We start from the raw sequence: 122,946 nt of genomic DNA on the forward strand, positions 1-122,946 counted from the left end.
GATAAAGAGAGGAATAATGAAGGTGAACAACGAGTTCAGAAAGAACAAGATGGGATGGCCACATGAGCAAGTGAGAGAATGTGATGCTTCCTTTTGTGCCCCTAGTAAGAACACTAAAATCCCCAACACCCAAATTACTCATCCATGAAAAATACATAGCTAAGTTATATGGGTAAAAATCACAAGGAACTTCACTAATGCAATTGCTACAAATTTTGAATTAGTTACTTGTTTGCACCATTTGTTACACCCCATAGCGGGGAGGGGTAGTTGTTAATGGTGTATCTTGTGAGTTCGCCGATGATGATGGCATGCAGGGGAGGGGAGCTAGAGGGAGAGGTTGGGTCACAACCTTCCTTGCCAAAGCAATTGTGCAGTGATGTGGTTTTCTAATGAAAACAAAACAGAGTAGGTTCTGAAATTGGACAAAAGATTATTCACCATGACAAAGTGTGGTAACGGTGCCTTTCCAACCTTTAACAATGCATCAAGTTTCCAGAAACAATGTAGAGTGACCATATTGTGACCATGAGAATTAAATTCATCCATTACGGACCAAATATGACACTTCATCACTCTAAAATTTACCCTTTGACGGTATAATATCAAAATATTTCACATTAGGAAAAATGTACTCACTAAAAGTGCATGAGTCATTCATTACATACACGCTGATTTTAAACAATTTACAAGAACTTGAACAACATGCTTAGATGCTTAGGTAACAACACGCTGATTTTGAAATAAAATAAAAAAGTTGCTATTGAGCTATCCATTCAGTGCAGACTATTCATATGAAAATTACTCAAAGCTACTTTCAAAGCTGAACCACATTTCCAACTAGATCTACTACATTAATTATGCTTACAAAATTTATAAAATGACCAAAAATTCAGTCATAATAGACTTCATACTACAATGTCCTTCGAATAAAAAATGCAAAATAAAATACAAAGCTTCATTTTCATAGTAATCAAACAATTCTTAACAATCCCAATCGACGCGTCAAAAGAAATAAAGCTAATGGCACACCCAATTCAAAAGAGAAGCTTCAGGTAAGAAAGAACGTCTAAGTTGGCTTCCGCATGTTACGCCCAGCACGAATTACTTCATCCACCAATAGCAATTGAGATGCTATAACTGGCCTGTATAGCATTCACAGTGAAAGAAACATAACTACATAATTGTGACCAAAAAGAACATATGTACAACATAATATTTTGGCGTATGTTCTTTTTAAAAGGGGAGAGAGGGATCATCACTCAAGCAAGGTTCCATTTGTTATGTCTATAATACACATGTACTGCAATATGTTGCTTTCATTTGCGACATGGTGTAGTTTTTTAATTTGAGGTTTTCATATGTTGTTTTCTAGTGTATTTGTTTTATGCATTTTAAATTCGCCAATTCATCATGTTAGTTGGCTGGAAAAAACTACAAAATGCATCCAACCCATGCCCACCCACCCTTGGTAATGAAATTGTATAATACATATGTATGTTGCTTTCTAGTGTATTTGTTTTATTCATTTTAAATTCGTCAATCCATCATGTTAGTTGGCTGAAAAAAACTACAAAATGCATCCAACCCATGCACACCCACCCTTGGTAATGAAATTGTACTAGCATTTTCATGATCCCAGTTCCATAACCCAGCAAAAAATAGTCAAAATGTTAAACCATACCCTGAGTTAATGATTTGACGCTTCACAGAGTAGTTGTCAAAAATACCCTCCATTTGAGGGACTATGGGCTCTCCACTGTTTTGGCTCAAACCAACAATATTCCCTCTGTCATGCTCTCCCTGAAAAAGCATTTAGCAAACGTACTATTAATGCCGATCAATCATCTACTTCATATGAACACGTAATACAATCACATTAGAGGAGTTAAGACATACTAAATTTAAAAGAAGCATACCTTAAGGGCAATAATCACATCTTGAGTGTCAAGTCCAGAGTTTTCAGCAAGTGTCTTTGGCACCACAAGAAGTGCATCAGCAAAAGCCTCAACACCAAGTTGTGCACGCTGTTTCAAAGTTACAAACGGCATTGTTTAAATATGCAACTGACAAATCAAATAAATAAAATTTGGAAAACATAAGACGCTTATATTACCCCTTGAACAGTTTTCTTAACTTCGTTCATCAGATGTTGTCTAGCAGCAACTTCAAATGCACCAGCCCCCTAAACATTGGCGAGGAAATTCACTATATGTCTATCACAATCAACATAAAAGGTGCAAACCAAAGTTCTGTATTGAAGGATATATAAATTCAATAAAGCCCTATTATCAAAAGCTAGTAGCATAATTGCTTGTATCCGTTGTCCTCATAGTTTTGTTGCTCGCTTTCCCACTATTTACAACTTAAAACAAATGGATTCAAAGTTTTTTTTACCTAAACATATGCAAAGCATTTTTTTCTCCCAATTAGATTTTTAAATCAACTCGAGCATGAGGGAGGAAGGTAATGTGTGCCTTATTGCAAAAAAATTATGACATAACTCTGTCAACAACTTGCCAAAAATATGTTAAGTTTACATTTCTTCATTTTGATTCTCAAATAGAGAGAAATGGTTATAAAGCATTGTATTACAGTTAGGTCCAAAAATTCTTTTTTTTTTTTTTTTTGAGAGAAAAGGTCCAAAAATTCTTATTTAGCCATACAAAGAAGAAAAAAAACTTCCTATTTGACTCTTATGTCCGGAAACGTCTAACATTCTAACTATGCCATCCTGCCCAGAAACCAGATTAAGCATTTTGTATCAAGGCTAAGCCTGTCTGCATTTTAACGACTGAAATTTAGCTGATTGAGGAAATTAACACAACCTATGGAGTGGATAAATAACATGCACACAAGCATGTGACCAGAAGAAAAAAATGTACACTACAGGTTTAAAGAACCGCCGAAACTTTTGTTGATTGAGGAAATAAACAAAAATATGGATTGGATAAATAACACGCACAAGCATATGACCTGAAGAAAAAAAAATGTACACTGCAGATATGATTGACTAGTCAAATAAAATCTTACCAAGACAACAGATTCATCTTCAATGGTATTCTTCACTGCCCTCAAACCATCACGGACGGCATCTTTAATTTGAGCTATCGTGTGGTCATTGGGACCTGGATCATTAAGAAAGCTTAGCAGATTAATCTCAGCTAAAATCCAACAATGTCAATAAAATGAAAAAGAGGTTGATGTAAAGATGTACAGCAAGCATCGTGCCAAAAAAATAACAGAAGGATCGGCTAGACAACTTCACCATGTGTTCAAAAATGTACCTTTAATCAAGATTGTGCAAGAAAAGGGATTCTTCACATTTTCCACAAATGTATATTTCTCTTCACCAAGGACATGTTCATACACTAATCCTGCCCAACCCAGGCATTCAGGGGTCAAGTCATCAACAGAGTTTACAGCCTCACCTCCACAGGCCAAAACCAATCGCTCCATGTTTCTCCTCTTTGCTCTGCGAAGGGCAATTATCTAAACAAAAGGACAAAACGATCAACAGATGAAATAGGACATGGCAAGGAAAACTGTGACATATATCAGTCTGAGTTCATAACACACTAAAAACATGCAATTGGTGCACCGAGTGTTCTAACAGTTATATTATTTTCTGGTTTACATCATACGGAGTATAAGATAATTTTACTAAAAAAGACAGACAAGTGGGTGAGTTTGAAAGCGATTTAGCAAGCATGTCACATGAGTGTTCATATGTTACTTACGCCTTCCCTTGCAAGCATGTCCAACGATGGGGGATCAATTCCTTTTTGGTTGATGATGACAAAATTGCTATCATTATCAGGACAGACCTGAATAAATATAAGCATGAAGGTAGTTAGACAAGAGTTATGAGATCAATTTACTATTTTTTGCAATATAGCAGGAGACCAGAGCATGACCACTGAGGAACATGTGAGAACCAATATATACAAGGATAAAAATCTTTTCTACCTTTCTTTTCAGTTCAATGATTTTTCTAACTTTTTCATCAACCTGACGCCTTTCAGCTACAACCATAGCCTCTCTCTGTTCAGCATTTGAGTAGAAAAAACCAGAATTTATTTCACTGAAAAGAGAAAATTTGCCAATGTTAGTCTCATACAAAGTTTGACAAACTCTAGATTCTACACAAACTTGTACGAATTTACTTAATCTAAAAAGTAATAATGTTCAATACTTCCATCATAGTATCTAAGGGATAGTTAATACTCTGCATCTGGCAAATATATTCAAATAACAAAATATTGATATTGTGAACAGACTCGACAAGACTACTCTACACTAGAACATACAACTCTATCCAAGTTGAGTTGGGTAACAAAAAAGAAACCCAAACGCGGAGAAAAGAATACTCTCCATTACTTCATTCCTTCATCCCCCCTACAGACCCAGATATGCCTACTTATAATCAAAACAGAGGAACCGGCAACGGTCTCTCAGTTTTATGAGCTGACATGACGAGGCAGGTGTCAACAGCACAACAAATTTGTATTAGAATTTTTATTTGGAAAATGGGTCTTCGATACTGCACCAACATATATGGACGGCATATCGGAGACCGTGTGACAGCAAACATTGCATCACTGTTTCATAGATTGCATCACTGTTTCGATACAGCAAACATGATAGTATATATAACTCTTGAAATGCGCTGACATTTGTTTATAGTAATAGGGGAAAAGGAACCGATTGAGTTGATTACCTCTTTTCATACTCAAGAGATACATTGCATGTCAAGATGTAGCAATTCTCTGCACGTCGCTTCATGTCAGGGTGTCGGGAACCATGATCAAGGACGAGACCCTCAACCTAGGCAACCCAGCACATAGTGAATTATAAGTCTATATTTGCCAACAAAAATAATGAACATGTTCAGCAGAAGAGTGGCTAACAACATACCAAGCGTGTGTCAACATCAAATTTGTGCCGCATGTGCATAATCTCGACCATAAACAGATCAATTGCTTCTTCGGGCTTTCGGATGCATAAAATCTATTAGGGCAAATACAACAAACACCCGATTGTAAAAGATCAAAATAATTTATAATCTACATATTCAAGGCCAAATGACCACAAACTAAATTTTCATATTAACAGGGACTCGATAAATATCTTGATATGCACTCACCGCATCAACAATTATATTAGTCAACTGATCAGCAAGTGACTCATACAGCTGCAAATAAGAAGGAAATAAAAATAATAAGAATATAATTTTAAAAGCCAAGTGAATAACTCTGTTGCAGTTATTTGATCAACTGACCAATTTAAAGAAGGATTAAATGAAAAAAAATCCACCTTTGTCCTCACGGTTGTTCTTGCTACCATTTTGAGAATCTCTTTGTCGGGCTCAGCACCCATTACAACAGGAGTCTTGAACTTCTCAAGAAATAGAAGAGTGGCTCTTTTTGCAATTTCAAATCCATCAACCAATACACGTGGATGCATACCTAGAGTGTTCGTATATATCTTAGGCTCTTAGTATTTGATGTAAAGAAATGACAGAAAAGACACAAAACAAAACAAAATGGCTATTCACTCGCAGTTAAAGAGGTCTATATGCTTTGCCCAAAAACTTATTTCAGATGCAACTACATTTATTGTGTCTCGCGCACATGTATTTTTTTATCCGACTCTGAGGATTTCTTATCTTCACCCAAATTACATTTTTCCTATACTCTAAATCTATTCCAATGATTAATCACAAAAACTGTAAGGGCCTAATTTGGATCACCTTGCTATGGAATTTTTTCAACTGAAATAAGTATTTGATTCCTAGATTGCAAAATTTTTATGGGTGCCCGTGGAAAGGTTAGGGAGCTGCTATAAATGTCAAAATGAAGAGGTTGATTTTTACACAGGTTGGTTTTTACACATGAAAATTTATTAGTAAGAATAGTTACAGCCATTAAAATATCATCTGAACTTTTCTTTTGCTTCAAGTGCTTATTGAAAAGTTCGTCTAAACAAAATAATGCTATATTATGATCCCCTTGATAACACAATGTATTCAACTGGTGCAAATTGCTTGGCAAATACACACATAACACAGAGAAAAATTCATTAACCTTCATCGATGTAACGCTCAGATTGCTTCATAAGTTCCCCAATGAAGAGGACAGTAGAAGTAGTGCCATCACCACTAATGTCATCCTGTGCAACCGCTGTCCTAGCAATCATAATAGCCGTTGGATTCTGGATTTGCTGAAACAACAACAAACAAAACCAGCTCAGCATTCCACAAAATTTTCAACAAAAACAAAGAAAAATACCGCAGAAATGCATTTTATTTTACCATAACTGTATCGATGTAAATATTATTAAAGGAAAGAAAAGTTGAGAGAATCATGCTCGTATTTTCATATATTGAAATGTGTGTTAAAAATTATAATCTGTTTAGACTTATTCTGTAGAATTATATGCATGTTACCTGCACCTAGCATCAACTTAACCTGCACTGGCAGTTATGTTGATGTTGCAATATATTTTGATACGTGCCTAAAGATACTTATCTCACAAATATAAACATTGACTATGAAATAGTGACACCGACACATATACCTAACACAGCAGTGACACGTTGAAATCAATTATAAATTAAGAAAATATAAGTAATCATGATAGCCGTTTGCTGTTATAACAACAAACAAAAACAGATCAACATTCCACAAAATTTTCAAAATGCATTTTAACATAACCATTTTAAGGTAAACATAGTCATAGACTGTAAAGTGGTGACTAAGATACATATACCAAACACAACACTGACACATCGACATTGATAATGATTTGAGAAAATGGGAGTAATAGAATGTAACTACGTGAATTGAAACCTATAATAATTTTCAGAAAATGAAAGTAATTGAATGTAAATACATGTGTCGGCTTTATCATAAACGTTTTGCAAAGTAAACATAATCTTCGGCTACAAAGAACTGACATGGATATGGATACCAGACATGACACTGATACATCTTTCCCAGTAATAATTTGAGAAAATGGAAGTGATTGAATATAACTACTAACCACACGCATCAACACTGATAGTAAACCCAGAAAAAAGGAAGTAACTGAATTGAATGTAACCACGTAAGTCAGTTTTACTATTCCTTTTTTCCAAATAAACATAAACATGTCTTACACTTTGAACTTGGAACTCCCGACACATATACATGAGACCACACTAATAGATTGACACCGGTTATCAATTGAGAAAATAGAAGTAATAGAATGTAACTATATGTATCGGTTTTACTATCACCGTTTCCAAGTAAACATAATATTATACTATTAAAGTACCATAACAATTATGCATACTAGACACCACTTGAGAATGGACAAAACTTAGCTACATTTTTTGAGGTGCTTTTTATATGGTTGTTAATATAAAATACACCCTTTGTGGTTTTAATAAACTTCATTTTAATCAACATGTGTACACACTTTCAATCTTCAATCTAAGTATCGTTGCTACATATGTATATATAGACTGAAAGGTGCTTCATATATCATAGATCACACAAAAATAAAAGGTGCTTGTATATCTTCTTACTCGAGCTATGTTTTCCCTCTTTTCTTGAGATTGATTTCATTGGCACGGTTAACAATTGACACAGACACCGAACACAAACACTGACACAGTTGATAATATAGAAATGACACAGATACTAAACATGCACTGACCCAGTTAACAATATCAAAAAATAGAAATGACACAGACATCGAACACGACCCTGACAGGGCTAGCTAATAATTTCATACAACAAAACTAACTAACTTACTAAAAGCAAATAAATATGTAGGTTTCCTCATAAACAGATATGATGTCTTCAATCAGAAGTGTCGATGCTACAGAGATAGTAGATCATAACAAAACAAATACAAAGGGATTAAATTAAAAGCACTAACCATTTCTTTCAAAAGAGTGTTACCATCTTTAGTGAGTTTAATATCACCAGAACCACCAACAAGCCTGATTCATTCATACACAATAAAGTTAAACAAATCCAAAACAAACAAAAAAATCAAAATCAAAATCAGAAACTGAAACAGAGAAAGTATAATAATACATTTTGATAGTTCCTTTAGGACCGAGATTTGATTTAAGAACATCTTGTAAACCCTTAGCGGCATTGATATTCATATGTAACGCCGCCGATTTGTTCAGAACTTCGGCGTTAGGGTTCAAAACTCTCAGAGACATTTTTAACGAAAATGAATGAAGAAAGTTCAAGAATCGAAGTGAGAGAGAAGAGTGAAGAATGAAGTGGAAATGAAGAAGAGAAAGCGGGTTTTCTAAGGGTTTGGTTTTGTGGTTTTGTGAAACGACGGGGAAGAGTGTCGTTTTGATGAAGTCTGATGTGTTTTGGGCTTTGCGTGATAATCACAAATTGCTTAAATTTTGCTCTTCTAACTTCACAAATTGCTTTTTAACATCCCAAAAATACTAAAAATTATAGCAATATTGGCATAGAAAATAATAACAAAGACAGATATTTATAATGTTTCTTAAAAAAAAAAATTTATAATGTTATTGTTGTGTCTTAATTAATCGTATTGGCAGTTAAATTATATGGTCATATATTTAATTGTGAAATACACAAATATTATATGAATTTGATTGTATTAAACTCTCTTTTGATAATCAACATGAGTTTTTAGGGAATTTGACTATGTATTGTATCCTATTTCAATTCTAGTTTATAATAATACATTTAAATATAAAAAAAATTTAATGCATACTAATAAACTTAAATTACTCAAAAAGTTAACAAATTTTTATTTTAATTCAAAGTACAAAATATAATATAATAATAAATAATATTATTCATATTTACTTAAATAGGTCGGCCTAATAGGCATAAGAGTCTTTTTGAATGGCATGTGGTCTGGTCTTTTAAGTTAAATAGGCTTCTAAAAAAGCCTAGACCTTCTCTGTTTAAAAAAAAAGCTTGATCTAGTCTGGCCTGTCATAAGCTAGGTCGTAGACCCATGTAGGCCGGTCTGGCCTATTCTCATCTCTATTTGCAAGGGACTCTAAAATATATAAATTTGTTTACATTCTAGGTTGTATATTGAACTAATTAATTACGTTAAAATCATCTGCTTATATACTGGTATTTGATGGGGGTACCAAGATTTCGTTAGCAAGAAAGTAATTCTGAATATACCAATGTAAGACTTCAAGATAGTCTAAGATCATGGAGCATGGTAATATTAGTCTCCAACTTTATTTCTTTTTACACCATCTCTATTTGTCAAAACTATTAATTTACCACGATGGTTCTTTTTCTTTTTACTTTATGAAATTTATCCCTTTTTTTTAAGGAATAAAATTTATCTTTTTTTTAAGGAATGAAATTTACAGACAAACTATAAAAACATGTCAACGTGTAGAAATCCGTGGTTATTACCACTTTTGCCAACGGTTTTTCAGCTGTGGGCTAAAGTTTCGTTGCCTAAAGTCAAAAATGTTGTAGTGATTAGTTTTCTTTTTATAGGTACTTGCTTGTAGAAATAGACACTGATGAAGAAAATATCTTTTGTTTACAAGGATTTAGTTTTAATTGCTTCATCAAATACGATAAGAATTTTTGCATGAGCCATTCACTCATTTTAACAAGATTTTTTCCCAACTTCATTTATTAAAAAGTGTCTTGGGTGACTTTATGTTCCTTGCAAATTTACATAGACAGTAGTCGTGAGTCATAACGAGCACCTTAGCCAGTGGAATGAGCAAAGGTTTGCTTTATAAAATGACGATCATCAACTTAAATGTTGAGAATATAATTATTAGTCAAGATGATTTTCCTTTATTGTTGCATAGTAATGGTTTTCATCATCTCAAGTTTAGTGTACAACAGGAAAAATTATAATTGTTTTTGAAATTGCATAATTATCATTACCTTAAAAATATTTTTATCATGTACTATATGTTTTCCTCAAATAGTGTTTTTAATTCTCAAAGAATGTACAATCTCGAGTTGTTCAACAATTGATCTTACTTTTTATTTAATATCAGCTAAAAATATTCATTGTCGTTTATTGTAAGCTAAAAATTAAAATACTATGTTGTTTATTGTAGGCTAAATTTTTTTATTTATTACAATCTATAAAACACAGAAGAAGACAAACTGTACTATTTAATTCTGATACAGACATCATCAGAAGAAGACAAAATTTAACGTGTCCTTCAGAGTCTCATAACTTGAGTCTGTTGACCTTCAGACATTGATGCTTCATATTTGATTTTCAGCAGCCTCTGAGTGCAACTCTTCTTCTGATCCAAAAGTTGACTTCTTGTTGATCTTTCTTCAGATCTTCTACCAAGTCTTTTAGCTTTTCATGTGTTTCTGATGCTCTCATATATGTTCAGACCTTGATAAGTTTTAATCTATGTTCCTACTTCCTATTCACTTAAACATATATTAACGTATCCAATCCTCTTCATTACTTTGTTATCATGAAAACTTCAGAGACATTGTACAAATTCAATTTTGTTCCAACAACCATCACTACTCCTACCCATTTATAACCACACACAGTTTCCTCTCACCTGAATCCTCACTTTGATCTTAAAGATTTGTGTGATAAAGTTATAGCTTTCATCAATCATACTATATCCACCATCACATTGTGGTTCCATGACAATAAATTGTCACGTCATATTCTCTACCATACAATTTTGACAAGGTGACTTCCAGCCATTCTTATTTTCTCAAATATAAAATTATTAACATCTTGTAAAATAACTCCTACAATAAAAATTGTTGACTCGGGGGAGAATAATGTCTCTCTTCACCTCATCGATCGGAAGCAGCAAAACCCTAGTTCTTGATTTCCAGAACTCCTCTATAACATGAGGTGATTCCTATCATTTCGTCACACAAAATTGATTCTACTTCAAGCCATTTAAGCGCCTCTTCAAGGACTTCAAGTATCGTGTATAGGTTGACATGGGAAATTAAGAATCCCCTTCAAAAGTTGAAAAAAGTGTTGAATGTGGTAAAACTCATTTAAATTTGGTAGACAGAGAACTTATGTGTTTAAAAGGGTCTAGACTTTCTATTTTGTAAAATGGATACTTATGTTCCTTCTTAGCCCAAGTATAAACACATTTATAGAAAATATATGTTGATAATCAGTTGTATAATCAATAAAAATGGACTCACAAATTATGTTTATTTTTTTCGTTCTACTTCTGTGCACATCGATTCAATCCAAACTTCGTCAATATCAATGCTTTCAAGATCCAAAGGACCGAGGAACCAAGATTTTGTACAACACAAGCATAGATTTTCAAAAGCATTTTGAAAAATAATTATGTTATCTGTGGACCAATGGATGCCATCAATTGACTTAAAAAATGAGGTGATTCTCATTGTAACTTTGAAATCAAAGTCATATAATATCATTGTATCTTAGAATTCAAGTTCATATAACACTATTGCATATTTTCTCACACCGTTGCATATAATACCATTATAACCCTCTTGCAAATGGAATAGTTCAAAGAACCACTTAACATCTTCGTTTTGAAAAAATGTGTCTTCATGAGCTTCATTGCTGCATCGGATGATGGCGCCGATGATAACAAAGCTCACAGCAGTGAACTCCAGCATCTGGATGAAGCAGTCACGAATGTGGGGTTTGGGTTCCACCATCACCATTTTTGATTTCTTGTGTTGTTCCAAGAAGAAGAAGAAAAGTTGACAAGAGTGGAAGTTTGTTTGAGTATTTCTCTGATACTCTCACTCTATAGCACTATTTCAAGTATGCATTATTCTCATTCTTACTGCATTGTTATCTTGTGGTCAAGATTTAATCACTGATAACATGTGACATTATCTGGCTCCAATTACTCACATGTTACTTACTTGGAGAATAAGAATGATAGGATAAGAGAATTTTTTAGAATGTTTCATTTTTTGGGTGGGGCTATACTACAGTTTTCCCTTTCATAAGATCATCATATAATAATCTTTTGTTAATAAATGTCATTCAAGCAACCAATTAATTAGTCTTATGATCTCTCCTATTTGTCGTCGTTTGCCATTATCAAACACATGTCGTCAAAATAATTATAATAAATCATTTTCTATCTTTTTTTGCTTATGATTTGGGACAGAGGGAGTAGGTTAGTAGAATTAAGCGTAATTAGTATAGGGGTATTTATGAAATACATTTAAATTTATAGAAGTATTAATGTGAATAACCATTTTTAAGATGTTTGATTGGTCTCTTGTAAAAAAAAAAGATGTTTCATTGGTCTTGGTGAACTATGTGTTAAAAAGTAAGGGAGTGTTTTACCACGGATAATGAAATACTCCCTCCGTCCAAAATTATAAGAAAAAAAAATTATTTCACACTTATTAAGAAAACTAATACATAGTAATTTGTTGTATAGTTTCTTGTGTTATCATTGGAATAAGTTTCGTAAAAAGATGTAAAAACAATTTTCATTGGTTATTAATTATAGAGAAAATGAAAGGGAGAACAAAATGAATGCAATTTGTATTTAATTTCTCTTTGGAAAATATGATTTCTTTTAATAACATAATTAAATATGACAAAAGTTTGTCTTTTTTTGCTTATAATTTGGGACAAAGAAAATGAGTTTTTTCCCCTTATAATTTGAGATGGAGGGAGGACAATAAACGAGGATATCCTCGATTACGATCTTCTCAATTTTCGAATAAGAAAATAGAGTATTAAGAGGAGAATGTCCTAACATTCATGTTTAGCATATATAAAGTCATGTACGAAAGCATGTCATGACTCATGTTATAGAAATGTGAGTTTTCTTACACGAGAAACTATATTAACCTCTTCATTTCCTTTAAGTAATTAAGATAATCTCTACTTGATAAAAATACCATATGTATGTTTGAAGAGTTGGGATCCGTTGACACCAGGTGTCAACAGATTCGTTGACACCAAATCTCATCCATTAAATTAGTTTAATCTAAAGGCTATTAATTATTCACTAAAAAATGTACGATGACATCAAATTAATTTAACACACCTTATTACCTCTTGATTTATTTCCTTATTCCTTCTCTCACCATATACCATATTATTGTTTTTTTAATATTTTGGCAGTACCATTTTTGTTTTCTCATGATCCATTCTCTCGCCATATGTTGTGAAATCAGATCAAGATCCCTTAACTTACAACCAAATTAAGATCCAAATTTGTTATCAAATGAGTTTAGAACCCCAAATTTTGATCACGATCTCTAATCAATTCATTTAATCTATTCTTTTTTGATAAAATATTCATCTTCTTGACAAATCAATTCAATATCCAATTTTTTAGGCTAATATTAGAAGGAAAAAAGAAAGAAAAAAAAAACATTGGAAAAGAGAGACAAAGATAGCAAAGAGATAAAATCATGGCTCTTGGAATTAGTCCACAAATTAACAACAGGGTGAGAGACTCAAAGGAAGGAGAACATATGTGAGGAGTTGAGAACGGTGAAGTTGTTTGAATCGCACTGAGAGACAAAAAGTTTCCGAAAAATAAAACAACACAATAAATGGTATATGGCAAGAGAACGGATGAGGAAATAAATCAAGAGGTGATATGGTGTGTAAAATAAATTTGATGTCATCGTACATTTTTAAGTAAATAATTAATAGCCTTTAGATTAAACCAGTTTAATGGATGAGATTTGGTGTCAACGAATCCGTTGACACCTGGTGTCAACGGATCCTAACTCATGTTTGAATTCATAATAATAATAATAATACGATCAACAACTTCTACTTATTTGTCAAACTTTTAGTCACTTTGGGGAACCAAACTGAAAAAATATTCTTAATGTTATTCTTAATGTTACACACATACATGATACATGCTAACATTTCTTGTCATGAAGTCAATTATAATGTATCTACAATAAAATCTAGTGTTATGATGATTGCCAAACACAACCTAACCCAAAGTTTTAGTTGCACTCGTTCTTTTTAAAAATACGGTTGATGTGACCTCAATTGTAACTGAGTAGACATCCAACAATTTGAATTTTACAAAATAAATCCTTGGTTTGATCACAATCCTAAATAAGAAGTACATATTTAGGCATACACATAAAATTACTTAGAATTGAGTAATTGTAAGAGAAAAAAAAAACATCATTTAATTTTTTTTATTCTTCTACCTTTTCACTTTTTTGAGGGTGTGTCTATATATTGTGTTCAAATCTTATGACCACGTATAATAGATTAAAACTAGCTAGTAGGTACTCTAAAATATATAAATTTCTTTACATTCTATGTTGTGTATAGAGCTAATTAATTACGTTAAAATCATCTGCTTATATATTGGTATTTGATAGGGGTACCAGGATTTCGCTAGCAAGAAAGTAATTCTGATTATACCAAAGTAATTCTGATTTATTTCTTTTTGCATCATCTCTATTTGTCAAAACTATTAATTTACCATAATGGTTCTTTTTCTTTTTACTTTTATGAAATTTATCTTATCCCATTATTGTTCTTTTTATATGTATTTGCTTGTAGAAATAAACACTGAAGAAGAAGATATCTTTTGTTTACAAGGACTTAGTTTTAATTGCTTCATCAAATACGATAAGAACTTTTGTACGAGACATTCACTCGTTTTAACAAGAAGAATTTTTCCCCAACTTCATTTATTAAAAAGTGTTTTGGGTGATTTCATATTCCCTTTTTTCAGTCGTCGTGAGTCATAAGTTTTTATCATCTCAAGTTTAGTGTACAACAGGAAAAATTATAATTGTTTTTGAAATTGCATAACTATCATTACCATAAAAATATTTTTATCATGTATATGTTTTTCTCAAATAGTGTTTTTAATTCTCAAAGAATGTACAATCTCGAGTTGTTCAACAATTGATTTTACTTTTTATGTAATGTCAGCTAAAAAAATTCATTGTCGTTTGTTGTTTATTGTAAGCTAAAAATTAAAATACTATGTTGTTGTTGTTTTTTTTTTTGAAGGAACTATGTTGTTGTTTATTGTAAACTAAATTTTTTATTTATTACATGTTACCATTGTATCTTTGAAATCAAGTTCATATAATACCATTGTATCTTAGAATTCAAGTTCATATACAATTGTTTGTTGTTTATTGTAAGCTAAAAATTAAAATACTATGTTGTTGTTTTTTTTTGAAGGAACTATATTGTTGTTTATTGTAAACTAAATTTTTTATTTATTATATGTTACCATTGTATCTTTGAAATTAAGTTCATATAATACCGTTGTATCTTAGAATTCAAGTTCATATAACACCATTGCATATTTTCTCACACTGTTGCATATAATACTATTGTAACCCTCTTGCAAATGGAATAGTTCAAATAACCACTTAACATCTTCGTTTTGAAAAAATGTGTCATCATGAGCTTCATTTCTGCATCGGATGATGGCGCCGATAATAACAAAGCTCACAGCAGTGAACTTCAGCATCTGGATGAAGCGGTCACGAATGTGGGGTTTGGGTTCCACCATCACCATTTTTGATTTCTTGTGTTGTTCGAAGAAGAAGAAGAAGAAAAGTTGACATGAGTGGAAGTTTGTTTGAGTATTTCTCTGATACTCTCCCACTATAGTACTATTTCAATTATGCATTATTCTCATTCTTACTGCATTGTTATCGTGTGGTTAAGATTTAATCACTGATAACATGTGTCATTATCTGGCTCCAATTACTCACATGTTACTTACTTGGAGAATAAGAATGATAGGATAAGAAATTTTTTTAGAATGTTTCATTTTTTGGGTGGGGCTATACTATAGTTTTCCCTTTCATAAGATCATCATATAATAATCTTTTGTTAATAAATGTCATTCAAGCAACCAATTAATTAGTCTTATGATCTCTCCTATTTGTCGCCGTTTGCCATTATCAAACACATGTCGTCAAAATAATTATAATAAATCATTTTCTATCTTTTTTTTGCTTATAAGTTGGGACAGATGGAGTAAGTTAGTAGAATTAAGCGTAATTAATATAGGGGTATTTATGAAATACATTTAAATTTATAGAAGTATTAAATGTGATTAACCATTTTTAAGATGTTTGATTGGTCTCTTGTCAAAAAAAGAAGATGTTTCATTGGTCTTGGTGAACTATGTTTCAAAAAGGAGGGGAGTGTTTTACCACGGATAATGAAATACTCCCTCCGTCCAAAATTATAAGAAAAAAAATTATTTCACACTTATTAAGAAAATTAATACATAATAATTTGTTGTATAGTTTCTTGTGTTATCATTGGAATAAGTTTCGTAAAAAGATGTAAAAACAATTTTCATTGGTTATTAATTATAGAGAAAATGAAAGGGAGAACAAAATGAATGCAATTTGTATTTAATTTCTCTTTGGAAAATATGATTTTTTTTAATAACATAATTAAATATGACAAAAGTTTGTCTTTTTTTTCCTTATAATTTAGGACAAAGAAAATGAGTTTTTCCCCATATAATTTGGGATGGAGGGAGGACAATAAACGAGAATATCCTCGATTACGATCTTCTCAATTTCCGTATAAGAAAAGGAGTGTTGAATAGAGTGTTAAGAGGAGAATGTCCTAACATTCATCTTTACCATATATAAAGTCACATACTAAAGCATGTCATGACTCATGTTATAGAAATGTGAGTTTTCTTACACGTGAAACTATATTAACCTCTTCATTTCCTTTAAGTAATTAAGATAATATCTACTTGATAAAAATACCATATGTATGTTTGAATTCATAATAATATGATCAACAACTTCTACTTATTTGTCAAACTTTTAGTCACTTTGGGGAACCAAACAGAAAAAATATTCTTAATGTTACACACATACATGATACATGCTAGCATTTCTTGTCGTGAAGTCAATTATAATGTATCTACAATAAAATCTAGTGTTATGATGATTGCCAAACACAACCTAACCCAAAGTTTTAGTTGCACTTGTTCTTTTTTTAAATACTGTTGATGTGACCTCAATTGTAACTGAATAGACAATTTGAATTTTACAAAATAAATCCTTGGTTTGATCACAATCCTAAATAAGAAGTACATATTTAGGCATACACATAAAATTACTTAGAATTGAGTAATTGTAAGAGAAAAAAACACATCATTTAATTTTTTCTATTCTTCTACCTTTTCACTTTTTTGAGGGTGTGTCTATATATTGTGTTCAAATCTTGTGACCACGTATAATAGATTAAAATTAGCTAGTAGTTAATCTAAAATATATAAATTTGTCTACATTCTAGGTTGTGTATAGAGCTAATTAATTACGTTAAAATCATCGGCTTATATATTGGTATTTGATAGGGGTACCAAGATTTCACTAACAAGAAAGTAATTCGGATTATACCAAAGTAATTCTAATTTATTTCTTTTTGCACCATCTCTATTTGTCAAAACTATTAATTTAGCACAATGGTTCCTTTACTTTTTACTTTTATGAAATTTATCTTGTCCCGTTATTGTTCTTATTATATGTATTTGCTTGTAGAAATAGACACCGAAGAAGAAGATATCTTTTGTTTACAAGGACTTAGTTTTAATTGTGTTTCATCAAATACGATAAGAACTTTTGTATGAGACATTCACTCGTTTTAACAACAAGATTTTTTCCCCAAATTCATTTATTAAAAAGTGTCTTGGGTGATTTCATATTCCTTGAAAATTTACTTGTCAGTCGTCGTGAGTCATAAGTTTTTATCATCGCAAGTTTAGTGTACAACAGGAAAAATTATAATTGTTTTTGAAATTGCATAACTATCATTACCTTAAAAATATTTTTATCATGTATATATTTTTCTCAAATAGTGTTTTTAATACTCAAAGAATGTACAATCTCGAGTTGTTCAACAATTGATTTTACTTTTTATGTAATGTCAGCTAAAAAAATTCATTGTCGTTTGTTGTTTATTGCAAGCTAAAAATTAAAATACTATGTTGTTGTTTATTGTAAACTAAATTTTTTATTTATTACATGTTGTCAAACAATAAGAAGACAAACTGTACTATCTAAGTCTGGTACAGACATCATCAGAAGAAGATAAAATTTGACGTGTCCTTCAAAGTCTCATAACCTGCATAGTCTCGTGACCTTCGAACGTTGATGCTTCGTATATTGATTTTCAGCAGCCTCTAAGTGTAACTCTTCTTCTGATCCAAAAGTTGACTTCTGGTTGATCTTTCTTCAGATTTTCTACCAAGTCTTTTAACTTCTCTTGTGTTTCTGATGCTCTCATATATGTTCAGACCTTGATAAATTTTAATCTATGTTCCTGCACACTTAAACATATATTAGCATATCCAATCGTTCTTCATTACTTTGTTATCATTAAAACTTCTGAAGCATTGTACAAATCCAATTTTGTTCAAACAACCTTCACTACTCCTACCCACCGACAACCACCACATAGTTTCCTCTCCCCTGAATCCTCACTTTGTTCTTAGAGATTTGTGTGATAAAGTGATAACTTTCATCAATCATATTATATCCATCATCACATTATGGTTCCATGACAATAAATTGTCACATCGTTTTCTCTACCATACAATTTTGACAAGGTGACTTCCATCCATTTTTATTTTCTCAAATATAAAATTATTAACATCTTGTAAAATAACTCCTACAATAAAAATTGTTGACTCGGGGGAGAATAATGTCTCTCTTCACCTCATCGATAGGAAGCAACAAAACCCTAGTTATTGATTTCAAGAACTCCTCTATAACATGAGGTGATTCCTATCATTTCATCACACAAAACTGATTTTACTTCAAGCCATTTAAGCGCCCCTTCAAGGACTTTAAGTATCGTGTATATGTTGACATGGGAAACTAAGAATCCCCTTCAAAAGTTGAAAAAAGTGTTGCATGTGGTAAAACTCATTTAAATTTGGTAGACGGAGAACTTATGTGTTCAAAAGGGTCGAGACTTTCAATTTTGTAAATTGGATACTTACGTTCCTTCTTCACCCATGTATAAACACATTTATAGAAAATATACGCTGATATTCAGTTATTTAATCAATAAATATGGACTCACAAATTATGTTTATTTTTTTCGTCCTACTTTTGTGTACATCACTTCCTCCCAAACTTCGTCAATATCAAGGCTTTCAAGATCCAAAGGATCGATGAACCAAGACTTTGTACAACACAAGCATAGATTTTCAAAAGCATTTTGAAAAATAATCATGTTATCTATGGACCAATGGATGCCATCGATTGACTTAAAAAATGAGGAGATTCTCATTATATCCTAGAATTCAAGTTCTTATAATACCATAGTATCTTAGAATCCAAGTTCATATAACACCATTGCATATTTTCTCATATATTTTTAACAAAAAAGAGGAACCTAATCCTAAATATATTTAAATTTAAATTTTCGAGATGGTGAAAAAGGAGGAGGAGAAGAAGAAGAAAGATGAGAATAATCAACCTAAAGAATGAAGATGCATGCATTGCCACAACACAACCCCTTCACTTTCACATATCAAAACAAGCTCATATATGGACTTATAGATAAAAAAGAATAATTGACCATTGCCACCACATGAAACTATATGTAAAGTTAATGTGACCCACTTCAGAATTTAGTGTAGAGATTGGAATTTTTTTAAGGGTAGTTCCCCGTGCCTCAATTAGCTGGATTACCACCACGATGTTGAACAATTGCATGATATTTTGATTCTTGGAATAAAATCTTCTAAATAGGGGCTATTGAATATTTGAAAACTTGGTACATTCCTTACTTTTCATGTACTAAAGCTATATAAAAAAAGAGCATTATTTAGGTAGTTATTTTTTTTAAAAAAAAATTATTAGGTAGTTACTTTCTGTTAAGAAACTATTTAAGCTGGATTCGAATTTTTTTATTAAAGTAAATCTTGGTTAGCAACTTTTAGAAAGAAAAAAAAACCTATGTAAAATATAAATACGTAATGTTTTTTAATAGGTTATCGTTGTCTTGGTTTATCAATAAAGAAGGGAAAAAAAACTGCGTTTTTTTCTTGGTGGAATAATCCACTTTCTTGTATTCAAAGAGTTTGATACTCTAATTTTATAATAGGTTTTGAGTACCCCTTTACTCGTCTTAATGAAATTTTGCTTTTTAAAATGAAGCACTAATTGTTTTGATCACATTGATAGTTGATGATTCATCTTTTTGGCATAAATTTGTTTATATTAAAGGAAAATGCTAAATAGTGTTTTTTGGGATATTTGTCAAGAAAACTAATATAAAAATAGTGTTAGAAAACGATGAAAAATGTTATATTCAATTTTTTTTACAAAATTATATTCAACTTTTTGAAAGTCAAAAAATTATTATTATTAATGATTTTTTTTTTAATTAGTGACCCGAATACACTAGTCAACCTGATCATATGACATGACATGAATTATCCTAAAATAGGTAGAGAATTTGATTCTTTCCCTCTCTAACAAGTGGACTCTCTCTCTCTCTCTCTCTCTCTCTCTCTCTCTCTCTCTCTCTCTCTCTCTCTGATATTGTCATTTATAATCTTATCATGTTTAGTCTTATCACACATCTTACGCAACATCCTCATCTTTGAAATACTTATTTTATTCTCGTGTTGGTTCTTTACCACACCCAAACACTCTGTTCCTAATAACTTCGTCGGTCTTACAAATGTACGATAAAAAATTTCCTTCAACTTGAGTAGTACTTTTATCTTACATAAAACACTTAACACCCTCATTTGTTTCAATCGTCCTGCTTGAATTTGATGATTTACATCATCTTTTGGTTCTCCGTCACACCCAAAGCTTACTGGTTTGGATGGGTTAGAGGATATAGTTAGATTTTGAACTAACAACCTATATTTTAGAAAATCAGCACCTGATTACAAAGTTGTAAAGATGAGCTAAATCTTATATTAAAATCTATGGTAATAGAGCCTATCAATCTGATTGGTCCACCATTTCTATTCATGCATCAAGTCGATGCATTGAAGGAAAAAACTCAATCCCCATATAGAAAAGAAATAAGATCTAAAATGAGTTTTATATAACCGTTCAGTTTACAATCAATTTTATAGAGATTGAGTTAGAAAAATTGATTTCAGGATTGTGACTCTACATTGTATTGAGAATGAGTGACTTTATGAAGGGAAATTTATAGTGATTTTAGTGTTTTATGAGAGAGAAAGATGAAAGAAAAAGTGTAGTTAAGATGAAAAAGATGATAATATAGAAGATAGATAGAGAGAAAGTCATATTGATATCATTTTTCTTCCGCAAAGTCACTCAAACCTAATCCTTTTGCATTATATTTATCTCTCTTTTTTGTATATCTATGAAAATATACATTTTTTTTTTGAAAGAATCTATGAAAATATACATGATTGGTTGTATTTTATCTCCATAACCTAGTTACAACATGTTTGGATTGACACATAAACGATTAGAATTACAGGAGTCACCACAATTACCACAATTCCGACAAAAACTTTATAGTTTATACAAAATTATAGTATCGCCGTAATTTTGACCAACTTTTCAAGACGTGAAGAGTTTATCTTTGATGACAATGATCCCTTGAAAAAATATATTCATTAATCATTACAATGAAACTTGATTTCAGAAGAAGAGAAAAAAAAAAAAAATACTCCGCGTACCATACGTGCCTGCTACTTTTGCATATTCTATTTTGAAACAGCCTTTGTTTGTTTCCAAAACAAACAAAACCAACCATATCCTTATTTTCAATATAGTAAAAGAACATTTAACACATCAATGAAAGGGAAATTCGAATATTTTTGCCCCAAATTTAATTCTTCACTGTACTTTCCTTCACGTATTTTGTTGTTATATGGAGGATGAGAAAAGCCCAAAAGGAGAACAAATTATTGAAAGATTGACAAAAGTAAATATTCTTATAACAAGTGTTAGTGAAAAACCACTAGATCCCAAGTTTTTTTCATTTTATTTTAGCCACTTAAATTACAAATGCTACATAATTTGGTTTCTAAAGTTTTTTTCATTTTATTTTGGTCACTTAACTTATCATTTAAGTTTTTAGACACTTTAATCATATCTATTAGAGATCAAAATGTCTTAACATTTATAATCTAAGAGATCAACGTGTTAAACGTTCATAACTCAAGAAACCAAAATTAAACAAAAAAAAACTTAGGACCAAGCTGTATGATACTTGTAACTTAAGAGACCGAAATGAAAGAAAACATACTACTTAAAGGACCAAAAATGTAATTTTACTATTAATATGAAACGAAAGAAGTATTACCAGTCTTCTAAAATATACTTATATTACATTCTTATCAAATTCTGAATTATCTACGTGCATGCATGCATTAATTTTACTTTCAATTTGCATGTACTTGGAATTAGAAGGATATATCCTTACATTTCAAATTTCAAATATAGTCCATTCAGATAGCTAGGCCATGTGTATATTTTCCTCTTTAATTTGTATGCGTAAAGAACCAAATTAAAGCCATGGAATTTAAATGTCATAATAGCATGTGCAAGTTGCTGCGCGTGCTTAATCTCCTAATACAAAAAGTAACACAAGAAATTCTCCTTTCACCTCCATGATCAGATAAGAATAATGTTTATCCCATAGACATTCCCTCATTCAATTTAGATTCCTTGTTCAATTTAATACTGGATTTATTTTTATGTGGCCTTGGACAGTAACAAAAAGATTAGACATAATAGGAAAATAAAACGGTTATCCAAATACTCCCTCCGTCCCATAATACATGACACAGTTGGCTCTATTACGCATGCCAGTGCATAATTTTGAGCTTAAATATCTTGAACAATATGTTAGAAAAAATTATGAAAATTTGATATTTTAAAAATATTCATCGAGACAAATCTAACGACATCTTATATGATATTATTTATCTTTGTATATTAGGAGAAAAATATGGTCAAAGTAAGTTAGATCAAAATTGCAAATTTTCAAATGGGTCATCTATTGCGGGACGGAGGGAGTAATACATACATGTTTGGATTTTTTTATAGACAAATGTCAGTGGTTTATTTGTTAACAACATGATTCGAACTTTAGGTCTCCTTGATATTCTTCGGTGTCTCAACCCATATCACCAAAGGACAAATTTGAAAACCAAAATAGACAATTTAGTAGAATAATTGTTTTGGAAGAAAAAAAACTACATTTTAAAACTTACATAAAATTATGATGTCAATGTGATTTCGTCAAACTCATTGCAAATTCAACGATGCATTCAATCAAACATGGTCAAAATATAAAGATTTCCCAAATTCAAACAAGAATCTTTATGAGATATTGAGCACATTGCCACTAGTTTTACAGAAGCTTCTCTTTCTCCAACCTCTATAAAAAGGACTAAACCATTACCCCATTATGCCATCACAAACAAAACTTTCATTTCAATTTTCATTTTGATCATTTTCACTCCTTTTCCACAATTTTCATCATGACTACAATTTCATTCAACCACCAACCAAACAACATTCATCACCAAAAGGGACCCATCATCATTGAAGAAATTGAAGGACTTATAAAAGTTCACAAAGATGGACATGTAGAAAGACCACAAATTGTTCCCAATGTCTCATGCAAACTTCAATCAGAAAATGGTGTAACTTCAAGAGACATTACAATCAACAAAGAAACAAATTTATGGGCACGTGTCTATCTTCCAACATCAACATTAACCTCTCATAATAACCTTAACAAGCTTCCTTTGCTTGTTTATTTCCATGGTGGTGGATTTTGTGTTGGTTCAGTTTCATGGATTTGTTACCATGAATTCTTAAACAACCTTTCTTTGAAAGCAAATTGTGTCATTGTCTCGGTTAATTACCGTTTAGCCCCCGAAAATCGTCTTCCTTATGCTTACGACGACGCTTTTAATGCTCTCATGTGGATCAAACATGAAGCTTTATATAATAAAAACCAAAATTGGTGGTTGAAGCATTGCAACATTTCTTCTCTTTTTCTATGTGGTGATAGCGCCGGAGCTAATATAGCTTACAATGTTGTCGCTACGCGCCTAGGATCAAATTCAAACACTTCATCGTGTTTGAATTTGAATCCGTTATCTTTAAAAGGTGTTATATTGATTCAACCTTTTTTCGGAGGAGAGGAAAGAACAAATTCCGAGAAACTTTTTCGTCAACAACAAAATTCCGCGCTTAGTTTATCCGTTTCGGATACTTATTGGCGATTATCTCTTCCCATTGGAGTTTCCATTACGCGCGATCATCCTTATTGTAACCCTCTTGCAAATGGAATTGCTAAGCTGAGAGATTTGAGGGTTCCTTCTATTATGATGTGTGTTTCGGAATTGGATATACTTAGAGATAGAAACTTGGAGTTTTCAAATTGTTTGGTTAAAGCAGGGAAAAAAGTTGAAACTTTTGTGTATAAAGGTGTTGGACATGCGTTTCAAGTGTTGCATAACTATCAACTTTCTCAAGTTAGGACACAAGAAATGGCGTCTCATATCAAGAACTTCTTGAATCAATAAATCATGTGTATTGCTAATATGATGTTTTTTTTAAGGGCTTTGCTAATATGGTATGTTGTTTTCTGTTTAGAATATCCTCTTTAATTACGTAACATAGTTTTATTTTATAGTGATGCAGTACACGATTGATGTACTTGACTTATTGTTATATATGGTACCTACTAGTTTTAATCTACTATATATATGGACATAAATTTACAAACGTTTAGATTATCGGTAAAACAAGGGAGTTTTGTGTTATCACAATATTTAAACACAATATATATATATATATATATATATATATATATATATATATATATATATATATATATATATATATATATATATATATATATATAGAGACAGGATCCGTTGACACCAGGTGTAAGTCTAAAGACTTACACCAAATATAAGTCATTAGATCTATTTAATCACACGGTCAATAATAAATATGCAGCAATAGAAAAAAAACGCTCATGTACCGAATACTTCCACGCTCTTGGTTTCTTTTCTTTAATTTTTATCAACTACATTCCCACTTTCCACTGCCGTTTCTTTTTAATGGAGTTTTCATTGTTTATAATTTTAATATTTGATAACCTTAAAAACTCATTTGCAGTTTTGCGCAGGCTTTTCAATTTTAATATAAACACCATCGGAATTGCACAGGCTTTTCGATTTTGATGCCTAAACTTATTGCAAAACATTAAATCTATTGTCTTTCATATTTTTGACATAAATATAAAAACCTAATAGAATGAGGGATGAGTCCTGGATTACGATGGTGATTAATTAAAAGCATGGCGGGACTGAATTTGATGGTTATCACCACCATAGTTTTGATTTATCACGATAAAAACCAAAGATCAAGTGTTTCTCAATTTTTCTTTTACAAGGATGGTGTGATATCATCCTTTGGATCAATCTAATCTAGACTTACACCTGGTGTCAACGGATCCTGTCTCATATATATATATATATATATATATATATATATATATATATATATATATATATATATATATATATATATATATATATACACACTCAAAAAAGTGAAAAGGTAGAAGAATAAAAAAAAAATTAAATGATGTGTTTTTTTCTCTCTTACAATTACTCAATTCTAAGTAATTTACGTGTGTGTCTAAATATATAATTTTTCTTTAGGATTGTGACGAACAAAGTATTTCTTTTTGTAAAACTCTAATTTAAAGTTGATAGGTATTTATGTAACTCGTATTGGTTAGGGTTTAAAAAATATATTTGCGGCAACCCTATTTGGATGTCTATTAAGTTACAATTGAGGTCACATCAACTGTATTTAACAGAAGATGCAATTAAAACTTCAACAATGTTATATATCGCGAGAGTTTTCTCACGATTGATTCACGAACCAAAAACTGTTGTGGTATCAAAAAAGTAAAACAAATTAAAAAGGTTCCACTTACCATACATGCATTTGCTATCATAAATGAGTTAAGCGGTCGTGATATATAATCTCGAAAAAATTTGTCCATGTAAACAACATTTCCCTTAAAACTTTGGGTGAGATTGTGTTTGACAATCATCATAACAATAGTTTTTACCGTAGATAAATTATAATTGATTTCATGACAAGAAATGCTAGCATGTAAAATGTATGTATGCAAAGCAAGAAAATAGTGCAATAGAATGCACATAAAAAATTTCACAAAAAATAAAATGTACATAGAAATAGTAAGGGATTTCTTATTTTTAGTTTATTTATTCTTTAGATATTACCTTTAACCAACCATAGTCCAAAAAGTGGCTGGTTTGGAATTGGGCTATTTTGAGTGAGAGAATATAAGTCAAAGGACTTCTTTAAAAGGAAAGATGCTTGACAATAAAGATGGCATTTGGCATGTGATGGTGGCATACCGACATAGGACCATATGGGATGGGAGCATTGTGGACATCATTGGCAACATGGAAGTTGCCTTGACTTGAATCACAGATACCAGCTATACCTATAAATAAATACAAATTAAAAATATATGAAAGTCACCGTTAAATCTTATGTCTAAAAGAGCTATTCGATTTTATATAGTTATTAATAATTAAATATTTACAAATTCAGTCATCAAGTTAATTCATCCTCTTTAGATTATTTAGCCCTAGTACCTGTAAACTTAGCTCAGTTGATAAGGACAATGCATAATATATATATATATATATATATATATATATATATATATATATATATATATATATATATATATATATATATATAAGGTTTGAGGTTCGAACCCTGGACAAAAATAAATAAAAATTTAGCCCTAACTTCTCTAAGATTATTTGTACATAAGATGATATTTAGCCTAACTTTCTGTCAATAAAAGCCCTAACATAATGGTTAAACAATTTTTTTTTGGTACAAATGGTTAAACATTTTCTTTTACCAATATATTAGCTAAATATAAAAATTAACTTTATTTCCATGTTTCATATCCATATACCTCTTTAGATTGCTTCTTTTAATTTAATGTGTTATTAGCAATATAGTAGTACTATATTTTCTATCAAGAAAAAGTAATATATACTAATATATTTTTATTCATCAAACAATTTTTTTTTTGAGAGAATTCATCAAACAATTTTATTGATATGAATTAGGGATGTTGAATGAAATACAAGAAATATTCATTCTAAACACCAAAAATATGTTTTTTTTAAAACCAAAAATTGATTAATAATAATAATAATAATAATAATAATAATAATAATAATAATAATAATAAAAATCAACACACAAGACGTGCCTTAAAAAAATAGAAGAAACCAATTACGACCTACAAAAATACATCAAAAAGCTAACCAAACCTGCTTCTGAAAAATTAGCAAAGCAATAATTGACCATTGGCACGATATGGAACTAATTATGTAAAGTTAATACGATCCATATTTTTCATTTTAATTTCCACTTTATAATCTAGTGTAGAGATTGGAAAAAAGAATTGAAATTTGAATGGATCATTTTTTTGAGAGGACAATTGAATGGATCATGTACCACCACGATGCATGCGATTTTGATTCTTGAATAAATCTTCTAAATGGGACCTACTGAATATTGGAAAAATTTCCTTAGTCCAAGTTTATTCCAAGCACAATTTTCTATTCCCTGCGCCAAATTCATACTTAGTACATTCCTTACTTAGCACACTTTTGAAGCTTTTGAGAGCTTAGATAGAGGAGAATTTTGTTTGTGTGAGAACAATTGTTGTTGGTTAATATTATCAGACATAAACACGTATATTTTCCCCCAAAAAAGTGTATTGATAATAATAATCCTCTTTTGAAATGTGTGTACTATACTACATTAAAAACCATTGTTTATGAGGAGATTCTAAATGTTACTAATATCTTGCAATATGAAGACATGGATGTTGAAATAGATGAAGTCGCAAACTTTGAAGGTGCAATAAATCGTGATTAAAATTATAATTTGAGTTTCTCTATTGCAAAGAGCTCTAAAAATTCTATTCACTAGTTTTTTAGGTTCAAATAATCTGAATCAACTATCACATAACAACAAAGATAGCATCATTAATATCTAAATATGCGTACTATAGGTTTTTGGAGTGATGCAATGTCAAAGGAGAACACTATTAAAATCATAAAACCTTTTTTTCTGATAAGGTCTTAAATTATGTAATTGTAGTTTATGATTTATGCACCTTAAAAAACTTTTTGAACAATAGTGATACCCAAGGTTTTATTCAAGTTCAAAAAATATTTCGAAGAGAAATCAGAAAACACAGTTGTTCATAATATCTAATCCATGGGAGATCTTTATAATAGTATGTAATTTTCTTTTTTCCTGAGTTCGGTCTATGCCCTTAGGTTTCTGATTTTCCTATTTTTTGTAATAATATATATTATTAGCATATAAAACAAATTCTATCTTATGTTCCTTTGCATTGAAATAGCCCACCGATTTTATGTATTCTACGTTGATGAATGCTATGAACACACATTTTTTAAGATACCCTCTTTGATTAATTAAAATTCACATAAGACCCATCAAATCATGTGGATCCCATATAAATTTGGTGGGTCTGTGAATTTTAATCAATAAAAAAGTGTGTTGGAAAATGTGTCTTAAAATGTGTGTTGCTACATTTCTCTTCTACATTTTTTTTTCCACTTGCCCGATCTTTGCAGTGTCACCTCATTTGTGTATTTCTCCTAAAATTAATTTTTCTATTTTCAACTTAATTGTTACTTTTGAGATTGTCCTTATCTGTTTTGAAAGGATAAAAGAGAAATAATAATAAAATATATTAATGAAAAAAATGAATGACATTGAACCGCTAATAATATTTTTATATGACATCCAAGATCAAGTGATCAATTAAATGAGCTAAAGGGATGAACACAACTTGTTAGTGTACTTAAGAGTTGTTTAATAATGATTTTAATTTTATAAAGTGTTTATTGGAATTCCATAAGTGCTAAAAGGTATTTAAATGAAATAAATATATAGAGCAAGGAGTTTTGTATATTATATAGATAGATTGATAAAACATTTATTTGTTTGTTACATGCAAATTAAAAAAATATGATTAAAATTTTCAACTTAGTTTATTTTCTGATTTTTGTTCATTCTCTATTTCTCGATTTAACCGAAGCCTACGGTGATCCCATTTTGTCATCATTTATGAATTAATTTTTTTTTTTTATCTTATACACAATGATTTATAATCTTTCAATGAAATTATTTTATTCTTTCTTACATCACAGGCACTAATTGTACTACTATCATTGAGTGTGCAAGTAATCGATGTATTTTCCCTGCAACACCATGGTGCCTGGAAGATAAATGTACATGCCTTTAATGGTAAGTTGAAAATATTATATTTCTTTTAAACCTATATTTTTTTGGCATGTCCTGGTAAATATTATAATGTTATATTTCTATGACATTTTATTTTCTTTGACAGGACTAGTAAGATAACACTGGATAAATGTTTTAGTTCCAAACAACTAGTTGTCTTGTATACAATTTTATCTAAATAAAATAATTCAATTTCACGAAATTGACCATTATAATATATAATGTATGTATGTATTATATAATACATAGCGTGTAACGTACTTTTATATTACTATTAAAATAATTAGTCAAAGTATATTACATGAAATAATGTAATTTCATGATCACAATCTTTTAATTAGATAAGGGGTTCACTCTGTACGGGAGATCAAAAGTCTTGCATATATGATATATAGGATATGGATAATAGTGCTAAATTATAAGTGTGTGATTGCATGATTTTGTATGATGATTTATGAATTGATGTGTGTTTATGGTTAATTGTATGATTTAATGATTTTGGCAGGGCTGATGAATTAGTTGATGTGTATAAGTTGATGATAGTATACATGGCCTATTTTTGAAGTGTGTAACTCTTGCGAATTGAGAAATCTATTTCTTTGTTTAAAGAAATCAATTAGTCAAATAAAACTGAGAAATATAATATGAAAAATATATCAATGCTTTAGAAATGATAGAAAATAAGTTTTTTTTTTTTGTCATTGTACCTTTTTCTTAAATTAAGTATGAAACTGAAAATGGAGTATGCATAGTCTAGCATCTGTTAACTCATTTAATATCACTGTATTAATGAGATAAAGGACACAAAAAAGTTTTAAAAAGAAAGTTGCTTCAAACCAAAGAAACTAGCACGTAATTATCATCTTATTAATACTAGTAAAAGACCTGTGCATATTTGAGAGAGAGTGATTTTCTTTTTTAATTCAAGAAAGTGGGTATGTCAAACAATTGAACATGACATTGGGTTTATACTGTCTTTTCCTCTTTTTTTACCCATTGCTATTTTTCTAGGCTTAAAGAAAATTACATATATCATTTTATTTTAGGGTTAATTGTTCAAATAATATATGTAATATACACGAAGTCTGGAAATAGTCCATGTAAAAAAATAACACATTATATTTTTGTAATTTGAGATTCTTCCTATTTTTGTCCTCCAACAACCCCGTCACATACCAGACACTCACGTGGCAGGCAGAGAATCTTACCATGCGGTTGTAGCCACATGGATTTTTTTATGACGTGACATTTTTTTTTGCCTAAAACAAAATTCCTCACAATTTTTTCAGTCTCAATTTTTTTCTATCTAACTAGTTACAAACCCGTGCTTCGCACGGGGTGGATTGCTTTTTTTTTTTTTCGGATAATTTTGTTGGCAAACACATATTTGTTAATACGCTTAAAAGTAAACTGATTCGAAATTTAGATATTACATGCATATAAATATAAAAAAACCATGATCCATAACATATCAAATCTTAGATAAAAACAAAACCATTGCAAAAAATTGTTCCAAAGAAAAAATGAGCAAATGAACGAATATTGCACAAATATTATAAATCTTTATCAAAATATTAATGAAAGTTTGGTTTTCATTGGAACTATTTCACTACAATTTACTCCAGTTACAGTAGCCATTATGAGGGTGTAACATAGTAGGTCAAATTGTGGCAAACACGTATCTTTTAAAAAAATTATTCGAAAGGAAAAATGAGCAAATTAAGAAATATTGCACAAACATTAGAAATATTTATCAAAGCCTAACCAAGTTTTGATTCATGAAAAGAGTATATATTTTGTTCATGAGGCCAAGAAAACAACGTAATAATTAAGATGAAATTACTAATTGGAACCAATAATGAAACATCCAAACCCGTGCTTCGCATGGGTTGAATAACGTATCTAGTAAAAAAAATTGTTCCAAAGAAAAAAAATGAGCAAATTAAGGGAGATAGTTGCATTTTTCTAAGAGATTGTTGTTGATTATAAATGTGAGAATTAAGTAAGCATATTGCACAAACATTAGAAATTAAATGTGCACATTTCTAAAATATTTATCAAAGAATCAAAGGAGCATATATTTTGTTCATGAGACCAGGAAAACAACATAATAATTAAAATGAAACTAATTGGAACCAATGAAGGAATCAATAATGTACAAATTACAATTACATATTAGCCAAAATTATAAAAGCACGTTGTATGCTATTGTGTTATTTCAAGCTACCACAAACACCCATCTTGCCAAAACCTGCCTCAAAGTCCAACCAGTGTAACAGACTGCGTGCCTCTTCAATGGTTGCTCTTCCTAATAGAAGCAAGTCATTGACACACAAAAGTTTTGCACCACGTTGCAGCACATGACGTCTTTGTCCATAGAATCGACTACAATTGCATATTTCAGTAATACATAACCTATATTAAATGGCCTTGTTTAAATAAAAAGGTTGGTTCATTTAGTTTCAAAGTAAATATCGTTAAAAAGTGACTCTAACCAACCTCTCAAGAACCATGGTTGCGATGTTTTCCTTCACCAATGGACCACCAAGAAGTAGTCTCATTTCAAATGTATGGTCCCCGGTTCCTGCACAAGGAAAAACAAATACAAAATTTAAACAAAACAGGACAGTCCAAGAGACATAATCAAAGCTTAAAAGAAAATTAATCTTGTATGTTTTAGTGCAAAAAAGTTATTCACTTATTCTCAGTAATGCAAACTTGCCAAGCTTTCAATCAACATCCTTTTTTTATTCTAAATTTGTGCTTTTATTTCATGCAAAGAATAAATCATATGGAAGAGAAATGTAAGTGTGTAAAAAAACAGAAAATAGTTCAATCACAGTTTTCGCAAGTTTCGTCATTACTATTATCTCAGTTCCATTATTTAACTCTTTCGCAATGTGAAACTCCAGAGGGAAAAGAAAGACAACTTTTTTTCTTCATGTGCATGATCCCTGATCAAATCTGTCATACAATGTGCATTGAATAGGATCCACCAAGAAAATAAGTTCAATAACTTAAACAGACTATTCTATTGCATGGTAACAGACAATTCATATGAATAGCATTCAATGTATTGTGCTGACTCTGAACTTAAACAATGTCCTAGAGAGCTTATTGAAATAAGCTATGAGTTATATTCATAAGCTATACTTGAAGAGCTTAGGGAAATGAGTTAGAAACAGGTTATGGACATGTCATAAATTGTTTTCATAAGCTCTTACAAACAGTATCACAAGTGCATACACAAGTAGATAAACTCAAAAAAACCAATCCAAATAAGCCCTTAAACACAACATACAACCCCATTCTCCTTCCATCCTTTACCAAATGGTCAAAATAAATTAACTCAGATAGAGATTAAATTATGCATACCCTGCAGTTATCCCCAAACTGTTTCCAACATATCTGTCGGACTTTCTATATATTTTGAGTTTGATCAAGGCATCCAGGCAAAAACACATTTCTTTCCAATGAACTTTCCTAATATTTTACAATTTCATCACTTTTCCATCTCTCATATCTCTTTGCAATCAGGACTACTATGTCTAGTCTAAACATTCAAATTTAACAAACAACATATTATATATGTTTTTGGCTCCATGCCATAAATATTTCATCAAACTACCCTATAAGAGTCAAGATTCATGTCGTACCTAGATAGTAGAAGAAAAAAATCAATGAGCTATTGAATCCATTCCATCCTCCTTTGTCACGATGCCCTGGAAAAAAAAGGCAATCAAAATGTTCCATTCCATCCTCCTTTGTTAGATTCTTAAAGCAGAATGTAATGTAGTAAATAAAATAGAAAAAGAAATCAATTGATCATTTAATCTAATATGATAGAATATAATTGAGTACAATATAAGTAGAAATGCATTGAGAGATCAAAGGATTATTCCTTTATAACAAAATATCTAAAATCTGAAGTAACTTGTGAAAAGCCAATAAATTTAGCACATGATCGTAAGATCCAAATAACTAAAATCGAATTCCCCTATTACAAATATGACAATAATAGAAATTATCTCATTCCTTTCACTTGCGATCATTATAAAAAAAAACATTGATTAAAATATCTATTAGCATTACAATGCAGAATATAATTAGGTACAACAAACTTAAGGATATATGGAGTACCTGTAAAATCAATGGCCACCATGAAGTTCAATTCAAATCCCCCAGACAAGTAATCCAGTAAAGTATATTGAATACTTTCAGAAAATTTGTCCACAAATAGCCGGCCTTTCAATACCTTTGTCATAGTTAAATATTATTTTAGGGAAAAATAGAGGAATTCATGATTGAAATAAACATTTAATTTAATATAATAAAACCTTGGTCTGAGAATCATGACCCAAGGCATGAGACAAAAATAAACGTTCTCCTTGGCCACCAGAATAGAGCTTCTCCAACTCCACCAAAGATGTCTGCAGTTTTCTTATAAAATAGGATAAACAACTCTAGTATTCATTTCTAGCCAACATCCTTTGTCATTTTTCTTAAGCCCCATTGACAGTGCGGTGTTTTATAGAAGCAGTTGAAAAGAAAAATTACATAACGCGTGTAATTAATCTGAAAAATTGATTACCAGAAAGCAGCCACGGAAGTAAAAACTAAGCAACGGAAGAATGTCAGTTGCAATATTCTCAACACATAATGACAAGCTTGAAGATGCCTCAGTTGCTGGAGTTGCTTTCTTCCCAAGGCTTCTGCTATCATACCATCCCAAGCAAACTGCTGCAAACACCGCAAATTCAAGGTTCGCTTCACTGTGAAGATGACCCTCTATATGGCACCATTTCATCATTCACCTCACTCTTTTTTACATCTGCACTGCCAATGACGACTAACAAACTACATAGATATCTCTCAGAATTGTAAAGTTCAATATGGTTTACCTTCTATATCCAAAAAAAAAACCTACTTAAAAAGAAGTTGTGATTTTACCTCATAATTACAAATACAGTTATGAATCTTATGATATTACAAATTTAACAAATTCATTGGATAGGAATAGTTGCTGCATTTCTCTGCCGCCTTGGTCTAATTGAGCCTCACAAGTTGTAAAAGCAAAGAGGATAATTTATTAAGCGGATTGTAAATTCAAACCAGCATGATACTTACAGAAAAAGAATATGATACTCAAAATAATGACTTACAAAAGTCCTCAAAAGACCAACCAACCATTTCCTTTCCAGATTACAGACCCCACATTCATCATCCAATCTTTTCATGGATTGAAATAATAAAACTATAGGCCAATCCATGTCAGTCACACCCTTCAAAGATCCTAAAAACATAATTTAACCAATATTCATAAAGTTTATATACAGACACTCTTAATAACTAAAATTAAATACAACCCGAAGGAGAAGGAGGGGACGGGGGAGTCTGCGCTGGAGCAGGTTGACTACCCCTACCGCCGCCACTATCATTATGTTGCCATGGTTTCACTGTGGCAAGAACCACAATCAAGACAATGATCAGTAGAAGTATAATACAATAACAGGTCCATTTCCTAGATTTTTTTGGATGAGGGACCAAAAAATTTTCCAATGCTTACATAACTCATCCCCTCAACAAATATTACCAATTTCCTTGAGAGCAATCAAATATTTCTAAAGCCCTCTAATCTATTACAAAGATCTAGTCCATTAAACACAATTACTATTACAAAGATCTAGTCCATTAAACACAATTACAAATAGTTAAGAAAACTAACTCTTAATGGTTTTCTACATTTGACAGTTTCATGTCAAATTGGTAGAGCAAAGTTGATAGTGTGACTCAATATGGAATATCGCTTTTACTATTCTATATATGTAAACATAATAGAACTCTCACTTCAATTTATCCTTTTCTCTTAACCATACATTTTTTAATGTCTTCTGCATTATCAACATAGATGGTTGATTTTGTCATGACTACTATCCAAGATCAGTTCCATAGTCAGAAAATATCACACATTCTACTGGTTTCATCTGCAAATAGAAACAGTGAAGAATCAGGAAGTCTTCTACTCTATTCTCTGTATTTCAAAAGCATGCCTCTCCACTAAGAAATCACTCAATTCGGCACCAAATTTGTTGCATGAGGATCAAGGATTATATAGATCTAAATTATAGTAGATTGATTATATAGATCTAAATTATATATATGACATACTCAACTACATAAAAGTGCCAATCCTCGAGAAACACACATAAACTAATTGTAGAAAACATAAATAATTTTCTGAAACAACTGATGAAGATTGACAAAAACTATATGATGTTGTGTCCATATTCAATATCATGAATTTTAATACTTTCTATATCATGAATTTGGGTCATATCATATGAAAAAGGCAGCAAATTATGTACAGACCATTTAAAATAATGATATAAGGAAACATATGGCATCACACTAAATTATCATAATCCACATGCATGAATGAAAAAGGGTCTCAAATACAAAACCAGTAACATGAGACATTATAATCTTATTCCGAAACACATCATAACCTTATTCTAAAGCACAGAATCACCAGACAACAAAACAAACCAATAAACACAAAATCACAAAGCAACAAAGGCAAAAAAGATTATTATAAACTAAAATAGAAGAAAGTCATATATGCTCAGGGGAACTTGTTCAAAGGGCAGTGATGCTCTTTGAAGAAACATGGTCTTTAGACTCACTCACCTTGCCTAAAAACAACTGTAAGCGATGACAGCAATAAAAGATCATGAGTATTAAAAGGAGGTGGTTCATCATAGAGTATAGTGCCAAGCTATATGTTGTAGAACCTGGAAACTGGTTCAAAGAAACGTCTAAATCAGTGTCATGCTAAATTTTATGTTAAGAACAACCTAAGCCAAGGATTATTGATTAACCTGGATGTTTGCAATGAAGAAGAACTCAGGCCACCCCGTGCTGCATATGTCTGCAAGTTAACAAAATTCATTAAATTGATTTTTCTTCATAATATAAAAAAAAATATGTAAGTAATTACTTGATGGCTAAATATAATCAAAATTAAGAACCAAAACACCAAAGTCAACCTGCACAATGCTCCCAGGACGGCCACCAAGATCATCTTCCCTTCTGTCAAATCTCAACCAATCTGCAGCAACCATTTGCATAAAAGCAAGTGGTCAAATTTCTGGAAAATATTAGACATTTAAGAACCTCAATTCTGCTATCAATTGCTAATTCTTCAAAAACCATTTTAAAAAAAATGAGACATCATGATAACTTCGAATCCTGCTTATTTCAAACCACTGCATCCAACAATTTCTGAACCATAAACATCAAAACCTTATATATCATGAAATCACTAAGGCTTTGTTTGGGAGTTTGGAGGGGAGGAGAGGGGAGGGTTTTGGAAAAAAGGAAGGAGCAAGTGGAAGAAATAGAAGACATTGGGAGGGGAGGGCTTTGGAGGTTAATGTTCTACTCATAATAAAAAATCCCCCTCATTTAGGGGAACTCAAAAATTGTATTGGGGGAGGGTTTTGGGGGGTTAGGGAGGGTTTATATGAATTTTTCAAATTCAATCTATGTTGTTATAATATTCTTAAAATTAAAAGTATATTAATCATAAGTATTAGTTTATCATTCTCTCAAAAACTATTCTTTCAAAAAATGTGAATTTTTTGTCCATTTTTCTATATATTTCCAACCCCTCAAAGCCCTCCCCTCCCTTCCCCTCCAAACTCCCAAACAAAGCCTAACATTTTACTCAAAAGAAAAAACACTAACATTATCACATAACTAACAATAATGATAGTCGATATAAGCTTACCACCAAAGTTAGAAGACTGTGTAGCACCTCTACCTCTTCCCTTTGGAGCAGCCCTTTTCCGTGCCGGTAGATTGGATTCATTGTCCTATGCAAATATAAGATGCAGCAGGTTACTTAATAATTGAGAATGTCAAAGAATATTTCAGGACAAATTACAGTTCAATGCACACAAAATTGTCAGGTTGTAGGAATCAAACTATAACTGAACCAAAGATCTTAATATACTTCATATTTGAAGGAACTTGCATTAATCCATACCGAACTGTCATCAATCTCTTGGACTGCATTTCCTTTGATATCGTCACTTGAAGCCATATTATCCCCATCATCAGCACCACTATGGATGGAAGTTGGTGCATACCTGCATTAAACAACAATCAAACCTCAAACAATTCTCAGAAAGTGTTTTGAGAAGCTTGTTTGCGCTGCATCTTCTTCAACACGCGTTTTCGCAGCATCAACGACAAGATCCACTTTTCAAAAATCAAAAAACAATTTGAAGCAATTGCGATGACATAAATTTGGGGATTTCAAGTTACTTACCTTCTGATTGTAAATCCGGAGCGGCGGAAGCGAATTCCCTCGAACAGCAAGGCCATCTACAATTCTGCAGATTTGACCCAATTTTATTTTAATACTTGGTTAGATTAATCAAATATCATATAGCACAAAAATAAGAGTACAAAGTTTCTTTCTAGATTTGCCATCAATTTTTCATATTGAGACATTTCCTCAAACATCTCATGATCACAATTATACTTTCAATAAAGGACAAATTAAGTAAGCAAATCCACATACCTTTGAGCAAACAATTTGAATTCAACTTGCAATTTTCACCGGCTGAATCAAAACAAACATCAAAACAGTCAAAAGAACAACTTCATCAACCCAAAAAAAAAATCAAATTCCCACAGCTCATCATAACCGAAACAAATTGCCACTAAAAAACAGAAAATTAAACCTTTTTTCACTCTAATAACAACAACAGAAATTTAAGCAAACCCAGTTTTTACATTCACTCAAAATTTTCAAATTACAATTGATGAACACAAAACCTAAACAATAAACAACAAAACAAAAAAGGTTAGCCTTGCATCAACAAAACAACAAACCCTAAACATGCATGCTAATAGATTGATGAAAAGATGGGAAATTGACTGTGAATGATGAAGAAAACAGTACCCCGGTTAGCCTTGCAAACACCAAAACGAAGGTTGGAGAAATTACCTGAGAAAAACTAAGATTTGATGCAAAGGATGAGAGGCGCTTGATTCCTCCTTTTCTTTTCCCGTCAATTTCGTTTCTCCCCGTCAATCCCGTCAATTTGTTGTGTTTCGTTCTCTCCCGTCACTTTCCCTTTCTCCCCCGTCAATCCCCCCCTCCCCCGTCACTTTCCCTTTCTCCCCGTTTCTTTCCCTATTTTCTGTATATATATATAATAACACTCCCCCCATTTACCAATTTACTAAAATACCCCTAATAAGGGCAAAATGGTAAAATCAACGGACATTTATTTTCTTATTTAGTTTAGTAGATTTAATTGAGGGGTTGAAATAAAGAAAAACGGACCATCTTTTTTCATTACAAACACTAGCGTCCAGACACACACTCCATAACCGTTTGTCCGCGTTTTCTACTGCCATAATGTATGTATATAGTTGACTACGTTTCTTTGTATAAATTATTATATAACATGGCATACACAAATATAATTTATTAAACACCATAAATAATAGTAATATTTAAAACTTATGACATAAGAAATATAAATCTGATGAATAGAGATATGTTGTTGCTCCTTCAAAAAAAAAAAAAACAGAGAGAGATACGTTGTTTCAATTTAAATATGATAGCTTGATAGTTGTCTTTTGTTACTAGATTGTGCAGATTGCTAAAATAAATAAAATAGTCAACTAAAATTATTAATACTCATGATAAATAGTCAACTAAAATTATTAATACTCATGATAATAATTATTGATTAATAGCATTCAATCGGACACTTCATGCTCGTCTTTTTTTTGGTAGTGGCCGGGGTTTGAACCCTGGACCTTGCATATTTTATGCGTTGTCCTTACCAAGTGAGCTATGCTCACGAGGACACACTTCATGCTCGTCTGTTCGCTAAAGAAATGGCCCTTCAAAATTATACAAAAATTATAGAAATTCTTTTTTGTAACAATCAGTTATAAAAATTCTATCTATGTGTATTTTAACAATTACAAGTGTTTTGTTTTCTATCCAAAGGAACTATGGTTGAACATAAAATCACTGGATGCTGTCAAAAGAGAGGGAGAGATATGAAATGTCTATTGGGTCGGGTCGTCACAATGGCACATATGGATGCAAATGACTTTGCTAAAATATTTGTTACTGCGGTGTTGTTGTAATTTATATAAATGTGCACATGTTGGAGAGAGGCAGTGGAATAAGGAGTTAAGAGAATGGAAGACAGTTGTGAAAGGCCACTGCGGAAAAAATAGAGAGATGCATAAGAAAATGCTTTTGTGGCGTAGTAGAGTGCGAAATTAGACACACTCAAGAGAAATATTGGTTGGGTTTTGGACACCGCTTGGATGCATACTTTAAAATGAAAAGGTTTAATGGAGGTTATTTGCAATTAGGTTTTCATCTTTTTTTTCTCTCTCTCTTTTTTCTGGAATTTCTTTCTCTCTTATCGTTCGATTTGTTTTAATCTAGAGAATGTTCAAATTTATTAAAAATGTTGAATTGGTTACAATAAGGGACGACCCATTTTTTCTTTACTAATTTGTGTTTTGGTGAGAAAAAAAAAAGTTTCTAAAGAACACTTGCACATTAAATTTTTCTTTCTTGACCATGTTCACTTATAACTTCTTTGATGGGTTCCCCTGTCATAAACTTGCATCTCTCTTTGAATTTAAAACAAGAAAAGTTTATGATAACCGACAAAATAATAGGTTATCATGTTGCATTTATTCCACATAATGGACAAAAATTGAGTGAATACATGACCTAAATCATCTAATTAGTGTCTATTTAGGATTTTATGGTTTTAATTTGTTTTTTATATAGTTTGATCATTTTGAACTAGTAATGCTTGTTTTGGATGTTCGATGGAACAGGGTGAAGAATGACATTGGAGATATAGGAAACTACAACGTCGAATGGATGATGCATCGTTGAAGCTCTGGAAGGATGTAGCGCTCTGAATCGCTAACTGGGTCGTACAACCGTACGAATCCATGTGACCTTTCCTATCATTGCTTAATGGTTAAGTTCTATGAGCCGACACTAATGACTGATGGTACGAGGAAGAAAAGGAACATTCATGGAGTATGTAGGATAAGACAAGGACAACAGGAAATGACCAAATGGTACAACGTGTAATGGTTGGCCTTGTACTATAAAAGGACAACTGTAACACCCACGACGTAGCTTTCGATATCCCGCCAGTTGGATACGAAAGGTTCCCGCCAGTTGGAACGGACACTATCCGTAAGGATGACCCCACGTTAATAAGAGGAACCGAATCACATCGGAATGAGAAGGATCTGGAGGCCGTGTAGGTATGGTACTACATGGTTGAAGAAAGGCTTAAAATAATTGTTTGGTACTACCTATATCAACAAGAAGCATCTTCTTTTCGGTAGCTCATTCCATAAGAACTCCACAGTTAAGCGTGCTTGACTTGGAGCAATTTTGGGATGGGTGACGTACCGGGAAGTTTTCCGGTAAGCGTGTTAGTGAGGACAAAACACGCTGAAAAGACTCGTGTTGGTTTGTGGGGTCAGTCGGCAATCCTGAAAGCAGTCTGAGATGTTACAACAACCACATGGTAGTGATAGGGTCCAAAATTTTAAACTTGTGAATTGAGAGAACATGTCTAGCTAGGGTTAAGGAGCACCAAAGTTCTCACTTCATCTCATGTTCTCCATAGAGGAGCATGAAAGTTAGTTCTTAGTGATTTAGAGTTAGGATGATTTAGGTGATGCTTTAATCTCACCTCCTTCCTTCTTGGATTGTAATCTTCTGTTAACTTTATTTCATCTAACAATTAGTCTTCCATGTTTTCATTTGTGTTGCATTTCACCTTCATCTTTATGGCTAAGCTCATCATGATCTAAACCCCTTCTTGTTGTATAGACATGATGAGGTTATGACATTCTTTGTTTAAGATTTATAAAGCTATAAATTCGTGCTTCTTTCAAACAAATTGTTTTAACTCAAAATCTTTGAAAGTGAAACTCGGTCTCTTTTACTTTTCATGCTTTAGTTCCCTAAAACCGAAAGGTTGTGTGAATGAAAAATATTTGTTTGATATGAGTTACGTCCCTATGAACCGAAAGTTGATGAGAAAAAGAGAGACTACTTTGCACGAGTACTATATCTTAGAGGATCCTGAAAGCGTCGAGATCTAACCAGGCTCTTGTCATAGGCAAAAAGCTCAGCATAATATCACTTCAGTTTGAATTGTTGATGACCTAACTTAGCAATGCTGTGTGTTAAGATTATGTGTTTTTACTGATGAGAGGACGTCTTCACGTACTTAACATAAAGGTTGAGTGAAACATCTCCTATAGGTCACTAGGTTGTCATGAAGCCATAAAAAACTATAACTTTGTAGATCCTAGCAAAGGTCTGTCATAAATGATTCATTGTTTAAACCATACTTTTACCTTTGAGATTTTTTAATCATTGTTAAAAAAAATTGAATGAGCTAAAGGGACAAACACAACTGCCTAATATACGTAGGAGCTATTTAATAATATTTGTACGTAACATCCTTAATATCCTTAATAAGACTAAGTGATCAATTATACGATTTAAAGGGACAAATACAATATGTTTTTTTTTTGGTTACAACAAATTAATACAATATGTTTAATAATGCATTTAAGAGTAGTTCAATAATCATTTTAATTTTACTAAATGTTTCTTAGAATTTCTTAAATGCTAAAAATATTTAATAAAGTAAATAGAGCAAGAGTTTTGTGTATTATATAAAGTGATCATATTCTATTTGTTTGTCACAGGTAAACTAGAAAGGACAAAAAATGGCTAACATTCTCAACTTTGTTTATTTTCTAATTTTCGTTCATTTCCTATTTCTTGTTTTGACTAAAGCTAATGGTAATCTCATTTTATTATCCTTTATAAACTTTATTGTTTTACCTTATACACAAGTTTTTATCATCTCAATAACATTATTTTATTATTTCACAGCTACTAATTGCACTTCTATCGCTGATTGTGCAAGTAAGATATGTCCTTTACCTTCAGTTAAATGGTGTTCGTCAGATTCAAATACATGCATATGCCTTTAACAGTAAGTTGAAAAGTATTCTATTAATTCTAAACCTGTATTTTTTTCATGTCATGTTAAATATTAATGTTATATTTGATTCATATCTTTTTGATAGGGTCAATCAAGACAACACAAAATAAATAAAATAATTTGATGCCACTTCATTGTACTTTATTTTTTATGTTAACTACATTTTTCTTTATAATATATAATAATATATGTATCTTTTTTTTTGGTACAATAATAATATATGTATGTAATAAATAGAATGTAATGTACTTTTATATTATATGAAATAATTAGTCAAAAAGATATTATACGAAATAGTGTGATTTCACTGCATTGGATTTTCTTTTATTGATTTTTTTTGGGCGAGACAATAATGTCTCATTCCAATATAGGGAAGATCTTAGGGTTCAAAAAACACTAGCAAAGGAATTTGCATTATATACGTAACATGTAATGTATTTTTATGTTATATTTAATAAATTGTTATATACTTTCTTCAAAAAAATAAATTGTTATATACTATATATTAGTAACACACATGTGTGTGCACATCTACTCTGTAGTGACTCTTGTATTGTTTCTTCTCAAAATATTTTTCCTATACAATATAATGTTTTTAGATAACTCTAAAGATAAAAATTAATGGAGAACGTCATACCAAAAAAATGAGTCACCTTCCATTTATAATTTGTGTTTTTATACCTTGCATCAGAAGCCTCGTAACCTCCTTTATTCTTGATATTTTCTATAAGTTTATATAATTGAGTAATCAAAACTAAACTTTTTGAATTGTATTAGTTAACCTCTATTTTGTCTATGTTTTTGTGTTTGCTATGAGTGAAATATAGAAGAGAGAAAAATTTAGAGGAAGTAGGGAAGAGAGAGAGAGAACTTCTCTCACTTGACACAATATAGAAGTAGCGAATGGTGTAAAAATTTATGTGAGACTCACTTTTTTTAGTTCTCTCAAATATATGAAGAAAGGATATGAATGAAACTTGTTTTTATTTTTGCCCTTGAAATTTATCATATCCATGATATTTTTGTTTTGTCGGTGAAATATGCATGCATGGAGAACTTAATGTGGACAAATTAGTGAGAGATTTGGGGAGGGAACAAAATCCTTCACAAAATGCGATGGAACTAGTCAATGGCGGAGCCATTCATGGGCTGGGGGTGGGCCATTAAAAAATTAACGACCATATGTCTATTTTACGAGATTTTATACAATTTTGTGTCGGCTTTAGGTTTTGGTTGATCCAAATTTCCGAAAGTGGTGCAGTGGCCCACCCGAAAAATTTAAATAATTCAATTATAGGTCTATTTTGTGAGACTTTAAACAATTTTTCAACGGTTATAGTTTTCCGCAGTTTCAAAAGTGACATACGTGATTTTTGTGATGCTTATACGCATGCTAGCATAAGCTTATAGACCTACGAATTTACATGGGTTTCAAATCTCCCGCATATTGTCCTGTCAACTGAAAATTATCTCAGTTAACAGTTATAACGTACAAAAAAAGTTTCATAATTTATAATAGTTATTAAATACGTAATTATTTAAGTATTGACCCTAACTTTTCATATTTGATGTTTATTACAACTTTAGTAGCCCACCCGAACTTTTTTGCTGGCTCCGCCACTGGAACTAGTGATGGAACATTGATTTTTCCACAAAAATGTAATTGATGACCATTAGCGATGACGCTTGTGATGGATAACTTTCACTAAATTTTCGTCACAAGTTTTGTCACTCAAGTACATAGTTTCATTTTTGTTAGAGTTTGAGACGTAAATTACATTTTCCCTCACTAAAGATGTCACTAATGTAAACCATGCCACTAATTTTAAAATGAAATCAATCATTACTATTTTTTTAGAGAAATGTGTCAGATGATGGGAATCAATCTGTTGCTAGATAGGAAAAAATAGGTTTTTGGTAAGATATTTGGGATGTTGTGTTGCTTGTGAAAATTTTAGGGGTTGAGTGGGACGGCGGTGGTGGGTGAGGGAGGTGAGGTAAGGTCATCAGCAGGAGTGGGCATAGTTCGGTTCAGGAGAAAAAGTGAACCGAACTAAATCGAATCGTTTTTAAAATTGATAATAGCTGAACCAAACCAAACTGTTTATATTATGAACTGAACCGTATTGTTTTAATGGTTTGACTTTATGGTTTCGAACCAAACCATAACTAATTTTTAAATAAATCAAGATTTAATATTTCAAACATAATTAATTATTTTTAACTGAATTGCTATTATTAATACCGTTGGAAAAAATATAAAAACCAAACCGAATCGAATATTAGAACTTTCTAAAAGTAATTGCAAAGACTTTGGTTGGGTAAGAGAAATTGCAAAGACCGGAATTCTTCTTCTTCATTAAACTACAATAAAACCTTTTTATCTAAATTACAAGCCGTCTAATATACTAAAATTACGTTTTGTCTGCTAAACATTCTATAAACAAAGTTGTTACTCCCTCCGTCTCATAATAACTGAGTCATTTAAAAAAAAATACTGTCACAAAAAAATTGATTCATTTCACTTTTCAAAACAATAATAATTACTTTTTTTCAATTATAACTATAATTAATATTACTTTTATCACTCTCAATTTAATATATTTTACTTTGCTTTTTATAATAAGAAAGAATATAACAATACTTTTTTTTTTTTTGAGGAAAGAATATAACAATACTCGACAAGACACTCAAAATTATTTTTATATCTTTTTCATTTATACACCCTCTGGTCACTAATATAAGCAAAAATACATTTTTTAGATACATTCAATTAATGATGTATGTGATCTTTATTATATGCCACATACATCATTAATTGAATATATCTAAAAAGTGGATTTTTGCTTATATTAGTGAGCGGAGGTTATCTTGTGCTCTTTGCTTTTATGCGTTGTTATTATGTTTTGTGTCTAATAATTACTTTTTGGCTGATCAAACATATTTAACATTTAAGTTAGTATAATTTTGTAGTAACACACGAAAACACTAATTTGTAATTTTTACCCACCATTTTCCGATCGAAGCAAGTTCATAATCTTCATCTTCAACTTTTCAACACATCAACATAACATTGTTGCAACGAAGTTGAATTCACATGTCAAAAATTCAGATGACGCCGACACCGGCGGCACCGCTATCCCGGTTCGGCGTACTGGTGGCGCAACTCGAATCCATAGTCGCTTCCGCCGCTCACAAATCTCCCGAACCACTCCTCTGCTTCGATCTCCTCTCCGATCTCATTTCCGCCATTGACGAAGACACTAAGGTCTTTCTTCCACTTCCATTTCCATTTCAATCGCATCGCATTCGATTTCCGTTTTCCTTCGATTCTCACTTAATTCTTCACTTTCCCACATTTTTAACGTTTCTTTGAGATTTGGATTGAGATTTCACTGATCTGACGCGTTACTTCGCTCTGTTTTGATTCGTTCACGATTGCATTTACCTGTATCTCGTTATTCTGTAGTAGATATGCTTTACATTTTGTTGCATCAGTTCGGATTAACGTTTCTTTGAGATTTAGTTCATTGGACGAGTTATATGTGTTTTTCAGTTTGCTTTGACTCGTTCTTGGTTGCATTTACTTGCATCTCTTTTGTTCTTACTATCACGTGATTAGCTAAATTATTGATGGTACATTCAATATATACTGAACAGAACAGTTTGAAGATTTGAATTCGTAACTTTAAACATTGTATGGATATACTACTTAATTGAAGTGCTTATCACATACGTGCTTATGTATAAGTTATTTCTGTAGAAAAAAAAAATGATACTCAGACACTCCTATGAAGCTCATACATGGACACCAGACACGACATAGACACCGACACAGATAATAATTTTAGAAAATGACATAATTCAGTGTAATCATACGTGTCATGTCTGTTAAGAGTCCCACATCGGATAGGTGATGGTCTGACAATGTGTTTATAAGTGGGGGCAATCCTCACCTCACAAGCCGGTTTTGTGGGGTTGTGTTAGACCCAACCACCATTTCTAAGAATGTCGGTGTCGGACACTGAACTAGATCTTATATATAATCCATTGGACCATAACTCCACAATTACAGGGAGCTATGTTACTACTCCAGTTTTGATTATAAGCAAATTAAATTTACATTTATAAAGAAATTTAGTTAAGTGCAGTTAATTTTCTTGATCTCCTAAAAAAGCTAGTGTATTCTCCAAAATGTCGTTCATGGGAGCTTGTTCCATGGAAATACAAGGGTCATTAGAATAATGAGGGGTATTTTAGAAATGATATCATTAAAAAAGTAAAAGTAGTTACATTTGCTTATATTTAAAACCACCAAATATGAGCAGTTTTTTTGCCAATATTTGAGACCGCTTAATTTGTAATTTTTCTAGAAACACTTTCTGCATTGATTATTGACATCTGATGTTGGAATTCATAATTTGCAGGACAATATTTTGGTGTGGCAAAGGAGATGTGAGGATGCATTATATTCCTTACTTATTATTGGTGCAAAACGGCCTGTGCGTCACTTGGCATCGGTAGCAATGGCAAAGATCATATCCAAGGGAGATGCGATATCAATTTACTCTAGAGCAAGCAGCCTTCAGGGGTTTCTTTCTGATGGGAAGAGGAGTGAACCTCTGAAAATTGCTGGTTTGTTGAAATTAAATACGTGTTGAACTTTTAGTTAGATACTTAGATATTATATTGGTGTATTGTTTATGTTGGATTCTTCCGATAGATGTTGAATATCCTTCTGATTGATATTTTTGATGTCTATGATTCGAAATAAACTTATCATCATAAATTCATAGTGCAATGTTTGTATAGTTTGAAGCAGCCATGAGCACAGCACCAAAGAGAAACCATAAACATACCTCTACTCCATAATAAGTTTAGGGGTAAACACACACCCTTGGGCTCTGTTTGAGAGTTTGGAGCGGAGGGGAGGAAAGTTGAGAGAAATCTTACACCTTATTTGAGAGAGTTTTTGTGGAGAATGATAAATGAATGTTTATGATTGATATATTTTAGTTTTGAGAGTATTATAACAACATAGATTGGATTTGAAGAATTTATCTAAGCCCTCCAAAACCCTCCAAGATCCTTCTCCAATACAATTTTGGAGTTCTCCCATTTTGGGGGGTTTTGTCTTATCTTATGAATAAAAATAAACTCCCCATCCAAGTTGGGGTCTATCCTTTCTTCCATTTCCCTTTCCCCCTTCCTTGTATCCAAAGCCTTTCCCTTCCCTCCCCTCCCCTCCTAAACTCCCAAACAGACCCTTAAGGCTTTGTTTGGGAGTTTGAAGGGGAAGGGAGGGGAGGGGTTTGGAAAAAAAGGAAGGAGCAAGTGTAAGAAATAGATGACATTGAGAGGGGAAGGCTTTGGGGTTTCATTTTTCTTTATAATACAAAACCCTTCTCATTTGGGGAACTAAAAAATTGTATTGGAGAAGGGTTTTGGAGGGTTTACATGAATTCTTCAAATTTAATCTAAGTAGTGCTCCCTAAGAACGCCAACAAGGTTGGTCCGAAGGAAAGTAGTCTACTTATGGTGAAAGCACGTGTGCTTTTACCCCCTGAAATAAACCAAGTGAAATGGCTCAAAACAAGCCTATCCCAAAGCAAGCCGAAAGTAAATAATAATGGACTCAATCATATCATTTAACACAACTAGTTTCTGTTTTGATTTTTCATGTTTTCTTTTGATTGCTTCTGGTATTGCATGACTCTTTACACCATTACCATATTTTTTATATTTCACGCTGCGTGCATTTTACTCACTCCGGAATAAAATATAAGCAAAATTTGACCAAATTATTCTTATTAAGAATGTCGATTACATTTATAGGTGCTGTTTCTTTACTCACTCCGCTGCATGCTTTTTTCCCCTCTGAATACGATGTTATAATTTGTAGGGGCTGCACAATGCCTGGGAGAATTGTATAAACACTTTGGCAGAAGAATTACTTCAGGTTTGCTTGAAACAACGAGCATAGCAGCTAAACTTATGAGATTCAATGAGGTATATACTAATAGCTTGAAAATTGTAATTTGTTGAGTCTACCTTTGAATTAGTTTTATCTTTTGATTGTTTTTGCATTGTCTGTTTAAGTTGAAAGTTTCATTTATTTACTTCTTTTTAATATATATTAAGATTTACATGCCTGAAAACTAACTGTTGAGCAACAAGATAGGCATTTTAGTTGAATAATAGCATTCATTAAAAAACTTTGGCTATAGATTGTGGAGAATGCATGTTTACCATCACTATATAATCAAATAGTGGTCAACTCCAGGTGGTTTTTTGATGGGCAGACTACCCCATAGGCTGCCTATACTGATTTCTTGAAGTGGTTGCAATAATGCCCAACCTCATGTTCCATTAACTCTGTTGTACACACTTTCTATTTTATTGCCAGTCTCTCCTGATTGTCTTCAATTGGTCCTTGGGTCCTTTATTCTGGTACCATTGATCACATCATGGGTGATAAACCCTTGTCTTCACTCTGATATGTCCTTCAATGTTAGCTTGGTAACTCCATTTTTAAATCACCTTCTGAAGGTCATTGATGTGGGTAGTTTGTATCTTGAAGTACATAAAACAAGCTCCTAGAAAAGGTCTTGTCTATGAAAACAAGAGTCGTACGCGAGTTATGTGATATTTGAATGTTGATGGGCAGACTCTAACTGATAGGTGGCCACTTCTGTTTATTGTATATTTATTGTGGGCTTATCTGATGAAAATGTAAGAAGCCGAATGTGGTTGCTAGTGGACCCTCAGAAATGGTAAAAGCATCTCTTCTTGATCATCTGATCCAACAAAGCTAGTAATGAATTCTCAAGATAAAATCTTCTAATAAAATGACAGTCTTTTTCAATAAGCTTAGTCTTCCCGTGAAACAGTAGTTGTATATATAATAAGATTGATGCATATGGAGTGATGTCAACAAGTAGTTGTGGTTTATTAGTCTCGTAAATATAGAAAATACAAAGTATTTGTATTTTTCATTTTATTTCGACTTATAATATAAATAACATTGCTCCACTAAGTAATATCCACATATTCTCTCATTTTCTTTTTTTCGTTTTGTTTATTTCACATCACAAGGCACCTTTTTTATTGTAGCTAGCTATGCTTTCTTTTAATAAATTCATGTCTCTCAAACTTTAGGAGTTTGTAAGACAAGAAGCATTATATATGCTTCGGAATGCTTTAGAAGGCTCTGGCGGTAGTGCTGCTTCAACAGCATATTCAGAGGCATTCCGTCTTATAATGAAGTCTGCCGCTGGGGACAAGTCGTTTGCTGTGAGAATAGCTTCCGCGAGATGTTTGAAGGCATTTGCTAGCATTGGTGGTCCAGGCTTAGGTGTCGCAGAACTTGACAATTCAGCATCTTATTGTGTCAAGGCAGGTATTTTGCCTCAATTTCATCTCTTCCACAAATAAACATGGCTATTGGTTGGTGAAAAATCATAGTATTCTTTACGTGTCTTTGTACTGCTGCTATAGGCTCTTGAAGATCCTGTTGCATCTGTCCGTGACGCCTTTGCTGAAACTTTGGGTTCCTTGCTTGCTCTTGGAATGAATCCTGAGGCACAGGTTTCTATATATACTTGTTTTCTCTGGTTTTTCCTTGATTCTTGTATTCTTCTTTCTTCATAATTTCCCCCCTTAAACCTTACTAGATTCAACCAAGGGGAAAGGGCCCTTTACCTCAAGCCAAAAAGCTAGAAGGTGGATTGCAGAAACATTTAATTTTGGCATTCACAAAAGGTAAAATGCTTTTGTTTGGATCACTGTATTTTTGTTTGCTAAGATGGTGAGAATATACCATGGCATGTCCTTGAATAATGCAAACCAATCTTCCACCTCCCCTCAAATTAATATAGAAGCTTATCGAGCTGTTCCTGTGGGCAAATAGTGAATCTACTCCTTTGTAAATAATTTAATATTTAAGACCATCGCCCTACCAACCCCCGCCGTTATGAAACTTTTCAGACATAAATTTATTTCGATAAAATTATCAACCACCATTAACAGTGACCATCATATCATAAAATGAAAAACATGAGAATATTTTCTCTACCTTTGTCTAGAATTTGACTAAGTAGAGTTAATAACCTAAACAAAAACTAAGTAGACTTAATGGATTTTTATATATGATGATTGGGCACGTACTGGACGGGCACAATTTGCCAAGGCTATACCCATTTTTTGGGGGTTGCTATTAGTCATGGAGGCTATCAGTTCTTAATTGCTACATATGCGGTGTATTTACGGCCTGTTTGTTTAAGATTAAAAAATGATTTTTACATTCTATAAAAAATGATTAGTTTTTTTAGAGAATTTTATGCAAAGTAGAAGTTAATATTTGTTTGTTTCCATCATGAAAGCAACTTTCCTGACATTCTCTATTATCTACCACACTGATTATATCAAATTATATTCTATAAAAAATGATTAGTTTTTTTAGAGAATTTTATGCAAAGTAGAAGTTAATATTTGTTTGTTTCAATCATGAAAGCAACTTTCCTGACATTCTCTATTATCTACCACACTGATTATATCAAATTATATTTCTCAGAAGCTAGTCAAAGTAGCTTTTGGTTATAATCAAATTTACTTTAGGATAGATTTTGGATTTGGATATTTTCAAAAGCTTAAACACGCTTACCATCCTTGAAAGTGTTTTTTCGTATAATAATCTTTAACAAATGAAGTTGTCGAAGCCAACAATGTCGTCCCCGTGCTTGTTCAGGTTGAGGGAACAACGGATACTGATGAATCTGGTAGTGCCGGCATAGGTGGAGGAGTAAAGCAAAAATATTTAGGTGGGCAAGGATGATTAATTTAGGTAGAGAGCAAAAATATTTATCTTTTATTTTTTTTCTTCACCTTTACCTGCTATTACCTACAATAGCCAATTTATGTAAAGGTCCACTTTCGGCCAAGGCCCATATTAAGGGAACCCATTAACTATTAATGAAAACAGCTTGAATGCTGGTATGTCTATTTGACCATTTTTTTCAATATAGGATTCAAATTGTGTTACTTGTTTACACATCTGTGGAAAACATATTCATTGTTTTTGATCAGGATTCATTACTATTAATAGAAAATGATAAACCAAAAGGTAAAGAATGGAGGAGTTTGTGTCTCTTTTGACATTGTGCTTCAGATATATTATGTGAGGAGAGTTTGTTTTACAACTGTACCAAATAATATTATAATAACACATAAAGCTTGTGGAGAGTCACACATTATATACTGACACTGTATGAAGTGTTTATAAGTGGCAGACATCCCTCATCTTATAAGTCGATTTTGTAAAGACGAGTTTGGCCCAATCCAAAACTGAAGATGTTATTAGAGTGTATCCATCAGACCACCTACCGTATAGTCATGCACCAAACCAATAGGGTTGAGTGAGGGGGGTGTGTGTGGAACTCCTCAGTTTACAAACCAATTTTGTAATGACGAGGTAAGCCCAATTTAAAATCTAAGGAAGCTAAAAGTAGATAATTAAAACAATAAAACCAATGGAAAATCCGTATCTATCTAGAAATTCATATCTATCTAGAAATTACAAATGTAAAATCCATATCCTTTACATTTTTTGTGGGCATGAAATGACATTAATTACATTTTTCAGCAAGTGGAGTACGTTCAAGGCATGTCCGGGTTGGCCTGACTCTATCTTGGGTATTCTTCTTACAGGTAAATCTTGACATTCCTTTGACATGTGTTCAGCATTACTGTTTGTTTAGATGCATTCTTCTAATCTCCTTGTTGATATTTGTACATTGGATAGCAATGTTATTTTATTTTTGTTCGGAGCCTGTTTTGTTTTATTATTTATCAAGGGTTCACTTGCCCCTGTTTTGAATAAACCTTATCTCTTTTTTTTTTTTGAAAGATGAAATAAACCTTATCGTTTTACTTTTTCTTCATTTCTAGTTTTGATCGGTTGCTTCATTATTATTGCTATTATTATCATTAATTATTATTATTATTATTATTATTATTATTATTATTATTATTATTATTATTATTATTATTATTATTATTATTATTATTGAAACACTGACTGCTAGTGTTGTTCATCCTTTTCTCTGCTTTAGGTATGCCAGGAAAATTTCTATCATTTTACTTTGTCTTACATTTCTTAATCTTAATTTTGATTGTTACTTCAATTTTTTTTGGGATCACTGACTGTTGTTCATCCATTTCTATCCTTTAGTTATGCCAGCTACTTTTCGAAAGAATTTTTCTATCAATAATGTGAAGTGTTTTTGTGGAATACACTTCAGACCACTTTTTGTAGTCATCATTAATGTTGGAAAGGATATGGAGTTCGAATTGAGGCTTTATGGACGTTTTCATATTCTGTTTTTTTTTTTATTTTTTTTTTATTATGACAAAAGTTTTGTTATTTTGTTAATTTGCTGGGTTTGGCGTGTTTAAATGGAGTAGAAACATAAATACTGAAGATTTTTAGGGTTGTTTTTTTATAGCTGTGAAAGTCTTTTGCTTTCATGCATTATGATTTGTGATTTATATAATTTCTTACTGAACTATTTGCATTATCTTGAGTACATCTCGTGCACAAGTCTTCTCTGTTTATTTCAATAAAATCTTTTGGCTTAAAATATATGTGTGTGTATACGTATGTGTATGTATGTACAGTACATGTATATGTATATATTTGAAGATATATTCCTTTAGTAGTTTTGTCTTGGTCGTGATTTCATTCTTGGCAATTTCTACTTTGCAGGCAATTCGTATAAAATATCTGCATCCAGATAGTGAGCTACAAAATTATGCATTGCAAGTTATGGAAATGCTCCGTGCTGAAACTTCCGTTGATGCCCATGCATTGGTATTTTTTTTCAATTATATGTTCTTTTTATTTTCTCTTTGGCTTTTGATTTGTTTTATGATGTACATTTTATTGAGATAAAATGGCAGAGATAAGTGATAGAATACTGTGTATGGGTCCTAATATTGAATCAGGGGAAGATGCTAGCAGGCCTTTGATTAAAGCAAACTGCTAAAATTTTCAGCCACTGGTTTCCTTTAAGATTTCTAGTTTTGTAAACTGTTAACTAGAGCATCTTAATCTTGCTGCAGGCATGCGTTCTTTATATCCTTCGTGTTGGTGTAACAGATCAAATGACAGAGCCTACCCAGAGGGATTTTTTGCTTTTTCTAGGAAAGCAGGTCAGTTTTCTTTATGCCCTTCTTGCTTTGATTTCTTCTCAATGATGTGCACTGAATCATTTACCCCTCTACCTTCTTTCCCCACATTTTGGCATATAGATCCAGTCACCTGAAGCTGGTCCTTCCATGATGGTGGCAGCCTTACGAACAGTGTCATATACTCTGAAGACTTTGGGAGAGGTGATGATATTTAGGTGCTATTGTAAAAGAAGGAAGTATGGATGGGATGTCTCAAGGTGTGCTTATCTCAATTTTTCTTTTTGCAGGTTCCCTTTGAATTTAAGGAAGTTCTTGATAACACTGTAGTTGCTGCGGTATCACATTCTTCGAAGCTGGTAAGCTCGTGATAGTGTGCATACACACATACATGCATCTATACATATATTCATATTATTTCTGTACTTAATTTTGGATTTTATTCTTACTTTGGTTTAACATGTCATCTTCCTCGTTCTCTTGGTAGAAATAATAAAAAGTAAAGATGATATGGCCTTGTAGATAGTTTCTTCAATGAAAATGTAAAGAGAAACATGATGATTAGAATACAGTTAGAATGGCTATCTCTGGAAGATAAATGAAAACTCATATTTTTTTTTAGTTCTGTATATTCTTATTTCAAGGTGTTTGAGATTTAACTGTGCTCCTTTTTCCAAATTATGGGTTTTCTTTTCTTAATTATTCCAAATGAAATATGTGTTCTAATATATCGTTTAGGAACATTCGATGTTGCTTGATGGCGTTAAAAATTGAAAAAACTCATTTGGGAGAAGGCATTAAGGAAAGTTGGAGGAGGTGCTTGTGTATGTAATTTTATTAGGATGATGGTCGAGTGGAATTAGAAATATAAACAAAATACACAGCTTCTTTTGATTAGTTGTTCAGTATAATTTAGTTTTTGTTGCTTCCATTTTTTAATAAAATATTTAATTTAACCACAGCGTAGAAATTTTGTATACCTTAAGCTCCAGTGGTTATATGGGACCATGTGTGTTTACTAGATATATAAATAAAATAAATATACTAGGTATGTACCCAACAGTGATTTTAACTCTACATGATCAAAGCACTTTTAGATGACTAGCTCCTTGACAGTTGATTTTAATCCCGCAGTTGGGAGCTTCTAGATTTCACTTATTGATTCTAGAAGCAACCTGAAATTCTTAAAAATGTACGCTTTTAATTTTGTTGCATGCCTTTACCAATTTGAAATACTTTTGCTGAATATTTTTTTGTGCTGAATATGGAATCAGGGCATAATTCTTATTTCCAGGCTTTCATGTCTTGTCTCGTTGTTATATCTTTTTGAAATTGGTATATTGTTAGGTTCGGATTGAGGCTGCTTTAGCATTACGTGCATTGGCTGAAGTTGATCCAACTTGTGTCAGTGGCTTAACTTCATATGGGGTGACCAATCTTACTGCTTTAAGAGAGAGTGTTTCTTTCGAAAAGGTAAATTCTTCAAACTTCCTGATAATTTATATTGCATCCTTTATTGTTGATAAAATAGTTTGGATTAACAATAATTTGAAAAGAGTAGAACAAAAAATGAAGAGGAATCCTCTATAGCAGTGGCACATCAAAGATACATAAAAAAGATAGAAAACATGCAATGATAACTAAATTTGTAATTGGTTAGCCAAAATCTTGTTCACTCAATTTCATTTTGCAAAATATTCATTTCTCTGTGATTTGACCATCAAGTTTGTGCTTACCGAATTTAGATAAGAGGAATTTGTTAAGAAACAATCTGAAAGCCGATTATAATTGGGGGCAATTCTCACCTCACAAGCCGATTTTGTGGGGTTGTGTTAGGCCCAACCACGATTTCTAAGATTCCCCTATCCGAGAGCTGCACATATGCTCTTCCCCAGTGTTGCCAGTCTACACGTTCCTAGCTACAACAAACATAACCGAAACAATGTTTCCTCTTTTCCTAGTTTTTGTGTGACCCTTCACCTTTCCATTCTTTCTGTGTTCCTCTCCCCTTTCTTTTGGTGCACATTAGGAGATGCCCCTTCCATCATCGGCTCACGTAACACTGGGTCAAGGTTATAGTTCAGAGAAGGACCGCATTTGCCTAGGGTTTTGCTGGCGAGGAAGAATGGAATATATTACAGAGGGTCCAAGTCCACCATATTTTCAAATGTTTTGTAGGCAAATAATTTAGTGAAGTTTTAACTTTTTTGTAGGGAGATTAAAAACAAGTTTCAGGTCTTCAACTTGTGGTTTTCTGTAAATTTTCATTTTTTGAACTGACGTTCATACTTTGTCTGCAGGGTAGCAATTTACAGTTTGAGCTTGATTCCTTGCATGGGCAGGCTACCGTCTTGGCTGCTTTAGTATCTATTTCACCAAAATTACCTCTTGGCTACCCAGCAAGGTTAATTGTTTCTCCTCCCCCTAGTTTTCTTGAAATCATGTTCTCTATTTTTTCATTTCATACCTATTATAATACGTATTTTTTGTTTTACTCTGGTCCTTATGCTAGATGACAACAGAAGAACTGTCATTTATGCAGTTCAATGCTTGCTTGATTTTCTGTACTGACGTGTAGTAATTTGTTATATAACCAGGCTTCCCAGATTAGTGTATGAGGTTTCAAAGAAAATGCTGATAGAATATAGTCGCAATCCATTGGCAGCGACAGTTGAAAAAGAAGCTGGATGGTTGCTTTTATCATCTTTACTGGTTTCTTTACCAAAGGAGGTATTAAGTTGTTGATAGTCAGGGTTTTTCTAAAGCTATAATTGTTATGCAACTAGAAAAATGAATGGTGAAGGAAAGGGTGTGAAAATAATATTTGGCATCAGCATTCAAGTAGCCTTAGCATAATAATGTTAAGTGGAAGAATCAACTATGTAAAGGGAGTTAGTCTTTGTGGCTCCAAAATAAGGCATAGTATTTCCAAATCTTTTCAAGCCCTTATCTAACTTCTATAGCTATCTATCCTCTTGAAACTATGACATTTGTAAGCGTGTTTTCTAGGACATGGATAATATGAATTGTGAAAATTATTATTAGGACTGCATTTGGTTATATTCCCTATAATTTTTTTAAGCAAAAGTCTCATGTCTTAGAGTTTTTCCTTGCCTGCAGGAGCTTGAAGAGGATGTCTTTGATATTCTTGCATTGTGGGCTACACTCTTTACAGGGAATCCAGAAAATGAAGTTACAAAAACTGATGATTTAATGTCAAGGATATAGTAAGTACATCTTAAGCAGTATTAATCTTTATTGATCCTGCAATGCTTATTGGCATCCAGTATAGTTTCCGTAACCAAGTTTCGATTTTTTCCCTTCTATGAACTGAACTATTTGCATTCATGTAGTGAACATCATTGTTAATGGAACACAGAGAAAATAGTTTTTATTCTCATGCATAATACCAAAGGAATACTTCTCATAACATAGGACTAGAATCGGAAAGGGAATCAGATATTTGGAGACCCTAATTATAATGATTATCTCCTCACAACATTAAGGAATCAATGTAATGATATTTTTGGAACAATTACATTAAATATGGATAGATTAGTTGACTTTTGTTTATATTTGAGTCCAATAAATGCATGCACTTGTTGCTTATAATTGAAGCGAGAGGGAGTAATAATCAATCCGAGTGAAAAGTGATTAAGAATGAAAAATAAAAATGATATACTTAACTCTATTTGTTGTCATTGTAAAACTCGATTTAGTATTTTGATCTTCTTGTAGACGCGGGGTTGCACTGTGTTAGACCTGAATGCCTGACTTTTAGCCATATACCATTTGCCAGTCATCTTTTTGTTAGCTACTGTTTCTCTACCTTGAGTTGGTTTTAGGTTGAGGATTTTTTTAATGTGTTCCTTCATCTGATCATTGTGATTTTTACCTTTTTCTATCTTGATATGTTATTCCCTTGTAGGAAAGAAAAATAATTCATGTAGTATTTACTATTATTATTAAACAAACACTGTCTTGAAGAAGCAATTCTGATTGCGCATTTCATGCTCTGCTCTTGAATTTTGCAGCGTATGGTCTGCAGCTGTTCATGCACTCACAGCGTTTATAAAATGCTTTATATCTTCTGATGTTAAGAATGACGGAGTTCTACTTCAACCAGTTCTTGTATACCTTAACAGGTATCTGTGCTGTTTTATTTATGGTTGTAACTTCATTTGACAGTTGATAATAATTACTGACCTATGTGGAAAACAGTGCATTATCTTACATATCGGCATTAAAAGCCAAGGAACTTCCACATGTGAAGCCTGCAGTGGATACTTTCATCATCAAAACTTTAATAGCTTATCAATCTCTCCCAGATCCTGTGTCATTTAAAAATGACCACCCTCAGATTATTCAACTATGTACATTTCCGTTCAGGTAGTGTTTTTATTTTTCTGTCATTTACTATTTTGATGGGTTTGACTTCGTTTGCGAATACATGAAAATGGTGTTCCAATTTTCTTTAGTTCATTGAGTAATGATCCTCAATTCCTCATAAATGTCATATAACTGATGTTTTAAACTTGTAAAAAAAATAATGTAACAATGCCTTTCTCTTCATTCAAAATTTTCTAACTGATGTTGTTTCAAGGATTTTTCTGTTTTGGATGATTTGGTTTTTGGTAGAAAAGATGAAATAACGATGAATTAAATGTACGGAGTCATCTTCAACAAAGATAAAAACACAAAAACGAATAGGTAAAAAATAGAATGCTGCTCAGTTCCTCATAATTTTTGTTATGGAAACCCTCTATGTAGACTTATAACTTCCAAATTTCTATTTTGTATAATTAATGGAGAAATAAATTTCAGAAGAGAAATGAGGAGAGAGATTACTGTCTGAGAAGAAATAAGATTTTTCCTAAGCCCAAAACTACATATATATCTGAAGTGCTCTAAGGATAAAAGGGTGATCCAGTGCACAAGGCTCCCCCTAGGTGGGGGTCCAGAGATGATACATGTACACAGCCTTAACCCGGCAAGCGGAGAGGTTGTTTTCATGATTTTATCCTGTGACCTCCAGGTAATAAGGTGGAAGCTTTTGCACCAAGGCTCACCTTCTACCTAAAGCGCTTAAAGATAAAGGACATAAACTTTTTTCCAATTTTTATGCTTATCAGAAATGTTTACTCCGTTTAAGAAATGTCCTTAAAATTGTTGGCTTTTTACTCCAACCAGATAAAGCTGAATACAAATTACACATTGTAAACGATTCTCTAGGCCATCATCGCATCTTTGTTGTCATTCCTGGACTACATAAATTGATTCGCGACAATGAGAAGTTAAATCCTTCATAGTTTGATGAAAATAAATACCCAAAGAAAATACTCTTTTAGAAAGCTTGATGCTGAAGGAACTAGGGTTGTATGAAAAATTGAGTACTGTGTTAACTTGTAATAAATTAAGTAAATGTCACAAAAACAAGGAGGAAATTCTGCTTAACATTTTTCTTTTACTTATAAACACAAACACATTTTCAGGTCATATCACATCCACCGTAGAACTCTTTAACAGTTTTCTTTTATTTACTTCATTCATGTAACAATTGATTAGACTGTTAAATCTTCGTTGATTGATCTGCGTATTTGTTATTGCTTGTTTGAATAAGACATGCTTCAGAATGTGAAGAAAGTTCGTGTTTGAGGATGCTGTTAGACAAGAGAGATGCATGGTTGGGTCCGTGGATTCCCGGAAGGTCTCTATCTGACTGTTATACAGTTATCTTTTGAAGTATTTTTTCCTAATTATTAGGGTGAATTTTAATGAACACCTTGGTGTTAGATGAAATTCCAACCGGCTTGTCTTACCTTTATATTTATATTAAACAAGGGATTGGTTTGAGGATGAACTCCGAGCTTTTCAAGGTGGAAAAGATGGCCTCATGCCTTGTGTATGGGAGAACGAAATTTCTAGCTTTCCTCAGGTATTATTTACTTTGGATAAATTTAAAATCTGGAACTATTGGCAAAAATTATATTCAGTTCAGGAACAATCTACTACATATGTGTAGTTAACAATATCCAAATGGTAGTATTTTTTATTGTGTTATTTGTATTTTGACAATAATTGTTCAGTCATCTATTACTCATTTAGTTAGACTAGTTAATTACTGAAAGGAGAGCATTAATAGGAAGAAGAGAGTAGATGGGAATCAATTGATATTGACTAGGAAATACGTCGTGGTAAATCATCGCGGTTAGGATCGCAGAAGCTCGGGAATCTCTTGAATATGCGATAAGATTGGTGTAATATATTACACTGAATCACATACAGACACGATCCAGATACCGATTCAGCACTGATATCCTGCCAAAAAATCATAGGATTCTACAGTTCTACAAGTAAACTTGTTATCTTTACAACAATGCTAATTGCTGTTGAAGCCAAAGAATCGTTCTATTCTAACCAATAAAGGCTGAGCTAGCCAAACTTAATATCTATTCTAGCTCTTACACCAAGTATATGCTGATAACTTGATATATATCGAGAGTCAAGAATGTCTCTTGCTTGTTTGAGGACACATTGACGAATTATCGGTAAGATGGTTTGGCCTTGTGAGGAGAATTCATAGATGGAGGATAGTATGATAAATAGATGTGGTGAAGGACTATGAAAGACTATTGGGAGAAATCATTTTAAAAGGCCTTATTCAGAATTTGTCACTTGGTGAAAATGTGGTGAAGGACTATGAAAGACTATTAGGAGAAATCATTTTAAAAGGCCTTATTCAGAATTTGTCACTTGGTGAAAACATAGTATTTAACGGAACAAAATGATGTGATTTGATCTATGTAGCCAATCTCATAGGAAATGTGCTTTGTAATTATTGTACAATATAAGTTAGAATTTCTTTGTAGTTTCATTAGTACAGCTTGATTTGTTTATCCAGCTCATTTCATATATCCTTTTCCATGCAATGATGTTTTAGTTGTTATTGTTTTTATCATGATTATTGGATGTGTTTCCATTTGCTAACAACTTAAATTTAACCTTGAAGCCGGAGACAATAAGCAAGACTTTGGTGAACCATATGCTTCTTTTCTTTGGGATCATATTTTCCTCTCAGGTAGAGCATCATACAACCTCATTATATTATTGTAGAGTTCAGTGATTGCTTGTTCCTGTTGTTGAAATAAATTGGTAATTTATAATATCTCAGGATAGTGGTGGTATGCTGTCCCTCCTTGGTGTTATTGAGCAGTGTCTGAAAGCTGGGAAAAAACAACACTGGCGCACATCTAGTATCACCAATATTTGTGTGGGCTTACTTGCTGGCTTTAAGGTTCTATATATCCTTCTAATGTATTATCCAAGTTCCTTGTGTCAATCTCACCGAATATTAATATACTGATTTCATTATCCTTTCCAGTCTTTGCTTTCTTTTCGACCACAAACATTAGGACAAGACATTTTGGGCTTGGTGCAATCTATTTTTCAGGTAGGACACTTTTAACAAACACTATCACTCACACATTTAATTATTTGTCAACACTAACTTTTGCTACTCCTTGTTGCCAAATTTTGAATGGAAGAGTATTTTGGTGGAGGGAGACATTTGTGCATCGCAGCGTAGAGCATCATGTGAAGTTCTTGGATATTTAGCTCGATTTGGAAATGATATCTTCACTGCTAGAATGGCAAGTTTTTTAGTCTGCTTCTCAAACTGCATGTTAATTCCACTGAACTGTGATTACCTAAAACAATTTTTTTCCTCTTACACACACTCATATATAGCTTCTTATGTTTTGTCTGTGCTATTTAGTGCTTTCATTTCTGATTTTTTTTTTTCATCATTGATGGTGGCTTGCAGACTAGATCACTACTTGGTGACCTAAATGGAGTAACTGATTCCTACTATGCTGGATCAATTGCTTTGGCACTTGGCTGCATTCATCGCAGGTCACTGGTCAATAGTTTGCATGTTTATTTCATCAATTTGTCAAACCCCACCCCCTCCAAACCAAGATATCTTCCTTCCACTCAGAATTACTGATAAATTTTAATTTGTTTGATTTAGCTTGTCTGTTTTGTATCTCAAATTCTTCATTAGCTATAAAGGATACATGTTTGACTAGTTTAAGAGAAGACAATATATTATGTCCAGTTTTATATTTTCGAGTATAGTTCCCACCAAGGATGATGAAGTGGAGGTTTTTAAATTAGAAAAATTTGGTAAGAAAGAAGAGATATACAAAGAGAGGAGGATAAGAAATCCTTCACAAGAATAAAAGTTCAATGAAGCTTGTTGAGAATCGTAATTACGCACATGAGAATATTATATATTGTAGTAGTACAGTAGTTCTAACAACCCTCTTCAAGCTAAATAAATCATATGAACCTAGCTCGTTACATATATAACCAATTCGAGGACATCTCAACTCATTGTTGGAGACATCTGCCAATAGGTCATTTGAATTTTATAATGCTAGTCCTGCTGTCTCAGGATACGATCTTCTCCCTAATGAAATGACAATCTATCTCAATGTATTTTGTACTATCTCATGGAATGCTGGATTTGAGAGGTTGATTGCTTGGTTATCCCCAATGAGCATCATCTATGAAACACACCCAAACCTCTGTTCTTTAAGCAATTGTTTGAGCCATTTTAGTTTATAAGTAGGTGCAACCATTTTTTCTGCACTGGATTTTGCTACAACATTTTGTTTCTTGCTCTTCCAAGAGATATAATAAATATTGGTGGAAATTGTTACGTGATAAACTTGGTTAGCTATTGAGATATAATAAAAAGAGTGGTTGTTATTATTAATAATAATCATAACAGTGGAAATAAAAAAATTTACACTTTTATTGTGGTTTCTTTACAGAATTTGTGCTCCAGTTCATGAAATGATTTAATTCAGCGTAGGATTAGACTACAAAAACCATATTGGTTCCAATAGAGGGTTTACACTTTACAGTGTTGTTACTTGTTGAACCCTTTCTGTTGCATTATTCTTGTACATTTATAATCTCAGCTTAGATATTTGGCTGAGCAGATTGATGACTATTCCAGACTTAAATGACATTGTATATTTTACTTCTTTTTCCTATAACTCTATACATGTCTTGACAGTTTTTGTCATGTATATCTTGCTGCAGTGCAGGAGGGATTGCATTGTCAACTTTAGTGCCTGCAACAGTGAGCTCTATTTCCTCACTGGCTAAAAGTTTGGTACCTAGTCTGCAGATCTGGTCTATGCATGGGCTTCTGTTAACTATTGAAGCTGCAGGCTTGTCCTTTGTTTCTCATGTCCAGGTATTTCATTTCATATGCCAGCAGCATCTTGTGATCAGTATATTTCTCACATATAGAACAGATAGTCTGCTTTTCCCTTATTTTAATGAAAATATTTCGAATTACCAACAATATGCTAGAAACTGGCATCGATATAAAAAATTACTGAATAGCAACTATTTACTATTGAACAATCTCTGGAGAAAGGTTCCCAATCAGAGATGGAACATTTTAGGATTCGAGAGACAGTTCAGAGAAAGACCCAGTTCCTACCAAGAATTCGAGAGCCTTGGACCTTTCCCTTTCCAAATAGTCACTCAAATATTTTAGGATCCTGAGGATGTCCTGTCTTTCCTTATTTTAGCACAAAAAGAAAGTACACACACTCATAGTGCTACGAAATGTCTCTAATTGATTCATCTGAGCTAGTGATTTCAGTTTTTTATTTTATTGATTATTACAGTAATCATGTTTCTTCAACACTGAAAGCCCTTCGTATCCTTTATCAAGAAAAGAAAGAAGGAAAAAAAACCCTTGTATTTCATACAAATTTACACGGACATGGCTCGGAAAATTTGTGCCGATGTTGCCACCTGCTTATGTATTATAGTTTATTTCTGCATTCTGCATCCTTCATACATTGATCTATCTTTTTGCACCCAAAAATCAAGAGAAAAATGAAGGAAAAGAAAGGAAAATGTTTGCTGTTCTTTTGTTAATGTGACGGAGTACCTCATTTTATCCCATAATATTATCTTTGATATGATTTTATTTATTGTCTTTATTTTTCTTCACAGGCAACCCTATCTCTTGCAATGGAAATTCTTTTGTCTGATGAGAATGGTTTGGCAGACGTTCAGCAGGGTGTTGGCCGTCTTATAAACGCTATAGTTGCTGTTCTTGGTCCTGAGCTTGTACCAGGAAGCATCTTTTTCTCACGCTCCAAGGTAGATTTTTTGTGAACTATTTCAATATAAGAAACACATTAAGAAGAAAGAGAAGATGATTGTAAATAATTTGGAAGATGGGAAAAGTATTAATAAAAAAAATTAAAACAGTAATTAGGCAAAGCTATCCAAATTCTCATCATGACTGTTTGGTAAGCTCCCATGAGAGACCATGAGCATTAGGCACTCCAACCATACTGTAAAGTTGTGCATATATTTCTTGTTGTCACAAAACTTTGACTTTTCAGTTCTACCATAACCATTGCGTTAAATCTATTCATAATAAAATGTAAACTTCGTACATTGTTTTTCCTTTTCAGTCTGCCATTGCTGAGATAAGCTGCTGGCAAGAAACTTCAACAATGCTTGAGTATGTTTCTTAACTCCATGCTTTATCATATAATTAACATTTTCTCATAGCCATCAGGTATTTTGCTTTTGGGAAGTCTTTTTCAGTTAAGCTTTGCTTTTCTGATGATTATCGGTAGTTTTGCTTGTTATACTGCAGGAGTGCACGCTTCACTCAACAACTTGTTCTTTTTGCACCGAAAGCTGTTTCTGTGCACTCCCATGTTCAGACTCTTCTCTCTACATTGTCATCAAGACAGGTTTTTTCCTTCATATTTTCCGTTATTGGTAAAATTTGTTATTTACTCTTTCCAACTAACTCTTTTTCTTGATCCAGCCAACTTTACGTCTTCTTGCCGTGTCTACTCTAAGACATCTAATTGAGAAAGATCCGGTTGGTTTATAACCCTGAAAGGATTTTCAATATAGATATATTAGTGTATATTATTTTTGTGCTGAAAGCTGGTTTTAAACTTTACAGGCTACCGTTATTGTTGAGCAGATTGAAGAAAACTTGTTCTTTATGTTGGATGAGGAAACTGATTCAGAGTATGTGAATATGAAAAAGAAAAAAAAAGATTTCTTACTCTTAACTGCTGATTAGTGCTTGGGTTGCTGAGCCTGAAACCCTTGTCTTTTATTATTAGTAACATGAAATTATTTTAGGTTATTGGCAATACATATTTTTTGTATCTTTATTCTCTTTTGACATATAAGCATTTATAATAGAGACCCAGAGATGTCATACGGAATACTGATAGGTATATGCCATTCTCCTAGAGAAGTCATCAAAGAAAATACAAGTTAAAAACTATAACAGTTAGATCTCTAACATACATGACACCTTGGAAAATCTCATGTTAAATGTGGAAAACAAAAACTTAAACTCTCCCATAGAGGCATTTGTTTCAACGTATGTGATTGCATTCCTAGGAATAACATTCCCAGAAATGCTATGATTACTAATGTTATTCCAGTTAGGAATTAGCTAACTAGTTGGTTAGCATTATCCTATGTATTTAGAAATATTTTTCAAAATTTTATGGTGTAGAGAGAAGACATCTAGATGTTGTAGTATGCAGAGTAGATCAGATAATGGAGAGTCAGATCAAGAAAGGTAGAGGAAAACCTAGAAAAACTAAGAGAGAAACTATTAGGAAATATTCAGAGGTTAATGAGTTGGATTCAATATGGTTTAGGATAGAACATTATGGCGTAATTTGGTCCATGTAGCCGACCCCACTTAGTGGGATAAGGATCGGTTGTTGTTATTTCAAAATTTTAGCTATGGTCAACCATAGTTATCATTTATATTTTATTAAAAAAATTAGATATTGGCGAACAATAGTAATTGCCATTTGTCTTTTACGATTATGAAGCTTATTTCTTACTTCTTTCATTTGTGCAGAATTGGTAACTTAGTACGAACCACAATTATGCGATTACTCTATGCATCATGTCCTTCTTGTACATCACATTGGATATCAGTATGTCGCAAAGTGGTAAGCTTTCTATTATAAAATTCATATTTTTCTACATGGTTCACTATGTCTAGAAGTTGTACAACAAAAAGACATGAAAAGTAAAAACAAAGAGTGAGAGAAGGCTCTAGAGTGAACCTTATCCTGTGAAAAAGCATAAGATCATATGCTATTGTTCCCCATACAACTGTATGTTATAGTGAGAAAATGGACTATACAGCCTGTGGTTTAGTGACACATGAATGCATTGTATATGTTTACAACACGCATGTTATCTCGTCAAGCTACCCCCCCCCCCCCCCCCCCCCCAATAAAAAATGAAGGCTGATATTTTTCCTGGTTAATCTATTAAGTTGGCAAAGTTAGTAGTGATGCTTTATATTGAGAACCTTTCAGGGATGAAGAGTTATCAGCTTTTATATGCTTGGTCCTTTTATGCACATTACATAAGGAAGTTTCAGTTTCCAAAACAACTATGTTACCCGTATAAACTCTGTATATGCTTTAGCATAGTGGTATGAACTGGTTTTATAACAAGACAACTAGAAGGAAGCAAACTAGGGACAAGCTCCAAGTGCAGTATCTAATGGAATTACCTACATTAGAGCAAAAGATGATATCAGAGAAGCAAGAAATGCTTTTGCCCGATGGCTTAAGCCACCCCTTCATTACAGAAATGATCCTTTACCCATTCTTCTCTCCCCTCAGTAGTCCCCTTCCTCCCGTTCCCCTTCATAATGCTTTCCATAACATTTCACTAAATCTTGACAATGGTTTAATGGGGGATTATCGCAGGTCCTTGCAACATCAACGAGGAGCACTGAAATTAATAACAATGCAGAAAATGAGTTCACAGATGGTGATTCAAGTTTGAACCTTAATGATGAAGAAAATATGGTTTCTGGCTCCAACAGCACGCAGAATTACAAGTTTCAAGCTTCCACCGGTGCAGCTAATAGAGAGAAGTACCTCAGATATAGGACTAGGCTTTTTGCTGCAGAGTATGCATTTCTCAATTATGTAATTTAACTTTAGCTATAAATACATTGAACCTACAATTACTACATCTTTATAAAAAATGATAAAAGTTTATTCTATTTCAAATTTGTATAAATTCACCCCATCCTTTTTTACAAATGAAGATAATTAAAAGAGGCTTCTGTCATGTCATATTAATGTATCTAAGGATATGTTTGGATGGAGGGTTTTGGAGGGGAGGGCTTACTTTTCTCTTTTAAATTAAAGACTGAAATGTTTATTAAAATCAACTAAGTGTGATTGAAGTATTATATGATCATTTACATTGTTCTTTAACTTTTTTTTAAGATACCAAATATATTTTAAAATAGACTTAGCCCTCCAAACCCCCCCTCCCAAACAGACTCTAAGGCAAAAAACATTCTCATCTTTCAGTGAAGTATTAAATTAAAAATTATGTCTTGATTTATAGAGTCTGATCTTTTCCTTTGCCAATTAAAGAATCTTGTTTTTTAGTCTCTGTATTATTGTATGTAATTTGAGTCATTAATTTTACTGTAGATGTTTGAGCCATCTACCAGATGCTGTGGGAAGAAGTCGTGCTCATTTTGACCTCTTTTTGGCAAGGAAAGAACATGCAAGTGGGAAGTCCCCTGGTGATTGGCTAGTTCTCCACTTGCAAGAGTTAATATCACTTGCTTATCAGGTACTGCTGACGAATTAGAATATATGAGCAGTGAATAATTTACCCTTTGTTCTTGTGAAATATTAAAGATGTATTAGAATTAATCATGTTCTTCCCTGTCATTTTTTCTCACATCAGATTAGCACAATTCAGTTTGAGAACATGCAGCCAGTAGGCGTCAGTCTTCTTGGCACTATTGTGGATAAGGTAGTATGTTCTCTATGAAATATGATGGCTGTGCTTATTCTATGTTCTCCCCTCTCTCTTCATTTTTGATAACTTAATTGCAAAGAGTCTATGGCATCTATAACATCTTGTTATTAGCTTTAGTGGCTGTGGTAGAAAAAAGGAGAGATAAGGGTGGGGTCTGCTAACCATTATTCTCTATTATATTTTACATTTTGGCATGTGTGAAATGCATGTATCTTCGTGATTTCTTTGCGCTTCTGGTATGGGTCAGGGTCAGTTATGGCTCTTTGGTGTTCAGAAAATGGTATCTTTATGTGAGCCCCCCTGACATATTTAAAGGCATTGGAGAGCCTAATTCTACTGAAGACTTATTTTGTCGTTTCTATGTAGTACGTGTCCCATATGCACCTATGCCTTTGGTGATCTTTTGTCCTCCAAGATTACTTTTAATGTTTATTTCTTATCTCTAATTGTATTTGTTCTTTTATCCACACACAATGGCACATATTTTCCTCTGTCTAAACAATTGGGGTTAGTTTTATGGTTAATTACTTGGTAAAACAAATATGCGTTGTTTGGCCAAGTATTGAAGAGCTCGATCTCTATTAATTATCAATAATTATCAGTTTCTTTTATGCTTAATTTAATGTTGTGTATACTGCATGGCGTATCTTATCATCTCCCTACCGGTTAATTTTTGTTAATTCGTTCTTATATGTGAATTTGGATTTACAGTTTGAAAAAGCAGCTGACCCTGAGCTTCCTGGGCATCTTCTACTTGAACAGTATCAGGTATTTCACAAGATGTTTTTCACCTCACGAAATTGTTTACATAACAAGATCTCAATCAATTTTACTTGTCAACTAAGTTTTTTTATTTTTTTTATTTTCAATTATCATTTAGTTTATGCACATGATTGTGTGTTTAAACCTCCTATTGAACTGATACTTCATTTTCAAGGTTATGTAGATTATGAGTCTTGATTCAATTGGAATAACTGAAACTATTATAAATACAGGCTCAGCTAGTCTCTGCAGTTCGTACTACCTTGGACACATCTTCTAGTCCCAGCTTATTGGAGGCAGGCTTGCACTTGGCTACCAAGGTTGCTGCTTTCACCATTCTATTCATTTTCTTTACCTTTGGAATTGATTTATTGCATGTTTTGAAATCCTCTGAAGTTACTATTATTCATCTAATCATTACTCTAAACATACGTCACGTTAGTCATTTGGAAGTTGGAAATATTTTAGGGAAGTTCCTCGACTATGAAATTAAACACAGTTTATAATCAGTTAATGTAATAATTTCAGATATTAACAAGTGGAATAATCAGTGGAGATCAAGTGGTGGTCAGGCGCATATTCTCTTTGATTTCACGCCCACTGAATGACTTTGAAGACATTTATTATCCTTCGTTTGCGGAATGGGTCACAAGCAAGGCATGTGACTCTCTTTGTTATATAAACTTGATATATTTCAATATTTTTAAATCTATTTTATAATTTACATATCTTTTTTACAATTCACATTTTAGATCAAAATAAGACTTCTGGCTGCTCACGCTTCTCTCAAGTGTTATATATATGCATCCATGAAGAAGCACCAAGATGGAGTTTCAGATGGGTACCTGACATTATTACCGTTGTTCCAAAAAAGCTCGAGTGTTCTAGGGAAGTACTGGATCCATACATTGAAGGATTATAGTTATATATGCTTGTGCCTGAGCCCAAAGAGGAAGGTAAGTCTGAATATGAACTTTCCAGATATTGATGGGTGCATACTTTCATATCGGAGATGAACCTGGATCATTATGATAATGTTGGTGTCTTCAGGGTTTCTTTCTCATTCTAGTCGCACTTTACTTGCAGGGGAATCTGTTTCTTGATGGGCTGCAATCGCCTATTGTTTCTTCAAAGTTACGTCCATGCTTAGAGGAATCTTGGCCTGTAATTTTGCAAGCACTTGGACTCGACTCAGTTCCAGCGAATTCTGAAGGACAAGATTGCACCAAAGCCTCAGTCAGAAACACCGACAAACATACTGAGGCTACATGTCAGTATAGCATGGTCCATTTGAAGTTTGAAGATTTTAAGTTCCTATGGGGATTTTCTCTTCTTGGTCTGTTTCAGTCACAACATCCTGTCCTGTATAGATCAATTATACAGTTGGCTTTTGTTAATACACAGCATGGTGGGAACTCCCCAAGAGATGAAGTGAAACCCCCAGGCATGAAATTATATGAAATTGTACTGCCTATGTTTCAATTTCTTTCAACTGAGAGTTTTTTTGGAGCAGGACTGCTTAACGTGGATATCTGCAAAGAACTGCTGCAGGTTGGTGTTGTATCTTACAGTATTATATAACACACAGTTCGAAGACAGCATTTTTTTTGCTTTTTGCAGTGAATGCACGATGCAACCCTCTCAATTTAAGACGACATATTTTTATCTTCATGATATTTCCTTGTACTTATTATTTAATTTAGGCTTAAATATGAAAATAGTCCCTGCAAATATCTGACATTTTGGTTTTAGTCCCTGTAAAAATATTTTTTTTGGTTTTAGTCCCTGCAAATATAAAAAATTTGGTTTTGGTCCTTGGCATTTTGTTTTAGTCCTTGTAAAATTGATTCATATTGGATTTGGTCCTTGTAATATGTAGAATATTTGATTTTAGTCCCTCAAAACGAGGACTAAAATGAATATTATAGGGACCAATTTCAATATGAAATGATTAAAACAAAATACCAAGGACCAAAACCAAATATTCTATATTTGCAGGGACTAAAACCAAAAAAATATTTTTATAGGGATTAAAACCAAAACGCCAGATATTTGCAGGGACCATTTCCATATTTAAGCCTTTAATTTAATTTGATTAGAACAAGTAACTACATATCCCTCATTTATTTAGTTTATGAACTTTGTATAAGAGTAATTATTTCTGCCACGGTGAATGCAATAAAAAATATATAGGATTGTGTGAAACATAAAACCATTCATTGTCTACTCTTAACCTAATAGCTTAAGTTTTTTTAAGATTTAGTCCTTTATATTTTATTAAATCCTTTATTGATTAACCTAATAGCTTAAGTTTTTTTTTAAGATTTAGTCCTTTATATTTTATTAAATCCTTTATGGATCAAGTGGTTGATAGCTCAGTCCTTTGCAATTTACATAAAGTAAATGCATAGTCTTTGCTTTAGGGTCCTTACATGAGGGAGTGTGTAAAACCAATAATGTTTCTGCATAGCCAAGTAAGGAGAAATTCAGTTCAGTTCAATTTGTGATTTAATAAATTGAGCCTGGTGAAACATGAGGTTCTCTGTTTTCTTCTGTGTAAACATTTAATACAATTTTGGAACTGCAATAGCATTGAATTGGGAGCACCTGTACATTCTTAAATCTACCGACAGTCTGAAATGAATGATTGATACCTTGTTCGCTGCATCAATATATCAATGCCAATCCACTATGTATGAGGATATTGGACTGTAAAAGAATTATGCTTGTTTTTATTCGTGACAATTTCTTTGAACATGTCCTCGTGAGCATAGCTCAGTTGGTATGGACAATGCATAAAAATATGCAAGGTCTGGGGTTCAAACCCCGGCCACCACCAAAAAAAAAATTTCTTTGAACATAGTTAAATGAACATAGTTAAATGTATATAAATTGAGGAATGGTCATGGAGAGAATTCTCATACTTTTATCATGTTTAATGGATGCAGATTCTTTCATATTCTACATACATGGATAATTCTTGGAATAGTCTTGCAATATCGATTTTATCACAGGTACACATTAGATATATTGATTTCAGGATTGTAACTCTGCATAATTTTTTATATCCTTATAGAGTATATTTTCCTGATTAGGCCCAATTTGTTCTTGAATGGCGTGTTAATCTTGTGAGCTGCTTTCCAATTTGGTTAATTTTTTTGACGTCTGAAGTTCAAATTTCATTTGTTTTCCCTACAGGTTGCACAAAATTGCCCAGAAGAAATTTTCAATAGTGAAAATTATGCTTTGATAACACTGGAACTTTGTTTACACTACCTTTTTAAAACATTTCAGAGGTAACTGAATTCCTGTGACTAATAATTTATTGTAGTTTCTAACTTGGCATTTTTGCATAGAATATATTTATAATATGCTAAACATTCATGTATGTCTGTTGTGCAGTATTAACACGATTCCGGCGGATCATCCAAGCTCCGAAGTTGATGTGATACATACACTATGTAGTACAACAAGGACAGTTATTAACCGTATTGAGACCAAGGTGTGTCTGTTGTGTATGATTCTAGATTGCTTTTTTCTATCTGAGCCAGTATGGTTTTGTGAACATTTAGAATTCTATATTTTCTGAAGTCACGGTTCAATTTTTTTATCCTAAAAGATGATCGTCATTACTGACTTTCGCTTATTATGATTACTTAGATGACCCAGCATCCAAAATCGATGGTTCTGGCATTAGTTTTAGTTGGCTACAAGTGTGTAAGGGAGGCTTCAACTGAGGTTTACTTATCAGAAGCTATTGAGATGGTCAACTGTACAATTCCTTTGCTTAAGAGAATAAGTGACGGTAAGCCATTTTACTCCAAACCAGTTGTAAGCAAATTCATACTCCCCTCCTTTCTTGTGAATTGCTAGTGTGACTATTTAACGAAGAATTCCTCTTTTTTTTTTCTTCTTTTCTTTTCTTTTCTTTTTCTGTAGTTTTTTTTTTTTTTTTTTTTTTTATAGTTTTGTTTTAATGGATGTATTGTTAAAATATTTTTGTTGGGAAAACAACTTGAGTCCCACATGGTTCAAGATATTTTGATTGAAACCAAACATGAAGCTACCAATGTAGGAGCAAAAAAAATTAATTTTGATTCATTCAACAGCACAACTAAAGGAGCTATTGTCATTCTTTTTTGTAGACGAGGCTGCACTGGAAGATAGCATTCTCCCTCTAAGAGAAATGTTTGAAACTTGTTTGAGGGTGGTTGCTGCTTTGACTAAGTATGGCATTGAGGAATTCCATTTGCAGGAGGTTAAGAGTTTAAACCAACGGAAACTAATACAGGCAAAGCTTGCATTTTCTCTTGAACAAATTATAGTAGTCGCGAAACTGGCTCTTGAAAGTAAATATGCTGAAGATTGTGAAGCAAATAAATCCATCTGTGTTATTGCTCTGAGATATTGCATACGTTGTTTCCAAACTGTATTCAGTGATTCAAATATGCAGGTAAATTAATATATAAGAAATATCTCACCATTGCTGTTACCCAGAAAGAAATACCAACGACTGAAATTTATTGTTGACAGGTCCAAGTTATAGGTTTACAATTTCTTAAAGCCAGGATTCAAAGAGGTGTAAATACAGAAGATAACTCATTCTTAATGTTTCTTGCTGGGGAGCTAATTACTGATATTTTCACTTTGATCCACAAAATGTTAAAGGTATTGGCAATATGTGCTTTTGTTTTGCGATTAGTGTGTGTAATAATATCATTAGTTCATTTTATTTGCTCTGGAATTTTGTAATTCATCGTGTAGCTAAATCATTTTATATTTCTATTGATAGCAGAAAAATATAACGAGAGAGTCGGTAAACATTGCTAGTGAATGCTTGAGTCTCATGGTGGTGTTACAAACCCTGGCTAAGGGTAATGACTGCCAGAGAAGTTTTATGACCCTTCTTCTAGAGGCCATTGTCACGATTTTCTTGTCTACAACAGACGGGTTCTCTCCGGTAATATAACTTCAACTGAGAGTTTTTTTTGTTGATGATTTCGTTTTTGATGAATAAACTGAGATTTTCTATTGCTAGAGTAAGCTCCTCGAAATTTTATTATTCATTTTTTTGATCATGCAAACGAATGACAGGAAATAAGAGATTTAAGAAGCACAGCCATTAAGCTTGTTTCTCGCCTTGCTCAAATTCCTTCATCAGCCATGCATTTCAAGGATGTTTTACTATCAATGCCTCCTCTGCACCGCCAGGAACTTCAGGTATTTTCGGTGTTACAAATATGTATATATGTGGACTGATTATTGACATCTATTTTGTTGAACTGTCATAATTTACGATTTTCGACAAGTCTAACTGAGCACCTCTAATTCAATTTCCATGATGGAGATTATATTTTGGGAATTGAAAATTTCTTTTTCTGTGGATAGAAATAATAAGCTTCCGAACTCTGGGTTACCAGGGCCCTTTTCCCCTGGGAACCAGAGGGTTAACACCAAAAAAAAAAAAGAAAAAAAGAAATAAGCTTCCATTATAATTTCTATCTAGTTCTTTATTAAAAGGAGAAAGGTTAACCAAGAAAAATGATAAGATATTTTGCAGAGGATAAGATGACATCATTCCTAATCTTAAATAACAAACATGTAGCATTCCAAAGTTTAGATGGTTTGAAAAAAATAGAGAATCAACAAAATCTTGCGTCTTGGATTCTGTTACAGATGTTTAGGAACTTTGTCCATATTCTGATTAACTACTGTTGCTTACTTCTGTTATGCCACTACATGTAGGGTGTGATACGAGCTTCTGTGACAAATGATAAGAATCAAACAGAACAGAAAGTACCAGTTTTGGATATTAAAATGCCAAAGCCAGCGGTAAGAAATGAAGAGAAATATCCCACACCTTCAGCTGCTGTGATGCAATCAGATGAGAATAACGAGGAAGAAGATGAATTCAGTGAAGAAGATTGGGATGCTTTTCAGTCTTTTCCTGTCTCGAAAAATGAAGGTGGAGATGAATCAAAAACAGAGCATTCTGACAAAGAAAAAGATCCCAGCATGGTTGAAAGCTCATCAGATTTGGAAGGTTCTACTGGAGATGTTGAGTTTCAAGAATCTGCTATTTCTAAATCCATTAGCAGTGAAAAAGAGATGAAAAGTGATGAAAGCGTGGAGGCTTTCAAAGAGAAACATGATCAAACTGATCCTGGTGCTGAGCCACGTGATAATGAGCATCAAAAGATGGAGGAAAAACTGCAAAGCTCTAGATTTCAAGAAGAGGCATCATCAATCTCAGGAAATGAACTAGAATCTTGTGAAGATATGCTTGAACAAATAGTATCAGATTCTCTGGCACTTCAACAAGGTGTTTCTGAATCAGATAATGAACATGGTAATAGAGGTGAAGAAGATGCTAAGAAAGACGATGTGGATGAAAATGAGAGTCGTGACTTTAAGCAAGGAATGTCTGAAAGTCCAGTAGAAAGGGAACATCAGGAGATGGAGGAAGAATTGCGAAGCTCTGGGCTTCAAGGAGAGGCATCAGCAATCCCAGTAAATGATCTAGTTTTATTTGATCAGAAGCCTAAGGTAGAAGCTGAAGGATCAAGTAAAGAGGATATGCCTGAACAGCTAGTTTCAAATTCTCCGGAACCTCAGCAGGTTGTTTCTGAATTAGATGAAAATGAGAGTCGTGACCCTAAGCAAGGAACGTCTGAAAGTCCAGTAGAAAGCAAACATCAAGAGATGGAGGAAGAATTACAAAGCTCTCAGCTTCAAGAAGAGGCATTAGCAATACCACAAAATGAACTAGAGGTAGAAGCTGAAGGATCAATTGAAGAGGATGTGCCTGAACAGGTAGTATCGGATTCTCCGAAACTTCAACAGGGTGTTCTTGAGTCAGATAATATTGAACATTCTAACAGACGTGATGAAGACGGTAAGAATGAAAATGAGAGTCATGACTCTAATCAAAGAACGTCTGAAAGTCCAGTAGGAAGTAAACATAAAGAGATGGAGGAAGAATCGCAAAATTCTGAGCTTCAAGAAGAGGCATCCTCAATCCCAACAGTTGAACTAGATCATTGTGATCAGAAGCCTGGGGTAGAATCTGAAGGATCAGTCAAAGAGGATATGCCTGAACAAGTAGTATCAGATTCTCCAGAACTTCAACGAGGTGTTTCTGAATCGGATAACAATGACCAATGTAACAGATCTGATGAAGATGCTAAGAAAGACTTGGCAAGTGAAAATGAGAGTCATGACTCTCAGCAAGGAATGTCTGAAAATCCAGTAGAAAAAGAACAGAATAGTACAAAAGAGTGAAGTCAATATCAATTATTCCTCCCATTGCATGTAAACCGCATCAAGATATGATTTAGTGTCATTTTTCCCATACCAAGGAATTATATGTTGTATCTTGTTTTATATTATAACCTCACCTTGATTTGCCAGGTTACTTGTTTTGTTGGTTTATGGAGTTCCAAATTTTCATAGCTATAGTTTTATGACATTCAACCTCTATTCGTAATTTGTTGCTGAACTGAATGATAGATTGCTATCTATCTATTGACTAGTTATAAAATTCAAGTCGTGAAACCTGGTTGGTTTTTAAATCTATTAAGTGTTGTTGAGTTACTTATTATGATACTACCTTTACGTCTGAAATTTCAAATTTGAATTCTAGTGTATATTTTGGTGAAAACATTTATTGGTTTTTTGGGATATCTTCTGCGTGCAACCGAAGAGACTAATTATTTGAACTTCGTAGAATCTCAATGAGTGTCAAAGCTCTTCCTCAATTTTTTTTTTTTATCACATGACATCTATTTGGAGTATTTCACTCTATGTCAAATTATAGTGCAAAGATCCGTGGAGTATTTTAAATCAATTTTAATGAGGTTGTGCATATCTCAAGGGTGTAAAAAAATATACTTAAACAACCAATTTTAATGAGATTGTGTGTATCTTCAAGCAGTCATCATTAGTAGCACGAGCTTAACCAACCAATCAACATATATATTGCTTTCTCTCAAGAGTATGAGTAAAAAAGAGCGCACCTAAAGAAGATAAGACAACTTCCTGATGAGAAAGAAAGTTGCTTGATGATGAAGGTAGTGGAGATCTTGGGGTCATGTTTCAAAGCATAGTAGCACGACGAGTATGCATATCACTTTCAACAGTCGCGCCACACATATGCCATGAATTGTTAATAATGACCAAATCCAACTCCAACAAGTAGTGGGGTGCCAATTGTTGACCGGATCCTGGTCTAACCGCCTATATCAATTACTAGCCAAATATATACTATTAAGGGAGCCACTCCAAATAAGTTTACCATTAGTGTCCTAATCAATTATGATACTATAAACACAATCTTGATGAAAGGATGGAAAATTAGTGGAGTTTGTTGAAGTTTCAATCTCCATTTTCATGCAAATCACAAGGACGATGGTTTGTGTCCCTAAAATGAATATAAGGCATACCAATCCATTTATTATAGAAAATAAACATTTGGCAACTCCTAACTTGAAATTGGGAACGAGGAGGGAACTAATATGAATAGTGGAGGCAGCGAAAAAATAAACGCACCATAAAAAATAGTTGAAGAGTTACCATTGGATGAAATTCATGTGAGTCTCATCATTTTATATGGAACTTATTTCTAAAGTTATCCACGTGTAGTTCATTTAATAAAAGAGTGAATATTAGAAAGTAAATGTCGATAACATCCATCTTTTATCAAAAGCACGAGAAAGAATTCAAACACTAAAAAATTAAAATAATTTGTGCTATTTTTCCAGCCGCTATATCGACCAATGCAAATCAACCAAATAAAAATGATTATGAATATGGACCAAAACAAAGTTAAAAATGGGACCAACAGAAACCAGTCCTTCGATCTTTGAATATATGTTATAATTTTTTATATATCTTATATATGTTGTGCATTTAAATATTTATATTTCTTCGCTAAACCATATATTTTCAACTTTTTATATTCTTTCGCTAAACCATATTTTCAACTTGGTTCCCTTAAACATAATTCATAATTCATGGTTCCGCTACTATATGGTACGTACGAGTATTGTATGCTTACTTGGTATGTCACTAGTTTGAATGCTTTATGAGTGCGGTATAAAAATCAGTAGGGTAATAGTCATTTTAGCTCTTGAATAAACTATGAATAGTTACAAAAGTTCTTTTATGTATCGAAATTTTAAAATAGTTTTCGATTATGCACTTCGTTAGTCAAAATAGTCCATGATATAAAGATTATTTTGAAATTTTGATACAGTCAAAGACAATTATGACTACTTGATATACATTCAAGAACTAAAATGATTAATGTTGAAATCAATATTTGATTTTTTTTAAGGAAAATCAATATTTGATTTATAATTAAATAATTTGTAATAATCTTAACCAAAAAAAATATTGGTATTAATAAAATTGCAGAAGTCCATATCGTCGTGTTTCTGAAAAGAGTGATTCGTATTTGTAGAGTTTAGAGGAGAATGAAAGAGATTCAACAACAACAGCATCATAAGCTTCTGATTCTATACGCAACTCAAACCGGTAACGCATTGGATGCTGCTGAACGTCTTGCTCGTGAAGCTGAACGTAGAGCTTGCCCCATCAATCTTCTTTCTCTTCATCAATATGATCCTGTACAATTTCTTTACTTTTTGCCATTTTCAATGTTGGGTTTTGTTCATAATCCTTTTTTGATTTCAAAGTTTGAATTTTTGTATAATGGGTTGCTTTGTTATGATTGCAGAATCTATTGCCACAGGAAGAAGCTGTGGTTTTTGTGGTTTCTACTACTGGTCAGGGTGATACTCCTGATTCTATGAAGGTAAATGCTTCTTTCAAACCATTTTTTTAATGTTTTACTTAATGATGTTGGTAACAAAAATTGATTTTGGATTAATTGATTTTACTTAATAAGTTGAATGTAAAGTGGTTTATGCTTGGATGTATTTTAAGTAAAAGTGAGATGTACAACAAATTTTAATGTAAAAATCAGGTTTAGACTCAAACCTACAAATTCTAGCTTTAAGTTGAAATCAATTCTACTTAAGAGCAGCCAAACATGTCAAAATCAATTTTAGCTGCTCCAAACATAGGCTTAGGGGCAGTTTGTAACTGATCGTGATTAAAAATCACTGAGTTTTTCAACTATTTGTTAATTCTATTCTTAAAAAATGATAATCTGTTTAAAATAGGAAGCTTGCTTTGAGTAGCTTATTTTGATGAATTTTTTTAACAGTGATTTTCATTTTGGTGAAAAATCACAAAATAGCTTATGATTTTCTTTTTAGAAATCTATAAATTATTGAACGTCAAAATCACAAGTCAAGACTTTTCTTTGCATTAGTTGAGGTTGTTTTTAATCTATAGTTTTACTGATAGTTCTTTTGTGGTTCCAGGTCTTTTGGAGGTTTCTTCTTCAGAGAAGCCTAAGCCAGCATTGGCTGAAAGGAGTACACTACGCCGTTTTCGGTTTGGGCGATTCTGGTTATCAGAAGTACAATGTATGTTTATTGATTTGTGACTTGTGTTTGAAAAGTCTTGTGTCTTTCATTTGGTTAGATTAATTATTGCAATACTTTTGAGTTTTATATCGTTTATTGATTATTTACCTTGATGCTGAATCACTGAACAAAAATAGGCCCTGAATGATATTTTGATAATGATTACGTAATTTGAAAAATTCCGATCGATAGTACAAAATTTATTGTTTTGCACGTATATTTATTTTGTTTAGTTACATGTTTTGAACAAAACCTTGGGAATTGTGGCAGTTTGTTGCAAAGAAGCTGGACAAAAGATTAAAGGACCTTGGAGGAACAACTATTTTAGAAAGAGGCTTGGGAGATGATCAGCACCCTTCAGGGTATGTTTATGAATTATGTTGTCAATTAAGAGTATTCTACTTGATTTAGTATAAAAAATTACATCTGTTCTTGTGGAGCGTGAAAAGGTTTGATGTGATTAGATTAATGGTTTATCTAGAATGTAATCCTTGAGATTGAGCATTCTTGTTTCTAATAGTTGTTGGTATTCACTCAAATGTGTAAATATTTCTATGTTGTTCTTTGATAAATGCTTCCTTGGATGATATGAATCTACCCTATATAGGATTTTTATATTATATACATTGTTACTGTTAGAATATACATAGTTTGATTACTCTTTATTGAATTGTATGTAGTTTAGAGACTATAGTGTTAGTAGAGACTCTAGTGATAGCTTGCTGTGCAAGCTTTAATAATTTCTTCTTCAATATTGAAATGTAGATATTTTATTTAAGTGACTAATGATAGTATAATTATTTGTAGCTATGAAGGTACTCTTGATCCCTGGATGTCTTCTCTATGGAGAATGTTAAACACAATCAAACCAGAATTCTTACCAAATGGTCCAGATGTTTCGATTCAAGATACGGTGTTGATTGACCGACCTAAAGTCCAAATCACATATCACAATATTGAGTCACATTTTTCAACTGCCTCAGGTATCACAAACTCGGTAAATTCTTGGTTGGCTTGCAATATTCCATTAGCTATTATTGTGACCTAATCTCAGACAATCTATTTATGTATGTTTATTTTGTCGTCTACAATTTATCACTGGTATGAATTTAATATGATGCATATTATATGCTACTTTGCGTATTAAGTATTAGCCAGCACAAATTTGGTTGAACCTTTGTTTTCATTACTTCACCACCAGACATTTTCTGAAGTGTATGGCAAGTTATTTGCCGTCAATGAAGCAAAAATACGGACACGGACACCGGACACGACACGGACACTGACACGCCGACACGGCTAATAATTTGAGAAAAATCACATATTTCAGTGTAATTATAAGTGTCGGTATCGTGTTGGTGTCGGACACGACACGTGTCCGACACCGGGACACGCCTAATTCAAGGAGTGTCCGTGCTTCATAGTTTGCCGTGTGATGTGTGTTTGAATTACATATGGTACATTATTTTTAAGTTATTGATGCTTAAACTCCAAAGTTTGAATCTTGTCATATTTGGGCGAAAACACACACTAGTTGTTTTCTTTCAAGTGTGTATAAGTTTTGCTTTAGTGTTTTCAATGCATGATTCACCGTGGTTGAGTTTTTCTTGTAAATTGTCATGGTTTGATTTTGAGTGGCACATTTTTACCCTCACTGTTGATTATAAAATTTTAGTTGTTCTTTTATATTTGATTAGATGATCATATGATTCTTACAGACATTGGGAGTGTTCGTTCAATGCATCCTGGAAAATCATCTTCTGACAGAAGTGGGCATCCTGACTGCTTTCTTAAGATGGTACTGGTTAATAAACCTCATCTTGGGTAGTTTGTAAACTATATTTAGACTATGCTCATTCTATTTGTATGCATTGCCCCGGCCAACCTGTATAGCAATAAGTCAAATTCATTAGGTCTTTCAACGTAAAGAATGAGACATTTGATATGTAGTTTTATTCTGGTTTCTGTCCATTAAGAGTAACATGTGGAATGTTATTTATGTATGTATCAATAATATAGGAAAGCATATATGGATGTGAATGATTGTATTTGTCATAGTTCTGTTATCTGTTGCATGCTTCAATTTATTTGATTCTGAGTTTCTGATCATGCAGGTGAAGAATCTTCCTTTGACCAGACCAAACTGTGGAAAAGATGTTCGTCATTTTGAATTTGAACTTGAGTCACATGTAAGTTATCCTATTTCTTTAACCTTGATGTACCTGTATATCGGTGTTTGTATCTTGTTGAAAGATACGAAAGGCTTGTGTCGAAATTTGTATGTATTACTCAGTGGAGCTCTTTTATATACATAGAATCAAAATTCACCATGATTTGGATTCTATTTTACTTACATCATGTGTTAAAATAGATATGAAGTTATTCATCTTCCTTCTTTGAATTAACGTATGGGTTTTGGGTTCCTCAGGCTATCGAGTATGACACTGGTGATGTTCTTGAGATTCTCCCTGGTCAAGATTCAGCTGCAGTTGATGCTTTCATACGACGTTGTAATTTGGATCCTGATGCATTCATCAGTGTAAGTCTTTCAAGAGTAGTTAATGTTATATTATATTAAAAATATCTTCATCTTAACATATAACATCTTAGATCATCCCAGTTTTCTTGTTTGTTTATATTCCATGATTTGTTCCCCTATTTCATTAGGATTAAGAGTCTTTCATGATTAGTTTCAGTATTTGGTTAGTATTAGAATAAATAAGGGTATCAGTATAATCTTATTATTTTGAGTATTCCATTTCCCTCCCTCTATACTAAACCCTATAAATTCAACAGTTAATATTAATGTGGTGCTCTCCCTATAGTTTCAGTATTTGCAATGTTTTAGAAGTGATGCTCTCTCTGGTGCTTGCTTGTACTTTGGTTTGTACATGGTAGATCTCTTAAGTTGGATTTTAGGGAAAGGCGTGATTAGTTATTTGCTGTAGGATAGTTATGTATTTGGAGTGGCAGTTATCTGCGTGGATATAGATATATATACATATAGAAATTGTGGGGGAATGTGTTTTTTTACCATTTGTGCAGTGTTTGAAAGAGGGAACTGCTTGTATAATTCTGGTTTATACTTGAATAATTATTAGGAGCCATCCAAATTGTGTTCAAACTTTTGAGTTTAATAGTACATGCCTTCAACTCAACAGCATCAAAAACTTTTGTCAAAATAAAGCATAGATATTTTTTATTAGATTCATACTTTTGTTTGATTTAAGTGCTTGTATAATATTTTCTTATAAGAAATCCCCTGATTTTCAGGTTAGTCCTAGAGGAACGGATGATTGCAATGGACATGGCTCTAGAATACCCGTAAAATTAAAAACTTTTGTGGAACTGACTATGGATGTAGCTTCTGCTTCACCTCGGCGGTATTTCTTTGAGGCAAGATGCTGTATGTTTGTTTGACTTTCCTTTTAAAGTCATTTTAGAGATAATTACATAACGAGTAAATTGTCATATTGGCCCTTGAATGTGAGTCACTATCACTATAGTGCATGAATGTATCAAAATTACAAAACATGCCTAAATTATTACTTACATAGTTGAATTCAATGTTCGCTATTTCTTGCATTTTATATCCTACCCTTCTTTTTATTTGAAATTTCACTTTGGGATTATATGATTTAATGAGTTAATAAATAAAATGCTTGAGTTGGTAGCATTGTGAGATCAATCATAAACCCACACAATGGCCTGATAATGCTGGCAAACATCTATCTTTCACCTATGTTTTGATTAACATTGTAATTGTTCCTACTCTTTCTAACATCTAGGATGATAATGGACCTGTATGCTTTGGAATGCCTTTTTTTTTTATTGTTCACTTTTATATAAAAACTGGATGTATTGTTCATGTTAATGTATGAAAAATTAATTAAAAGCTACATGAATGAAGAGTTCTATAAACATGCTTTTAATATACCTGTATTTTCCTCATTAAAAGCTAACTTAGCAACAATTTGATGTCTCAGGTTATGAGCTTTTTTGCAACAGCTGAACATGAGAAGGAAAGACTTCAGTATTTTTCTTCACCTGAAGGAAGAGATGACCTTTACCAATACAACCAGAAGGAGAGGAGAACTGTTCTTGAGGTGAGGTCAATCAATTGTGCATTATTTTTCTTTGAATCAATTCACTAGTTTTTTATGCATTGAAATCTTTATCTAACTGATTTTGGACTCTTTTCTTACTAAGATGTAGGCAACTTCATACTTTGTAGAAAATATTTCTGATATATTTTGAAGTTGTAATTAGAGTACAAACACTAATTCGTTTAAATAGAATATATTTTGAAGCCATAATTTGTGACATTCTATGCTCGTTTTCTTGCTTGTTTAGATAGTCCTTGATTATATGCTTTCATTTTCTTGTCAGTTTCATTAAATCAATTTTATGCATATATTTGTTTTATTTTTTGTGGTAAAAAAGGTGCTCGAAGATTTTCCTTCTGTTCAAATGCCACTTGAGTGGCTAATCCAATTGGTTCCTATGCTGAAAACAAGAGCATTCTCTATTTCTTCTTCTCAATCAGTTCACCCCAATCAAGTACACTTGACTGTGAGTGTGGTGTCCTGGACAACACCTTACAAGAGGAAAAAGAAAGGACTATGCTCCTCGTGGCTAGCCGCATTAGATCCCTGCGATGGTATGTACAAACAATTAGCCACTTATTGCATTTGTTTTAGGTTCCGTTTGATACATATTATAAAGATGTGATTTTGATATTCAATAATTTAGAGATTATTTTTTAGAAAAGAAATTATTGTGTTTGGCTACCGTAATAAGTATCACTTTTATAAACAAAACCATCTATAAATTTTTTTTTTTGAAGAGAAGCTACTGAAAAGTTTCTTCTATTTTGTAGTTTTTAGATTTTTTTCTTCTTTTAGATTCTCATTTTTTAAAAAGTTGAAACAAACAGATGAAAACTTCCAAAAGTGATTATTTTAAAAAAATGTTATTTGTTTAAGGAAAACTGTAACAGACAGATCATTTGTTAAGTAACTTGTTTGTGTCTTGTTTTACACAGCTGTCGGTATTCCTGCATGGTTCCAAAAAGGCTCCCTTCCTACACCATCACCATCACTTCCCCTCATACTTGTTGGACCGGGCACAGGATGTGCACCTTTTCGCGGATTTATCGAGGAAAGGGCATTGCAAAGTAAAACTATTTCCACTGCTCCAATTATGTTCTTCTTTGGCTGTTGGAATGAAGACGGTGACTTTTTATACAAAGACTTGTGGTTGAGTCATTCACAGAACAATGGTGTACTTTCAGAAGCAAATGGTGGAGGTTTCTACGTTGCTTTCTCTCGAGACCAGCCTGAGAAAGTTTATGTTCAGCATAAGATGAAGGAACACAGTGGAAGGGTTTGGAACCTATTAGCTGATGGAGCTGCTGTTTATATAGCAGGTTCATCAACCAAAATGCCTACAGATGTAACATCAGCTTTTGAGGAAATTGTATCTAAAGAAAATGAGGTTTCAAAGGAAGATGCAGTTAGGTGGATTAGGGCATTAGAAAAGTGTGGTAAATATCACATTGAAGCATGGTCTTGAGAGTTTTACTTTCGGTCAGATAGCAAGTTTGGGTCCACCATAGCTGTTTTACGGTGCAACTGTCTGCAGACGGTTGTAAAGGGTCCGGGTTCGTCAAGGAGGTCCAATCATACAGTTTTTTCTAAAGTCTAATACGGTGGCATGGATCAAATTGGTGCAAATTTTGTGGTTCTAAAATTGGACGTTTGATAGCGAAATGTTAGGCAATATTTATATTGGAAATTATTTAGATTATTAATACATGTAGTTGCCTTATTATTCTATTTATACATTGTAAATACTTGCTTCCTTGGTTTATGAAGAATGTTGGAATCTGTGTGATTTTCTTCTCCTGTTTGCACAAACGTGGTTTGCCTCATGAGCGTGAAATGTTTTCTTCATGATGGTGGTTTGATCCTCTGGCTCCAAACGGAGGGAGGGGGCTGTACCTGCAAAAAATCCAAAATATGTTCAAAGATTCTGAGTATCCGAAAAGAGCAGATTTGTTAAGCGAGTTACATCTGTTCGTTTAGCGAATCTTCACTTTGAAGTAACCTTAATATGCTAAACGGACATCCGTCTGTTTAGCGAATATTCATTTTTCTGCAAAGTATTCAATGCAATTAATAACAAAAGCCTCTGGGGAGGGCACTAGTTAAGGAGACTAATATAGTAAAACATTCTTGAAACTTGTGTAATCAAACTCTTAAAAGTGTATGAAATACTCTTCAATGTAAAATTTTCTATTCCTTCCGTTTTAAAATGAGTGTCGTTTTAGCCAAAAAAAATTTGTTTCAAAATAAATGTCACCTTCAGTTTTCAATGCAATAATAATTTTTTCTTTTCAATTGTACTCTTCAATTAATACTATATACACTACTTCTAAAATATTATTTATTCTTTAATGAAAAAAGAACCAATAGTTGATTAGGATAATTTGGTTTATCTTATTGGAAATTAACCTTGTCAACAAAGTGATATTCTCTAAATAAAGAATGGAGTATCCTTTTTCTAGATCGATTGAAAATTTATATTGTCCTATAAAATTGTTTGTCGTCAAATTCAATACATATTTATTTGTAATCATTTAAATCAGCTCTATCATTCTTTCGAATGCTTCACTCCAAGAACCAATGTAGTCGGGAGGAAGCAAGATTATCATAAAATTTTACTTTCCATCCCTTAATTTGTACTTGTGTTCATACAAATTACTCAAATTCTCAAGTTTGGGAGTTTAGGAGGAGGCAATAAAATGATTGAGAGACAAGAATCCACAAGGTAACTACAGAGTCATATATTAGTACCACTTGCAATTAAAAAGAACAGATACATTAATAAACTGAGAAAAATGAACCACGATTTTACATAAAAGAAACAATATGCAATACCATTATGAAAGATCATATATTAATTCACAAATAATGAGTATTGAACATCATTGGCTTAATTCAATTTAAAACAAACTACATATTCATCATTCATAATCATAGCAATATTTATTCTCAATTCACATCTAACTTACCTTCAAATATTTATGAATTTCTTCATCACAACGCCTATGAAGGTTAACTTTTAATCCATGCTTCATGTAAAGTGTCAAAGATAGCTTAGGAACAATAGGGTGATTCTCAACAACCTTAACATGGTAACGAAATATGATGCTAGCTGCAACATATTTCATTTGATAGTATGCAAAATCTTTGCCTAAACACAACCTTGGTCCTCCATTAAAAGCAGTAAATTTGTAGGCAGATTCGCTCATGAAATGACCATCTTTAGTTAACCATCTTTCTGGCTTGAACTCCAAGCAATCTTTTCCCCATATATTTTCCATTCTTCCCATGGAATAAATTGCATATATCACTTTTGTCCCTTTCTTTAGTTTTATTCCATTTGGGAATATGTCATCTTCCACCACCTAAAGAAAAATCATAATGCATTTTGAAGTTCAATCAACAATTGATAGTGAAGCAAAAGTGTCCGGATTAATTTTGAGATGAAGCAAAACATGACAAAAAATTGTTTCAATCTTATGAAAAAACATTTTTTTCAATCAGGGATTAAACTTGAATACTACCAAAACATTCTGACATTAATTGAAGCACATTAATCAAGTAAACAATCATTTTAGTCTTTAAATATGAAATGTTGTCACCACGGTCCCTAAATGTATTGAAATGACAAAAACATCATTTGGTGTATCTTTTGTCATACTAATAACAAATGAAAAACTCATTTGAGAACTAAACTGACTAACGCAAGTCATATTCAGTAACTATTGTGACTCCGTGCGCCTCACACGTTTAAGAATCAAAATGTCAATGAACGCAAAAATACAAATATCTAAAATTGAACTGTTATTACCTCCTTATGATCCACAGGCACAGAAGGGTACAATCTAAGAGCTTCTGAAAGAGCAGCATGCAAATAATCCATCTTCTTAATCTCTTCTGACCTAAATCTCAAACAATCATCAAAATCTTCCCTCTGACTCACCACCCTGCAAATTTCTTGTAATATTTTCTCCTCAACTTGATGATTCTGATCAACCAACCAGAAAAACCAGCTCAAAGCAACTGAAGAAGTGTCTCTCCCAGCTAATATAAAATTTACACAAATATCCCTCAAAAACTTATCTGAATAAGACTTTCCATTCTCATCCTTAAGCCTCATAAACACAGTTAACAAATCCGATTTTTCCTTATCGTCTTCATTTGGCAAAGAAAGTTCTTTCATTCTTGCCCTTATAACATTCTCTGCAAATTCATCAACTTTTTGTATTGATTTCTTAAGCTTTCTTTCCATACCTAAGTTAAGAAACCTCATAGCCTTCCATACACAAATCGGCACGACAAATCGAAACAAAATAGCTTCTGTTGCATCCTCAAAAGCTGCTGCAAAGGGAATTTCAGGCAAATGAGGTTGTAAACAACCAGGATCAACACCAAAAGCTATCATACAAACATTATCAAAAGTTAGTCTCAGCAAAATATCTTGAAGATCTATGGCAACATTTTTCTTCAATGATAATTCTAAGACTGGTATGAGCCTATTGTTCACAAGCTCAAAAATTGACTCAATTGTTAACTTTCTAAAATTCGTCGAATGAAACTCGATACTCGCTATTTTCCTTTGTTTCTGCCATGTTTCATTGTCAGCAGCGAAAATACCGTCTCCGAGTAATTCAGAAACTATGTCTCTGAAATAGTTTCCTTTAGGGTAAATAGTGAACTTTGTTTTGAGAACATGTTCTAAATTTCGAGGTTCTGAGGTTATAACATAGTTGAGGCTAGTGAACCATGCCCCTCTGAATCTAGATGTTCCATTGTTATGCTTAAGAATGTCAGTGATCCATTCATACAAGTTTGTTTTGAGTCCTTTGATTAAATAAGGCAGCATTCCAAAAATAGGCCAATTGGGTAGGCCATGACCATGATGTTTTTTCGATCTTAACGAACGAATGAATATGAAAACAATGGCTGCAATAATAATCTCAGTGATTTGAATATTTTTCAAGACCAAGATGATGTGAGAAAACAAGATTTCTGTGGCTGCAGCCATGTTTGAAGTGTAGCATGAAGATGTGAGGTTGAAGTTGAAAGTGTTAGTTTTGGTCATGGTATGTGGAAATGCATCAACATTGTAAATTTTGTGTGTGATATAATGTTATGTTTTTTTTTTTTTTTTTTTTCTTGTGGTGATTAAAATTTTACTTTTTGGTTTGAATTTTGTAGCTGAAATTGACGTTTGTGGCAACATTGTTTACTTTTGAAATGACTAAGTACCTTGTATAGTTTTAGTTTTGTTTTTTGGGGACTTTGAGAATGTTTTGATTGTTGGGATTTGAGAATAGAATTCTTGGTACAATATTGGTTTCATTGTGAAATAGGAAATATAAACGTGATGACATAATTTGTAGTATGATGATGAATAGGAGAGGAGGATGTGAGGTGGGTGAGGCTGGACTAGTTATTAAGTACAACAAATTTGTACAATTTTTGGTATGATGATGTATAGACAATTTTTGGTATGATGATGGATAGGAGAGGAGGATGTGAGGTGGGTGAGGCTGGACTATCTAAGTAGCAACAAATTTGTACAATTTTTGATATGATGATGAATAGGAGAGGACGATGTGAGGTGGGTGAGGCTGGACACACATAAGTGGAGGAGTGGAGATTCGAACTCCGATCATGGCATCCAACCTAACGTGTATTCAACCTTTTTGTCAATTGAGTTAGGATTTGGGAGCTTAATGTTTTTTTTTTCTATCAACTATTTATTACTCTCAACTTTCAATTCTATTAATTTTAAAATAACTATTGCATATAGAGTACTACATCAAACTTGAAGATATTCAAGAATTTACCTTTAAAAATTTACCTACCATTGTTGGTCCCCCATATGGGGTCACCATATTTCTGATCCAATAATACTTTGATTTCAGTAAACAGAGAAAGGAACTCAATCATGTGTTGAAGTGAGTTTTGAGTTGTTTGTTATGGTGTGCCTAATTAGTCTAATTTAGTAATAGTCAAATTCATTATTAGTGATGGATTGTAGTGTAATTAGGTTGTTTGGCTGTTGTCTTATGTATTTTGACCTGATTTGTAATCTTGGCTAGTACCTATCATCCAATTGGCTCCATTGTATTAAATATTAATCACCTTAAATTACTAGTGTTAAAAATACATAGGTAGATATTTAAAATTTGAAACAATTATAACAACCAATGTAGAAATATAAATGGTACCATAACCCACCATACATAGTATATCATTCTAATTGGGAAGGAAATCCAGTGTGGCTCATTGTATCACATGAAGGAAAATTTACAATCCCCTACCCCACAATGAATATCCTTTCTTGAACAAAATTCCTATTTTATCTTTGATGTTTTTTTAAAGAAATAAGTTAAAAACTTCTTATGTGGAGATAAAGGTCCACTTATCTAGATATTTAAATATCTAGATTATTTATTTGCTAATTTTTCGACTAACAAAGCCTCCATAGAGAGATCACAGTCAAAAGGGGCCCCAAAAGAGATGTATAGGGGACAAGGGGTGGGAATAGGTCGGCCGAGTCAAGTTTGTTTAAATAAATTATCTCACGAATATGAAAAAAATATCATTTGAGAGTTATCTCACGGATAACTTAGACATTTATATGAAACCAAAAGAACAACCATCATTTTTTTATTGTTAATTATATCTCAGTCTAGTTTAAACATATTGGCCTATGTTGATTTTTGTGCTCGATTCTTGTTTAGGTTTATACCTAGATATTGTTTCATATTATTGGCAGGAAAATTTGGTGCTCTTAACTAGTTTACATATCTATTTAACTAAAGCCAAACATATCATAGCATATCAAAATTCACTTAAACACATATTTCCTCTGATTCATACAGTACTGAAAATAAAAACAAAAAACTCAGTAACATATCATATCTCACTTATTTGACATCTTACATTGCAAGAACCAAGAAAGTAAGAAACAGCAATTTCACATAAATAAGAACAAGCACTATCTTATCAAAGGCATATTATTTACATTACCTTGTTTGGGAACGCTAACTACGCTGCAAATCCAATGAGACCATTTCATTGCGAAGCTGAAGAGCCCTTTCGTCGTTTCCCTTCTGCATGTGACCAGCGATCAAAGTCTCATATATACTCACATTTGGAGCCGGCGATCGACCTTTCATAATCCTTAAATACTTCTCTGCATCATCAACCTTACCAAGACGGCAGAAACACTATCATCGATGAATAAACAGAAAATCCAGGACACGTAGACTTACACTCCATTTCATAATATATCTTAACATCTCCAAAGCAAAATCTAAATCCCCTAACCTAACCTTAATATGAACAATCAAGGAGTAAGCAACCGAATCACCAATCAAATTATTCTGCAATCAACGAGCAAGCAACTGAATCACCAATCAACTTAAACAAAGACGTATGTGAATTTCGCTTTCTAACAATTTGATCCACGATATCAACATTCCTTTGTAACAATAAACCCCCCAAAAAGGGTTTCGAACCGATTACATCTCTGTCCCAATTTTGTTTTGTTCAGAATGAGTTGCACATTAAGGTGACAATGTCGTTGTTGTTTGTGACTGTTGTGATTCTGCTTAACAGCTTCAGGTGATTGAAGACAACCAGACATATTTCGGGAGGGAACGTGAAACATGGAAAAACAATTTGTACAACCATGTCTTAGATGAGGTAATATATTCATCTAATAAAAAAAGCCAATATATTCAGGTAATAAATTGTCAACGCCTAGACAATTATAATGTAATCCCTAATTCTATATACCACAACTCGCCAACTAATTATATAACCCTCTTCCAATCTCCCATTTTGGGAGGATGCAATGTTTGTCAAACCTCTTAATTTTCACACAGGTTTTTTCCAACTAAAGAAATAGAAACATGGACATCAGCTCTTATAATTAGCAACATTTGCATTTAAGTGATTCCACACATATGAAGCCAAAAGCATAATCGTATATGAACTTACGGAATACAATGGACAGGACAAGATTGTGTTGCGTCGAAGCGTCATCAATTTTCTGTTTGTAATCAGGCCATTTAGCAACAACTCTTGCTTTCCATAAACTGATTCTATAGCAAAATCATTTCATCTAACATGGCACATTTAGGGCAACCAGGCTGAGTATATGAGTCTGCCAATGCCTGTGAAGCCTTTGAATTCTGAACTCTTTGCTTGCTCGTACATCACATTATCTCATACAATCAATCAAAAAGTGGCAGATAATTTTACTTGAAATTATTCTGCAAACACATAAATTCTTAAATTCAGTATTATTTGATGATCAACATATTCTCAGTTCAAATGAAAAATCTCATAAGGAAGGTTCTTTTTTATTGTCTGATTAAACAAGCATTATACAGTGTATGTATCAATCTCACAATTAAAATACTATTTTGTAAACAATGACTGAAAATTTGAGAAGCCAGCTATTCTTTAGAAATATAGAGGATATAAGCTACTCTTATGTAATTTAAATAACAGTTTACAGTCCTCGAAGGAGTAGCCCGGTTTGAGTCGGGACACTGAATGAGTTATATGCAGGAGGTACATGGTTCAACCTCTACTACTAACATTTTCTCCTCTCCCTAACAAACTAACTTCTAACATTTGCCTATCAAAAACCATAATAACAGTGTACATGTTAATTAGTTTGTTTGGGATAGGAGAAAGAGACCAAAGTACACTTAATAATCAACAATTTCACCACAAGACAACTCCACTGTATAAGCCAAGCTATAACCAACAAGGATATGTAGTTTAGTACTACAAAATTTCAACATCAACCAATAAATCATTGTCTGGTATTTCCCTATTCTTCTTCAATTTTGTATGTAAATCAAGAAGTAAATACTTTAGCATTTCAAATTGAGAATGTGATTTATCATTGACTACAAATACTTGCACAGTATTTCCGACTTCAATCCAACTACAACCTGGCTGTTTCTTTAACCCGTTGTCTTTCATTTTCATCCTAACATTGGCAGCTTCTTCCCTCATCCCAACAGAAGCATATACATATTTGAAGCTAATAAATAGGTGTCTGCATTTTCTGGTTCCATTTTCAAGACTTTATCAGCTACGAGCTTCCCAATATCAGCATTCCCGTGCACGCTACATCCAGCTAGGAGTGCACCCCAAACAGACAATGACACCTCTTTTCCGAGTTCCTCAATGATATCTAAAGCTTCATCCAGCCTTCCGGCACGACCACAAAGATCAATCAGACAAGTATAGTGATCTTCTCTTACTTGTATATATCGGTTTTTTAAAAGCTCATCAAAGTATTTAAACCCCTCATCAAATAAACCAGCATGACTACAAGCTGTGAGAAGTTCAACAAAAGTGACATCATTGGCTTGGAAACCTAATTCTTGCATTTTATTAAATAGGCTTATTGCTTCATTGCCATATCCATGGTGTGCATAGGCAGCAATCATACCATTCCAAGCTATCAAATCCATGTGCCCGGACATTCCATCATCAAACATCTTCCTCGCAACATGAAAATCGCCACATTTTGAGTACATGTTTATCAGCGCTGATACCACGTGTGTGCTCTCCTGAAAAACTGTTTTACTAATCATTTGATGGATTTGTTGTCCTTCAGGAAGACCTGCCAAATCACTACAAGCACCTAAAACAGTCACAAAAGTTCCGGTGGTTGGTTTTTAACCCATCATTAGCTTGCATTTTGTTAAATAATTTCAATGCTTCTTCACTAAGACCATGTTGTACATACCCTGTCATCATAGCAGTCCAAGTAATGACATTCTTTTGTGGCATTGTATTAAATAGCTTCTCAGCCCTATTCAAGTCCCCATTCTGAATAAAACCCGTAACCATTGTATTCCAAGAAGGCATATCCCTCTCCGGCATTCTCTCAAACAACATCAAAGCCTCATCAAACCTTCCATTCTGCGCATAACCCGCAATCATCGCATTCCACAAAACCACATTACGAATCGGCATCCTATCAAAAATTTCCCTCGCATCATCAACTCTTCCGTTTTTCAACAAACCCGCAACCATAGTAGTCCACGAAACCACATCCCTTTCCTGCATCTCATTAAAAAGCCTCTCTGCATCATCAATCCTCCCACAATGCGCCAAATCCGTCATGACCGTATTCCAAGAAACCACATTCGGACATTCCTCTCCGGCATTCTACCAAACAAATCCAACGCCTGCTGCGTCTTTCCATTCCTCGCATACCCATCAATCATAGTATTCAATGATACAACATTCCTAACTGGCATCTCATTAAACAACCTCTCAGCTTCCTCAATTTGATTCATCTTAATATATCCACTAACCATCGCCGTCCAAACAATCACACTTTTCTTAGCATCCGGTCTATCAAACAACTCCTAGCTTCATTAATCAAACCACATTTGATATACCCAGTTACCATTGTAGTCCATAAACAAGTATCTCGTTCAGACATTTCATCGAACACCTTGCGTGCTTCATCGATCTTGCCTACTCGGCATAGCTTTGAAATGAAGTATTTGCAGCGTTTCATTTCCAAAGTAAGGGTGGCAGTGGATGATAATCTGTTTTGAAATAGGTAGCTATGAGTGATTTTGAGTTTGGGAAGCAAAATTAAGGCATACTCTCTATTAGTAATAATGAAGAGACTTAAAATATAATTGGATTGAATTATAAAAGTTGAGAATCTATTAGTCTTTTAAAGTCTTCATAAATTGTTAATGAAAGTTGACTCAATTGATAAAAATTTAATTCATTGGTAAAGTTATGAAGTTAACTCCTCTTGTCGATATGATGATCTTGTTGGTAGATGATCTATAAGTATTTCTGTAAACCTTGTTGAAACTTAATGAATATCTTGCGGGTGAGTCTTTGAAGTCCAACTTAACTAAATATTTTTCCATAAACAAAAAAGGTTCCGTAAATTTTCTTTCTTCATCAGCGACCACCCAAATGGTGACACATCACCACAATGTTATTATGTTAGGCTGAGTGTAAATCATAAATCAATTTGATTACTTTTTGTATCCAAAAGCAAATTGCAATAATAAAAGACGACTAGTGAATCAAATCCCCCTCTCTAAACTACTATGATATCAAATTCTCTAATATAAATTTCTTTATTTCTATCTTTCCATAAAATTTTAGAGGAAATATATTTTTTGGTAAATTTTTGAAGAACTTTAATTAGTGAAATAGTTAGTAGAACAATTTTTTTTAGTTTTGCATGGTTTTTGATTATCAAAGATCACCTAATTGGCCTAATTTGCATTTGAACCAATAGTTTAAAGGTCCTAATTTGAGTCTTCAAATCAGTTCAAGTCAGATTATGTGGATTATACTCGTCATCAAAGTATTATGAGAGGAAATGACCATGAAGAAAATGAAGTGGACTTGGAGCTCACACTTGGCAATTCATATCATAGTTTTATACTCTATATTTCATCTTAATTTTGAGGTATATGTATTCACATTAGTTTTTTTTATATATATATATTATATATATATATATATATATATATATATATATATATATATATATATATATATCAAGATCAAGATGAAATATAGGGTATGAACTATAATATATCATGAATCTTGGCCGAGTTTGAGCTCAAGTCCACTTCATTTTCTTCATCAGTATTTCCTCCCCATAATACTTTGATGATGAGTACTATCCACATAATGCTGACGTGAACCGACTTGAAGACTGAAATTAGGACCTAGAAACTCTTGGTTCAAATGCAAATTAGGCCAACTAGATGATCTTTGATAATCATATGAAAAACCATGCAAAACTAAAAAAAAAAAAAAGTAGAAAACAACAAACAAAAAATATTATTAACGTGAAAAACCAAAATGTAGTTTCATATATATATATATATATATATATATATATATATATATATATATATATATATATATAGGGTTTGCTAGGATACACCCACTAGTTTTTATTAAGGTGTGTTTTAGCAAAAATATAACTAAAAAGTTGTTAAATACACCTTAAGGTGAATGTTGCTAAAACACACCCACTTATTTTTTAGAAGGTGTGTTTTAGCAAGTTATAACTAAAAAGTAGTTAAATACACCTTAAGGTGTAGCTTGCTAAAACACTCCCACATAAAAACTAGTGGGTGTGTTCAAATCCCATATATATATATATAAGTTAGAAAGTAAAAATTGCTTGATCCGAAGAGAAAACAAAATGTAAAAATTGTTTTTTTCCTAAGAAAAACTTGTCAGTAACATATAAGTGAGTGATTTATTTTAAGATTTTCATCAGAGATAAATTTGGTATTTTAAAATAAATATGAGGGCAGTTATGTCAATGTAAGTAATATTGTAATAATCCGTCTTCCCTCCTCTAAAAAAACACCAATTTGGGTGGAGGGATTTGGCTCCCTTCCACTCTCTCATAAAAATTAAACGAAACACAACAACATTAAATTACTCCCTCTCATCCCCTCTGAAAATCTTGAACCAAATGGACCCTAAATTATCGAAGGAAATATATGTTCGTAAAACCATTTTTTATTCCGAAGGGACATTATATCTAGAAATGGTCTATGATCGTAAAAACAATAAGAAAGACTAGTCAACATAGACCAAAAAGGGAAAAAAATAAGGGACTTAAAAAGGATATGAAAAGAAGAAAGACCCGTCGACACAAGCAGAAAAGGGAGAAGAAAAGAAAAGAAAAAGATTCCAAGATTCAGAAGTCTTTTTCCTTTTGGAGAATGAACTACAAGTGTTCTTTATTTATAGAGAAAATTCACAATAATATGCGGAGAAACTTTGGGAACAATTAATTCACATGTTAGATCTAATACAAAATCTCAAATGAGTACCAAAATATATCATATTGAGTACAAAAATATATTATGCTATGTATCAAAATATAGTTGCATATCAAAATATTTCAGATTGCGTTCTAAAATATTTTAGAGAAACTCGGAGACTAAGAAAGCACTTTATAATAACATATTATGCTATGTACCAAAATATATTTCAGATCAAGTTCCAAAATATATTAGATTGCATACCAAAATATTTCTAATTGTGGATCAAACTATTTCAAATTGCGTTCTAAAATATTTTAGAAAAACTCGGGGACTAAGAAAGCACTTTCTAATAACGATGAAATTAATTATTTAATTTAACATTTTCAAATAATCTTGATCAAACATTTCCAAATAATAAAATATTCCTTAAAAAAAATATGAATATATATTTTTTCGCTAAGTGCTTACTACATTCACATAATTATGTATCCCCTTAAGATACACCCCTCACCGTATAAACACTACAAATGTGTGTGATCCATCCGATGTGGTATTTTCATTTTTTCAATTCACACTACAATAGTTCTACCCAATATGGGATATTATGTTTAGTCTTTTAATTCTCAATTTTCACACATGTTCCAACATGTAAATATTTACAAGATATATATATATTAGAGAAAAAAACGGAATTTTTGAAACCTAAGTTATCACAGAATACTCATACAATCACATAGAGCTCGTTTCCAAAGCATATTTATGGAAAAATAAACTACTTTTCCTTTTGTAGCTCTCTAACTTTTCTATTTACAATAGCTCTTTCACTTTTCTATTGAATTGTGATCAATGGTTTTAAATCAAATTACTGGTAAAATACCTTGTACATACAGCTAGCAGGATTTGATTTCAATTCTTCCAAATGAATTTTTTCAATTTTCTTATAAAATATTACTATATTTTTATGTATTTCCTTCCTAGTGCATTAACTTATTCAACGATCAAGTACAAACAAGCTATGGTAGTTTTAAAAATAAGACAAGCAATGTGGTCATTCTGTTTCCAAATACTTGGGTTTCTTTCTTCTTTTGAAATTCGTCAATTGTCTTAAGTACCCGTGCATAAATGTGAAGTAATTAGAATTTACTTACATTATGAGTTAATGCTTAATATACTTTGAGGATGCCAAGTCAAATAAAAAAAAGTTAAATTATGTACATATAGGTTTCTTCTTTTCATATAAATTTCACTATCACTCTTTTGTTAAACAATTGAAGCGAATATTAAGATCAAATTCTTGGGTCACTTTAAAGAAAAAGTAAAAGAGTGATAACAAATTAAGAATGGCACCTAGTCGACATTAACTAATTTATTTATCATATACATCTACAAATAGGAACATTACAAACAACAATTAATTTTTGAATACAAATCATTATTAATAACAATAGTCACTATAAACCGAGCATAGCCATAGATTGTGTTTTCAACTGACATTTCAAAAATTGAGAAACATTGTGAACATTCTTCAGCAATCCAAGAATGTAGAGTCTGAGAGAGTCTATCCAAGAATATCTTTAGGAGGGAATTCAATTGTTGAAGAAATGACAAATTTGAATTTTACAAAATGAATCCACTATTACCTAAATTCTCTTTAAGTTTTTCTTTTTGAACAACAATTCTCTAGAAGTTAACATGTCTTCTATATTCTATATCATGGTATCGGTAAACAAATTAGCATTCCATAAAATAATACAAATTAGTAACAAATTGAAGATTCTGAATATTCACTGATGAAATTATAAGGATTTACGAGGAAAAGAAGGAAAATGTTTCTCTAACACGCCAACTCATAAATATCTTCAGTGTTTTAAATCAAGAATAAGAATAAGGAGTGATTAACACTATTTGGCTTAACTATATCATTCATTAATTAATCCTATTCTTGATATTAAACATTCAATACATAACATATAAACCAATCAGCAATCATTAGGATACATTACATAAGAGCACCAACATCAAAAACTTCAATAATTGCATTTGACAAGAGACAAACAAATTTTTACATTGAAACCAAATATACAATTTGACTATTAAATAACATTCTACATGAAGGAAGAATGAGAAGTAAAATACTCTATTATTTTCTCTTCATGATATGATTATGTATCAACAACACACCAAACCTACATGTTTTATTATGTTATGTTTAAAAATTGCAACGTTAATTTGCTCTCATATCAATTTCCATCTTAAGTTCAATTGCATAAAAATAGACTCCATTAGCAAGCATAGTGAACAATAAATATGTAGATCAGACCAAGTTAAGATGGATAATTTATCTAGTTTAATTTATCCAAAAATTGAAACTTGACTTGTGGATTCATTGTTTTCATGCAAAAATTTAATTGATAAATGTGAAATGACTCATTTTGATGGTAGTGATGTTTTAAATTTCTTTTGGGGCATGAAATATAATTAACTAATTTTCAAAATCAATTTATTAAAAATCACTTGCTTCAAAAATAAAGAAATTAAAGTAGAGACAACTATGTGGTTCACGAACTTCAATTTAATAAGCACTCAAGTATAATGCTCCCCTCGAAGAAGAAGAAAAGCACTCAAGTACATTGCTATAAAAAAAAAACACAAATCTTTGAATCGTTAATTTCAATTATTTAATAAATCATTGCATCCACCATAATTTCAAGTCCTCCTGGGCATTAAAAGTTAATTTAAAAATGGGAAAAAAAAAGAGCCAAATGTTAAGACATGTTAAAATCTAAAAAGCATTGCACATGAAAATGTTATAACAATTTTTTAAAAAAAGTTATAAATGAAAAAAAAATTACGTTTTACTAAATTATTCTTTTTTATTTATCTAAAGTTGTATGAATTTACCTCCTCATGAGTGAAGGTGAGGGCAACATAAATATCACCGGCATATACACCATAGTCATTATTATTTGATAATGATCTCTTGGAACGCTATCCACATAGAACACTGTATCTAAAGGAATGTTGCATTGCATAGGAGAAACAATGCATACTAATTAATCTTTTAATTAGTTGATCAACAAACATAAAAAAAAAATTATATGTAAGTTAAGCTAATTGAAAAAGTAGACTCATTTTGCATAGCCAATAAATTTATCCGTAGGGCTCCCATATAATTCCATGGTAAATTTATTTATACCGTCAGTAATAACATAGAAATAAAAAAATTGATTCCACCAATGGTATGATCTTGTAGCTGTTATTGACAATAGTAATCGTTCAGTATGGTACTACCAAAGACAATTATGTTATAAATAACAAATTAATAGAAATGTTGTCAATTAAGTGATCGTTGGATGCTACGTTATTGCAATGACGTTTAATATGTTAGGATGCGAGTTTCAACTCACAATTCTCATTTTCTCAATATTTAGTGTGTTTGAGTTTCGTTGTTAGACTCAACAAGAAAATTAAAGTTATTAGAAGAAAAAAAATGTACCTGTTAGACTCAAAGTTGGTGCATAGTAGCTTATAGTGCTAGTTCTCACCTGTAGGTCATACTTAAGAATGACATACAGCTCTATGTTTTCTGTTTAATTATCAAAAAAGAAATAAAAATCAAACCATTGGAAAATAAATTTGTATTGCTAAATTTAATTATGTGGTGGCAACATATTCTGATTAAAACTATGTAGACAATTACAATAACTTTGAGGGAACAAAATTAAACAAGGTTTTCAAAACTATATAATCATATTACATAATTTTTTCTGCTTATCAAGAAATAAAAATCAATCCGTTAGAAAATAAATTTGACTTGTTTAAGATTCTAAGTTTATGTGGTGGTAGCAAGAAAATTACACTGAAGAGGACTCAAAAAAATAAAAACATTTTCACACAAATGTTGGTAGCAAGAAAATTACACTGAAGAGGACTCAAAAAAATAAAAACATTTTCACACAAATGTTCCAAATTCAACCACAAATGTCTTTATTATACATATATAATAATGAGTCTAATAAAGTTTAATAATGAAAATCAAATGTTTTAACACAAAGTTGAGTGAAATATAGTAATTATATAGTTTTGCATATACTACTACTTACTGAGAAAATCATTATTGGCTAGACCATTGGCCCAGAGCAAAGAAACCTCAAGCTCCCCTTTCATGGCTTTGAAGATTCAGAATACTTCTCAGTGTGTGGAATGTACTTTATGAGCTCTCTATAGAGAAAATTTACAACTAATATGTGAGAGATTTTGAGAACAAGTAATTCACATATTAGATATAGTACAAAAATATCTCAAATTTAGTGCCAAAATATATTATATTGAGTACAAAAATATACTACCATAATATATTCCAGATCAAGTACCAAAATATATTAGAATGCATATCAAAATATTTTAGATTCTGCAACAACATAATTCATGTTGAACTCCAAAATATTTTAGCAAAACTTGGGGACTAGGAAAACACTTTCCTAATAATGATTAAATTAATTATTTAATTTAACATTTCCAAATAATAAAATATATTATATAAATATATATTTTTTTAGCTAGTGCTTACTTCATTAACATAATTATGTACTCCCTCTTAACGGTACACTACCGCTATATAAACACTACTAGTGTGTGCGATCTATCCGATGTGCGACTTCCATTTTTTTTTTAACTCACACAACACTTGTTCTACCCAATGTGAGAATTTGTGTTTAGTCTTTTAACTCAATTTCCACACATTTTCCAACATCAAGAAACATAAACAAATCTTACGAAGAAAAGAAACAAAATTCTTGAGAAGAAAATGAAAGTTCAAATTAAGAAGAAATCATAAACAGAATATAATAAAAAAAATTCATATTAAGAAGAAATTATAAACATAAAAGGAAACAAAATTAATTGTTGGGCATGTGAATGAAATTTGCAGTTTGAACCTGATGGAGATGGTGGCGCAGTAATTGAATCGAAGAGATGCAAGGAACCCTAAAATTGAACTTGAATGAACCCTAAAATTGAGATGGAAGGCGCAATATGGAGATTAGATGGAATTGAAGAGATCGAGGCGCAATAGTATGTATATGAGATGCAAGTGTGGACTACAGATTGAAGATGAGCTGAAATAGATGAGATGGAACCCTAAAATTGAATGAGATGGAGGTGCAGTACTATGGACTATGGAGATACAAGTGTTTGAACTCTAAATGGTACTTGCGCAGAGTTAATTTGGACTGGGTAATTGGGCCATCTTGAGTAACACTAGTAAGAAAGTTGATCATCTCACATAATTTTCTACTCATTAACACACCAAAATTACTTTAACTCTCGCAGCAGCAGTTAACTATCGCATGTTAAATCTCCCAACGGCAGTTAACTGACGTTGCGTTTTGGCTTATAGCAGAACAACAATATCAGTTAACCATTGTTTGAAAAACTTTAAAGAGTTGGAATTTCTCCCTCGTACTAGCTAATTTCTTCAACTTCAAGCAAACCAACTTCTACTTCATCTACAAGTGTTCATGATCCCTTTGCATTGTTTTTTATTGTTTTTTTTGTTTCAAATGTTAAATATTTTTGTTTAAAGTTGTGATATGTTAGTTTTTTATGGTTTATGAAATTGTTAGTTTTTTTGGTAGTTAATGATCAAATATGCTTAGAAATTGAATTGTAAATGATTATTAGAGTAAGTTTTAGTGCAATGTGTTAGTTGAGAAATTGAAATAACACAATGAATACATAATGTTGCACTCCAAGTGTTCGATGAAATGCCTAAAAGAACTTTTCTTTGATTTGTTTGCATTGTTTTTTGTTGTGTAGATATGTCTCACAACCCAAATAGATGCTGACTTGGCAAAGAGGCGATGGTGAACAATGCCCATAGAGAGAGGGTGGCACATATCCCTATTCCTGGGGGGGGGGGGTATGAGTGGCACAAAGGGACCTCATAGGCTTGTGCACTACGAGAAGCTTAAGGAGCCTTAGCACTATGAGCAACATAAGCAACATGGGTAACCGGAAGCCCCACCGGCAAGTCCACCCGCATCAGATGCTTTTCCCTAGGGCCCGGCTGAATGTCACTTCTACAGTCATTCAACACACACATCGCTTGCAAGATTTGAAGTGACATTGAAGTAAGTCTGGTTTTATTTTTTAATTGTTCCAGTGATTATTTTACTAACCAACATTATGTTCCAGTGATTCTTTAGTAAAGTTTTCAATTCGAGTGATCTTGTGAATAAAAGAAAAACATGATTGAAAGAGAGAGACTCCACTAAAAATGGTAAGTTTTATTTTTTTTTATTTTTTTGACAAAATAAGTTTTATTTGTTGCCGGTGATTATTCATCAACAATGTCCATAAATACTGTTATGATAACATAGTTAACAAATAAAAATCCGCCTTTATTAAAATTGCATTTGTCAAGAGACAAACAAATTTTCACATTGAAACCAAATATACAATTTGACTATTACATAACATTCTACATGAAGGAAGAATGAGAAGTAAAATACTCTATTATTTTCTCTTCATGATATGATTATGCATCAACAACACACCAAACCTACATGTTTTATTATGTTATGTTTAACAAATGCAACGTTGATTTACTCTTGTATCCATTTCCATCTTAAGTTCAATTGCATAAAAATAGACTCCATTAGCAAGCATAGTGAGCAATAAATTTTGTAACGCAATCTGTAATATTATAATTAATTTAATTATTATTAGAAAGTTAATTCTTAGTCCTCAAGTTTTGTAAAAATATTTTGTAACGTAATCTGAAATATATAATTGAGTTTATATTTCATTAAGCTCAATTCAACATGAATGGTTAAGGACAATCCCTCGATTCAAACGTCAATTGCATAAATCAAACGACAATTCAATAATATAATATATTCTAGGATATGTTATTTTTCGCGCACATAAAAAATTGAACCAATGAGACCATTTGTTATAGTTTAATTGGTTCAACGTTGTTGAACCAGGTGACAAAATAAATGAATAAATCATATTAAAAATAAAAAATAAGAACTTGTTGAAATAATAGCGGTTCAACCAGTTCAACTAAACTAAGGTACAACAAGAGATCAAACCAATTGACGAACCTTACAATTTCTAGTTCGATCCGGTTTTCAAAAATACCTATTCATTAGTGTGCTCATCGGGTCCTGACTGACATCATCTTCCAATCCAAATGTTGATGATGTGTATGCATTTTCTTTGGAAAATATGTTCTACTTGTAGGATTTGTTTGAGACCTTTGTGGATTCCATCTAATAGCCTGTGAAGAAGGGTATGTTCTTTCTTCACTCAACTCTTCATTTTCTCTAGCTGCATGAAACTTATTTTTGTCATCATTATTATCATTCAAGCTCTTGAATGACCTTAATTTATCAAGCATGTTGCTTTCTCTATTTGTATTCTCCTTCACTTTTTCCTTGGAAACTATATTTGTTGCACTCTCTAGTATTATCATATCATCCTTTAGATTTTGACTTAATTGTGACTCTTCCTTCCATGCATAATGTTTTTTGATTTCTTTTCCTTCCAATTTTTCTTTAAGATCAATGATATAGTTTCTTTTTGGAATTACAACATCCTTTTGCTTATGATTGGAGTATTTACTGATCTCAAAAGATGCTAATTCCAAAGCTTGTAGAACAGCTGCAGCAGCATATTTGTTCCTCCTTCTTTCCTCATTCACATCAAATAGATTCTTATCCTCAATTACATTTTGATCATGATCATGTTGGTTGTTTTCTTCATGCTTAGCATCATTAACAGATTCAGCACTACTATAATTTTTGGTTTCTACTTCAATTACATTTGGCTTAGGAACATGTTGGTTATCTTCTTCATGCTTAGCATCATCAACACTACTACCATTTTTGGTTTCTACTTCATGTTGTTTTTGGTCAACATTCAATCTGTCCTGCAATAGTATACATATATATTAGAACATATTTCACTATATATGGAGTATGTCACATCATAGTTCAATTTAAGATATATTTAGATTCACTTATTTGAGCTTAATAATTCACATGAGGCTATTTGTGAGAGCTTATGAAAATTGTTTTTGACATGTCCATAAATTATTGTCAGCTTATCTTGATAAGCTCTCCATGATAGCTTATGTAAACAACTTATATAGCTTATATGAAAATAATTTAGCTTTATTTTATGGTTATAAAATAGCTTATACATAAACACTTATATTTATATAGCTATGCTAAGCGTTTAATTAAGCATTTTGTTCAAAGATGATCATAGTGGCTCTTGTCATTTCTTTTTCAGACATGATTTTATTACCTTATTTGTCAATGTAGGGTCCTTCTCAAAAGGCAAAGTAACTCCAATATCAGTAGCAATTTTCTTCAGAGCATTCCTTTTGATTTCCATTGTGGGGTGTTTTGATGAAAGCTTTTGTATCATCTACATAATTAAGTCAAAGAAAAAAAAATTAGAATATTTTGATGGTTAATTGAAGTATACTCTTGAAATAAATAAGGCCTCATAAAATCTATACCTTAGAGTTCACTTCATTATTTTTATGCAATTTCATAGCATGATCTGCAAATTCTCTCCCAAATTTTAAAGTCAAAATCTCTTGTATCTTGTGCAACTCTGGAAATTCTCCACACCTTGAGGATGCAAAGATAAGGCTGCATGTTGCTTCCTTGAGCTCAAAGGGACACTCCCTATTTTTGAAATAGTAACTAAATTAGTAAATTAATTAAGATTGTAAAATAACCATGCATGTGTGCTCTTTTTGAAAACATGTGAAAAAGCAACTCGACGTAATTATGAAAGCAACAATAAAAAAAAAAAAAACTAACTTGTTATTTTCAAGTACTTGAGCTCTTTCATTTAGGACATTACAATAATCTTCTATCATATCAAATGCATCCAACATGTTTTGTTCTACAATCCAATGCTCAACCTGTTGATAAATAAACAATATACATAAATTCAAATGCTTATTAAACTATTAAATAAAAGAGAAAGATGTAAAATAAAAATAAAAATTGGTGCTTACACGAACAAGAGCTTGGTCATGGTAACCAAGTTTCAAGAGTTGAGAAACATCAAAATGAGCATAAGAAGCTCTAGCTTTGCGATGATTCTTCAAGATAGAAATCCTAGAAATTGCAAGTGATGTTAAATTTTTCAATTTGGAAATGAAACTTTTTCCAATAAGACCCATAATTTTCTCACTTCAAGTTATGAATAATTTGGAAATTTGATGATGAGAGAACAACGAATGAGTTTATGTTAAGACTTACTTATAAGAAAACAACTATATATATAGCTTCAATGTAAGAAATAGTTGTGTTCAAATTTTACTTGATTTCATGAACATGTCAATGTTTGTATATATATGCTTCTTATTAACAAATGTAGCCCTTCTTGGTACCATAAATATGACTATGATATGAGATTCATTCTTTGTTTTGAATTGACCTAACCTATGATTGTGTAGTTCTTTCCTACATGCTTCCTTTTTGTATCATAAAGTTAAGAAAAAATATATATAATTTAGGGAAATGTTAACTTGTGCCCTTAAGGCACAAGTTAATTATTCAAATATAGAAATAATTTATTGGAATGTGTGTAATGTATTTAATTTTTAACTTTTTAGTCAATTAAATGCACAAAATTTTAGGGAATACTTCTTCTTTTGGGTTTCTTAACATGTGCCCTAAGGGCACAAGTTAACACTACCCTATAATTTATTGGGCCAACTTTCATATTTTATTGGCATAAGTGGGGACTAATGCTATATGTTTATGATAAAGTCAAGTGGGATTTGACCACTTTTCCCAAGACTGGTTTCAAAGGTCAAAATTGTTATACAGTTGTTATAGTTTTTGTTTTGTTACATGGATAATTTTATCTTGTCGTATTTGGTTGAACAGGTTGTATGGATAAAAAGTAGGTTTAGTTAGCCATCACACGTATTTACCAAATGTTGAAAAATTGACCATATATGGCTGCTGTGTAACTATGTTTAACTAAGTACAAGTAATGAATTATGAAAGAAGTCATGTGCTCATGTGCAAACTGTTAGCAAGGAATATTTTAATAGCTGCCACATAGAGATAAGCCTAGCTTCCACATAAGCAATACTTCAAGTATGGACAAGGACACATACATCAAATACGAGACAGACATTGAAAAGTTAATACCGTTAATAATTTTAGGAAATCTTATAATTTAGTATAATTATATGTGTCAGTGTCGTGTCGGTGTTAGACACGACGCGTGCTTCATGTTTATATATTCCTTTTTTTCTTCTTTTTCAAATGTGTTAAAAAAGTAATAATTTATTACAAATGGATAAAAAAAAGTAATAAAATCAAAATAATAGAGTTAAAATTGGGAAAAAATAATAAAAGTTATAAGCTCAAACGTTATTTAAAATAATTTATTAAAAAAACAATAAGTTAATAAAAAAGGTTTGTTTGCTAAACATTTTTCATTTTATCAAATAAACTTATAAATTAGTCCTATAAACTATAAATTAACTTATCGATGTTAACAAACGAACACTAAAGGATCAAAAAGATATTCTTCTTTATTTGAACAATTTTCTACACTTTAAACCTTAAAATTTACTAAAGTATACCAAGTATGAGTAATACAAACTACTGCATTTTTATCGAAAGAAAAAAAAGAAGGAATATACATGAACTAATATTGCTTGGCAGCTATAAAAATATTCCTTGTAACTGTTTGCACATAAGCACATGACTTCTTTCATAATTCATTCCTTAGTTAAACATAGTTACACAGCAGCCATATATGGTCAATTTTTCAACATTTGGTAAATACGTGTGATGACTGACCAAACCTACTTTTTATCCATACAACCTGTTCAGCCAAATACGACAAGATAAAATTATCCATGTAACAAAACAAAAACTATAACAACTATATAACAATTGACCTTTGAAACTAGTTTTAAGAAAAGTGGTCAAATCCCACTTGACTCTATCGTAAACATAGTATTAATTTTTGAAGGGACGATATACCTCAAGAGAGACTACGATCTTAAAAATACTATTTATTCTAAAGAGACATAAATTATTGAAGGGACTATGTTCTTAAGATTATCGAAGGGACTATGCATGTTCTTAAAACCATTTTTAATTCCGAAGGGACATTATATCTAGAAGACCATTCTTAATTCTGAAGGGACGTTATATCTAGAAAGAGTCTATGGTCTTAAGAACACTATTAATTCTGAAGGGACAAAAAAAGGAGATAAAGGGAAGAAAGACTTGTCAACACAAATCGAAGGGGGGAGAGAGAAGAAAAGGATTCGGAGTTTCAAAATATTTTTCGGTGTGTAGAATGAACTGTGTGAGCTCTTTATTTATAGAGAAAATTCACAACTAATATGTGAGAAACTTTGGAAACAAGTAATTCACGTGTTAGATCTAGTACAAAAATATCTCGCATTGAGTACCAAAATATATAGATCTAATACAAAAATATTTCACATTGAGTACCAAAAGATATTATATTGAGTAAAAAAATATATTATATTGAGTACCAAAATATATTAGATTGCATACCAAAATATTTTAGATTGTGCACGAAAATATTTCGGATTGTGTTCCAAAATATTTTAGTAAAACTTGGCGACATGTTTAAATTAATTATTTAATTTAACATTTCCAAATAATATATATATATTTTCTCTAGTGCTTATTTCGTTCACATAATTATGTACCCTCTTAGAGGTACAACCCCCATTATATAAATAATACAAATGTGTGTGATCTATCCAATGTAGGACTTTCACTTTTTTCAATGCACACCACACTAGTTCTACACAATGTGAGACATTGTATTTAGTCTTTTAACTCTCAATTACCACACATGTTCCAACAATCCTCCGCTTGAGTTTAAAAAATGGTTTCAAAAATAATGTCAAAGACATTTCTATAAGGTTGCTGACAAACAAAGGTGTTGACAGCAACTTGAACATTTGCATAGCGAGTAAAATTCCAATTAACACAATCCCACACTTGAGTTTAAAAAATGGTTTCAAAAATAATGTCAAAGATGTTTCTATAAGGTTGCCGACAAACAAAGGTGTTGACAGCAACTTGAACCTTTGCATGTCGAGTAAAATTCCAATTAACAAGAGTTTCTCATGGCATTGAACTCAATCTCAGACATTGAACCCGCACACAACCTTTTATGGGTGTATTCTAAAAGTCTGTGCGTTTATGGTCATGCACTTTTATCCTAGTTTGACAAACGCTCTACGTATTCTGCCACAAAATTTCATAGGAACCGACCTCATTTCCACATTCGTATACGTGATTCTGTCAAGAGTATTCAATAGCTATGTACTCCGCTCCATACATAGTATAGATCTCATTAAGAGATTTTATCATCGCAACCTTGTGTTGCTTTAGGAATCATGCTTATATAGTGTTATCATAGCATGTTCTATCATTCATGACCTGTTATAACTCAATGAACCTATTTCTTATGACCTCCAGTCATTTAGGTCGGGTTACCATCAATCGTGATCTATAGGTATTAGTCGCATCCTATGAGTTATGTTTAGGACTTTCTTTCTAGCTAATCCTTTCATCAAAGGAATTGCTAATTTATCATAAGTACGTACATGATCTACTTTAACCGCTCCATTAAAGAGTAGCTAGCTCTCACATTTATTCGTTCGTGCCTTAATTATCGTCTCTTATCATTGTAGCAATGATTCTAAATTTTATAATAACTGCAATATTATCACAATGAATTAACACAGCTGGCAACAATTTTTTCCTCAATGGGATCTCAACTAGCAAGCATCTTATCAACTTGTTTCTTCACTAGTTTTCTCCAGTGATCTCATCTCAGATTCATTCAAAGTGAACTGAGACAATATTGTCTATTTCTTATTTTTCCAAGTAATAACTCCTCTAGTGATACAATTTGTAGTCATTGGTCGCTTAGGAATCATTTGAAATGATGTTCAATTTTATATCATTGTATCATTCAAGTACAATAAGATACTTCTCATAATGTAGTCCTAGAGTCTTATGAAGGTGAGAAAAACACAAGAAGGGGGGTTGAATTGTGTTTTGAAAAATTCTTCGTTTCTCTAAATAACTGAATACACTGATCAGAAGCTAAGTGAGACAGCTTCTGAAGTGATGATCAGAATCTAAATGCAGCGGAATAAAACAGAGAGAGAGAAGAAGAACGACACAAAGCAATTATACTGGTTCCTTCCACAATCCGGAAGTAGTCCAGTCCCCCTTGCACTTCCAAGGAGATTTCACTATGAGTAATATCTGATTACAAATGCTCAAGCACACAAGCAAGAGACTTCCAATGCTCAAGCACACAAGCAAGAGACTTCCTTTGCTCAAGAACACAATCAAGAGACTTCCTGCTCAAGCACAACTGCAAGAGACTTCCTAACTAAACAAAATTACACAGAAAATTGTTTAAGGTTGAACACTTGATATACAATCAGAGGTGCTCACAATACAAATCAGATACAGACTCAATGGACTTAAGAATTTCTAAGATATGACTTTGAGACACAGAAATTCTAAGTGAATGCAGAACAATTTCAGCAGAGGTTTGGTACTTGTGAAAATCTTGTGAGTCTTTCGTTTAGCGTTCTTGCATTGCCAATTCTCTAGGTCTTCACTCCTTTATATAGAGGTGTGAAAGAGACGTTGTGAAATTGCCAGCACACCAAAGAGTCGTTGTTGAAGCTTGATCTTTCACCAATGATCTTTTGCCTGATTTGGTTGTTGTCCTATGAAGAACAAATTTGAAATCCATTCCTTATCCAAAGGAACATCTATGCAGGCGAGACCGTATTCTGGAGCTGTTTTCTTGTCTTGAAGTGCAGACACAAAACAGAGTAGTGGAGAACGTGGTTGTACAATTCGTACAAAGTACAATGTCAACGCTTTCGTCCAAATTGCAAACACACACCTTCAAACACCTTTGAAATGACCGTTGCAAGCTCCACTAATCCTTTGTTTGTGTTTTCGAATCCAATAGACAGCTTTTGCATTGATGATTCTTCAATTCTTGATTCTTTGCAAATCTAGTTGATATTCAGCTTCTGGTGAAATGGCTTCTGATGAGGCAGCTTCTGATGATGCAGCTTCTGATGATGTAGCTTCTGATGAGATGACTTCTGCAGCTTCTGATGATGTGACTTCTGGACCTCTTGTCTTCAGGAGCACTATTCTTCAGGAGCAGCTTACTTCAGGAGCGCTATTTCTTCAGGAGCAAGTTGCCTTCAGGAGCGTCCAAGCTTCAAATTTTTGTTGTTTCCATAGCTCTTTATTTGCTCATTCAGAACCAATGATGATGTAACTTTATAATTATGGTCCTGTACACTTGAACAAATATTAGCTAATCCAATTTACAATTTTTAATACCTTGTTATCATCAAAACTCTTTAAGGTTTATTGTTAAACACATTTTGTTCCAACAATCTCCCCCTTTTTGATGATGACAAACAAAAGTATTTAAAATTGATCAATTGTTGTTAATCTAATTAACAAGTTGACTTTGGGGTTCTGAGGTTTGTAAGCTCAGAATCTGAGGTTTGTAAGCTCAAACTCCCCCTGAGTCTGATAGTCTTTAAGGTGAGGTTTGTAAGCTCCCCCTAAGTTCTATCCAGGTTAATTAAATTCATTTTGCGCACAATAATTATTATCAGAGCTTAAAAGCAAAATTGAATCATTGAAAGAATTTACTTATAGATAAGAAGAATGGTTCAATTAACTTTACTTGAATTTTGATACTCCTTCGTTCATTCATAGCTTATACCAATAAGGTAAAAAGATAGAAGTTTTTCAAAAATTTCAAATGCCATTAATGGGGCTCAGAGCCTTTAAATACTTGTCACATATACTCCCCCTTTTGTCATTATCAAAAAAAATTAAAATAAATCTAAGCACAAAAGACAAAAAGATATGAGAAAAACTCAAACGTGAGAGAGTATACTAAGCAATGAACTAAATAAATCAGAGCAAAAATCATGTATATTCAATTGTCAGAAGCAGCTAAACAGTCAGAATCAGTAAGCATTCAGAGGCAAAGAGAATTAAAACAGAATGGTTTCAGAAGCAAGGACTAGGAATTCAAAACAAACAACAAACAAAAAGAAAAACACAAGGGTGTGCAACTAAGTGTTGGTTTGATGTTGTTTCTTCATCTCCTCCATTTCTTCAATCTTCTTCTGCAACAGTTCTTCAAGCTGTTGTTGCCTCTGGAGAAGAGCCTGTTCCCTTTCCTTAGCTTCTTGCTGCTGCTGTGCCATCTGTTTCTTCAGAAGCTTACACAACCTTGCTTCTCTGGTCAAGTAATCCGTTTCTAAGAAGAAAGGCTGGTTTGCCAGGAGCAGTGTAGAACTTCTTACTCTGAGACTCTGAGTCAGATGCTCCATTAACTTCCTGACAGAAGCTTCCTTGCTTCTGATGCACTTAGCCCTTAAGCTTTCAATTAGCTCAGTTGCCCGGTTCTGAAGTGATGCCCAGGAGTCTTCATATGCACTTGTGAGATCAATTGTCCTTCGTTGATCCACAAGATTAAGCAATTGACTAAGGATTGTCAGAAGCTCAGAATTGATATATCCAGATTCCAGGATGTTTGTGGGTGGATGTTCAAGGATTTCAAGATCAGAATCACTGATTTCTAAGTCTTGAATAGGGTTAGGAACTGGAATGGTAAGGTGTGTTTGTGTGTTAGAAGATGAGGGCTGGTCAGAATCAATGTGTGTGGTGGAGGTTGAGGCTTGAACATTGACTAGAGAGATGTCAACATCCATGGGAGTTGGTTCAGGAGAGTGTTCAGGTAAAGGTTGAAATTCAGTTTCAGATGGTGGTTGTTGTGGTGAAGTTGATGTTTGAGTGTTGAGTTGGGGGTCAATGGTAGCTGTTGGTGATTGTGGGGGTGTTGTGGGTTTTTGTGGTTCAGGTGTTTGTTGATGGGGGTTTTCTGAAACAACGTTTTCAGAAGCAGCTGCTTCTGGAGTTGCTTCAGAGGCTTTTTCTGAGGTGGACTCAACATTTTCAGGAGGAATCATGTTGAGAGGTTGAATGCAAAGGGGTTGAGGGTTAAGGCGAAAGATAGAATCAATGACTCTTTCTCTCTGCACAGCCAGTTCAGCTAACTTCTCATTAACTATGTGGCCAACTGGTTCATAAGAAGTTGACGAAGAGGGCTTATCGTTGGTTTTGGTTGATGTTGATTGGCTTTTTACTGGCTTTTGAAAAAGTTGAGCTAAGGGTACATCATCATCAGAATCATCAGAATCTGATAATGATGCGGATGCGGAATCTGAAGATATATTAATTACCTTTTCTGGTTCAGGATCAGAATCCTCTTTAGCAGATTCACTGGACACCTGCAACAGTTGCTTGGCTTCTGAAACTACAGACTCTCGTAGCTCAGCAGCAATTTCCAGAACTTTTTCAGCGGCTGCTTTCTTCTCTTGTAACTCTTTTAACTTCAAATCAGAAGCAGCTTGAGCTCTTAAGGTGATATGAGGAAAATCCTTGGTTCTCCTCAAGGCTGGCTTTCTCTTCCTCTTTGGTATAGCAGGTTGATCAAGAGGAATGTCAACACCCATGATCATCCTGGAGTCCATGTCTTCAATGGCTTCTTCAATAGAAGGTACTGAAGAACTACCAATTTTGAGTTTGTCAGCAGCAACTTTTGCCTTTTTAGTAGTTTGTTCAACCTCTAGATATTGCTCTGCAGTCATCTTCCTTTTTGACTTTCTGCCTCTGGCTCGTGGCAGAGCACCACCATACATTTCCTCTGGAATATCTTCCAATCTGATTCTCTCATTGGTTGCCTCAAAATGTTCCTTGATATAGTACAATTGCACTTCAATGGGATCCTTCTTGCAGATGGGTGGAAAGTCCTTCATAAGATCAGACATAACAAGTGATTCACTTAAATCAGTTTGAAGTTTGGTGACTTCACTGATTAGCTTCATATTCAATAGAGTATGAGCATTAATGAATTTTCCAGTTTTTGTGTCAAGTAGCTGATCTGTGAAGCCTTGAGATTGACTGAGACTGTTCAAGATACCTCCTTGATAGAATATCTCTGAGAGGAGTCTTCCATAAGGAACCCAGGGTTTATCCAGTAGCTGACTCTGCTTCAAACACTCTACCAAGTACTTGAACACGTATTTGGGCACATTCACCTTTTCCTTCTTGATGAAGTGCTGGAGAAGGACCTTCTGAGCTAGATTTGGTTTCACACAGTCACCACTTGGAAACAGGGTCTCATTCTGAATCTTCAGAAGCATCTTGGTTTCCATGCTCAATTCAGCATATTTCTTCTCCTTCTCAGAATTGTAAATCACCAAATTGGCTTGCTTTTTCCAAATGCGTTTTTCAGCAGCATCTGAAAGATCAATTCCAGAGTAGTATCCAGAGGCTGCAGCCTTGAGAACATACTCTATGTGCCATTGTGCAATTTTTATTGGAATACCACAGATGCTGGATCTGATTTCATCTTCAACAAATGGCGCAAGACCCATTTCTTCTCTTGTTTTCCCTTCTAATTCAGGATACATTAGCACCATTTGACTTTCCTCAGATAAGGATGCCGCTTTGTTGTAAAATTTTGCTCTTACCCAGAAGTGTCTAACCAGAGCTTCATATGTTGGTCCATTCAACATTCTGAAATAATCCATGAGTCCTTGCTCTTCATAGTAGCTTCTGATAGAACACCTATGAAAATTCAGAGAATCAAAGTCCACTGGATTCTCTATCTGAACTTGCAAATCCCATTCTTCCAATTTCATGCTTCTTCCTCTGTAGTCATATTCAGGGACCATTCTTGAAGTAGATACTGAATCTTTTCGTTGCGAGCTTGATGATGCCATTTGATGATTGACGAAGATTTGAAGAAGATGAAGATTTTTAGGGTTCTAAGGTTGAGAGAATGCGCTTACTTCGCAAACGGTTTGAGAGCAAATGTGTTTGTTGTGAGTGAGTAGTGTGTGAATTGACAAAGTGTTAAAAGTAAAACGATTGCAATTCAAAAGAGACAAACAAACATAACATTAATGACAAAATTGGGGGCGCGTGAAAAGTACTTTCAAAGCTTTTAAATCATCATTGCCCTTTTTAGTTATACACCAACACATACAGGCCACGTAAGAAGTTCACAGAGTAACTACCAGGTTAGTGGGCCAGAAGTTACTTTAACAAGTAACTCCCAACGTTTCCACTTATTCAACTATTCAGAAGCAACAAATCCAGCTTCTGGACTTCAGATGCTGATGTCATCATCAGAAGCGAGTTTTCCTCAGAACCTCAATAAAGAGCTTCTGATGGACTACTGCTTCTGAACTAACTTCAGAACCTAAAATCCTATTCAGGAGCAAGCAAACATTTAATCAGACACGAAGTGCATGTTCAAATTTTTCTTTATAAAATCAAATCTTTCAACAGTTAAAGGCTTAGTAAATATATCAGCCCATTGATTTTCAGTATCAATGAATTGTATATCTAAAATTCCTTTTTGAACATAATCTCTGATAAAATGGTGTTTGATTTCAATGTGCTTAGCTCTTGAATGCAAAATTGGATTTTTAGACAAACAAATAGCAGCAGTATTATCACAATAAATGGGAATACTGTTAGCAGTTATCTGATAATCTTCCAACTGATGTTTCATCCAAAGTAGTTGTGTACAACAACTTGCAGCTGAAATGTATTCTGCTTCTGCTGTAGACATAGCAATAGTTGTTTGTCTTTTGCTAGCCCAGGATATAAGATTATCACCCAGAAATTGACAATTGCCACTGGTTGATTTTCTTTCAATCCTATCACCAGCATAATCAGCATCACAGAATCCAATTAGCTTATAATCTAAGGATTTCCTATAAAGGAGTCCAAGATTAGTTGTTCCCTTCAAATACCTGAAGATTCTCTTGACAGCAGTCATATGAGATTCTCTAGGATCTGATTGGAATCTTGCACACAAGCATACACTGAATAAAATATCTGGCCTAGATGCAGTGAGGTATAACAAAGAACCAATCATACCTCTATACAGCTTCTGATCTACTTTAGCTCCTTCATCTTCTTTGCTCAGGTTGCACGTAGGATGCATTGGAGTGTTCATCACTTTACAATCTTCAAGTTTGAACTTCTTCAGAAGCTCCTTTGTGTACTTTGATTGATGAACATAGACTCCATCTTTGCATTGATTGATTTGAATGCCAAGGAAGAACTTCAGCTCTCCCATCATGCTCATTTCAAATTCATCCTGCATTAACTCAGAAAATTCCTTGCAAAGAGATGCATTAGTAGAACCAAATATTATATCATCAACATATATTTGCACAACAAGAATATCTTTCCCAAGGGTCCTTCTGAAGAGTGTAGTGTCAACCTGTCCTCTCTTAAAATCATTTTTGATTAAGAAATTACTTAGTCTATCATACCAAGCTCTGGGAGCTTGTTTCAAGCCATATAGCGATTTCTTCAGTTTAAAAACATGGTCAGGATATTTAATATCCTCAAATCCAGGAGGTTGCTTAACATACACTTCTTCTTCTATGACACCATTGAGAAATGCACTCTTGACATCCATCTGATATAATATTATGCCATGATTAACTGCATAGGAAAGAAGTAACCTGATTGCTTCCAATCTTGCAACTGGAGCAAACGTTTCAGTGTAATCAATGCCTTCTTGTTGACTATACCCTTGTGCAACAAGTCTGGCTTTGTTTCTTGTTACTTCACCTTGCTCATTCAGCTTGTTTCTGAATACCCATTTTGTTCCAATAATGTTCTTGTGCTGAGGTTTGGGTACCAGATCCCACACATCATTTCTTTGAAATTGATTCAACTCTTCTTGCATAGCTAGGATCCATCCATCATCTGAAAGTGCTTCATCAACTGTTGTAGGTTCAATCATTGAGATTAGTCCAATCATTGACTCTTCTTGTCTGAAATGTGATCTTGTTCTTCTTGGACTATCTTTGTTTCCAATGATTAGCTCCTCAGGATGTGAAGACTTGTGTTTGAATGTGTTTCTGGGAGGATCTTCTTGATGTGAGCCATCTTGTGCTTCATCAGAAGCAGTTTCATCTTGCGCTTCTGATGTGGGTTCAGCTTCTGGACTATCTTCAGACTCAGCTATCTGATCAGGTTCTGGAGTAGCTTCAGGAACCTGTATCTCTGCAAAACTTTCACCCTGCTTTGAAGTTTTATCTTCAAGCTCCTTGTCATCAAATTTAACGTGCATAGATTCTTCAACACAGAGTGTTTCTGAATTATACACTCTGTATGCCTTTGACCTTTCAGAGTAACCTAAAAAGATTCCTCTTTGGGCCTTGGCATCAAATTTCTTTAGGTAGAGCTTGTTGTTCAGAATGTAACAAGTACATCCAAATTGATGAAAGTAAGAGATACTGGGTTTTCTTCCTTTAAAGAGTTCATATGCTGTTTTCTCCAAAATAGGTCTAATATAGATCCTGTTTTGAACATAGCATGCTGTATTCACTGCTTCTGCCCAAAAATGTTTTGGTAAATGGTTTTCATGAATCATGGTTCTGGCCATTTCTTGTAAAGTTCTATTCTTTCTCTCTACAACTCCATTTTGTTGTGGTGTTCTAGGAGAAGAGAATTCATGGAAAATTCCATGTTTTTCACAAAAAGCTTCAAATGGCTCATTTTCAAATTCTCCACCATGATCACTTCTGACTTTCAAAATTTTTGATTCTTTTTCAGATTGAATTTGAGTGCAGAAGCTACTGAATACATCACACGCAACATCTTTACTCTTTATGAATTTCACCCAAGTCCATCTGCTGTAATCATCAACAATGACTAATCCATATCTACTTCCATATAAGGATGCAGTACTCACTGGTCCAAATAAATCAATATGGAGTAATTCTAAAGGTCTTGAGGTTGAGACAATGTCTTTGGTTTTAAAAGATGATTTCACAATTTTCCCTCTCTGACATGCACCACAAAGTGCATCTGAATGATAGTCAATGTCTGGTAGCCCTTTCACAAGTTGTAACTTACTAAGCTTAGAGATTAACCTCCAGTTAGCATGTCCCAACCTTCTGTGCCACATCCATTTCTTATCATTCACTGATAGTAGGCAGATCACCTTCTGATCAGCCAGTTCAGAAAAATTGATTTTATAGACATTGTCAACTCTCTTTCCCTTGAACACAATGGATTTGTCTTTCTTGTTGATTACTGTACAGTTGGGTTTTTCAAAAAGCACATCATAACCATTATCACAAAATTGACTTATGCTCAAAAGATTATGTTCAAGACCATCTACCAACCATACATTATTAATTGAGGTAGAGGAATTACCAATAGTTCCTGTACCTATGATCCTGCCTGACTGGTTGCCTCCAAATTTCACATTTCCTCCCTCTTTCATTGTTAGGCTGAGGAACATGGACTTGTCTCCTGTCATGTGTCTTGAGCAACCGCTGTCTAGGTACCATGATCTTTGCTTTGGCACTGCTCTTAGACATACCTGCATTATTGACATTTTTAGATTTAGGTACCCATTGTTCTATGGGTCCTGGAAGGTTAGTACTTAAGGCTTTACTCTTCACTTCTTGTACCTTGTGCTGTGAGTTGGGTTGCTTCTGATTAGCCATCACCTTAGGTTTTGGTACTTCAGAAGCAGTAACTGTCTTCTTCTGAAACTTAGACTTCAGAACCCCAGATTTTGGTTTCACCAGACTCTGAGGAATAGGTTCTGATCTTTTCAGGATCCTAACCTTTGAAGTTTTGGAATCAGATTTGATCATAGCCTTTGACTTAGAGTTCTTTGGCTTTGAAGTAATCTTAGCCTTAGAACTAGAAGCTTCAGGTTCTGATTGAACAACAGTTTCCAACTCAGCCCCTTCTGGTACAAAGAATGTTTTCAGACCTTCCTTGATGCATTCACAACAAGACTTTAGATTGGTTTTCTCCAGTTTCACTTCTGGAAAGCCAATTCCTCTGCCATTGTTCTTGTAAATGCTATAAATCATAGAAGCCACTCTGCTTCTGTCAATGCCAGATATAATGAAGTCTTCAAGAGCAATTTCATGATTACTTAAAGGTTTTTCATTACACTTTTCTTGTAGCTTCTGACATAAGAACCTGAGCTGGTCTTCATATGTTTTACACATGAAGTCAAAGCCCCTAAGTCCCTGTTCAGAAGCTTTCAGATCCAATAGAGTTGATTTTTGCTGTTGTACCAAATCAGCATATTTTTCTTTTAAATCCTTCAACTCATTGGTTCTTACTTCAAAATGTGTAAGAAGTTCTTTAAGTGACTCAACAAGTTCATCTCTGGGAATTTTGGAATATACCTCATTTTCATCTTCTGAGTCTGAATCTGATCCAGCTTCTGAAGTTGCTGTTGCTACCAACCCAACAGCTACCTTTGCATCTTCATCAGCTTCCTCTTTATCAGATCCAGATTCACTACCCAAGTCATCCCAGGTTGCCATTAAACTCTGCTTAATCTGCTTCTTGAGTTTGCTTGGTTTGAAGGTAGACCTCTTTGACTTGTCCTTTGACTTTTCTCTTTGAAGATCAGGGCATTCAGCAATGAAGTGACCTGGCTTCTTACAGTTGAAGCATCCCTTCTGATCTTCTTTCCTTGAGCTTCTGGAGTTACCCCTTCTGGAGAGAAACTTTCTGTTCTTCTTGGCCAGATATTGAAGTCTGTTTGAGAGCATGGCCATTTCAGCAGCATCTGGTTCAGAGTCTGAACTTGACTGTTCTTCCTCTTCAGATTCAACCACTTTGAGAGCTTTTGATGACTTGCCTTTGGATGGAAGAGCTATTGATTTACTCTTCTTAGTAGTCTCATGTTCATTAAGACTTAACTCATGAACTTTGAGAGAACTAACAAGATCTTCGACACTTAAAGTGTTTAAATCTTTAGCTTCCTCAATGGCAGTCACTTTTGGTCTCCATCTGGCAGGTAAGCTTCTGAGTATCTTGCTTACATGATCAGAAGCAACATAGCTCTTCTTTAGAATCTGTAGACCAGAAACTAAGGTTTGAAACCTTGAGTACATCTCCTCAATAGTTTCATCATCCTTCATTTTGAATAACTCATACTGATGTACAAGCAGGAGAGCCTTTGCTTCTTTGACCTTCTTGCTCCCTTCATAATTTGAACAGAGAGAAGCAAACATAGCTTTAGCAGTGGATTTGTCACTCATCTTCATGTATTCTGCTTTGGGTATGGCAGTGACAAGAGCTCCTCTGATAATATGATGCTTCTTGTAAAGTTTCCTCAGTTCTGGAGTATGTTTCTTTCTATCCACAGCAGCTCCTTCTTCATCAAGGACTAAACCACCAACGCCGTCTTCCAGAATATCCCACAATTCTTCATCTAGGCTCATGATGTAACTGTAAAAATTGGTCTTCCACCAAGAGAACTCTTCAGCATCTCCATTGAACTTTGGAACTTTTCCAACACTGGTTTTCTTACTATCACTATAATCATGTGAGACATTTTTATAGCTAGTATCACCATCAGGAGGAGGAGTAGTCATGTTTTTCTCAGATCTTTGACTGTTGCACGGTTAAGTGATACACAACAGACCAAGGCTCTAGATACCAATTGAAGGTGAGAAAAACACAAGAAGGGGGGTTGAATTGTGTTTTGAAAAATTCTTCGTTTCTCTAAATAACTGAATACACTGATCAGAAGCTAAGTGAGACAGCTTCTGAAGTGATGATCAGAATCTAAATGCAGCGGAATAAAACAGAGAGAGAGAAGAAGAACGACACAAAGCAATTATACTGGTTCCTTCCACAATCCGGAAGTAGTCCAGTCCCCCTTGCACTTCCAAGGAGATTTCACTATGAGTAATATCTGATTACAAATGCTCAAGCACACAAGCAAGAGACTTCCAATGCTCAAGCACACAAGCAAGAGACTTCCTTTGCTCAAGAACACAATCAAGAGACTTCCTGCTCAAGCACAACTGCAAGAGACTTCCTAACTAAACAAAATTACACAGAAAATTGTTTAAGGTTGAACACTTGATATACAATCAGAGGTGCTCACAATACAAATCAGATACAGACTCAATGGACTTAAGAATTTCTAAGATATGACTTTGAGACACAGAAATTCTAAGTGAATGCAGAACAATTTCAGCAGAGGTTTGGTACTTGTGAAAATCTTGTGAGTCTTTCGTTTAGCGTTCTTGCATTGCCAATTCTCTAGGTCTTCACTCCTTTATATAGAGGTGTGAAAGAGACGTTGTGAAATTGCCAGCACACCAAAGAGTCGTTGTTGAAGCTTGATCTTTCACCAATGATCTTTTGCCTGATTTGGTTGTTGTCCTATGAAGAACAAATTTGAAATCCATTCCTTATCCAAAGGAACATCTATGCAGGCGAGACCGTATTCTGGAGCTGTTTTCTTGTCTTGAAGTGCAGACACAAAACAGAGTAGTGGAGAACGTGGTTGTACAATTCGTACAAAGTACAATGTCAACGCTTTCGTCCAAATTGCAAACACACACCTTCAAACACCTTTGAAATGACCGTTGCAAGCTCCACTAATCCTTTGTTTGTGTTTTCGAATCCAATAGACAGCTTTTGCATTGATGATTCTTCAATTCTTGATTCTTTGCAAATCTAGTTGATATTCAGCTTCTGGTGAAATGGCTTCTGATGAGGCAGCTTCTTGTAACGCCCCATTTTTATTCTATTACTTTTAATAGATGTGTGAATATTTTTATATGACTTTATCTGTTAAATATATGATTTTATGTGAAATATGTGTTTTGAGTGATTTTATGTGATATATGGTGTGATGCTATTTTATTATATGATTTATGGAGTTGAGTTTTATTTAAATGAATATGGCTTTATTATTTGTGGAAACATTAGGAGAAATAAAAATAGGAGTAAAATATTAATATTTTGGTTAATGGGAGTTAATTAGTAATTATGTGAGTTTAAGGGAGTTAAGAAAAATAAAGGAGAGGTTATGTTTATTGGGAAATAGAATAAAGAGGAGTCAGAAACATTTTTCACGTACAAAAGTAAAACATAAGTTTTGGGAGAAGAAGAGAAAACCTAGAAGAGGCAAAGAGAAGAGGAGGAACAATTCTGTAAGCTTTTGATTCATCTAAACTAAGGTAAGGGTGGGATTCCTTTCAATAATCATGGTATATAATTTGAAAATTGATGAATTTGTTGTTCTTGGTTTTTAGGGTTTGAGAAGTTATGTTAGATGTTGAATTATGATGAAACTTGTTGTTGAATTGCATGTTTCTACGTTGTTTTGGTTGCTAGGTTGTATATGGAACCTATAAACATTGTTCTAATTCATTTTGGGTGATTAGGGGATCAAAAATTGGGTTTTGGAGTGAAAACTGGTCTGTTCTCGTAAATCTGTTCATGTCCCATCGTAGTACGATGCTGGGAAATCGTACTACGATTTTTCCAGCAGCAAACAAGAATTTTTCAGTGTATCCCATCGTAGTACGATGCATTCCATCGTAGTACGATGTAACAGTGACAGCATTCCCCTGTTTCGTGTTCTTGCGTCTTTTTCACCCGTTTCTGTTTTGAATTAGCTTTCGGTGTAAACATGAAAGTTGTAGATAATTAAGTTAGCTTTAAAATGGCCTTGGTTTGGAGTGGAAAAGATTTGTAGATTTTGAGTTATGATAAAAATAGTCCAAGTGGGTCTTTAGCAAAATTTAAGAAAACTTAGCATAACTAATCCCAAGTTAGTCCAAAAACTTATGGTTGGTTTCCCAACTTCAAACTTAAGTGTTAGGGATTTAGTTGAGGTGTTTTATGGATATTTGAATTATGTTCTATTGATCAAAACTTAATTGCTTTTGGGGGATGTTTTAGATTCTGAGATGAATGTAATTGATTTATGTATATATATATATATGCTATGTTGTTGATTTCCGTTGTTGATGTCGTTGTATCATCTGATGTCAAAGTTGGGGAGTGTGTCATAATTGTTTTAGGCACGTATGTTGTTGTTGTAGTCGTTGTTGAAGTTGTATGTTGATATACACAAGTTGAGTCCATTTGCATACTCACATCTGTTGGGGGCTTATGCCCTGGAATGTTCATCATTCAACCCGTTGGGGGCTTATGCCCTGGAATGTTTATCATTCACCTGTTGGGGGCTTATGCCCTGGGATGCTTTAACCATCCAAATTGTTGGGGGCTTATGCCCTGGAATGTTTAGCATTCAACGCGCGTAGATTGGTACCACCTGCATGATGCATTAGTTGTTGTTGTCGTAGCATTGTTGGGTTGTTGTTGTCGTTGTAGCATTGTCGAGTTGTTGTCGTTGTCGCATTGTCGAGTTGTCGGTGTCGTTGTGGATAACGTTGTTGTTGTTGCTGTACCTTGTTGCTGAAAATAATTATGTCGTTGCCTATGTGTTTATTTAAATACATTATTAATGATGCCTGTTGTGATATGCTTTGTTGTTTTCATTAATTTGATGAATTATATATTATTATTATTGGATAAGTTTCTCACCCCTTCTGCGTATATGTTGCCTCGACCGTGGGTAATGTGCAGGTACTGATGACTTGTAGGTTTGGTCGGCTCAAGTGTCTAGGGCTCTGATACATACTAGGATGGGGAAATCGTTGCGAATGTCTTCTCATTTCTTTTATGTATCACATATTTTGGAAAAGACTTGCTATTAGAGTTTATCGTTGTTGAAAATAAAGTTGATTTATGTTGGGGCCTATGTGCCAAGATTTTCATTGATGTTGAATTTTGGTTGAAATTATATTTTTAAAGAATTATTCCGCTGCGGTTTATTAAGATTCTTTATGTTGGTCTTAAATAAATAGATATTTTCTATTTATGAATTTTTGAAAAGTAGTGTGACACTCCGTTGTGTGATTACTCTGATTATAATAATTAATATTACGTTGTTGGGAGAACGGGGTGTTACAATTGGTATCAGAGCAAGTCGGTCCGTCCGGCCAATTAGTAGAGTCGTGTCGAGCCTAGTAGTGTTGTGTGACAATTTTGTATTGTCCTTGTTGTCCTGATTGTTGTTTGTTGTGCAATCCCTAGTATGAACTGGTTGGAATACAACCATGTGCATATTAATTGTTTTAGAAAGACGGTGTACTTTTCTTCTGCTGAAGAAGAGAGTGGAGCAGAATTTTTATCTACCAAGCAGCTAAAGCGGTTAGAGCATGATGGAAA

At 33.0% G+C, this 122,946-nt stretch overlaps 7 protein-coding genes, 2 long non-coding RNA genes and 2 pseudogenes across 24 annotated transcripts; 5 read left to right on the top strand and 6 right to left on the bottom strand.

Annotated features, from left to right (window-relative positions):
- Window positions 1-815: 815 nt before the first annotated feature.
- LOC146903786 (T-complex protein 1 subunit zeta 1) lies at window positions 816-8,281 on the bottom strand. Its single transcript, XM_085729849.1, has 15 exons — window positions 8,088-8,281; window positions 7,927-7,990; window positions 6,087-6,222; window positions 5,317-5,468; window positions 5,147-5,194; window positions 4,918-5,010; window positions 4,721-4,827; window positions 3,970-4,084; window positions 3,741-3,827; window positions 3,288-3,492; window positions 3,034-3,128; window positions 2,117-2,185; window positions 1,920-2,027; window positions 1,685-1,803; window positions 816-1,145 (listed from the first exon to the last, which is right to left on the bottom strand). Exons 1-15 carry the CDS (start codon window positions 8,219-8,221, stop codon window positions 1,070-1,072), a joined length of 1,608 nt encoding a protein of 535 aa, XP_085585975.1. The 5' UTR covers window positions 8,222-8,281; the 3' UTR covers window positions 816-1,069.
- A 14,931-nt stretch (window positions 8,282-23,212) lies between these two features.
- Window positions 23,213-24,687, top strand: LOC146903787 (putative carboxylesterase 17 pseudogene; annotated as a pseudogene). Its single transcript, XR_015018897.1, has one exon. The product of XR_015018897.1 is annotated as a putative carboxylesterase 17 pseudogene (transcript).
- Window positions 24,688-29,038: 4,351 nt separating this feature from the next.
- Window positions 29,039-29,574, top strand: LOC146903788 (uncharacterized). Its single transcript, XR_015018898.1, has 3 exons — window positions 29,039-29,172; window positions 29,279-29,375; window positions 29,479-29,574. It is a non-coding gene; the product is annotated as an uncharacterized LOC146903788 (long non-coding RNA).
- A 1,801-nt stretch (window positions 29,575-31,375) lies between these two features.
- On the bottom strand, window positions 31,376-34,357 carry LOC146903789 (uncharacterized). 4 transcript variants are annotated; one of them, XM_085726274.1, is made up of 6 exons: window positions 33,964-34,357; window positions 33,710-33,802; window positions 33,513-33,627; window positions 33,029-33,094; window positions 31,872-31,956; window positions 31,376-31,757 (listed from the first exon to the last, which is right to left on the bottom strand). In XM_085726274.1, the coding sequence occupies exons 1-6, from the start codon at window positions 34,180-34,182 to the stop codon at window positions 31,586-31,588; spliced, it is 750 nt and encodes a 249-aa protein (XP_085582400.1). In that variant the 5' UTR covers window positions 34,183-34,357; the 3' UTR covers window positions 31,376-31,585. The 4 variants fall into 4 exon arrangements, with proteins under 4 accessions (XP_085582400.1, XP_085582399.1, XP_085582402.1 ...); XM_085726273.1 differs by having other exon boundaries at window positions 31,376-31,787; window positions 33,964-34,329; XM_085726276.1 differs by lacking the exon at window positions 33,710-33,802.
- Window positions 34,358-34,495: 138 nt separating this feature from the next.
- On the bottom strand, window positions 34,496-38,564 carry LOC146903790 (uncharacterized). 5 transcript variants are annotated; one of them, XM_085726278.1, is made up of 9 exons: window positions 38,389-38,564; window positions 37,960-38,001; window positions 37,705-37,768; window positions 37,387-37,522; window positions 37,162-37,246; window positions 36,419-36,480; window positions 36,251-36,300; window positions 36,060-36,170; window positions 34,496-35,356 (listed from the first exon to the last, which is right to left on the bottom strand). In XM_085726278.1, exons 3-8 carry the CDS (start codon window positions 37,758-37,760, stop codon window positions 36,128-36,130), a joined length of 432 nt encoding a protein of 143 aa, XP_085582404.1. In that variant the 5' UTR covers window positions 37,761-37,768; window positions 37,960-38,001; window positions 38,389-38,564; the 3' UTR covers window positions 34,496-35,356; window positions 36,060-36,127. The 5 variants fall into 5 exon arrangements, with proteins under 5 accessions (XP_085582404.1, XP_085582406.1, XP_085582407.1 ...); XM_085726280.1 differs by having other exon boundaries at window positions 35,010-35,356; window positions 37,420-37,522; XM_085726281.1 differs by having other exon boundaries at window positions 35,010-35,356; window positions 37,420-37,522; window positions 38,344-38,564.
- A 3,574-nt stretch (window positions 38,565-42,138) lies between these two features.
- Window positions 42,139-42,949, top strand: LOC146903791 (uncharacterized). The gene is made up of 3 exons (XR_015018899.1): window positions 42,139-42,273; window positions 42,367-42,469; window positions 42,564-42,949. It is a non-coding gene; the product is annotated as an uncharacterized LOC146903791 (long non-coding RNA).
- Window positions 42,950-45,449: 2,500 nt separating this feature from the next.
- SWEETIE (HEAT repeat-containing protein) lies at window positions 45,450-75,898 on the top strand. Of its 4 annotated transcripts, none has more exons than XM_085726283.1 (48): window positions 45,450-45,746; window positions 46,906-47,113; window positions 48,381-48,487; window positions 49,637-49,873; window positions 49,976-50,065; window positions 50,152-50,239; window positions 52,119-52,183; window positions 53,241-53,345; window positions 53,597-53,686; window positions 53,786-53,866; window positions 53,953-54,021; window positions 55,010-55,135; window positions 55,963-56,066; window positions 56,260-56,392; window positions 56,783-56,889; window positions 57,697-57,807; window positions 57,884-58,051; window positions 59,283-59,369; window positions 59,504-59,597; window positions 60,672-60,740; window positions 60,834-60,956; window positions 61,044-61,112; window positions 61,207-61,311; window positions 61,485-61,573; window positions 62,774-62,930; window positions 63,707-63,856; window positions 64,177-64,226; window positions 64,365-64,464; window positions 64,542-64,598; window positions 64,686-64,753; window positions 65,613-65,706; window positions 66,481-66,686; window positions 67,225-67,369; window positions 67,487-67,555; window positions 68,273-68,329; window positions 68,557-68,643; window positions 68,852-68,980; window positions 69,076-69,279; window positions 69,410-69,874; window positions 71,272-71,337; window positions 71,522-71,619; window positions 71,726-71,825; window positions 71,984-72,128; window positions 72,469-72,776; window positions 72,857-72,991; window positions 73,116-73,283; window positions 73,418-73,543; window positions 74,069-75,898. In XM_085726283.1, exons 1-48 carry the CDS (start codon window positions 45,576-45,578, stop codon window positions 75,602-75,604), a joined length of 7,416 nt encoding a protein of 2,471 aa, XP_085582409.1. In that variant the 5' UTR covers window positions 45,450-45,575; the 3' UTR covers window positions 75,605-75,898. The 4 variants fall into 4 exon arrangements, with proteins under 4 accessions (XP_085582409.1, XP_085582410.1, XP_085582411.1 ...); XM_085726284.1 differs by having other exon boundaries at window positions 73,119-73,283; XM_085726285.1 differs by lacking the exons at window positions 45,450-45,746; window positions 46,906-47,113; window positions 48,381-48,487 and having other exon boundaries at window positions 49,731-49,877.
- A 1,853-nt stretch (window positions 75,899-77,751) lies between these two features.
- Window positions 77,752-84,711, top strand: LOC146903793 (NADPH-dependent diflavin oxidoreductase 1-like). The gene is made up of 12 exons (XM_085726288.1): window positions 77,752-77,949; window positions 78,060-78,137; window positions 78,712-78,816; window positions 79,087-79,178; window positions 79,624-79,799; window positions 80,535-80,614; window positions 80,931-81,005; window positions 81,245-81,355; window positions 82,090-82,212; window positions 82,803-82,922; window positions 83,260-83,476; window positions 83,861-84,711. The coding sequence occupies exons 1-12, from the start codon at window positions 77,797-77,799 to the stop codon at window positions 84,388-84,390; spliced, it is 1,860 nt and encodes a 619-aa protein (XP_085582414.1). The 5' UTR covers window positions 77,752-77,796; the 3' UTR covers window positions 84,391-84,711.
- On the bottom strand, window positions 84,580-91,177 carry LOC146903794 (cytochrome P450 86B1-like). 5 transcript variants are annotated; one of them, XM_085726293.1, is made up of 4 exons: window positions 89,928-91,177; window positions 86,734-87,260; window positions 85,892-86,287; window positions 84,580-84,818 (listed from the first exon to the last, which is right to left on the bottom strand). In XM_085726293.1, exons 1-4 carry the CDS (start codon window positions 89,974-89,976, stop codon window positions 84,768-84,770), a joined length of 1,023 nt encoding a protein of 340 aa, XP_085582419.1. In that variant the 5' UTR covers window positions 89,977-91,177; the 3' UTR covers window positions 84,580-84,767. The 5 variants fall into 5 exon arrangements, with proteins under 5 accessions (XP_085582419.1, XP_085582418.1, XP_085582417.1 ...); XM_085726292.1 differs by having other exon boundaries at window positions 86,734-87,263; window positions 89,928-90,116; XM_085726291.1 differs by having other exon boundaries at window positions 86,734-87,320; window positions 89,928-90,116.
- Window positions 91,178-91,568: 391 nt separating this feature from the next.
- Window positions 91,569-93,538, bottom strand: LOC146903795 (pentatricopeptide repeat-containing protein At2g20540-like; annotated as a pseudogene).
- A 9,106-nt stretch (window positions 93,539-102,644) lies between these two features.
- On the bottom strand, window positions 102,645-105,193 carry LOC146903796 (uncharacterized). The gene is made up of 5 exons (XM_085724999.1): window positions 104,754-105,193; window positions 104,554-104,657; window positions 104,244-104,415; window positions 104,027-104,149; window positions 102,645-103,646 (listed from the first exon to the last, which is right to left on the bottom strand). Exons 1-5 carry the CDS (start codon window positions 104,919-104,921, stop codon window positions 102,873-102,875), a joined length of 1,341 nt encoding a protein of 446 aa, XP_085581125.1. The 5' UTR covers window positions 104,922-105,193; the 3' UTR covers window positions 102,645-102,872.
- Window positions 105,194-122,946: the final 17,753 nt, after the last annotated feature.

The sequence above is a fragment of the Medicago sativa genome, chromosome 7, assembly GCF_051527215.1.
Source record: "Medicago sativa cultivar Bolivia chromosome 7, Bolivia_mono, whole genome shotgun sequence".
Classification (NCBI taxonomy): Eukaryota; Viridiplantae; Streptophyta; class Magnoliopsida; order Fabales; family Fabaceae; genus Medicago; species Medicago sativa.

Bases quoted from the DNA above. Each gene is read 5' to 3' on its own strand.
- LOC146903793 (XM_085726288.1), top strand. From the start codon at position 77,797: ATGAAAGAGATTCAACAACAACAGCATCATAAGCTTCTGATTCTATAC. The intron at 77,950-78,059 runs GTACAATTTCTT...TTATGATTGCAG, and splicing joins CTCTTCATCAATATGATCCT to AATCTATTGCCACAGGAAGA. The intron at 82,923-83,259 runs GTGAGGTCAATC...GTGGTAAAAAAG, and splicing joins AGAGGAGAACTGTTCTTGAG to GTGCTCGAAGATTTTCCTTC.
- LOC146903790 (XM_085726278.1), bottom strand. From the start codon at position 37,760: ATGGCCTTGCTGTTCGAGGGAATTCGCTTCCGCCGCTCCGGATTTACA. The intron at 37,523-37,704 runs GTAAGTAACTTG...TGTTTAATGCAG, and splicing joins TCCGGATTTACAATCAGAAG to GTATGCACCAACTTCCATCC. The intron at 36,301-36,418 runs GTTGACTTTGGT...GTTAACTTGCAG, and splicing joins GTCCTGGGAGCATTGTGCAG to ACATATGCAGCACGGGGTGG.
- SWEETIE (XM_085726283.1), top strand. From the start codon at position 45,576: ATGTCAAAAATTCAGATGACGCCGACACCGGCGGCACCGCTATCCCGG. The intron at 71,338-71,521 runs GTACACATTAGA...TTTTCCCTACAG, and splicing joins CAATATCGATTTTATCACAG to GTTGCACAAAATTGCCCAGA. The intron at 73,544-74,068 runs GTATTTTCGGTG...CACTACATGTAG, and splicing joins TGCACCGCCAGGAACTTCAG to GGTGTGATACGAGCTTCTGT.
- LOC146903796 (XM_085724999.1), bottom strand. From the start codon at position 104,921: ATGGGTCTTATTGGAAAAAGTTTCATTTCCAAATTGAAAAATTTAACA. The intron at 104,416-104,553 runs GTTAGTTTTTTT...TTTCAAAAATAG, and splicing joins CAAGTACTTGAAAATAACAA to GGAGTGTCCCTTTGAGCTCA. The intron at 104,150-104,243 runs GTATAGATTTTA...TTAATTATGTAG, and splicing joins ATAATGAAGTGAACTCTAAG to ATGATACAAAAGCTTTCATC.
- LOC146903789 (XM_085726273.1), bottom strand. From the start codon at position 34,182: ATGATGAAATGGTGCCATATAGAGGGTCATCTTCACAGTGAAGCGAAC. The intron at 31,957-33,028 runs GTACGACATGAA...TTCCTTGTGCAG, and splicing joins TTTTTTCTTCTACTATCTAG to GAACCGGGGACCATACATTT. The intron at 31,788-31,871 runs GTTGGTTAGAGT...CATTTAATATAG, and splicing joins GCAACCATGGTTCTTGAGAG to GTTATGTATTACTGAAATAT.
- LOC146903794 (XM_085726289.1), bottom strand. From the start codon at position 87,987: ATGACCAAAACTAACACTTTCAACTTCAACCTCACATCTTCATGCTAC. The intron at 86,288-86,733 runs GTAATAACAGTT...ATTTTTCTTTAG, and splicing joins TGCCTGTGGATCATAAGGAG to GTGGTGGAAGATGACATATT. The intron at 84,819-85,891 runs GTAAGTTAGATG...GATTTTTTGCAG, and splicing joins AAATTCATAAATATTTGAAG to GTACAGCCCCCTCCCTCCGT.
- LOC146903786 (XM_085729849.1), bottom strand. From the start codon at position 8,221: ATGTCTCTGAGAGTTTTGAACCCTAACGCCGAAGTTCTGAACAAATCG. The intron at 5,469-6,086 runs GTTAATGAATTT...CGAACACTCTAG, and splicing joins TGAGCGTTACATCGATGAAG to GTATGCATCCACGTGTATTG. The intron at 1,146-1,684 runs GTATGGTTTAAC...AATGCTATACAG, and splicing joins CGTCAAATCATTAACTCAGG to GCCAGTTATAGCATCTCAAT.